Genomic DNA, 144,179 nt, shown 5'->3' with positions numbered 1-144,179 from the left:
AGCCCCTTGCTTCCATAGGTTTTCTAGAATGTAACGTATAATTTTCTACAATGTAACAATGGACTCCTTGGTTCTGTGAGCTACCCTGCTTTTTGCAGAGGTGTCTTTGGTTCCAACAAGGCCGCGCTGTGTCTCAGTGCACCCTGGCTTCCATGCGCATCTGGAGTATCACAAAGGCTCCTTGGTTCCACGAGGTCTTGCTGTGTCACAATGGATCCTGTGCTCCATGAGGCCCTCCAAAGTCATCATGGAGCCTTGATTCCATGTGCTTCCATTGTGTCCCAGGGATCGCCTTGGTTCCATCAGTTTCCTTAGTGGCACAATGCTCTCCATGCTTCCATGATTGCCCACAATGTCACAATGCTCTCCATGCTTCCATGAGGCCCTGCTTTGCCACAATGGTCCCCTTGTGTCCATGAGGCCCCGCTGTGTCCCAATGGACGGATGGTTCCATGAGGTTCCGTGCTGTCCCCATGGTCTTCTTGAATCCGCAGTGTAACAATGGACCATTGCTTCCAGGCGGCCTCTCTGTGTCACAAGGGGCTCCTTGATTCCATGATTCCCCACGGTGTCACCATGGAGCCTTGTTTCTAGGAGGTTCTGTACTGTCACAATTGTCTCCTGGATCCCATGAGCCCCTGCAGTGTCACAATGGCTCCTTGCTTCCATGAGGAACACAAAAGCTTTGCATCAACACTGAGCAACAGCTGCTGAACACACCTGCGAGCATCTGCTTGCATCAAAAGAGGGCTTCAAGCTGAGAAAGGCACCAGCAGCTTCCATCTGCAACAGAGAGCCAGGCAAAGGACAGGGACAGAGAATTCAGTGGAAAGACTGCGGGAATTCTGCTCCCAGAGATCATTCCTGCTCACAGTGTCCCTTGTAGAAAGGGGACATCATTCCAGGCAGCCTGGACTGAGCATGTAGGGTTTGTTGTTGAGGAAACCTGCTCAGGCTTTTCCATTCTTTCCTTACAAACAGGAAAACTTCTCTGGGCCTGTGTGCAGGCAGAGCCCTGAGGAGAGCAGTAGGCACATGGTGCCGTGGGCTGGGACCGCCAGCTGCAGAGCTCAAGGGAAGAAGCCCCGTTGTGTCACAATGGTCTCCTTAGCTTCATGTGCATCACCTGTGTCACAATAGTCTCCTTGATTCCATGAGGCCCCACTGTGTCACAATGGCTCCTTGGCTTCATGTGCATCACCTGTGTCACCATGGTCTCCTTGATTCCATGAGGCCCCACTGTGTCACAATGGCTCCTTGGCTTCATGTGCATCACCTGTGTCACCATGGTCTCCTTGATTCCATGAGGCCCCACTGTGTCACAATGGCTCCTTGCTTCCATGAGGTTCCGCAGTGTCACCATGCTCACCTTTGATCCACATTGTCATAATGGACAATTGCTTCCATGTGGCCCCACTGTGTCACAATAGCCCCTTGCTTCCATAGGTTTTCTAGAATGTAATGTATAATTTTCTACAATGTAACAATGGACTCCTTGGTTCTGTGAGCTACCCTGCTTTTTGCAGAGGTGTCTTTGGTTCCAACAAGGCCCTGCTGTGTCTCAGTGCACCCTGGCTTCCATGCGCATCTGGAGTATCACAAAGGCTCCTTGGTTCCACGAGGTCTTGCTGTGTCACAATGGATCCTGTGCTCCATGAGGCCCTCCAAAGTCATCATGGAGCCTTGATTCCATGTGCTTCCATTGCGTCCCAGGGATCGCCTTGGTTCCATCAGTTTCCTTAGTGGCACAATGCTCTCCATGCTTCCATGAGGCCCTGCTTTGCCACAATGGTCCCCTTGTGTCCATGAGGCCCCGCTGTGTCCCAGTGGACGGATGGTTCCATGAGGTTCCGTGCTGTCCCCATGGTCTTCTTGAATCCGCAGTGTAACAATGGACCATTGCTTCCAGGCGGCCTCTCTGTGTCACAAGGGGCTCCTTGATTCCATGATTCCCCACGGTGTCACCATGGAGCCTTGTTTCTAGGAGGTTCTGTACTGTCACAATTGTCTCCTTGATGCCATGAGCCCCTGCAGTGTCACAATGGCTCCTTGCTTCCATGAGGAACACAAAAGCTTTGCATCAACACTGAGCAACAGCTGCTGAACACACCTGCGAGCATCTGCTTGCATCAAAAGAGGGCTTCAAGCTGAGAAAGGCACCAGCAGCTTCCATCTGCAAGAGAGAGATAGGCGAAGGACAGGGACAGAGATATCAGTGGAAGGACTGCGAGAATTCTGCTCCCAGAGATCATTCCTGCTCACAGTGTCCCTTGTAGAAAGGGGACATCACTCCAGGCAGCCTGGACTGAGTATGTGGGTTTGTTGTTTAGCAAACCTGCTCAGGCTTTTCCATTCTTTCCTTACAAACAGGAAAACTTCTCTGGGCCTGTGTGCAGGCAGAGCCCTGAGGAGAGCAGTAGGCACATGGTGCCGTGGGCTGGGACCGCCAGCTGCAGAGCTCAAGGGAAGAAGCCCCGTTGTGTCACAATGGCTCCTTAGCTTCACGTGCATCACCTGTGTCACAATGGTCTCCTTGATTCCATGAGGCCCCACTGTGTCACAATGGCTCCTTGGCTTCATGTGCATCACCTGTGTCACCATGGTCTCCTTGATTCCATGAGGCCCCACTTTGTCACAATGGCTCCTTGCTTCCATGAGGTTCCGCAGTGTCACCATGCTCACCTTTGATCCACATTGTCATAATGGACAATTGCTTCCATGTGGCCCCACTGTGTCACAATAGCCCCTTGCTTCCATAGGTTTTCTAGAATGTAATGTATAATTTTCTACAATGTAACAATGGACTCCTTGGTTCTGTGAGCTACCCTGCTTTTTGCAGAGGTGTCTTTGGTTCCAACAAGGCCCCGCTGTGTCTCAGTGCACCCTGGCTTCCATGCGCATCTGGAGTATCACAAAGGCTCCTTGGTTCCACGAGGTCTTGCTGTGTCACAATGGATCCTGTGCTCCATGAGGCCCTCCAAAGTCATCATGGAGCCTTGATTCCATGTGCTTCCATTGCGTCCCAGGGATCGCCTTGGTTCCATCAGTTTCCTTAGTGGCACAATGCTCTCCATGCTTCCATGATTGCCCACAATGTCACAATGCTCTCCATGCTTCCATGAGGCCCTGCTTTGCCACAATGGTCCCCTTGTGTCCATGAGGCCCCGCTGTGTCCCAGTGGACGGATGGTTCCATGAGGTTCCGTGCTGTCCCCATGGTCTTCTTGAATCCGCAGTGTAACAATGGACCATTGCTTCCAGGCGGCCTCTCTGTGTCACAAGGGGCTCCTTGATTCCATGATTCCCCACGGTGTCACCATGGAGCCTTGTTTCTAGGAGGTTCTGTACTGTCACAATTGTCTCCTTGATGCCATGAGCCCCTGCAGTGTCACAATGGCTCCTTGCTTCCATGAGGAACACAAAAGCTTTGCATCAACACTGAGCAACAGCTGCTGAACACACCTGCGAGCATCTGCTTGCATCAAAAGAGGGCTTCAAGCTGAGAAAGGCACCAGCAGCTTCCATCTGCAAGAGAGAGATAGGCGAAGGACAGGGACAGAGATATCAGTGGAAGGACTGCGAGAATTCTGCTCCCAGAGATCATTCCTGCTCACAGTGTCCCTTGTAGAAAGGGGACATCACTCCAGGCAGCCTGGACTGAGTATGTGGGTTTGTTGTTTAGCAAACCTGCTCAGGCTTTTCCATTCTTTCCTTACAAACAGGAAAACTTCTCTGGGCCTGTGTGCAGGCAGAGCCCTGAGGAGAGCAGTAGGCACATGGTGCCGTGGGCTGGGACCGCCAGCTGCAGAGCTCAAGGGAAGAAGCCCCGTTGTGTCACAATGGTCTCCTTAGCTTCATGTGGATCACCTGTGTCACAATAGTCTCCTTGATTCCATGAGGCCCCACTGTGTCACAATGGCTCCTTGGCTTCATGTGCATCACCTGTGTCACCATGGTCTCCTTGATTCCATGAGGCCCCACTTTGTCACAATGGCTCCTTGCTTCCATGAGGTTCCGCAGTGTCACCATGCTCACCTTTGATCCACATTGTCATAATGGACAATTGCTTCCATGTGGCCCCACTGTGTCACAATAGCCCCTTGCTTCCATAGGTTTTCTAGAATGTAATGTATAATTTTCTACAATGTAACAATGGACTCCTTGGTTCTGTGAGCTACCCTGCTTTTTGCAGAGGTGTCTTTGGTTCCAACAAGGCCGCGCTGTGTCTCAGTGCACCCTGGCTTCCATGCGCATCTGGAGTATCACAAAGGCTCCTTGGTTCCACGAGGTCTTGCTGTGTCACAATGGATCCTGTGCTCCATGAGGCCCTCCAAAGTCATCATGGAGCCTTGATTCCATGTGCTTCCATTGCGTCCCAGGGATCGCCTTGGTTCCATCAGTTTCCTTAGTGGCACAATGCTCTCCATGCTTCCATGATTGCCCACAATGTCACAATGCTCTCCATGCTTCCATGAGGCCCTGCTTTGCCACAATGGTCCCCTTGTGTCCATGAGGCCCCGCTGTGTCCCAGTGGACGGATGGTTCCATGAGGTTCCGTGCTGTCCCCATGGTCTTCTTGAATCCGCAGTGTAACAATGGACCATTGCTTCCAGGCGGCCTCTCTGTGTCACAAGGGGCTCCTTGATTCCATGATTCCCCACGGTGTCACCATGGAGCCTTGTTTCTAGGAGGTTCTGTACTGTCACAATTGTCTCCTGGATCCCATGAGCCCCTGCAGTGTCACAATGGCTCCTTGCTTCCATGAGGAACACAAAAGCTTTGCATCAACACTGAGCAACAGCTGCTGAACACACCTGGGAGCATCTGCTTGCATCAAAAGAGGGCTTCAAGCTGAGAAAGGCACCAGCAGCTTCCATCTGCAACAGAGAGCCAGGCAAAGGACAGGGACAGAGAATTCAGTGGAAAGACTGCGGGAATTCTGCTCCCAGAGATCATTCCTGCTCACAGTGTCCCTTGTAGAAAGGGGACATCATTCCAGGCAGCCTGGACTGAGCATGTAGGGTTTGTTGTTGAGGAAACCTGCTCAGGCTTTTCCATTCTTTCCTTACAAACAGGAAAACTTCTCTGGGCCTGTGTGCAGGCAGAGCCCTGAGGAGAGCAGTAGGCACATGGTGCCGTGGGCTGGGACCGCCAGCTGCAGAGCTCAAGGGAAGAAGCCCCGTTGTGTCACAATGGTCTCCTTAGCTTCATGTGCATCACCTGTGTCACAATAGTCTCCTTGATTCCATGAGGCCCCACTGTGTCACAATGGCTCCTTGGCTTCATGTGCATCACCTGTGTCACCATGGTCTCCTTGATTCCATGAGGCCCCACTGTGTCACAATGGCTCCTTGGCTTCATGTGCATCACCTGTGTCACCATGGTCTCCTTGATTCCATGAGGCCCCACTGTGTCACAATGGCTCCTTGCTTCCATGAGGTTCCGCAGTGTCACCATGCTCACCTTTGATCCACATTGTCATAATGGACAATTGCTTCCATGTGGCCCCACTGTGTCACAATAGCCCCTTGCTTCCATAGGTTTTCTAGAATGTAACGTATAATTTTCTACAATGTAACAATGGACTCCTTGGTTCTGTGAGCTACCCTGCTTTTTGCAGAGGTGTCTTTGGTTCCAACAAGGCCCTGCTGTGTCTCAGTGCACCCTGGCTTCCATGCGCATCTGGAGTATCACAAAGGCTCCTTGGTTCCACGAGGTCTTGCTGTGTCACAATGGATCCTGTGCTCCATGAGGCCCTCCAAAGTCATCATGGAGCCTTGATTCCATGTGCTTCCATTGCGTCCCAGGGATCGCCTTGGTTCCATCAGTTTCCTTAGTGGCACAATGCTCTCCATGCTTCCATGAGGCCCTGCTTTGCCACAATGGTCCCCTTGTGTCCATGAGGCCCCGCTGTGTCCCAGTGGACGGATGGTTCCATGAGGTTCCGTGCTGTCCCCATGGTCTTCTTGAATCCGCAGTGTAACAATGGACCATTGCTTCCAGGCGGCCTCTCTGTGTCACAAGGGGCTCCTTGATTCCATGATTCCCCACGGTGTCACCATGGAGCCTTGTTTCTAGGAGGTTCTGTACTGTCACAATTGTCTCCTTGATGCCATGAGCCCCTGCAGTGTCACAATGGCTCCTTGCTTCCATGAGGAACACAAAAGCTTTGCATCAACACTGAGCAACAGCTGCTGAACACACCTGCGAGCATCTGCTTGCATCAAAAGAGGGCTTCAAGCTGAGAAAGGCACCAGCAGCTTCCATCTGCAAGAGAGAGATAGGCGAAGGACAGGGACAGAGATATCAGTGGAAGGACTGCGAGAATTCTGCTCCCAGAGATCATTCCTGCTCACAGTGTCCCTTGTAGAAAGGGGACATCACTCCAGGCAGCCTGGACTGAGTATGTGGGTTTGTTGTTTAGCAAACCTGCTCAGGCTTTTCCATTCTTTCCTTACAAACAGGAAAACTTCTCTGGGCCTGTGTGCAGGCAGAGCCCTGAGGAGAGCAGTAGGCACATGGTGCCGTGGGCTGGGACCGCCAGCTGCAGAGCTCAAGGGAAGAAGCCCCGTTGTGTCACAATGGCTCCTTAGCTTCATGTGCATCACCTGTGTCACAATGGTCTCCTTGATTCCATGAGGCCCCACTGTGTCACAATGGCTCCTTGGCTTCATGTGCATCACCTGTGTCACCATGGTCTCCTTGATTCCATGAGGCCCCATTTTGTCACAATGGCTCCTTGCTTCCATGAGGTTCCGCAGTGTCACCATGCTCACCTTTGATCCACATTGTCATAATGGACAATTGCTTCCATGTGGCCCCACTGTGTCACAATAGCCCCTTGCTTCCATAGGTTTTCTAGAATGTAACGTATAATTTTCTACAATGTAACAATGGACTCCTTGGTTCTGTGAGCTACCCTGCTTTTTGCAGAGGTGTCTTTGGTTCCAACAAGGCCCCGCTGTGTCTCAGTGCACCCTGGCTTCCATGCGCATCTGGAGTATCACAAAGGCTCCTTGGTTCCACGAGGTCTTGCTGTGTCACAATGGATCCTGTGCTCCATGAGGCCCTCCAAAGTCATCATGGAGCCTTGATTCCATGTGCTTCCATTGTGTCCCAGGGATCGCCTTGGTTCCATCAGTTTCCTTAGTGGCACAATGCTCTCCATGCTTCCATGATTGCCCACAATGTCACAATGCTCTCCATGCTTCCATGAGGCCCTGCTTTGCCACAATGGTCCCCTTGTGTCCATGAGGCCCCGCTGTGTCCCAATGGACGGATGGTTCCATGAGGTTCCGTGCTGTCCCCATGGTCTTCTTGAATCCGCAGTGTAACAATGGACCATTGCTTCCAGGCGGCCTCTCTGTGTCACAAGGGGCTCCTTGATTCCATGATTCCCCACGGTGTCACCATGGAGCCTTGTTTCTAGGAGGTTCTGTACTGTCACAATTGTCTCCTTGATGCCATGAGCCCCTGCAGTGTCACAATGGCTCCTTGCTTCCATGAGGAACACAAAAGCTTTGCATCAACACTGAGCAACAGCTGCTGAACACACCTGCGAGCATCTGCTTGCATCAAAAGAGGGCTTCAAGCTGAGAAAGGCACCAGCAGCTTCCATCTGCAACAGAGAGCCAGGCAAAGGACAGGGACAGAGAATTCAGTGGAAAGACTGCGGGAATTCTGCTCCCAGAGATCATTCCTGCTCACAGTGTCCCTTGTAGAAAGGGGACATCATTCCAGGCAGCCTGGACTGAGCATGTAGGGTTTGTTGTTTAGCAAACCTGCTCAGGCTTTTCCATTCTTTCCTTACAAACAGGAAAACTTCTCTGGGCCTGTGTGCAGGCAGAGCCCTGAGGAGAGCAGTAGGCACATGGTGCCGTGGGCTGGGACCGCCAGCTGCAGAGCTCAAGGGAAGAAGCCCCGTTGTGTCACAATGGTCTCCTTAGCTTCATGTGCATCACCTGTGTCACAATAGTCTCCTTGATTCCATGAGGCCCCACTGTGTCACAATGGCTCCTTGGCTTCATGTGCATCACCTGTGTCACCATGGTCTCCTTGATTCCATGAGGCCCCACTGGGTCACAATGGCTCCTTGGCTTCATGTGCATCACCTGTGTCACCATGGTCTCCTTGATTCCATGAGGCCCCACTGTGTCACAATGGCTCCTTGCTTCCATGAGGTTCCGCAGTGTCACCATGCTCACCTTTGATCCACATTGTCATAATGGACAATTGCTTCCATGTGGCCCCACTGTGTCACAATAGCCCCTTGCTTCCATAGGTTTTCTAGAATGTAACGTATAATTTTCTACAATGTAACAATGGACTCCTTGGTTCTGTGAGCTACCCTGCTTTTTGCAGAGGTGTCTTTGGTTCCAACAAGGCCCTGCTCTGTCTCAGTGCACCCTGGCTTCCATGCGCATCTGGAGTATCACAAAGGCTCCTTGGTTCCACGAGGTCTTGCTGTGTCACAATGGATCCTGTGCTCCATGAGGCCCTCCAAAGTCATCATGGAGCCTTGATTCCATGTGCTTCCATTGCGTCCCAGGGATCGCCTTGGTTCCATCAGTTTCCTTAGTGGCACAATGCTCTCCATGCTTCCATGAGGCCCTGCTTTGCCACAATGGTCCCCTTGTGTCCATGAGGCCCCGCTGTGTCCCAGTGGACGGATGGTTCCATGAGGTTCCGTGCTGTCCCCATGGTCTTCTTGAATCCGCAGTGTAACAATGGACCATTGCTTCCAGGCGGCCTCTCTGTGTCACAAGGGGCTCCTTGATTCCATGATTCCCCACGGTGTCACCACGGAGCCTTGTTTCTAGGAGGTTCTGTACTGTCACAATTGTCTCCTTGATGCCATGAGCCCCTGCAGTGTCACAATGGCTCCTTGCTTCCATGAGGAACACAAAAGCTTTGCATCAACACTGAGCAACAGCTGCTGAACACACCTGCGAGCATCTGCTTGCATCAAAAGAGGGCTTCAAGCTGAGAAAGGCACCAGCAGCTTCCATCTGCAAGAGAGAGACAGGCGAAGGACAGGGACAGAGATATCAGTGGAAGGACTGCGAGAATTCTGCTCCCAGAGATCATTCCTGCTCACAGTGTCCCTTGTAGAAAGGGGACATCACTCCAGGCAGCCTGGACTGAGTATGTGGGTTTGTTGTTTAGCAAACCTGCTCAGGCTTTTCCATTCTTTCCTTACAAACAGGAAAACTTCTCTGGGCCTGTGTGCAGGCAGAGCCCTGAGGAGAGCAGTAGGCACATGGTGCCGTGGGCTGGGACCGCCAGCTGCAGAGCTCAAGGGAAGAAGCCCCGTTGTGTCACAATGGCTCCTTAGCTTCACGTGCATCACCTGTGTCACAATGGTCTCCTTGATTCCATGAGGCCCCACTGTGTCACAATGGCTCCTTGGCTTCATGTGCATCACCTGTGTCACCATGGTCTCCTTGATTCCATGAGGCCCCACTTTGTCACAATGGCTCCTTGCTTCCATGAGATTCCGCAGTGTCACCATGCTCACCTTTGATCCACATTGTCATAATGGACAATTGCTTCCATGTGGCCCCACTGTGTCACAATAGCCCCTTGCTTCCATAGGTTTTCTAGAATGTAATGTATAATTTTCTACAATGTAACAATGGACTCCTTGGTTCTGTGAGCTACCCTGCTTTTTGCAGAGGTGTCTTTGGTTCCAACAAGGCCCCGCTGTGTCTCAGTGCACCCTGGCTTCCATGCGCATCTGGAGTATCACAAAGGCTCCTTGGTTCCACGAGGTCTTGCTGTGTCACAATGGATCCTGTGCTCCATGAGGCCCTCCAAAGTCATCATGGAGCCTTGATTCCATGTGCTTCCATTGCGTCCCAGGGATCGCCTTGGTTCCATCAGTTTCCTTAGTGGCACAATGCTCTCCATGCTTCCATGATTGCCCACAATGTCACAATGCTCTCCATGCTTCCATGAGGCCCTGCTTTGCCACAATGGTCCCCTTGTGTCCATGAGGCCCCGCTGTGTCCCAGTGGACGGATGGTTCCATGAGGTTCCGTGCTGTCCCCATGGTCTTCTTGAATCCGCAGTGTAACAATGGACCATTGCTTCCAGGCGGCCTCTCTGTGTCACAAGGGGCTCCTTGATTCCATGATTCCCCACGGTGTCACCATGGAGCCTTGTTTCTAGGAGGTTCTGTACTGTCACAATTGTCTCCTGGATCCCATGAGCCCCTGCAGTGTCACAATGGCTCCTTGCTTCCATGAGGAACACAAAAGCTTTGCATCAACACTGAGCAACAGCTGCTGAACACACCTGCGAGCATCTGCTTGCATCAAAAGAGGGCTTCAAGCTGAGAAAGGCACCAGCAGCTTCCATCTGCAACAGAGAGCCAGGCAAAGGACAGGGACAGAGAATTCAGTGGAAAGACTGCGGGAATTCTGCTCCCAGAGATCATTCCTGCTCACAGTGTCCCTTGTAGAAAGGGGACATCATTCCAGGCAGCCTGGACTGAGCATGTAGGGTTTGTTGTTTAGCAAACCTGCTCAGGCTTTTCCATTCTTTCCTTACAAACAGGAAAACTTCTCTGGGCCTGTGTGCAGGCAGAGCCCTGAGGAGAGCACTTGGCACATGGTGCCGTGGGCTGGGACCGCCAGCTGCAGAGCTCAAGGGAAGAAGCCCCGTTGTGTCACAATGGTCTCCTTAGCTTCATGTGCATCACCTGTGTCACAATAGTCTCCTTGATTCCATGAGGCCCCACTGTGTCACAATGGCTCCTTGGCTTCATGTGCATCACCTGTGTCACCATGGTCTCCTTGATTCCATGAGGCCCCACTGTGTCACAATGGCTCCTTGGCTTCATGTGCATCACCTGTGTCACCATGGTCTCCTTGATTCCATGAGGCCCCACTGTGTCACAATGGCTCCTTGCTTCCATGAGGTTCCGCAGTGTCACCATGCTCACCTTTGATCCACATTGTCATAATGGACAATTGCTTCCATGTGGCCCCACTGTGTCACAATAGCCCCTTGCTTCCATAGGTTTTCTAGAATGTAACGTATAATTTTCTACAATGTAACAATGGACTCCTTGGTTCTGTGAGCTACCCTGCTTTTTGCAGAGGTGTCTTTGGTTCCAACAAGGCCCTGCTCTGTCTCAGTGCACCCTGGCTTCCATGCGCATCTGGAGTATCACAAAGGCTCCTTGGTTCCACGAGGTCTTGCTGTGTCACAATGGATCCTATGCTCCATGAGGCCCTCCAAAGTCATCATGGAGCCTTGATTCCATGTGCTTCCATTGCGTCCCAGGGATCGCCTTGGTTCCATCAGTTTCCTTAGTGGCACAATGCTCTCCATGCTTCCATGAGGCCCTGCTTTGCCACAATGGTCCCCTTGTGTCCATGAGGCCCCGCTGTGTCCCAGTGGACGGATGGTTCCATGAGGTTCCGTGCTGTCCCCATGGTCTTCTTGAATCCGCAGTGTAACAATGGACCATTGCTTCCAGGCGGCCTCTCTGTGTCACAAGGGGCTCCTTGATTCCATGATTCCCCACGGTGTCACCATGGAGCCTTGTTTCTAGGAGGTTCTGTACTGTCACAATTGTCTCCTTGATGCCATGAGCCCCTGCAGTGTCACAATGGCTCCTTGCTTCCATGAGGAACACAAAAGCTTTGCATCAACACTGAGCAACAGCTGCTGAACACACCTGCGAGCATCTGCTTGCATCAAAAGAGGGCTTCAAGCTGAGAAAGGCACCAGCAGCTTCCATCTGCAAGAGAGAGATAGGCGAAGGACAGGGACAGAGATATCAGTGGAAGGACTGCGAGAATTCTGCTCCCAGAGATCATTCCTGCTCACAGTGTCCCTTGTAGAAAGGGGACATCACTCCAGGCAGCCTGGACTGAGTATGTGGGTTTGTTGTTTAGCAAACCTGCTCAGGCTTTTCCATTCTTTCCTTACAAACAGGAAAACTTCTCTGGGCCTGTGTGCAGGCAGAGCCCTGAGGAGAGCAGTAGGCACATGGTGCCGTGGGCTGGGACCGCCAGCTGCAGAGCTCAAGGGAAGAAGCCCCGTTGTGTCACAATGGCTCCTTAGCTTCACGTGCATCACCTGTGTCACAATGGTCTCCTTGATTCCATGAGGCCCCACTGTGTCACAATGGCTCCTTGGCTTCATGTGCATCACCTGTGTCACCATGGTCTCCTTGATTCCATGAGGCCCCACTTTGTCACAATGGCTCCTTGCTTCCATGAGGTTCCGCAGTGTCACCATGCTCACCTTTGATCCACATTGTCATAATGGACAATTGCTTCCATGTGGCCCCACTGTGTCACAATAGCCCCTTGCTTCCATAGGTTTTCTAGAATGTAATGTATAATTTTCTACAATGTAACAATGGACTCCTTGGTTCTGTGAGCTACCCTGCTTTTTGCAGAGGTGTCTTTGGTTCCAACAAGGCCCCGCTGTGTCTCAGTGCACCCTGGCTTCCATGCGCATCTGGAGTATCACAAAGGCTCCTTGGTTCCACGAGGTCTTGCTGTGTCACAATGGATCCTGTGCTCCATGAGGCCCTCCAAAGTCATCATGGAGCCTTGATTCCATGTGCTTCCATTGCGTCCCAGGGATCGCCTTGGTTCCATCAGTTTCCTTAGTGGCACAATGCTCTCCATGCTTCCATGATTGCCCACAATGTCACAATGCTCTCCATGCTTCCATGAGGCCCTGCTTTGCCACAATGGTCCCCTTGTGTCCATGAGGCCCCGCTGTGTCCCAATGGACGGATGGTTCCATGAGGTTCCGTGCTGTCCCCATGGTCTTCTTGAATCCGCAGTGTAACAATGGACCATTGCTTCCAGGCGGCCTCTCTGTGTCACAAGGGGCTCCTTGATTCCATGATTCCCCACGGTGTCACCATGGAGCCTTGTTTCTAGGAGGTTCTGTACTGTCACAATTGTCTCCTTGATGCCATGAGCCCCTGCAGTGTCACAATGGCTCCTTGCTTCCATGAGGAACACAAAAGCTTTGCATCAACACTGAGCAACAGCTGCTGAACACACCTGCGAGCATCTGCTTGCATCAAAAGAGGGCTTCAAGCTGAGAAAGGCACCAGCAGCTTCCATCTGCAAGAGAGAGATAGGCGAAGGACAGGGACAGAGATATCAGTGGAAGGACTGCGAGAATTCTGCTCCCAGAGATCATTCCTGCTCACAGTGTCCCTTGTAGAAAGGGGACATCACTCCAGGCAGCCTGGACTGAGTATGTGGGTTTGTTGTTTAGCAAACCTGCTCAGGCTTTTCCATTCTTTCCTTACAAACAGGAAAACTTCTCTGGGCCTGTGTGCAGGCAGAGCCCTGAGGAGAGCACTTGGCACATGGTGCCGTGGGCTGGGACCGCCAGCTGCAGAGCTCAAGGGAAGAAGCCCCGTTGTGTCACAATGGTCTCCTTAGCTTCATGTGCATCACCTGTGTCACAATGGTCTCCTTGATTCCATGAGGCCCCACTGTGTCACAATGGCTCCTTGGCTTCATGTGCATCACCTGTGTCACCATGGTCTCCTTGATTCCATGAGGCCCCACTGTGTCACAATGGCTCCTTGGCTTCATGTGCATCACCTGTGTCACCATGGTCTCCTTGATTCCATGAGGCCCCACTGTGTCACAATGGCTCCTTGCTTCCATGAGGTTCCGCAGTGTCACCATGCTCACCTTTGATCCACATTGTCATAATGGACAATTGCTTCCATGTGGCCCCACTGTGTCACAATAGCCCCTTGCTTCCATAGGTTTTCTAGAATGTAACGTATAATTTTCTACAATGTAACAATGGACTCCTTGGTTCTGTGAGCTACCCTGCTTTTTGCAGAGGTGTCTTTGGTTCCAACAAGGCCCTGCTCTGTCTCAGTGCACCCTGGCTTCCATGCGCATCTGGAGTATCACAAAGGCTCCTTGGTTCCACGAGGTCTTGCTGTGTCACAATGGATCCTGTGCTCCATGAGGCCCTCCAAAGTCATCATGGAGCCTTGATTCCATGTGCTTCCATTGCGTCCCAGGGATCGCCTTGGTTCCATCAGTTTCCTTAGTGGCACAATGCTCTCCATGCTTCCATGAGGCCCTGCTTTGCCACAATGGTCCCCTTGTGTCCATGAGGCCCCGCTGTGTCCCAGTGGACGGATGGTTCCATGAGGTTCCGTGCTGTCCCCATGGTCTTCTTGAATCCGCAGTGTAACAATGGACCATTGCTTCCAGGCGGCCTCTCTGTGTCACAAGGGGCTCCTTGATTCCATGATTCCCCACGGTGTCACCATGGAGCCTTGTTTCTAGGAGGTTCTGTACTGTCACAATTGTCTCCTTGATGCCATGAGCCCCTGCAGTGTCACAATGGCTCCTTGCTTCCATGAGGAACACAAAAGCTTTGCATCAACACTGAGCAACAGCTGCTGAACACACCTGCGAGCATCTGCTTGCATCAAAAGAGGGCTTCAAGCTGAGAAAGGCACCAGCAGCTTCCATCTGCAAGAGAGAGATAGGCGAAGGACAGGGACAGAGATATCAGTGGAAGGACTGCGAGAATTCTGCTCCCAGAGATCATTCCTGCTCACAGTGTCCCTTGTAGAAAGGGGACATCACTCCAGGCAGCCTGGACTGAGTATGTGGGTTTGTTGTTTAGCAAACCTGCTCAGGCTTTTCCATTCTTTCCTTACAAACAGGAAAACTTCTCTGGGCCTGTGTGCAGGCAGAGCCCTGAGGAGAGCAGTAGGCACATGGTGCCGTGGGCTGGGACCGCCAGCTGCAGAGCTCAAGGGAAGAAGCCCCGTTGTGTCACAATGGCTCCTTAGCTTCACGTGCATCACCTGTGTCACAATGGTCTCCTTGATTCCATGAGGCCCCACTGTGTCACAATGGCTCCTTGGCTTCATGTGCATCACCTGTGTCACCATGGTCTCCTTGATTCCATGAGGCCCCACTTTGTCACAATGGCTCCTTGCTTCCATGAGGTTCTGCAGTGTCACCATGCTCACCTTTGATCCACATTGTCATAATGGACAATTGCTTCCATGTGGCCCCACTGTGTCACAATAGCCCCTTGCTTCCATAGGTTTTCTAGAATGTAATGTATAATTTTCTACAATGTAACAATGGACTCCTTGGTTCTGTGAGCTACCCTGCTTTTTGCAGAGGTGTCTTTGGTTCCAACAAGGCCCCGCTGTGTCTCAGTGCACCCTGGCTTCCATGCGCATCTGGAGTATCACAAAGGCTCCTTGGTTCCACGAGGTCTTGCTGTGTCACAATGGATCCTGTGCTCCATGAGGCCCTCCAAAGTCATCATGGAGCCTTGATTCCATGTGCTTCCATTGCGTCCCAGGGATCGCCTTGGTTCCATCAGTTTCCTTAGTGGCACAATGCTCTCCATGCTTCCATGATTGCCCACAATGTCACAATGCTCTCCATGCTTCCATGAGGCCCTGCTTTGCCACAATGGTCCCCTTGTGTCCATGAGGCCCCGCTGTGTCCCAGTGGACGGATGGTTCCATGAGGTTCCGTGCTGTCCCCATGGTCTTCTTGAATCCGCAGTGTAACAATGGACCATTGCTTCCAGGCGGCCTCTCTGTGTCACAAGGGGCTCCTTGATTCCATGATTCCCCACGGTGTCACCATGGAGCCTTGTTTCTAGGAGGTTCTGTACTGTCACAATTGTCTCCTTGATGCCATGAGCCCCTGCAGTGTCACAATGGCTCCTTGCTTCCATGAGGAACACAAAAGCTTTGCATCAACACTGAGCAACAGCTGCTGAACACACCTGCGAGCATCTGCTTGCATCAAAAGAGGGCTTCAAGCTGAGAAAGGCACCAGCAGCTTCCATCTGCAAGAGAGAGATAGGCGAAGGACAGGGACAGAGATATCAGTGGAAGGACTGCGAGAATTCTGCTCCCAGAGATCATTCCTGCTCACAGTGTCCCTTGTAGAAAGGGGACATCACTCCAGGCAGCCTGGACTGAGTATGTGGGTTTGTTGTTTAGCAAACCTGCTCAGGCTTTTCCATTCTTTCCTTACAAACAGGAAAACTTCTCTGGGCCTGTGTGCAGGCAGAGCCCTGAGGAGAGCAGTAGGCACATGGTGCCGTGGGCTGGGACCGCCAGCTGCAGAGCTCAAGGGAAGAAGCCCCGTTGTGTCACAATGGTCTCCTTAGCTTCATGTGCATCACCTGTGTCACAATAGTCTCCTTGATTCCATGAGGCCCCACTGTGTCACAATGGCTCCTTGGCTTCATGTGCATCACCTGTGTCACCATGGTCTCCTTGATTCCATGAGGCCCCACTGTGTCACAATGGCTCCTTGGCTTCATGTGCATCACCTGTGTCACCATGGTCTCCTTGATTCCATGAGGCCCCACTGTGTCACAATGGCTCCTTGCTTCCATGAGGTTCCGCAGTGTCACCATGCTCACCTTTGATCCACATTGTCATAATGGACAATTGCTTCCATGTGGCCCCACTGTGTCACAATAGCCCCTTGCTTCCATAGGTTTTCTAGAATGTAACGTATAATTTTCTACAATGTAACAATGGACTCCTTGGTTCTGTGAGCTACCCTGCTTTTTGCAGAGGTGTCTTTGGTTCCAACAAGGCCCTGCTGTGTCTCAGTGCACCCTGGCTTCCATGCGCATCTGGAGTATCACAAAGGCTCCTTGGTTCCACGAGGTCTTGCTGTGTCACAATGGATCCTGTGCTCCATGAGGCCCTCCAAAGTCATCATGGAGCCTTGATTCCATGTGCTTCCATTGCGTCCCAGGGATCGCCTTGGTTCCATCAGTTTCCTTAGTGGCACAATGCTCTCCATGCTTCCATGAGGCCCTGCTTTGCCACAATGGTCCCCTTGTGTCCATGAGGCCCCGCTGTGTCCCAGTGGACGGATGGTTCCATGAGGTTCCGTGCTGTCCCCATGGTCTTCTTGAATCCGCAGTGTAACAATGGACCATTGCTTCCAGGCGGCCTCTCTGTGTCACAAGGGGCTCCTTGATTCCATGATTCCCCACGGTGTCACCATGGAGCCTTGTTTCTAGGAGGTTCTGTACTGTCACAATTGTCTCCTTGATGCCATGAGCCCCTGCAGTGTCACAATGGCTCCTTGCTTCCATGAGGAACACAAAAGCTTTGCATCAACACTGAGCAACAGCTGCTGAACACACCTGGGAGCATCTGCTTGCATCAAAAGAGGGCTTCAAGCTGAGAAAGGCACCAGCAGCTTCCATCTGCAAGAGAGAGACAGGCGAAGGACAGGGACAGAGATATCAGTGGAAGGACTGCGAGAATTCTGCTCCCAGAGATCATTCCTGCTCACAGTGTCCCTTGTAGAAAGGGGACATCACTCCAGGCAGCCTGGACTGAGTATGTGGGTTTGTTGTTTAGCAAACCGGCTCAGGCTTTTCCATTCTTTCCTTACAAACAGGAAAACTTCTCTGGGCCTGTGTGCAGGCAGAGCCCTGAGGAGAGCACTTGGCACATGGTGCCGTGGGCTGGGACCGCCAGCTGCAGAGCTCAAGGGAAGAAGCCCCGTTGTGTCACAATGGTCTCCTTAGCTTCATGTGCATCACCTGTGTCACAATGGTCTCCTTGATTTCATGAGGCCCCACTGGGTCACAATGGCTCCTTGGCTTCATGTGCATCACCTGTGTCACCATGGTCTCCTTGATTCCATGAGGCCCCATTTTGTCACAATGGCTCCTTGCTTCCATGAGGTTCCGCAGTGTCACCATGCTCACCTTTGATCCACATTGTCATAATGGACAATTGCTTCCATGTGGCCCCACTGTGTCACAATAGCCCCTTGCTTCCATAGGTTTTCTAGAATGTAACGTATAATTTTCTACAATGTAACAATGGACTCCTTGGTTCTGTGAGCTACCCTGCTTTTTGCAGAGGTGTCTTTGGTTCCAACAAGGCCGCGCTCTGTCTCAGTGCACCCTGGCTTCCATGCGCATCTGGAGTATCACAAAGGCTCCTTGGTTCCACGAGGTCTTGCTGTGTCACAATGGATCCTGTGCTCCATGAGGCCCTCCAAAGTCATCATGGAGCCTTGATTCCATGTGCTTCCATTGTGTCCCAGGGATCGCCTTGGTTCCATCAGTTTCCTTAGTGGCACAATGCTCTCCATGCTTCCATGATTGCCCACAATGTCACAATGCTCTCCATGCTTCCATGAGGCCCTGCTTTGCCACAATGGTCCCCTTGTGTCCATGAGGCCCCGCTGTGTCCCAATGGACGGATGGTTCCATGAGGTTCCGTGCTGTCCCCATGGTCTTCTTGAATCTGCAGTGTAACAATGGACCATTGCTTCCAGGCGGCCTCTCTGTGTCACAAGGGGCTCCTTGATTCCATGATTCCCCACGGTGTCACCATGGAGCCTTGTTTCTAGGAGGTTCTGTACTGTCACAATTGTCTCCTGGATCCCATGAGCCCCTGCAGTGTCACAATGGCTCCTTGCTTCCATGAGGAACACAAAAGCTTTGCATCAACACTGAGCAACAGCTGCTGAACACACCTGCGAGCATCTGCTTGCATCAAAAGAGGGCTTCAAGCTGAGAAAGGCACCAGCAGCTTCCATCTGCAACAGAGAGCCAGGCAAAGGACAGGGACAGAGAATTCAGTGGAAAGACTGCGGGAATTCTGCTCCCAGAGATCATTCCTGCTCACAGTGTCCCTTGTAGAAAGGGGACATCATTCCAGGCAGCCTGGACTGAGCATGTAGGGTTTGTTGTTGAGGAAACCTGCTCAGGCTTTTCCATTCTTTCCTTACAAACAGGAAAACTTCTCTGGGCCTGTGTGCAGGCAGAGCCCTGAGGAGAGCACTTGGCACATGGTGCCGTGGGCTGGGACCGCCAGCTGCAGAGCTCAAGGGAAGAAGCCCCGTTGTGTCACAATGGTCTCCTTAGCTTCATGTGGATCACCTGTGTCACAATAGTCTCCTTGATTCCATGAGGCCCCACTGTGTCACAATGTCTCCTTGGCTTCATGTGCATCACCTGTGTCACCATGGTCTCCTTGATTCCATGAGGCCCCACTGTGTCACAATGGCTCCTTGCTTCCATGAGGTTCCGCAGTGTCACCATGCTCACCTTTGATCCACATTGTCATAATGGACAATTGCTTCCATGTGGCCCCACTGTGTCACAATAGCCCCTTGCTTCCATAGGTTTTCTAGAATGTAACGTATAATTTTCTACAATGTAACAATGGACTCCTTGGTTCTGTGAGCTACCCTGCTTTTTGCAGAGGTGTCTTTGGTTCCAACAAGGCCCTGCTCTGTCTCAGTGCACCCTGGCTTCCATGCGCATCTGGAGTATCACAAAGGCTCCTTGGTTCCACGAGGTCTTGCTGTGTCACAATGGATCCTGTGCTCCATGAGGCCCTCCAAAGTCATCATGGAGCCTTGATTCCATGTGCTTCCATTGCGTCCCAGGGATCGCCTTGGTTCCATCAGTTTCCTTAGTGGCACAATGCTCTCCATGCTTCCATGAGGCCCTGCTTTGCCACAATGGTCCCCTTGTGTCCATGAGGCCCCGCTGTGTCCCAGTGGACGGATGGTTCCATGAGGTTCCGTGCTGTCCCCATGGTCTTCTTGAATCCGCAGTGTAACAATGGACCATTGCTTCCAGGCGGCCTCTCTGTGTCACAAGGGGCTCCTTGATTCCATGATTCCCCACGGTGTCACCACGGAGCCTTGTTTCTAGGAGGTTCTGTACTGTCACAATTGTCTCCTTGATGCCATGAGCCCCTGCAGTGTCACAATGGCTCCTTGCTTCCATGAGGAACACAAAAGCTTTGCATCAACACTGAGCAACAGCTGCTGAACACACCTGCGAGCATCTGCTTGCATCAAAAGAGGGCTTCAAGCTGAGAAAGGCACCAGCAGCTTCCATCTGCAAGAGAGAGACAGGCGAAGGACAGGGACAGAGATATCAGTGGAAGGACTGCGAGAATTCTGCTCCCAGAGATCATTCCTGCTCACAGTGTCCCTTGTAGAAAGGGGACATCACTCCAGGCAGCCTGGACTGAGTATGTGGGTTTGTTGTTTAGCAAACCTGCTCAGGCTTTTCCATTCTTTCCTTACAAACAGGGAAACTTCTCTGGGCCTGTGTGCAGGCAGAGCCCTGAGGAGAGCAGTAGGCACATGGTGCCGTGGGCTGGGACCGCCAGCTGCAGAGCTCAAGGGAAGAAGCCCCGTTGTGTCACAATGGCTCCTTAGCTTCACGTGCATCACCTGTGTCACAATGGTCTCCTTGATTCCATGAGGCCCCACTGTGTCACAATGGCTCCTTGGCTTCATGTGCATCACCTGTGTCACCATGGTCTCCTTGATTCCATGAGGCCCCACTTTGTCACAATGGCTCCTTGCTTCCATGAGGTTCCGCAGTGTCACCATGCTCACCTTTGATCCACATTGTCATAATGGACAATTGCTTCCATGTGGCCCCACTGTGTCACAATAGCCCCTTGCTTCCATAGGTTTTCTAGAATGTAATGTATAATTTTCTACAATGTAACAATGGACTCCTTGGTTCTGTGAGCTACCCTGCTTTTTGCAGAGGTGTCTTTGGTTCCAACAAGGCCCCGCTGTGTCTCAGTGCACCCTGGCTTCCATGCGCATCTGGAGTATCACAAAGGCTCCTTGGTTCCACGAGGTCTTGCTGTGTCACAATGGATCCTGTGCTCCATGAGGCCCTCCAAAGTCATCATGGAGCCTTGATTCCATGTGCTTCCATTGCGTCCCAGGGATCGCCTTGGTTCCATCAGTTTCCTTAGTGGCACAATGCTCTCCATGCTTCCATGATTGCCCACAATGTCACAATGCTCTCCATGCTTCCATGAGGCCCTGCTTTGCCACAATGGTCCCCTTGTGTCCATGAGGCCCCGCTGTGTCCCAATGGACGGATGGTTCCATGAGGTTCCGTGCTGTCCCCATGGTCTTCTTGAATCCGCAGTGTAACAATGGACCATTGCTTCCAGGCGGCCTCTCTGTGTCACAAGGGGCTCCTTGATTCCATGATTCCCCACGGTGTCACCATGGAGCCTTGTTTCTAGGAGGTTCTGTACTGTCACAATTGTCTCCTTGATGCCATGAGCCCCTGCAGTGTCACAATGGCTCCTTGCTTCCATGAGGAACACAAAAGCTTTGCATCAACACTGAGCAACAGCTGCTGAACACACCTGCGAGCATCTGCTTGCATCAAAAGAGGGCTTCAAGCTGAGAAAGGCACCAGCAGCTTCCATCTGCAAGAGAGAGATAGGCGAAGGACAGGGACAGAGATATCAGTGGAAGGACTGCGAGAATTCTGCTCCCAGAGATCATTCCTGCTCACAGTGTCCCTTGTAGAAAGGGGACATCACTCCAGGCAGCCTGGACTGAGTATGTGGGTTTGTTGTTTAGCAAACCTGCTCAGGCTTTTCCATTCTTTCCTTACAAACAGGAAAACTTCTCTGGGCCTGTGTGCAGGCAGAGCCCTGAGGAGAGCACTTGGCACATGGTGCCGTGGGCTGGGACCGCCAGCTGCAGAGCTCAAGGGAAGAAGCCCCGTTGTGTCACAATGGTCTCCTTAGCTTCATGTGCATCACCTGTGTCACAATGGTCTCCTTGATTCCATGAGGCCCCACTGTGTCACAATGGCTCCTTGGCTTCATGTGCATCACCTGTGTCACCATGGTCTCCTTGATTCCATGAGGCCCCACTGTGTCACAATGGCTCCTTGGCTTCATGTGCATCACCTGTGTCACCATGGTCTCCTTGATTCCATGAGGCCCCACTGTGTCACAATGGCTCCTTGCTTCCATGAGGTTCCGCAGTGTCACCATGCTCACCTTTGATCCACATTGTCATAATGGACAATTGCTTCCATGTGGCCCCACTGTGTCACAATAGCCCCTTGCTTCCATAGGTTTTCTAGAATGTAACGTATAATTTTCTACAATGTAACAATGGACTCCTTGGTTCTGTGAGCTACCCTGCTTTTTGCAGAGGTGTCTTTGGTTCCAACAAGGCCCTGCTCTGTCTCAGTGCACCCTGGCTTCCATGCGCATCTGGAGTATCACAAAGGCTCCTTGGTTCCACGAGGTCTTGCTGTGTCACAATGGATCCTGTGCTCCATGAGGCCCTCCAAAGTCATCATGGAGCCTTGATTCCATGTGCTTCCATTGCGTCCCAGGGATCGCCTTGGTTCCATCAGTTTCCTTAGTGGCACAATGCTCTCCATGCTTCCATGAGGCCCTGCTTTGCCACAATGGTCCCCTTGTGTCCATGAGGCCCCGCTGTGTCCCAGTGGACGGATGGTTCCATGAGGTTCCGTGCTGTCCCCATGGTCTTCTTGAATCCGCAGTGTAACAATGGACCATTGCTTCCAGGCGGCCTCTCTGTGTCACAAGGGGCTCCTTGATTCCATGATTCCCCACGGTGTCACCATGGAGCCTTGTTTCTAGGAGGTTCTGTACTGTCACAATTGTCTCCTTGATGCCATGAGCCCCTGCAGTGTCACAATGGCTCCTTGCTTCCATGAGGAACACAAAAGCTTTGCATCAACACTGAGCAACAGCTGCTGAACACACCTGGGAGCATCTGCTTGCATCAAAAGAGGGCTTCAAGCTGAGAAAGGCACCAGCAGCTTCCATCTGCAAGAGAGAGACAGGCGAAGGACAGGGACAGAGATATCAGTGGAAGGACTGCGAGAATTCTGCTCCCAGAGATCATTCCTGCTCACAGTGTCCCTTGTAGAAAGGGGACATCACTCCAGGCAGCCTGGACTGAGTATGTGGGTTTGTTGTTTAGCAAACCGGCTCAGGCTTTTCCATTCTTTCCTTACAAACAGGAAAACTTCTCTGGGCCTGTGTGCAGGCAGAGCCCTGAGGAGAGCACTTGGCACATGGTGCCGTGGGCTGGGACCGCCAGCTGCAGAGCTCAAGGGAAGAAGCCCCGTTGTGTCACAATGGTCTCCTTAGCTTCATGTGCATCACCTGTGTCACAATGGTCTCCTTGATTCCATGAGGCCCCACTGGGTCACAATGGCTCCTTGGCTTCATGTGCATCACCTGTGTCACCATGGTCTCCTTGATTCCATGAGGCCCCATTTTGTCACAATGGCTCCTTGCTTCCATGAGGTTCCGCAGTGTCACCATGCTCACCTTTGATCCACATTGTCATAATGGACAATTGCTTCCATGTGGCCCCACTGTGTCACAATAGCCCCTTGCTTCCATAGGTTTTCTAGAATGTAACGTATAATTTTCTACAATGTAACAATGGACTCCTTGGTTCTGTGAGCTACCCTGCTTTTTGCAGAGGTGTCTTTGGTTCCAACAAGGCCGCGCTCTGTCTCAGTGCACCCTGGCTTCCATGCGCATCTGGAGTATCACAAAGGCTCCTTGGTTCCACGAGGTCTTGCTGTGTCACAATGGATCCTGTGCTCCATGAGGCCCTCCAAAGTCATCATGGAGCCTTGATTCCATGTGCTTCCATTGTGTCCCAGGGATCGCCTTGGTTCCATCAGTTTCCTTAGTGGCACAATGCTCTCCATGCTTCCATGATTGCCCACAATGTCACAATGCTCTCCATGCTTCCATGAGGCCCTGCTTTGCCACAATGGTCCCCTTGTGTCCATGAGGCCCCGCTGTGTCCCAATGGACGGATGGTTCCATGAGGTTCCGTGCTGTCCCCATGGTCTTCTTGAATCTGCAGTGTAACAATGGACCATTGCTTCCAGGCGGCCTCTCTGTGTCACAAGGGGCTCCTTGATTCCATGATTCCCCACGGTGTCACCATGGAGCCTTGTTTCTAGGAGGTTCTGTACTGTCACAATTGTCTCCTGGATCCCATGAGCCCCTGCAGTGTCACAATGGCTCCTTGCTTCCATGAGGAACACAAAAGCTTTGCATCAACACTGAGCAACAGCTGCTGAACACACCTGCGAGCATCTGCTTGCATCAAAAGAGGGCTTCAAGCTGAGAAAGGCACCAGCAGCTTCCATCTGCAACAGAGAGCCAGGCAAAGGACAGGGACAGAGAATTCAGTGGAAAGACTGCGGGAATTCTGCTCCCAGAGATCATTCCTGCTCACAGTGTCCCTTGTAGAAAGGGGACATCATTCCAGGCAGCCTGGACTGAGCATGTAGGGTTTGTTGTTTAGCAAACCTGCTCAGGCTTTTCCATTCTTTCCTTACAAACAGGAAAACTTCTCTGGGCCTGTGTGCAGGCAGAGCCCTGAGGAGAGCACTTGGCACATGGTGCCGTGGGCTGGGACCGCCAGCTGCAGAGCTCAAGGGAAGAAGCCACGTTGTGTCACAATGGTCTCCTTAGCTTCATGTGGATCACCTGTGTCACAATAGTCTCCTTGATTCCATGAGGCCCCACTGTGTCACAATGTCTCCTTGGCTTCATGTGCATCACCTGTGTCACCATGGTCTCCTTGATTCCATGAGGCCCCACTGTGTCACAATGGCTCCTTGCTTCCATGAGGTTCCGCAGTGTCACCATGCTCACCTTTGATCCACATTGTCATAATGGACAATTGCTTCCATGTGGCCCCACTGTGTCACAATAGCCCCTTGCTTCCATAGGTTTTCTAGAATGTAACGTATAATTTTCTACAATGTAACAATGGACTCCTTGGTTCTGTGAGCTACCCTGCTTTTTGCAGAGGTGTCTTTGGTTCCAACAAGGCCCTGCTCTGTCTCAGTGCACCCTGGCTTCCATGCGCATCTGGAGTATCACAAAGGCTCCTTGGTTCCACGAGGTCTTGCTGTGTCACAATGGATCCTGTGCTCCATGAGGCCCTCCAAAGTCATCATGGAGCCTTGATTCCATGTGCTTCCATTGCGTCCCAGGGATCGCCTTGGTTCCATCAGTTTCCTTAGTGGCACAATGCTCTCCATGCTTCCATGAGGCCCTGCTTTGCCACAATGGTCCCCTTGTGTCCATGAGGCCCCGCTGTGTCCCAGTGGACGGATGGTTCCATGAGGTTCCGTGCTGTCCCCATGGTCTTCTTGAATCCGCAGTGTAACAATGGACCATTGCTTCCAGGCGGCCTCTCTGTGTCACAAGGGGCTCCTTGATTCCATGATTCCCCACGGTGTCACCATGGAGCCTTGTTTCTAGGAGGTTCTGTACTGTCACAATTGTCTCCTTGATGCCATGAGCCCCTGCAGTGTCACAATGGCTCCTTGCTTCCATGAGGAACACAAAAGCTTTGCATCAACACTGAGCAACAGCTGCTGAACACACCTGCGAGCATCTGCTTGCATCAAAAGAGGGCTTCAAGCTGAGAAAGGCACCAGCAGCTTCCATCTGCAAGAGAGAGATAGGCGAAGGACAGGGACAGAGATATCAGTGGAAGGACTGCGAGAATTCTGCTCCCAGAGATCATTCCTGCTCACAGTGTCCCTTGTAGAAAGGGGACATCACTCCAGGCAGCCTGGACTGAGTATGTGGGTTTGTTGTTTAGCAAACCTGCTCAGGCTTTTCCATTCTTTCCTTACAAACAGGAAAACTTCTCTGGGCCTGTGTGCAGGCAGAGCCCTGAGGAGAGCAGTAGGCACATGGTGCCGTGGGCTGGGACCGCCAGCTGCAGAGCTCAAGGGAAGAAGCCCCGTTGTGTCACAATGGTCTCCTTAGCTTCATGTGCATCACCTGTGTCACAATAGTCTCCTTGATTCCATGAGGCCCCACTGTGTCACAATGGCTCCTTGGCTTCATGTGCATCACCTGTGTCACCATGGTCTCCTTGATTCCATGAGGCCCCACTGTGTCACAATGGCTCCTTGGCTTCATGTGCATCACCTGTGTCACCATGGTCTCCTTGATTCCATGAGGCCCCACTGTGTCACAATGGCTCCTTGCTTCCATGAGGTTCCGCAGTGTCACCATGCTCACCTTTGATCCACATTGTCATAATGGACAATTGCTTCCATGTGGCCCCACTGTGTCACAATAGCCCCTTGCTTCCATAGGTTTTCTAGAATGTAATGTATAATTTTCTACAATGTAACAATGGACTCCTTGGTTCTGTGAGCTACCCTGCTTTTTGCAGAGGTGTCTTTGGTTCCAACAAGGCCCTGCTGTGTCTCAGTGCACCCTGGCTTCCATGCGCATCTGGAGTATCACAAAGGCTCCTTGGTTCCACGAGGTCTTGCTGTGTCACAATGGATCCTGTGCTCCATGAGGCCCTCCAAAGTCATCATGGAGCCTTGATTCCATGTGCTTCCATTGCGTCCCAGGGATCGCCTTGGTTCCATCAGTTTCCTTAGTGGCACAATGCTCTCCATGCTTCCATGAGGCCCTGCTTTGCCACAATGGTCCCCTTGTGTCCATGAGGCCCCGCTGTGTCCCAGTGGACGGATGGTTCCATGAGGTTCCGTGCTGTCCCCATGGTCTTCTTGAATCCGCAGTGTAACAATGGACCATTGCTTCCAGGCGGCCTCTCTGTGTCACAAGGGGCTCCTTGATTCCATGATTCCCCACGGTGTCACCATGGAGCCTTGTTTCTAGGAGGTTCTGTACTGTCACAATTGTCTCCTTGATGCCATGAGCCCCTGCAGTGTCACAATGGCTCCTTGCTTCCATGAGGAACACAAAAGCTTTGCATCAACACTGAGCAACAGCTGCTGAACACACCTGGGAGCATCTGCTTGCATCAAAAGAGGGCTTCAAGCTGAGAAAGGCACCAGCAGCTTCCATCTGCAAGAGAGAGACAGGCGAAGGACAGGGACAGAGATATCAGTGGAAGGACTGCGAGAATTCTGCTCCCAGAGATCATTCCTGCTCACAGTGTCCCTTGTAGAAAGGGGACATCACTCCAGGCAGCCTGGACTGAGTATGTGGGTTTGTTGTTTAGCAAACCGGCTCAGGCTTTTCCATTCTTTCCTTACAAACAGGAAAACTTCTCTGGGCCTGTGTGCAGGCAGAGCCCTGAGGAGAGCACTTGGCACATGGTGCCGTGGGCTGGGACCGCCAGCTGCAGAGCTCAAGGGAAGAAGCCCCGTTGTGTCACAATGGTCTCCTTAGCTTCATGTGCATCACCTGTGTCACAATGGTCTCCTTGATTCCATGAGGCCCCACTGGGTCACAATGGCTCCTTGGCTTCATGTGCATCACCTGTGTCACCATGGTCTCCTTGATTCCATGAGGCCCCATTTTGTCACAATGGCTCCTTGCTTCCATGAGGTTCCGCAGTGTCACCATGCTCACCTTTGATCCACATTGTCATAATGGACAATTGCTTCCATGTGGCCCCACTGTGTCACAATAGCCCCTTGCTTCCATAGGTTTTCTAGAATGTAACGTATAATTTTCTACAATGTAACAATGGACTCCTTGGTTCTGTGAGCTACCCTGCTTTTTGCAGAGGTGTCTTTGGTTCCAACAAGGCCGCGCTCTGTCTCAGTGCACCCTGGCTTCCATGCGCATCTGGAGTATCACAAAGGCTCCTTGGTTCCACGAGGTCTTGCTGTGTCACAATGGATCCTGTGCTCCATGAGGCCCTCCAAAGTCATCATGGAGCCTTGATTCCATGTGCTTCCATTGTGTCCCAGGGATCGCCTTGGTTCCATCAGTTTCCTTAGTGGCACAATGCTCTCCATGCTTCCATGATTGCCCACAATGTCACAATGCTCTCCATGCTTCCATGAGGCCCTGCTTTGCCACAATGGTCCCCTTGTGTCCATGAGGCCCCGCTGTGTCCCAATGGACGGATGGTTCCATGAGGTTCCGTGCTGTCCCCATGGTCTTCTTGAATCTGCAGTGTAACAATGGACCATTGCTTCCAGGCGGCCTCTCTGTGTCACAAGGGGCTCCTTGATTCCATGATTCCCCACGGTGTCACCATGGAGCCTTGTTTCTAGGAGGTTCTGTACTGTCACAATTGTCTCCTGGATCCCATGAGCCCCTGCAGTGTCACAATGGCTCCTTGCTTCCATGAGGAACACAAAAGCTTTGCATCAACACTGAGCAACAGCTGCTGAACACACCTGCGAGCATCTGCTTGCATCAAAAGAGGGCTTCAAGCTGAGAAAGGCACCAGCAGCTTCCATCTGCAACAGAGAGCCAGGCAAAGGACAGGGACAGAGAATTCAGTGGAAAGACTGCGGGAATTCTGCTCCCAGAGATCATTCCTGCTCACAGTGTCCCTTGTAGAAAGGGGACATCATTCCAGGCAGCCTGGACTGAGCATGTAGGGTTTGTTGTTTAGCAAACCTGCTCAGGCTTTTCCATTCTTTCCTTACAAACAGGAAAACTTCTCTGGGCCTGTGTGCAGGCAGAGCCCTGAGGAGAGCAGTAGGCACATGGTGCCGTGGGCTGGGACCGCCAGCTGCAGAGCTCAAGGGAAGAAGCCCCGTTGTGTCACAATGGTCTCCTTAGCTTCATGTGGATCACCTGTGTCACAATAGTCTCCTTGATTCCATGAGGCCCCACTGTGTCACAATGGCTCCTTGGCTTCATGTGCATCACCTGTGTCACCATGGTCTCCTTGATTCCATGAGGCCCCACTGTGTCACAATGGCTCCTTGCTTCCATGAGGTTCCGCAGTGTCACCATGCTCACCTTTGATCCACATTGTCATAATGGACAATTGCTTCCATGTGGCCCCACTGTGTCACAATAGCCCCTTGCTTCCATAGGTTTTCTAGAATGTAACGTATAATTTTCTACAATGTAACAATGGACTCCTTGGTTCTGTGAGCTACCCTGCTTTTTGCAGAGGTGTCTTTGGTTCCAACAAGGCCCTGCTCTGTCTCAGTGCACCCTGGCTTCCATGCGCATCTGGAGTATCACAAAGGCTCCTTGGTTCCACGAGGTCTTGCTGTGTCACAATGGATCCTGTGCTCCATGAGGCCCTCCAAAGTCATCATGGAGCCTTGATTCCATGTGCTTCCATTGCGTCCCAGGGATCGCCTTGGTTCCATCAGTTTCCTTAGTGGCACAATGCTCTCCATGCTTCCATGAGGCCCTGCTTTGCCACAATGGTCCCCTTGTGTCCATGAGGCCCCGCTGTGTCCCAGTGGACGGATGGTTCCATGAGGTTCCGTGCTGTCCCCATGGTCTTCTTGAATCCGCAGTGTAACAATGGACCATTGCTTCCAGGCGGCCTCTCTGTGTCACAAGGGGCTCCTTGATTCCATGATTCCCCACGGTGTCACCATGGAGCCTTGTTTCTAGGAGGTTCTGTACTGTCACAATTGTCTCCTTGATGCCATGAGCCCCTGCAGTGTCACAATGGCTCCTTGCTTCCATGAGGAACACAAAAGCTTTGCATCAACACTGAGCAACAGCTGCTGAACACACCTGGGAGCATCTGCTTGCATCAAAAGAGGGCTTCAAGCTGAGAAAGGCACCAGCAGCTTCCATCTGCAAGAGAGAGACAGGCGAAGGACAGGGACAGAGATATCAGTGGAAGGACTGCGAGAATTCTGCTCCCAGAGATCATTCCTGCTCACAGTGTCCCTTGTAGAAAGGGGACATCACTCCAGGCAGCCTGGACTGAGTATGTGGGTTTGTTGTTTAGCAAACCTGCTCAGGCTTTTCCATTCTTTCCTTACAAACAGGAAAACTTCTCTGGGCCTGTGTGCAGGCAGAGCCCTGAGGAGAGCAGTAGGCACATGGTGCCGTGGGCTGGGACCGCCAGCTGCAGAGCTCAAGGGAAGAAGCCCCGTTGTGTCACAATGGCTCCTTAGCTTCACGTGCATCACCTGTGTCACAATGGTCTCCTTGATTCCATGAGGCCCCACTGTGTCACAATGGCTCCTTGGCTTCATGTGCATCACCTGTGTCACCATGGTCTCCTTGATTCCATGAGGCCCCACTTTGTCACAATGGCTCCTTGCTTCCATGAGGTTCCGCAGTGTCACCATGCTCACCTTTGATCCACATTGTCATAATGGACAATTGCTTCCATGTGGCCCCACTGTGTCACAATAGCCCCTTGCTTCCATAGGTTTTCTAGAATGTAATGTATAATTTTCTACAATGTAACAATGGACTCCTTGGTTCTGTGAGCTACCCTGCTTTTTGCAGAGGTGTCTTTGGTTCCAACAAGGCCCCGCTGTGTCTCAGTGCACCCTGGCTTCCATGCGCATCTGGAGTATCACAAAGGCTCCTTGGTTCCACGAGGTCTTGCTGTGTCACAATGGATCCTGTGCTCCATGAGGCCCTCCAAAGTCATCATGGAGCCTTGATTCCATGTGCTTCCATTGCGTCCCAGGGATCGCCTTGGTTCCATCAGTTTCCTTAGTGGCACAATGCTCTCCATGCTTCCATGATTGCCCACAATGTCACAATGCTCTCCATGCTTCCATGAGGCCCTGCTTTGCCACAATGGTCCCCTTGTGTCCATGAGGCCCCGCTGTGTCCCAATGGACGGATGGTTCCATGAGGTTCCGTGCTGTCCCCATGGTCTTCTTGAATCCGCAGTGTAACAATGGACCATTGCTTCCAGGCGGCCTCTCTGTGTCACAAGGGGCTCCTTGATTCCATGATTCCCCACGGTGTCACCATGGAGCCTTGTTTCTAGGAGGTTCTGTACTGTCACAATTGTCTCCTGGATCCCATGAGCCCCTGCAGTGTCACAATGGCTCCTTGCTTCCATGAGGAACACAAAAGCTTTGCATCAACACTGAGCAACAGCTGCTGAACACACCTGCGAGCATCTGCTTGCATCAAAAGAGGGCTTCAAGCTGAGAAAGGCACCAGCAGCTTCCATCTGCAACAGAGAGCCAGGCAAAGGACAGGGACAGAGAATTCAGTGGAAAGACTGCGGGAATTCTGCTCCCAGAGATCATTCCTGCTCACAGTGTCCCTTGTAGAAAGGGGACATCATTCCAGGCAGCCTGGACTGAGCATGTAGGGTTTGTTGTTGAGGAAACCTGCTCAGGCTTTTCCATTCTTTCCTTACAAACAGGAAAACTTCTCTGGGCCTGTGTGCAGGCAGAGCCCTGAGGAGAGCACTTGGCACATGGTGCCGTGGGCTGGGACCGCCAGCTGCAGAGCTCAAGGGAAGAAGCCCCGTTGTGTCACAATGGTCTCCTTAGCTTCATGTGCATCACCTGTGTCACAATAGTCTCCTTGATTCCATGAGGCCCCACTGTGTCACAATGGCTCCTTGGCTTCATGTGCATCACCTGTGTCACCATGGTCTCCTTGATTCCATGAGGCCCCACTGTGTCACAATGGCTCCTTGGCTTCATGTGCATCACCTGTGTCACCATGGTCTCCTTGATTCCATGAGGCCCCACTGTGTCACAATGGCTCCTTGCTTCCATGAGGTTCCGCAGTGTCACCATGCTCACCTTTGATCCACATTGTCATAATGGACAATTGCTTCCATGTGGCCCCACTGTGTCACAATAGCCCCTTGCTTCCATAGGTTTTCTAGAATGTAACGTATAATTTTCTACAATGTAACAATGGACTCCTTGGTTCTGTGAGCTACCCTGCTTTTTGCAGAGGTGTCTTTGGTTCCAACAAGGCCCTGCTGTGTCTCAGTGCACCCTGGCTTCCATGCGCATCTGGAGTATCACAAAGGCTCCTTGGTTCCACGAGGTCTTGCTGTGTCACAATGGATCCTGTGCTCCATGAGGCCCTCCAAAGTCATCATGGAGCCTTGATTCCATGTGCTTCCATTGTGTCCCAGGGATCGCCTTGGTTCCATCAGTTTCCTTAGTGGCACAATGCTCTCCATGCTTCCATGAGGCCCTGCTTTGCCACAATGGTCCCCTTGTGTCCATGAGGCCCCGCTGTGTCCCAGTGGACGGATGGTTCCATGAGGTTCCGTGCTGTCCCCATGGTCTTCTTGAATCCGCAGTGTAACAATGGACCATTGCTTCCAGGCGGCCTCTCTGTGTCACAAGGGGCTCCTTGATTCCATGATTCCCCACGGTGTCACCATGGAGCCTTGTTTCTAGGAGGTTCTGTACTGTCACAATTGTCTCCTTGATGCCATGAGCCCCTGCAGTGTCACAATGGCTCCTTGCTTCCATGAGGAACACAAAAGCTTTGCATCAACACTGAGCAACAGCTGCTGAACACACCTGGGAGCATCTGCTTGCATCAAAAGAGGGCTTCAAGCTGAGAAAGGCACCAGCAGCTTCCATCTGCAAGAGAGAGACAGGCGAAGGACAGGGACAGAGATATCAGTGGAAGGACTGCGAGAATTCTGCTCCCAGAGATCATTCCTGCTCACAGTGTCCCTTGTAGAAAGGGGACATCACTCCAGGCAGCCTGGACTGACTATGTGGGTTTGTTGTTTAGCAAACCTGCTCAGGCTTTTCCATTCTTTCCTTACAAACAGGAAAACTTCTCTGGGCCTGTGTGCAGGCAGAGCCCTGAGGAGAGCAGTAGGCACATGGTGCCGTGGGCTGGGACCGCCAGCTGCAGAGCTCAAGGGAAGAAGCCCCGTTGTGTCACAATGGCTCCTTAGCTTCACGTGCATCACCTGTGTCACAATGGTCTCCTTGATTCCATGAGGCCCCACTGTGTCACAATGGCTCCTTGGCTTCATGTGCATCACCTGTGTCACCATGGTCTCCTTGATTCCATGAGGCCCCACTTTGTCACAATGGCTCCTTGCTTCCATGAGGTTCCGCAGTGTCACCATGCTCACCTTTGATCCACATTGTCATAATGGACAATTGCTTCCATGTGGCCCCACTGTGTCACAATAGCCCCTTGCTTCCATAGGTTTTCTAGAATGTAATGTATAATTTTCTACAATGTAACAATGGACTCCTTGGTTCTGTGAGCTACCCTGCTTTTTGCAGAGGTGTCTTTAGTTCCAACAAGGCCCCGCTGTGTCTCAGTGCACCCTGGCTTCCATGCGCATCTGGAGTATCACAAAGGCTCCTTGGTTCCACGAGGTCTTGCTGTGTCACAATGGATCCTGTGCTCCATGAGGCCCTCCAAAGTCATCATGGAGCCTTGATTCCATGTGCTTCCATTGCGTCCCAGGGATCGCCTTGGTTCCATCAGTTTCCTTAGTGGCACAATGCTCTCCATGCTTCCATGAGGCCCTGCTTTGCCACAATGGTCCCCTTGTGTCCATGAGGCCCCGCTGTGTCCCAGTGGACGGATGGTTCCATGAGGTTCCGTGCTGTCCCCATGGTCTTCTTGAATCCGCAGTGTAACAATGGACCATTGCTTCCAGGCGGCCTCTCTGTGTCACAAGGGGCTCCTTGATTCCATGATTCCCCACGGTGTCACCATGGAGCCTTGTTTCTAGGAGGTTCTGTACTGTCACAATTGTCTCCTGGATCCCATGAGCCCCTGCAGTGTCACAATGGCTCCTTGCTTCCATGAGGAACACAAAAGCTTTGCATCAACACTGAGCAACAGCTGCTGAACACACCTGCGAGCATCTGCTTGCATCAAAAGAGGGCTTCAAGCTGAGAAAGGCACCAGCAGCTTCCATCTGCAACAGAGAGACAGGCAAAGGACAGGGACAGAGAATTCAGTGGAAAGACTGCGGGAATTCTGCTCCCAGAGATCATTCCTGCTCACAGTGTCCCTTGTAGAAAGGGGACATCATTCCAGGCAGCCTGGACTGAGCATGTAGGGTTTGTTGTTGAGGAAACCTGCTCAGGCTTTTCCATTCTTTCCTTACAAACAGGAAAACTTCTCTGGGCCTGTGTGCAGGCAGAGCCCTGAGGAGAGCACTTGGCACATGGTGCCGTGGGCTGGGACCGCCAGCTGCAGAGCTCAAGGGAAGAAGCCCCGTTGTGTCACAATGGTCTCCTTAGCTTCATGTGGATCACCTGTGTCACAATAGTCTCCTTGATTCCATGAGGCCCCACTGTGTCACAATGGCTCCTTGGCTTCATGTGCATCACCTGTGTCACCATGGTCTCCTTGATTCCATGAGGCCCCACTTTGTCACAATGGCTCCTTGCTTCCATGAGGTTCCGCAGTGTCACCATGCTCACCTTTGATCCACATTGTCATAATGGACAATTGCTTCCATGTGGCCCCACTGTGTCACAATAGCCCCTTGCTTCCATAGGTTTTCTAGAATGTAACGTATAATTTTCTACAATGTAACAATGGACTCCTTGGTTCTGTGAGCTACCCTGCTTTTTGCAGAGGTGTCTTTGGTTCCAACAAGGCCGCGCTGTGTCTCAGTGCACCCTGGCTTCCATGCGCATCTGGAGTATCACAAAGGCTCCTTGGTTCCACGAGGTCTTGCTGTGTCACAATGGATCCTGTGCTCCATGAGGCCCTCCAAAGTCATCATGGAGCCTTGATTCCATGTGCTTCCATTGTGTCCCAGGGATCGCCTTGGTTCCATCAGTTTCCTTAGTGGCACAATGCTCTCCATGCTTCCATGATTGCCCACAATGTCACAATGCTCTCCATGCTTCCATGAGGCCCTGCTTTGCCACAATGGTCCCCTTGTGTCCATGAGGCCCCGCTGTGTCCCAATGGACGGATGGTTCCATGAGGTTCCGTGCTGTCCCCATGGTCTTCTTGAATCCGCAGTGTAACAATGGACCATTGCTTCCAGGCGGCCTCTCTGTGTCACAATGGGCTCCTTGATTCCATGATTCCCCACGGTGTCACCATGGAGCCTTGTTTCTAGGAGGTTCTGTACTGTCACAATTGTCTCCTGGATCCCATGAGCCCCTGCAGTGTCACAATGGCTCCTTGCTTCCATGAGGAACACAAAAGCTTTGCATCAACACTGAGCAACAGCTGCTGAACACACCTGGGAGCATCTGCTTGCATCAAAAGAGGGCTTCAAGCTGAGAAAGGCACCAGCAGCTTCCATCTGCAACAGAGAGACAGGCAAAGGACAGGGACAGAGATATCAGTGGAAGGACTGCGAGAATTCTGCTCCCAGAGATCATTCCTGCTCACAGTGTCCCTTGTAGAAAGGGGACATCATTCCAGGCAGCCTGGACTGAGCATGTAGGGTTTGTTGTTGAGGAAACCTGCTCAGGCTTTTCCATTCTTTCCTTACAAACAGGAAAACTTCTCTGGGCCTGTGTGCAGGCAGAGCCCTGAGGAGAGCACTTGGCACATGGTGCCGTGGGCTGGGACCGCCAGCTGCAGAGCTCAAGGGAAGAAGCCCCGTTGTGTCACAATGGCTCCTTAGCTTCATGTGCATCACCTGTGTCACAATAGTCTCCTTGATTCCATGAGGCCCCACTGTGTCACAATGTCTCCTTGGCTTCATGTGCATCACCTGTGTCACCATGGTCTCCTTGATTCCATGAGGCCCCACTGTGTCACAATGGCTCCTTGCTTCCATGAGGTTCCGCAGTGTCACCATGCTCACCTTTGATCCACATTGTCATAATGGACAATTGCTTCCATGTGGCCCCACTGTGTCACAATAGCCCCTTGCTTCCATAGGTTTTCTAGAATGTAATGTATAATTTTCTACAATGTAACAATGGACTCCTTGGTTCTGTGAGCTACCCTGCTTTTTGCAGAGGTGTCTTTGGTTCCAACAAGGCCCTGCTGTGTCTCAGTGCACCCTGGCTTCCATGCGCATCTGGAGTATCACAAAGGCTCCTTGGTTCCACGAGGTCTTGCTGTGTCACAATGGATCCTGTGCTCCATGAGGCCCTCCAAAGTCATCATGGAGCCTTGATTCCATGTGCTTCCATTGCGTCCCAGGGATCGCCTTGGTTCCATCAGTTTCCTTAGTGGCACAATGCTCTCCATGCTTCCATGAGGCCCTGCTTTGCCACAATGGTCCCCTTGTGTCCATGAGGCCCCGCTGTGTCCCAGTGGACGGATGGTTCCATGAGGTTCCGTGCTGTCCCCATGGTCTTCTTGAATCCGCAGTGTAACAATGGACCATTGCTTCCAGGCGGCCTCTCTGTGTCACAAGGGGCTCCTTGATTCCATGATTCCCCACGGTGTCACCATGGAGCCTTGTTTCTAGGAGGTTCTGTACTGTCACAATTGTCTCCTGGATCCCATGAGCCCCTGCAGTGTCACAATGGCTCCTTGCTTCCATGAGGAACACAAAAGCTTTGCATCAACACTGAGCAACAGCTGCTGAACACACCTGCGAGCATCTGCTTGCATCAAAAGAGGGCTTCAAGCTGAGAAAGGCACCAGCAGCTTCCATCTGCAAGAGAGAGATAGGCGAAGGACAGGGACAGAGATATCAGTGGAAGGACTGCGAGAATTCTGCTCCCAGAGATCATTCCTGCTCACAGTGTCCCTTGTAGAAAGGGGACATCACTCCAGGCAGCCTGGACTGAGTATGTGGGTTTGTTGTTTAGCAAACCTGCTCAGGCTTTTCCATTCTTTCCTTACAAACAGGAAAACTTCTCTGGGCCTGTGTGCAGGCAGAGCCCTGAGGAGAGCAGTAGGCACATGGTGCCGTGGGCTGGGACCGCCAGCTGCAGAGCTCAAGGGAAGAAGCCCCGTTGTGTCACAATGGCTCCTTAGCTTCATGTGGATCACCTGTGTCACAATAGTCTCCTTGATTCCATGAGGCCCCACTGGGTCACAATGGCTCCTTGGCTTCATGTGCATCACCTGTGTCACCATGGTCTCCTTGATTCCATGAGGCCCCACTGTGTCACAATGGCTCCTTGGCTTCATGTGCATCACCTGTGTCACCATGGTCTCCTTGATTCCATGAGGCCCCACTTTGTCACAATGGCTCCTTGCTTCCATGAGGTTCCGCAGTGTCACCATGCTCACCTTTGATCCACATTGTCATAATGGACAATTGCTTCCATGTGGCCCCACTGTGTCACAATAGCCCCTTGCTTCCATAGGTTTTCTAGAATGTAACGTATAATTTTCTACAATGTAACAATGGACTCCTTGGTTCTGTGAGCTACCCTGCTTTTTGCAGAGGTGTCTTTAGTTCCAACAAGGCCCCGCTGTGTCTCAGTGCACCCTGGCTTCCATGCGCATCTGGAGTATCACAAAGGCTCCTTGGTTCCACGAGGTCTTGCTGTGTCACAATGGATCCTGTGCTCCATGAGGCCCTCCAAAGTCATCATGGAGCCTTGATTCCATGTGCTTCCATTGTGTCCCAGGGATCGCCTTGGTTCCATCAGTTTCCTTAGTGGCACAATGCTCTCCATGCTTCCATGATTGCCCACAATGTCACAATGCTCTCCATGCTTCCATGAGGCCCTGCTTTGCCACAATGGTCCCCTTGTGTCCATGAGGCCCCGCTGTGTCCCAATGGACGGATGGTTCCATGAGGTTCCGTGCTGTCCCCATGGTCTTCTTGAATCCGCAGTGTAACAATGGACCATTGCTTCCAGGCGGCCTCTCTGTGTCACAAGGGGCTCCTTGATTCCATGATTCCCCACGGTGTCACCATGGAGCCTTGTTTCTAGGAGGTTCTGTACTGTCACAATTGTCTCCTGGATCCCATGAGCCCCTGCAGTGTCACAATGGCTCCTTGCTTCCATGAGGAACACAAAAGCTTTGCATCAACACTGAGCAACAGCTGCTGAACACACCTGCGAGCATCTGCTTGCATCAAAAGAGGGCTTCAAGCTGAGAAAGGCACCAGCAGCTTCCATCTGCAACAGAGAGACAGGCGAAGGACAGGGACAGAGATATCAGTGGAAGGACTGCGAGAATTCTGCTCCCAGAGATCATTCCTGCTCACAGTGTCCCTTGTAGAAAGGGGACATCATTCCAGGCAGCCTGGACTGAGCATGTAGGGTTTGTTGTTGAGGAAACCTGCTCAGGCTTTTCCATTCTTTCCTTACAAACAGGAAAACTTCTCTGGGCCTGTGTGCAGGCAGAGCCCTGAGGAGAGCAGTAGGCACATGGTGCCGTGGGCTGGGACCGCCAGCTGCAGAGCTCAAGGGAAGAAGCCCCGTTGTGTCACAATGGCTCCTTAGCTTCACGTGCATCACCTGTGTCACAATGGTCTCCTTGATTCCATGAGGCCCCACTGGGTCACAATGACTCCTTGGCTTCATGTGCATCACCTGTGTCACCATGGTCTCCTTGATTCCATGAGGCCCCACTTTGTCACAATGGCTCCTTGCTTCCATGAGGTTCCGCAGTGTCACCATGCTCACCTTTGATCCACATTGTCATAATGGACAATTGCTTCCATGTGGCCCCACTGTGTCACAATAGCCCCTTGCTTCCATAGGTTTTCTAGAATGTAATGTATAATTTTCTACAATGTAACAATGGACTCCTTGGTTCTGTGAGCTACCCTGCTTTTTGCAGAGGTGTCTTTGGTTCCAACAAGGCCGCGCTGTGTCTCAGTGCACCCTGGCTTCCATGCGCATCTGGAGTATCACAAAGGCTCCTTGGTTCCACGAGGTCTTGCTGTGTCACAATGGATCCTGTGCTCCATGAGGCCCTCCAAAGTCATCATGGAGCCTTGATTCCATGTGCTTCCATTGCGTCCCAGGGATCGCCTTGGTTCCATCAGTTTCCTTAGTGGCACAATGCTCTCCATGCTTCCATGATTGCCCACAATGTCACAATGCTCTCCATGCTTCCATGAGGCCCTGCTTTGCCACAATGGTCCCCTTGTGTCCATGAGGCCCCGCTGTGTCCCAGTGGACGGATGGTTCCATGAGGTTCCGTGCTGTCCCCATGGTCTTCTTGAATCCGCAGTGTAACAATGGACCATTGCTTCCAGGCAGCCTCTCTGTGTCACAAGGGGCTCCTTGATTCCATGATTCCCCACGGTGTCACCATGGAGCCTTGTTTCTAGGAGGTTCTGTACTGTCACAATTGTCTCCTGGATCCCATGAGCCCCTGCAGTGTCACAATGGCTCCTTGCTTCCATGAGGAACACAAAAGCTTTGCATCAACACTGAGCAACAGCTGCTGAACACACCTGCGAGCATCTGCTTGCATCAAAAGAGGGCTTCAAGCTGAGAAAGGCACCAGCAGCTTCCATCTGCAAGAGAGAGATAGGCGAAGGACAGGGACAGAGATATCAGTGGAAGGACTGCGAGAATTCTGCTCCCAGAGATCATTCCTGCTCACAGTGTCCCTTGTAGAAAGGGGACATCACTCCAGGCAGCCTGGACTGAGTATGTGGGTTTGTTGTTTAGCAAACCTGCTCAGGCTTTTCCATTCTTTCCTTACAAACAGGAAAACTTCTCTGGGCCTGTGTGCAGGCAGAGCCCTGAGGAGAGCAGTAGGCACATGGTGCCGTGGGCTGGGACCGCCAGCTGCAGAGCTCAAGGGAAGAAGCCCCGTTGTGTCACAATGGTCTCCTTAGCTTCATGTGGATCACCTGTGTCACAATAGTCTCCTTGATTCCATGAGGCCCCACTGTGTCACAATGGCTCCTTGGCTTCATGTGCATCACCTGTGTCACCATGGTCTCCTTGATTCCATGAGGCCCCACTGTGTCACAATGGCTCCTTGGCTTCATGTGCATCACCTGTGTCACCATGGTCTCCTTGATTCCATGAGGCCCCACTTTGTCACAATGGCTCCTTGCTTCCATGAGGTTCCGCAGTGTCACCATGCTCACCTTTGATCCACATTGTCATAATGGACAATTGCTTCCATGTGGCCCCACTGTGTCACAATAGCCCCTTGCTTCCATAGGTTTTCTAGAATGTAACGTATAATTTTCTACAATGTAACAATGGACTCCTTGGTTCTGTGAGCTACCCTGCTTTTTGCAGAGGTGTCTTTGGTTCCAACAAGGCCGCGCTGTGTCTCAGTGCACCCTGGCTTCCATGCACATCTGGAGTATCACAAAGGCTCCTTGTTTCCACGAGGTCTTGCTGTGTCACAATGGATCCTGTGCTCCATGAGGCCCTCCAAAGTCATCATGGAGCCTTGATTCCATGTGCTTCCATTGTGTCCCAGGGATCGCCTTGGTTCCATCAGTTTCCTTAGTGGCACAATGCTCTCCATGCTTCCATGATTGCCCACAATGTCACAATGCTCTCCATGCTTCCATGAGGCCCTGCTTTGCCACAATGGTCCCCTTGTGTCCATGAGGCCCCGCTGTGTCCCAGTGGACGGATGGTTCCATGAGGTTCCGTGCTGTCCCCATGGTCTTCTTGAATCCGCAGTGTAACAATGGACCATTGCTTCCAGGCGGCCTCTCTGTGTCACAAGGGGCTCCTTGATTCCATGATTCCCCACGGTGTCACCATGGAGCCTTGTTTCTAGGAGGTTCTGTACTGTCACAATTGTCTCCTGGATCCCATGAGCCCCTGCAGTGTCACAATGGCTCCTTGCTTCCATGAGGAACACAAAAGCTTTGCATCAACACTGAGCAACAGCTGCTGAACACACCTGCGAGCATCTGCTTGCATCAAAAGAGGGCTTCAAGCTGAGAAAGGCACCAGCAGCTTCCATCTGCAACAGAGAGACAGGCAAAGGACAGGGACAGAGATATCAGTGGAAGGACTGCGAGAATTCTGCTCCCAGAGATCATTCCTGCTCACAGTGTCCCTTGTAGAAAGGGGACATCATTCCAGGCAGCCTGGACTGAGCATGTAGGGTTTGTTGTTGAGGAAACCTGCTCAGGCTTTTCCATTCTTTCCTTACAAACAGGAAAACTTCTCTGGGCCTGTGTGCAGGCAGAGCCCTGAGGAGAGCAGTAGGCACATGGTGCCGTGGGCTGGGACCGCCAGCTGCAGAGCTCAAGGGAAGAAGCCCCGTTGTGTCACAATGGCTCCTTAGCTTCATGTGGATCACCTGTGTCACAATAGTCTCCTTGATTTCATGAGGCCCCACTGGGTCACAATGGCTCCTTGGCTTCATGTGCATCACCTGTGTCACCATGGTCTCCTTGATTCCATGAGGCCCCACTTTGTCACAATGGCTCCTTGCTTCCATGAGGTTCTGCAGTGTCACCATGCTCACCTTTGATCCACATTGTCATAATGGACAATTGCTTCCATGTGGCCCCACTGTGTCACAATAGCCCCTTGCTTCCATAGGTTTTCTAGAATGTAACGTATAATTTTCTACAATGTAACAATGGACTCCTTGGTTCTGTGAGCTACCCTGCTTTTTGCAGAGGTGTCTTTGGTTCCAACAAGGCCGCGCTGTGTCTCAGTGCACCCTGGCTTCCATGCACATCTGGAGTATCACAAAGGCTCCTTGTTTCCACGAGGTCTTGCTGTGTCACAATGGATCCTGTGCTCCATGAGGCCCTCCAAAGTCATCATGGAGCCTTGATTCCATGTGCTTCCATTGTGTCCCAGGGATCGCCTTGGTTCCATCAGTTTCCTTAGCGGCACAATGCTCTCCATGCTTCCATGATTGCCCACAATGTCACAATGCTCTCCATGCTTCCATGAGGCCCTGCTTTGCCACAATGGTCCCCTTGTGTCCATGAGGCCCCGCTGTGTCCCAATGGACGGATGGTTCCATGAGGTTCCGTGCTGTCCCCATGGTCTTCTTGAATCCGCAGTGTAACAATGGACCATTGCTTCCAGGAGGCCTCTCTGTGTCACAAGGGGCTCCTTGATTCCATGATTCCCCACGGTGTCACCATGGAGCCTTGTTTCTAGGAGGTTCTGTACTGTCACAATTGTCTCCTTGATGCCATGAGCCCCTGCAGTGTCACAATGGCTCCTTGCTTCCATGAGGAACACAAAAGCTTTGCATCAACACTGAGCAACAGCTGCTGAACACACCTGGGAGCATCTGCTTGCATCAAAAGAGGGCTTCAAGCTGAGAAAGGCACCAGCAGCTTCCATCTGCAAGAGAGAGACAGGCGAAGGACAGGGACAGAGATATCAGTGGAAGGACTGCGAGAATTCTGCTCCCAGAGATCATTCCTGCTCACAGTGTCCCTTGTAGAAAGGGGACATCACTCCAGGCAGCCTGGACTGAGTATGTGGGTTTGTTGTTTAGCAAACCGGCTCAGGCTTTTCCATTCTTTCCTTACAAACAGGAAAACTTCTCTGGGCCTGTGTGCAGGCAGAGCCCTGAGGAGAGCAGTAGGCACATGGTGCCGTGGGCTGGGACCGCCAGCTGCAGAGCTCAAGGGAAGAAGCCCCGTTGTGTCACAATGGCTCCTTAGCTTCATGTGGATCACCTGTGTCACAATAGTCTCCTTGATTCCATGAGGCCCCACTGTGTCACAATGGCTCCTTGGCTTCATGTGCATCACCTGTGTCACCATGGTCTCCTTGATTCCATGAGGCCCCACTGGGTCACAATGGCTCCTTGGCTTCATGTGCATCACCTGTGTCACCATGGTCTCCTTGATTCCATGAGGCCCCACTGGGTCACAATGGCCCCTTGGCTTCATGTGCATCACCTGTGTCACCATGGTCTCCTTGATTCCATGAGGCCCCACTGTGTCACAATGGCTCCTTGGCTTCATGTGCATCACCTGTGTCACCATGGTCTCCTTGATTCCATGAGGCCCCACTTTGTCACAATGGCTCCTTGCTTCCATGAGGTTCCGCAGTGTCACCATGCTCACCTTTGATCCACATTGTCATAATGGACAATTGCTTCCATGTGGCCCCACTGTGTCACAATAGCCCCTTGCTTCCATAGGTTTTCTAGAATGTAACGTATAATTTTCTACAATGTAACAATGGACTCCTTGGTTCTGTGAGCTACCCTGCTTTTTGCAGAGGTGTCTTTGGTTCCAACAAGGCCCCGCTGTGTCTCAGTGCACCCTGGCTTCCATGCGCATCTGGAGTATCACAAAGGCTCCTTGGTTCCACGAGGTCTTGCTGTGTCACAATGGATCCTGTGCTCCATGAGGCCCTCCAAAGTCATCATGGAGCCTTGATTCCATGTGCTTCCATTGCGTCCCAGGGATCGCCTTGGTTCCATCAGTTTCCTTAGTGGCACAATGCTCTCCATGCTTCCATGAGGCCCTGCTTTGCCACAATGGTCCCCTTGTGTCCATGAGGCCCCGCTGTGTCCCAGTGGACGGATGGTTCCATGAGGTTCCGTGCTGTCCCCATGGTCTTCTTGAATCCGCAGTGTAACAATGGACCATTGCTTCCAGGCGGCCTCTCTGTGTCACAAGGGGCTCCTTGATTCCATGATTCCCCACGGTGTCACCATGGAGCCTTGTTTCTAGGAGGTTCTGTACTGTCACAATTGTCTCCTGGATCCCATGAGCCCCTGCAGTGTCACAATGGCTCCTTGCTTCCATGAGGAACACAAAAGCTTTGCATCAACACTGAGCAACAGCTGCTGAACACACCTGGGAGCATCTGCTTGCATCAAAAGAGGGCTTCAAGCTGAGAAAGGCACCAGCAGCTTCCATCTGCAAGAGAGAGATAGGCGAAGGACAGGGACAGAGATATCAGTGGAAGGACTGCGAGAATTCTGCTCCCAGAGATCATTCCTGCTCACAGTGTCCCTTGTAGAAAGGGGACATCACTCCAGGCAGCCTGGACTGAGTATGTGGGTTTGTTGTTTAGCAAACCTGCTCAGGCTTTTCCATTCTTTCCTTACAAACAGGAAAACTTCTCTGGGCCTGTGTGCAGGCAGAGCCCTGAGGAGAGCAGTTGGCACATGGTGCCATGGGCTAGGACAGCCAGCTGCATAGCTCAAGGGAAGAAGCCCTGTTGTGTCACAATGGCTCCTTAGCTTCATGTGCATCACCTGTGTCACAATGGTCTCCTTGATTCCATGAGGCCCCACTGTGTCACAATGGCTCCTTGGCTTCATATGCATCACCTGTGTCACCATGGTCTCCTTGATTCCATGAGGCCCCACTTTGTCACAATGGCTCCTTGCTTCCATGAGGTTCCGCAGTGTCACCATGCTCACCTTTGATCCACATTGTCATAATGGACAATTGCTTCCATGTGGCCCCACTGTGTCACAATAGCCCCTTGCTTCCATAGGTTTTCTAGAATGTAACGTATAATTTTCTACAATGTAACAATGGACTCCTTGGTTCTGTGAGCTACCCTGCTTTTTGCAGAGGTGTCTTTGGTTCCAACAAGGCCGCGCTGTGTCTCAGTGCACCCTGGCTTCCATGCGCATCTGGAGTATCACAAAGGCTCCTTGGTTCCACGAGGTCTTGCTGTGTCACAATGGATCCTGTGCTCCATGAGGCCCTCCAAAGTCATCATGGAGCCTTGATTCCATGTGCTTCCATTGTGTCCCAGGGATCGCCTTGGTTCCATCAGTTTCCTTAGTGGCACAATGCTCTCCATGCTTCCATGATTGCCCACAATGTCACAATGCTCTCCATGCTTCCATGAGGCCCTGCTTTGCCACAATGGTCCCCTTGTGTCCATGAGGCCCCGCTGTGTCCCAGTGGACGGATGGTTCCATGAGGTTCCGTGCTGTCCCCATGGTCTTCTTGAATCCGCAGTGTAACAATGGACCATTGCTTCCAGGCGGCCTCTCTGTGTCACAAGGGGCTCCTTGATTCCATGATTCCCCATGGTGTCACCATGGAGCCTTGTTTCTAGGAGGTTCTGTACTGTCACAATTGTCTCCTGGATCCCATGAGCCCCTGCAGTGTCACAATGGCTCCTTGCTTCCATGAGGAACACAAAAGCTTTGCATCAACACTGAGCAACAGCTGCTGAATACACCTGCGAGCATCTGCTTGCATCAAAAGAGGGCTTCAAGCTGAGAAAGGCACCAGCAGCTTCCATCTGCAACAGAGAGACAGGCAAAGGACAGGGACAGAGAATTCAGTGGAAAGACTGCGGGAATTCTGCTCCCAGAGATCATTCCTGCTCACAGTGTCCCTTGTAGAAAGGGGACATCATTCCAGGCAGCCTGGACTGAGCATGTAGGGTTTGTTGTTGAGGAAACCTGCTCAGGCTTTTCCATTCTTTCCTTACAAACAGGAAAACTTCTCTGGGCCTGTGTGCAGGCAGAGCCCTGAGGAGAGCAGTAGGCACATGGTGCCGTGGGCTGGGACCGCCAGCTGCAGAGCTCAAGGGAAGAAGCCCCGTTGTGTCACAATGGTCTCCTTAGCTTCATGTGCATCACCTGTGTCACAATAGTCTCCTTGATTCCATGAGGCCCCACTGTGTCACAATGGCTCCTTGGCTTCATGTGCATCACCTGTGTCACCATGGTCTCCTTGATTCCATGAGGCCCCACTTTGTCACAATGGCTCCTTGCTTCCATGAGGTTCCGCAGTGTCACCATGCTCACCTTTGATCCACATTGTCATAATGGACAATTGCTTCCATGTGGCCCCACTGTGTCACAATAGCCCCTTGCTTCCATAGGTTTTCTAGAATGTAACGTATAATTTTCTACAATGTAACAATGGACTCCTTGGTTCTGTGAGCTACCCTGCTTTTTGCAGAGGTGTCTTTGGTTCCAACAAGGCCGCGCTGTGTCTCAGTGCACCCTGGCTTCCATGCGCATCTGGAGTATCACAAAGGCTCCTTGGTTCCACGAGGTCTTGCTGTGTCACAATGGATCCTGTGCTCCATGAGGCCCTCCAAAGTCATCATGGAGCCTTGATTCCATGTGCTTCCATTGTGTCCCAGGGATCGCCTTGGTTCCATCAGTTTCCTTAGTGGCACAATGCTCTCCATGCTTCCATGATTGCCCACAATGTCACAATGCTCTCCATGCTTCCATGAGGCCCTGCTTTGCCACAATGGTCCCCTTGTGTCCATGAGGCCCCGCTGTGTCCCAATGGACGGATGGTTCCATGAGGTTCCGTGCTGTCCCCATGGTCTTCTTGAATCCGCAGTGTAACAATGGACCATTGCTTCCAGGCGGCCTCTCTGTGTCACAAGGGGCTCCTTGATTCCATGATTCCCCACGGTGTCACCATGGAGCCTTGTTTCTAGGAGGTTCTGTACTGTCACAATTGTCTCCTGGATCCCATGAGCCCCTGCAGTGTCACAATGGCTCCTTGCTTCCATGAGGAACACAAAAGCTTTGCATCAACACTGAGCAACAGCTGCTGAACACACCTGGGAGCATCTGCTTGCATCAAAAGAGGGCTTCAAGCTGAGAAAGGCACCAGCAGCTTCCATCTGCAAGAGAGAGATAGGCGAAGGACAGGGACAGAGATATCAGTGGAAGGACTGCGAGAATTCTGCTCCCAGAGATCATTCCTGCTCACAGTGTCCCTTGTAGAAAGGGGACATCATTCCAGGCAGCCTGGACTGAGCATGTAGGGTTTGTTGTTGAGGAAACCTGCTCAGGCTTTTCCATTCTTTCCTTACAAACAGGAAAACTTCTCTGGGCCTGTGTGCAGGCAGAGCCCTGAGGAGAGCACTTGGCACATGGTGCCGTGGGCTGGGACCGCCAGCTGCAGAGCTCAAGGGAAGAAGCCCCGTTGTGTCACAATGGCTCCTTAGCTTCATGTGCATCACCTGTGTCACAATAGTCTCCTTGATTCCATGAGGCCCCACTGTGTCACAATGTCTCCTTGGCTTCATGTGCATCACCTGTGTCACCATGGTCTCCTTGATTCCATGAGGCCCCACTGTGTCACAATGGCTCCTTGCTTCCATGAGGTTCCGCAGTGTCACCATGCTCACCTTTGATCCACATTGTCATAATGGACAATTGCTTCCATGTGGCCCCACTGTGTCACAATAGCCCCTTGCTTCCATAGGTTTTCTAGAATGTAATGTATAATTTTCTACAATGTAACAATGGACTCCTTGGTTCTGTGAGCTACCCTGCTTTTTGCAGAGGTGTCTTTGGTTCCAACAAGGCCCTGCTCTGTCTCAGTGCACCCTGGCTTCCATGCGCATCTGGAGTATCACAAAGGCTCCTTGGTTCCACGAGGTCTTGCTGTGTCACAATGGATCCTGTGCTCCATGAGGCCCTCCAAAGTCATCATGGAGCCTTGATTCCATGTGCTTCCATTGCGTCCCAGGGATCGCCTTGGTTCCATCAGTTTCCTTAGTGGCACAATGCTCTCCATGCTTCCATGAGGCCCTGCTTTGCCACAATGGTCCCCTTGTGTCCATGAGGCCCCGCTGTGTCCCAGTGGACGGATGGTTCCATGAGGTTCCGTGCTGTCCCCATGGTCTTCTTGAATCCGCAGTGTAACAATGGACCATTGCTTCCAGGCGGCCTCTCTGTGTCACAAGGGGCTCCTTGATTCCATGATTCCCCACGGTGTCACCATGGAGCCTTGTTTCTAGGAGGTTCTGTACTGTCACAATTGTCTCCTGGATCCCATGAGCCCCTGCAGTGTCACAATGGCTCCTTGCTTCCATGAGGAACACAAAAGCTTTGCATCAACACTGAGCAACAGCTGCTGAACACACCTGGGAGCATCTGCTTGCATCAAAAGAGGGCTTCAAGCTGAGAAAGGCACCAGCAGCTTCCATCTGCAAGAGAGAGATAAGCGAAGGACAGGGACAGAGATATCAGTGGAAGGACTGCGAGAATTCTGCTCCCAGAGATCATTCCTGCTCACAGTGTCCCTTGTAGAAAGGGGACATCACTCCAGGCAGCCTGGACTGAGTATGTGGGTTTGTTGTTTAGCAAACCTGCTCAGGCTTTTCCATTCTTTCCTTACAAACAGGAAAACTTCTCTGGGCCTGTGTGCAGGCAGAGCCCTGAGGAGAGCACTTGGCACATGGTGCCGTGGGCTGGGACAGCCAGCTGCATAGCTCAAGGGAAGAAGCCCCGTTGTGTCACAATGGCTCCTTAGCTTCATGTGGATCACCTGTGTCACAATGGTCTCCTTGATTCCATGAGGCCCCACTGGGTCACAATGGCTCCTTGGCTTCATGTGCATCACCTGTGTCACCATGGTCTCCTTGATTCCATGAGGCCCCATTTTGTCACAATGGCTCCTTGGCTTCATGTGCATCACCTGTGTCACCATGGTCTCCTTGATTCCATGAGGCCCCACTGTGTCACAATGGCTCCTTGGCTTCATGTGCATCACCTGTGTCACCATGGTCTCCTTGATTCCATGAGGCCCCACTTTGTCACAATGGCTCCTTGCTTCCATGAGGTTCCGCAGTGTCACCATGCTCACCTTTGATCCACATTGTCATAATGGACAATTGCTTCCATGTGGCCCCACTGTGTCACAATAGCCCCTTGCTTCCATAGGTTTTCTAGAATGTAACGTATAATTTTCTACAATGTAACAATGGACTCCTTGGTTCTGTGAGCTACCCTGCTTTTTGCAGAGGTGTCTTTGGTTCCAACAAGGCCGCGCTGTGTCTCAGTGCACCCTGGCTTCCATGCGCATCTGGAGTATCACAAAGGCTCCTTGGTTCCACGAGGTCTTGCTGTGTCACAATGGATCCTGTGCACCATGAGGCCCTCCAAAGTCATCATGGAGCCTTGATTCCATGTGCTTCCATTGTGTCCCAGGGATCGCCTTGGTTCCATCAGTTTCCTTAGTGGCACAATGCTCTCCATGCTTCCATGATTGCCCACAATGTCACAATGCTCTCCATGCTTCCATGAGGCCCTGCTTTGCCACAATGGTCCCCTTGTGTCCATGAGGCCCCGCTGTGTCCCAATGGACGGATGGTTCCATGAGGTTCCGTGCTGTCCCCATGGTCTTCTTGAATCCGCAGTGTAACAATGGACCATTGCTTCCAGGCGGCCTCTCTGTGTCACAAGGGGCTCCTTGATTCCATGATTCCCCACGGTGTCACCATGGAGCCTTGTTTCTAGGAGGTTCTGTACTGTCACAATTGTCTCCTTGATGCCATGAGCCCCTGCAGTGTCACAATGGCTCCTTGCTTCCATGAGGAACACAAAAGCTTTGCATCAACACTGAGCAACAGCTGCTGAACACACCTGCGAGCATCTGCTTGCATCAAAAGAGGGCTTCAAGCTGAGAAAGGCACCAGCAGCTTCCATCTGCAACAGAGAGCCAGGCAAAGGACAGGGACAGAGAATTCAGTGGAAAGACTGCGGGAATTCTGCTCCCAGAGATCATTCCTGCTCACAGTGTCCCTTGTAGAAAGGGGACATCATTCCAGGCAGCCTGGACTGAGCATGTAGGGTTTGTTGTTGAGGAAACCTGCTCAGGCTTTTCCATTCTTTCCTTACAAACAGGAAAACTTCTCTGGGCCTGTGTGCAGGCAGAGCCCTGAGGAGAGCACTTGGCACATGGTGCCGTGGGCTGGGACCGCCAGCTGCAGAGCTCAAGGGAAGAAGCCCCGTTGTGTCACAATGGCTCCTTAGCTTCATGTGGATCACCTGTGTCACAATAGTCTCCTTGATTCCATGAGGCCCCACTGTGTCACAATGGCTCCTTGGCTTCATGTGCATCACCTGTGTCACCATGGTCTCCTTGATTCCATGAGGCCCCACTGTGTCACAATGGCTCCTTGGCTTCATGTGCATCACCTGTGTCACCATGGTCTCCTTGATTCCATGAGGCCCCACTTTGTCACAATGGCTCCTTGCTTCCATGAGGTTCCGCAGTGTCACCATGCTCACCTTTGATCCACATTGTCATAATGGACAATTGCTTCCATGTGGCCCCACTGTGTCACAATAGCCCCTTGCTTCCATAGGTTTTCTAGAATGTAACGTATAATTTTCTACAATGTAACAATGGACTCCTTGGTTCTGTGAGCTACCCTGCTTTTTGCAGAGGTGTCTTTGGTTCCAACAAGGCCCCGCTGTGTCTCAGTGCACCCTGGCTTCCATGCGCATCTGGAGTATCACAAAGGCTCCTTGGTTCCACGAGGTCTTGCTGTGTCACAATGGATCCTGTGCTCCATGAGGCCCTCCAAAGTCATCATGGAGCCTTGATTCCATGTGCTTCCATTGTGTCCCAGGGATCGCCTTGGTTCCATCAGTTTCCTTAGTGGCACAATGCTCTCCATGCTTCCATGATTGCCCACAATGTCACAATGCTCTCCATGCTTCCATGAGGCCCTGCTTTGCCACAATGGTCCCCTTGTGTCCATGAGGCCCCGCTATGTCCCAATGGACGGATGGTTCCATGAGGTTCCGTGCTGTCCCCATGGTCTTCTTGAATCCGCAGTGTAACAATGGACCATTGCTTCCAGGCGGCCTCTCTGTGTCACAAGGGGCTCCTTGATTCCATGATTCCCCACGGTGTCACCATGGAGCCTTGTTTCTAGGAGGTTCTGTACTGTCACAATTGTCTCCTGGATCCCATGAGCCCCTGCAGTGTCACAATGGCTCCTTGCTTCCATGAGGAACACAAAAGCTTTGCATCAACACTGAGCAACAGCTGCTGAACACACCTGCGAGCATCTGCTTGCATCAAAAGAGGGCTTCAAGCTGAGAAAGGCACCAGCAGCTTCCATCTGCAACAGAGAGACAGGCAAAGGACAGGGACAGAGATATCAGTGGAAGGACTGCGAGAATTCTGCTCCCAGAGATCATTCCTGCTCACAGTGTCCCTTGTAGAAAGGGGACATCATTCCAGGCAGCCTGGACTGAGCATGTAGGGTTTGTTGTTGAGGAAACCTGCTCAGGCTTTTCCATTCTTTCCTTACAAACAGGAAAACTTCTCTGGGCCTGTGTGCAGGCAGAGCCCTGAGGAGAGCAGTAGGCACATGGTGCCGTGGGCTGGGACCGCCAGCTGCAGAGCTCAAGGGAAGAAGCCCCGTTGTGTCACAATGGCTCCTTAGCTTCATGTGCATCACCTGTGTCACCATGGTCTACTTGATTCCATGAGGCCCCACTGTGTCACAATGGCTCCTTGGCTTCATGTGCATCACCTGTGTCACCATGGTCTCCTTGATTCCATGAGGCCCCACTGTGTCACAATGGCTCCTTGGCTTCATGTGCATCACCTGTGTCACCATGGTCTACTTGATTCCATGAGGCCCCACTGTGTCACAATGGCTCCTTGGCTTCATGTGCATCACCTGTGTCACCATGGTCTACTTGATTCCATGAGGCCCCACTGAGTCACAATGGCTCCTTGGCTTCATGTGCATCACCTGTGTCACCATGGTCTCCTTGATTCCATGAGGCCCCACTGGGTCACAATGGCTCCTTGGCTTCATGTGCATCACCTGTGTCACCATGGTCTCCTTGATTCCATGAGGCCCCACTTTGTCACAATGGCTCCTTGCTTCCATGAGATTCCGCAGTGTCACCATGCTCACCTTTGATCCACATTGTCATAATGGACAATTGCTTCCATGTGGCCCCACTGTGTCACAATAGCCCCTTGCTTCCATAGGTTTTCTAGAATGTAACGTATAATTTTCTACAATGTAACAATGGACTCCTTGGTTCTGTGAGCTACCCTGCTTTTTGCAGAGGTGTCTTTGGTTCCAACAAGGCCGCGCTGTGTCTCAGTGCACCCTGGCTTCCATGCGCATCTGGAGTATCACAAAGGCTCCTTGGTTCCACGAGGTCTTGCTGTGTCACAATGGATCCTGTGCTCCATGAGGCCCTCCAAAGTCATCATGGAGCCTTGATTCCATGTGCTTCCATTGCGTCCCAGGGATCGCCTTGGTTCCATCAGTTTCCTTAGTGGCACAATGCTCTCCATGCTTCCATGAGGCCCTGCTTTGCCACAATGGTCCCCTTGTGTCCATGAGGCCCTGCTGTGTCCCAGTGGACGGATGGTTCCATGAGGTTCCGTGCTGTCCCCATGGTCTTCTTGAATCCGCAGTGTAACAATGGACCATTGCTTCCAGGCGGCCTCTCTGTGTCACAAGGGGCTCCTTGATTCCATGATTCCCCATGGTGTCACCATGGAGCCTTGTTTCTAGGAGGTTCTGTACTGTCACAATTGTCTCCTTGATGCCATGAGCCCCTGCAGTGTCACAATGGCTCCTTGCTTCCATGAGGAACACAAAAGCTTTGCATCAACACTGAGCAACAGCTGCTGAACACACCTGCGAGCATCTGCTTGCATCAAAAGAGGGCTTCAAGCTGAGAAAGGCACCAGCAGCTTCCATCTGCAAGAGAGAGACAGGCGAAGGACAGGGACAGAGATATCAGTGGAAGGACTGCGAGAATTCTGCTCCCAGAGATCATTCCTGCTCACAGTGTCCCTTGTAGAAAGGGGACATCACTCCAGGCAGCCTGGACTGAGTATGTGGGTTTGTTGTTTAGCAAACCTGCTCAGGCTTTTCCATTCTTTCCTTACAAACAGGAAAACTTCTCTGGGCCTGTGTGCAGGCAGAGCCCTGAGGAGAGCAGTAGGCACATGGTGCCGTGGGCTGGGACCGCCAGCTGCAGAGCTCAAGGGAAGAAGCCCCGTTGTGTCACAATGGCTCCTTAGCTTCATGTGCATCACCTGTGTCACAATGGTCTCCTTGATTCCATGAGGCCCCACTGGGTCACAATGTCTCCTTGGCTTCATGTGCATCACCTGTGTCACCATGGTCTCCTTGATTCCATGAGGCCCCACTTTGTCACAATGGCTCCTTGCTTCCATGAGGTTCCGCAGTGTCACCATGCTCACCTTTGATCCACATTGTCATAATGGACAATTGCTTCCATGTGGCCCCACTGTGTCACAATAGCCCCTTGCTTCCATAGGTTTTCTAGAATGTAATGTATAATTTTCTACAATGTAACAATGGACTCCTTGGTTCTGTGAGCTACCCTGCTTTTTGCAGAGGTGTCTTTGGTTCCAACAAGGCCCCGCTGTGTCTCAGTGCACCCTGGCTTCCATGCGCATCTGGAGTATCACAAAGGCTCCTTGGTTCCACGAGGTCTTGCTGTGTCACAATGGATCCTGTGCTCCATGAGGCCCTCCAAAGTCATCATGGAGCCTTGATTCCATGTGCTTCCATTGCGTCCCAGGGATCGCCTTGGTTCCATCAGTTTCCTTAGTGGCACAATGCTCTCCATGCTTCCATGATTGCCCACAATGTCACAATGCTCTCCATGCTTCCATGAGGCCCTGCTTTGCCACAATGGTCCCCTTGTGTCCATGAGGCCCCGCTGTGTCCCAGTGGACGGATGGTTCCATGAGGTTCCGTGCTGTCCCCATGGTCTTCTTGAATCCGCAGTGTAACAATGGACCATTGCTTCCAGGCGGCCTCTCTGTGTCACAAGGGGCTCCTTGATTCCATGATTCCCCATGGTGTCACCATGGAGCCTTGTTTCTAGGAGGTTCTGTACTGTCACAATTGTCTCCTTGATGCCATGAGCCCCTGCAGTGTCACAATGGCTCCTTGCTTCCATGAGGAACACAAAAGCTTTGCATCAACACTGAGCAACAGCTGCTGAACACACCTGCGAGCATCTGCTTGCATCAAAAGAGGGCTTCAAGCTGAGAAAGGCACCAGCAGCTTCCATCTGCAAGAGAGAGATAGGCGAAGGACAGGGACAGAGATATCAGTGGAAGGACTGCGAGAATTCTGCTCCCAGAGATCATTCCTGCTCACAGTGTCCCTTGTAGAAAGGGGACATCACTCCAGGCAGCCTGGACTGAGTATGTGGGTTTGTTGTTTAGCAAACCTGCTCAGGCTTTTCCATTCTTTCCTTACAAACAGGAAAACTTCTCTGGGCCTGTGTGCAGGCAGAGCCCTGAGGAGAGCAGTAGGCACATGGTGCCGTGGGCTGGGACCGCCAGCTGCAGAGCTCAAGGGAAGAAGCCCCGTTGTGTCACAATGGTCTCCTTAGCTTCATGTGGATCACCTGTGTCACAATAGTCTCCTTGATTCCATGAGGCCCCACTGTGTCACAATGGCTCCTTGGCTTCATGTGCATCACCTGTGTCACCATGGTCTCCTTGATTCCATGAGGCCCCACTGGGTCACAATGGCTCCTTGGCTTCATGTGCATCACCTGTGTCACCATGGTCTCCTTGATTCCATGAGGCCCCACTGTGTCACAATGGCTCCTTGGCTTCATGTGCATCACCTGTGTCACCATGGTCTCCTTGATTCCATGAGGCCCCACTTTGTCACAATGGCTCCTTGCTTCCATGAGATTCCGCAGTGTCACCATGCTCACCTTTGATCCACATTGTCATAATGGACAATTGCTTCCATGTGGCCCCACTGTGTCACAATAGCCCCTTGCTTCCATAGGTTTTCTAGAATGTAATGTATAATTTTCTACAATGTAACAATGGACTCCTTGGTTCTGTGAGCTACCCTGCTTTTTGCAGAGGTGTCTTTGGTTCCAACAAGGCCCCGCTGTGTCTCAGTGCACCCTGGCTTCCATGCGCATCTGGAGTATCACAAAGGCTCCTTGGTTCCACGAGGTCTTGCTGTGTCACAATGGATCCTGTGCTCCATGAGGCCCTCCAAAGTCATCATGGAGCCTTGATTCCATGTGCTTCCATTGCGTCCCAGGGATCGCCTTGGTTCCATCAGTTTCCTTAGTGGCACAATGCTCTCCATGCTTCCATGAGGCCCTGCTTTGCCACAATGGTCCCCTTGTGTCCATGAGGCCCCGCTGTGTCCCAGTGGACGGATGGTTCCATGAGGTTCCGTGCTGTCCCCATGGTCTTCTTGAATCCGCAGTGTAACAATGGACCATTGCTTCCAGGCGGCCTCTCTGTGTCACAAGGGGCTCCTTGATTCCATGATTCCCCACGGTGTCACCATGGAGCCTTGTTTCTAGGAGGTTCTGTACTGTCACAATTGTCTCCTTGATGCCATGAGCCCCTGCAGTGTCACAATGGCTCCTTGCTTCCATGAGGAACACAAAAGCTTTGCATCAACACTGAGCAACAGCTGCTGAACACACCTGCGAGCATCTGCTTGCATCAAAAGAGGGCTTCAAGCTGAGAAAGGCACCAGCAGCTTCCATCTGCAAGAGAGAGATAGGCGAAGGACAGGGACAGAGATATCAGTGGAAGGACTGCGAGAATTCTGCTCCCAGAGATCATTCCTGCTCACAGTGTCCCTTGTAGAAAGGGGACATCACTCCAGGCAGCCTGGACTGAGTATGTGGGTTTGTTGTTTAGCAAACCTGCTCAGGCTTTTCCATTCTTTCCTTACAAACAGGAAAACTTCTCTGGGCCTGTGTGCAGGCAGAGCCCTGAGGAGAGCAGTAGGCACATGGTGCCGTGGGCTGGGACCGCCAGCTGCATAGCTCAAGGGAAGAAGCCCCGTTGTGTCACAATGGCTCCTTAGCTTCATGTGCATCACCTGTGTCACAATGGTCTCCTTGATTCCATGAGGCCCCACTGTGTCACAATGGCTCCTTGGCTTCATGTGCATCACCTGTGTCACCATGGTCTCCTTGATTCCATGAGGCCCCACTTTGTCACAATGGCTCCTTGCTTCCATGAGGTTCCGCAGTGTCACCATGCTCACCTTTGATCCACATTGTCATAATGGACAATTGCTTCCATGTGGCCCCACTGTGTCACAATAGCCCCTTGCTTCCATAGGTTTTCTAGAATGTAACGTATAATTTTCTACAATGTAACAATGGACTCCTTGGTTCTGTGAGCTACCCTGCTTTTTGCAGAGGTGTCTTTGGTTCCAACAAGGCCGCGCTGTGTCTCAGTGCACCCTGGCTTCCATGCGCATCTGGAGTATCACAAAGGCTCCTTGGTTCCACGAGGTCTTGCTGTGTCACAATGGATCCTGTGCTCCATGAGGCCCTCCAAAGTCATCATGGAGCCTTGATTCCATGTGCTTCCATTGTGTCCCAGGGATCGCCTTGGTTCCATCAGTTTCCTTAGTGGCACAATGCTCTCCATGCTTCCATGATTGCCCACAATGTCACAATGCTCTCCATGCTTCCATGAGGCCCTGCTTTGCCACAATGGTCCCCTTGTGTCCATGAGGCCCCGCTGTGTCCCAATGGACGGATGGTTCCATGAGGTTCCGTGCTGTCCCCATGGTCTTCTTGAATCCGCAGTGTAACAATGGACCATTGCTTCCAGGCGGCCTCTCTGTGTCACAAGGGGCTCCTTGATTCCATGATTCCCCACGGTGTCACCATGGAGCCTTGTTTCTAGGAGGTTCTGTACTGTCACAATTGTCTCCTGGATCCCATGAGCCCCTGCAGTGTCACAATGGCTCCTTGCTTCCATGAGGAACACAAAAGCTTTGCATCAACACTGAGCAACAGCTGCTGAACACACCTGCGAGCATCTGCTTGCATCAAACAAGGGCTTCAAGCTGAGAAAGGCACCAGCAGCTTCCATCTGCAACAGAGAGACAGGCAAAGGACAGGGACAGAGAATTCAGTGGAAAGACTGCGGGAATTCTGCTCCCAGAGATCATTCCTGCTCACAGTGTCCCTTGTAGAAAGGGGACATCATTCCAGGCAGCCTGGACTGAGCATGTAGGGTTTGTTGTTTAGGAAACCTGCTCAGGCTTTTCCATTCTTTCCTTACAAACAGGAAAACTTCTCTGGGCCTGTGTGCAGGCAGAGCCCTGAGGAGAGCAGTAGGCACATGGTGCCGTGGGCTGGGACCGCCAGCTGCAGAGCTCAAGGGAAGAAGCCCCGTTGTGTCACAATGGTCTCCTTAGCTTCATGTGGATCACCTGTGTCACAATAGTCTCCTTGATTCCATGAGGCCCCACTGTGTCACAATGGCTCCTTGGCTTCATGTGGATCACCTGTGTCACAATGGTCTCCTTGATTCCATGAGGCCCCACTGGGTCACAATGGCTCCTTGGCTTCATGTGCATCACCTGTGTCACCATGGTCTCCTTGATTCCATGAGGCCCCACTTTGTCACAATGGCTCCTTGCTTCCATGAGGTTCTGCAGTGTCACCATGCTCACCTTTGATCCACATTGTCATAATGGACAATTGCTTCCATGTGGCCCCACTGTGTCACAATAGCCCCTTGCTTCCATAGGTTTTCTAGAATGTAACGTATAATTTTCTACAATGTAACAATGGACTCCTTGGTTCTGTGAGCTACCCTGCTTTTTGCAGAGGTGTCTTTGGTTCCAACAAGGCCGCGCTGTGTCTCAGTGCACCCTGGCTTCCATGCGCATCTGGAGTATCACAAAGGCTCCTTGGTTCCACGAGGTCTTGCTGTGTCACAATGGATCCTGTGCTCCATGAGGCCCTCCAAAGTCATCATGGAGCCTTGATTCCATGTGCTTCCATTGTGTCCCAGGGATCGCCTTGGTTCCATCAGTTTCCTTAGTGGCACAATGCTCTCCATGCTTCCATGATTGCCCACAATGTCACAATGCGCTCCATGCTTCCATGAGGCCCTGCTTTGCCACAATGGTCCCCTTGTGTCCATGAGGCCCCGCTGTGTCCCAATGGACGGATGGTTCCATGAGGTTCCGTGCTGTCCCCATGGTCTTCTTGAATCCGCAGTGTAACAATGGACCATTGCTTCCAGGAGGCCTCTCTGTGTCACAAGGGGCTCCTTGATTCCATGATTCCCCACGGTGTCACCATGGAGCCTTGTTTCTAGGAGGTTCTGTACTGTCACAATTGTCTCCTTGATGCCATGAGCCCCTGCAGTGTCACAATGGCTCCTTGCTTCCATGAGGAACACAAAAGCTTTGCATCAACACTGAGCAACAGCTGCTGAACACACCTGCGAGCATCTGCTTGCATCAAAAGAGGGCTTCAAGCTGAGAAAGGCAGCAGCAGCTTCCATCTGCAAGAGAGAGACAGGCGAAGGACAGGGACAGAGATATCAGTGGAAGGACTGCGAGAATTCTGCTCCCAGAGATCATTCCTGCTCACAGTGTCCCTTGTAGAAAGGGGACATCATTCCAGGCAGCCTGGACTGAGTATGTGGGTTTGTTGTTGAGGAAACCTGCTCAGGCTTTTCCATTCTTTCCTTACAAACAGGAAAACTTCTCTGGGCCTGTGTGCAGGCAGAGCCCTGAGGAGAGCAGTAGGCACATGGTGCCGTGGGCTGGGACCGCCAGCTGCAGAGCTCAAGGGAAGAAGCCCCGTTGTGTCACAATGGCTCCTTAGCTTCATGTGCATCACCTGTGTCACAATGGTCTCCTTGATTCCATGAGGCCCCACTGGGTCACAATGGCTCCTTGGCTTCATGTGCATCACCTGTGTCACCATGGTCTCCTTGATTCCATGAGGCCCCACTGGGTCACAATGGCTCCTTGGCTTCATGTGCATCACCTGTGTCACCATGGTCTCCTTGATTCCATGAGGCCCCACTGGGTCACAATGGCTCCTTGGCTTCATGTGCATCACCTGTGTCACCATGGTCTCCTTGATTCCATGAGGCCCCACTGTGTCACAATGGCTCCTTGGCTTCATGTGCATCACCTGTGTCACCATGGTCTCCTTGATTCCATGAGGCCCCACTGTGTCACAATGGCTCCTTGCTTCCATGAGGTTCCGCAGTGTCACCATGCTCACCTTTGATCCACATTGTCATAATGGACAATTGCTTCCATGTGGCCCCACTGTGTCACAATAGCCCCTTGCTTCCATAGGTTTTCTAGAATGTAATGTATAATTTTCTACAATGTAACAATGGACTCCTTGGTTCTGTGAGCTACCCTGCTTTTTGCAGAGGTGTCTTTGGTTCCAACAAGGCCCTGCTGTGTCTCAGTGCACCCTGGCTTCCATGCGCATCTGGAGTATCACAAAGGCTCCTTGGTTCCACGAGGTCTTGCTGTGTCACAATGGATCCTGTGCTCCATGAGGCCCTCCAAAGTCATCATGGAGCCTTGATTCCATGTGCTTCCATTGCGTCCCAGGGATCGCCTTGGTTCCATCAGTTTCCTTAGTGGCACAATGCTCTCCATGCTTCCATGAGGCCCTGCTTTGCCACAATGGTCCCCTTGTGTCCATGAGGCCCCGCTGTGTCCCAGTGGACGGATGGTTCCATGAGGTTCCGTGCTGTCCCCATGGTCTTCTTGAATCCGCAGTGTAACAATGGACCATTGCTTCCAGGCGGCCTCTCTGTGTCACAAGGGGCTCCTTGATTCCATGATTCCCCACGGTGTCACCATGGAGCCTTGTTTCTAGGAGGTTCTGTACGGTCACAATTGTCTCCTGGATGCCATGAGCCCCTGCAGTGTCACAATGGCTCCTTGCTTCCATGAGGAACACAAAAGCTTTGCATCAACACTGAGCAACAGCTGCTGAACACACCTGCGAGCATCTGCTTGCATCAAAAGAGGGCTTCAAGCTGAGAAAGGCACCAGCAGCTTCCATCTGCAAGAGAGAGACAGGCGAAGGACAGGGACAGAGATATCAGTGGAAGGACTGCGAGAATTCTGCTCCCAGAGATCATTCCTGCTCACAGTGTCCCTTGTAGAAAGGGGACATCACTCCAGGCAGCCTGGACTGAGTATGTGGGTTTGTTGTTTAGCAAACCTGCTCAGGCTTTTCCATTCTTTCCTTACAAACAGGAAAACTTCTCTGGGCCTGTGTGCAGGCAGAGCCCTGAGGAGAGCAGTAGGCACATGGTGCCGTGGGCTGGGACCGCCAGCTGCAGAGCTCAAGGGAAGAAGCCCCGTTGTGTCACAATGGCTCCTTAGCTTCATGTGCATCACCTGTGTCACAATGGTCTCCTTGATTCCATGAGGCCCCACTGGGTCACAATGGCTCCTTGGCTTCATGTGCATCACCTGTGTCACCATGGTCTCCTTGATTCCATGAGGCCCCATTTTGTCACAATGGCTCCTTGCTTCCATGAGGTTCCGCAGTGTCACCATGCTCACCTTTGATCCACATTGTCATAATGGACAATTGCTTCCATGTGGCCCCACTGTGTCACAATAGCCCCTTGCTTCCATAGGTTTTCTAGAATGTAACGTATAATTTTCTACAATGTAACAATGGACTCCTTGGTTCTGTGAGCTACCCTGCTTTTTGCAGAGGTGTCTTTGGTTCCAACAAGGCCGCGCTGTGTCTCAGTGCACCCTGGCTTCCATGCGCATCTGGAGTATCACAAAGGCTCCTTGGTTCCACGAGGTCTTGCTGTGTCACAATGGATCCTGTGCTCCATGAGGCCCTCCAAAGTCATCATGGAGCCTTGATTCCATGTGCTTCCATTGTGTCCCAGGGATCGCCTTGGTTCCATCAGTTTCCTTAGTGGCACAATGCTCTCCATGCTTCCATGATTGCCCACAATGTCACAATGCTCTCCATGCTTCCATGAGGCCCTGCTTTGCCACAATGGTCCCCTTGTGTCCATGAGGCCCCGCTGTGTCCCAATGGACGGATGGTTCCATGAGGTTCCGTGCTGTCCCCATGGTCTTCTTGAATCCGCAGTGTAACAATGGACCATTGCTTCCAGGCGGCCTCTCTGTGTCACAAGGGGCTCCTTGATTCCATGATTCCCCACGGTGTCACCATGGAGCCTTGTTTCTAGGAGGTTCTGTACTGTCACAATTGTCTCCTGGATCCCATGAGCCCCTGCAGTGTCACAATGGCTCCTTGCTTCCATGAGGAACACAAAAGCTTTGCATCAACACTGAGCAACAGCTGCTGAACACACCTGGGAGCATCTGCTTGCATCAAAAGAGGGCTTCAAGCTGAGAAAGGCACCAGCAGCTTCCATCTGCAACAGAGAGCCAGGCAAAGGACAGGGACAGAGAATTCAGTGGAAAGACTGCGGGAATTCTGCTCCCAGAGATCATTCCTGCTCACAGTGTCCCTTGTAGAAAGGGGACATCACTCCAGGCAGCCTGGACTGAGTATGTGGGTTTGTTGTTTAGCAAACCTGCTCAGGCTTTTCCATTCTTTCCTTACAAACAGGAAAACTTCTCTGGGCCTGTGTGCAGGCAGAGCCCTGAGGAGAGCAGTAGGCACATGGTGCCGTGGGCTGAGACCGCCAGCTGCAGAGCTCAAGGGAAGAAGCCCCGTTGTGTCACAATGGCTCCTTAGCTTCACGTGCATCACCTGTGTCACAATGGTCTCCTTGATTCCATGAGGCCCCACTGTGTCACAATGGCTCCTTGGCTTCATGTGCATCACCTGTGTCACCATGGTCTCCTTGATTCCATGAGGCCCCACTTTGTCACAATGGCTCCTTGCTTCCATGAGGTTCCGCAGTGTCACCATGCTCACCTTTGATCCACATTGTCATAATGGACAATTGCTTCCATGTGGCCCCACTGTGTCACAATAGCCCCTTGCTTCCATAGGTTTTCTAGAATGTAATGTATAATTTTCTACAATGTAACAATGGACTCCTTGGTTCTGTGAGCTACCCTGCTTTTTGCAGAGGTGTCTTTGGTTCCAACAAGGCCCTGCTGTGTCTCAGTGCACCCTGGCTTCCATGCGCATCTGGAGTATCACAAAGGCTCCTTGGTTCCACGAGGTCTTGCTGTGTCACAATGGATCCTGTGCTCCATGAGGCCCTCCAAAGTCATCATGGAGCCTTGATTCCATGTGCTTCCATTGCGTCCCAGGGATCGCCTTGGTTCCATCAGTTTCCTTAGTGGCACAATGCTCTCCATGCTTCCATGAGGCCCTGCTTTGCCACAATGGTCCCCTTGTGTCCATGAGGCCCCGCTGTGTCCCAGTGGACGGATGGTTCCATGAGGTTCCGTGCTGTCCCCATGGTCTTCTTGAATCCGCAGTGTAACAATGGACCATTGCTTCCAGGCGGCCTCTCTGTGTCACAAGGGGCTCCTTGATTCCATGATTCCCCACGGTGTCACCATGGAGCCTTGTTTCTAGGAGGTTCTGTACGGTCACAATTGTCTCCTGGATGCCATGAGCCCCTGCAGTGTCACAATGGCTCCTTGCTTCCATGAGGAACACAAAAGCTTTGCATCAACACTGAGCAACAGCTGCTGAACACACCTGCGAGCATCTGCTTGCATCAAAAGAGGGCTTCAAGCTGAGAAAGGCACCAGCAGCTTCCATCTGCAAGAGAGAGACAGGCGAAGGACAGGGACAGAGATATCAGTGGAAGGACTGCGAGAATTCTGCTCCCAGAGATCATTCCTGCTCACAGTGTCCCTTGTAGAAAGGGGACATCACTCCAGGCAGCCTGGACTGAGTATGTGGGTTTGTTGTTTAGCAAACCTGCTCAGGCTTTTCCATTCTTTCCTTACAAACAGGAAAACTTCTCTGGGCCTGTGTGCAGGCAGAGCCCTGAGGAGAGCAGTAGGCACATGGTGCCGTGGGCTGGGACCGCCAGCTGCAGAGCTCAAGGGAAGAAGCCCCGTTGTGTCACAATGGCTCCTTAGCTTCATGTGCATCACCTGTGTCACAATGGTCTCCTTGATTCCATGAGGCCCCACTGGGTCACAATGGCTCCTTGGCTTCATGTGCATCACCTGTGTCACCATGGTCTCCTTGATTCCATGAGGCCCCATTTTGTCACAATGGCTCCTTGCTTCCATGAGGTTCCGCAGTGTCACCATGCTCACCTTTGATCCACATTGTCATAATGGACAATTGCTTCCATGTGGCCCCACTGTGTCACAATAGCCCCTTGCTTCCATAGGTTTTCTAGAATGTAACGTATAATTTTCTACAATGTAACAATGGACTCCTTGGTTCTGTGAGCTACCCTGCTTTTTGCAGAGGTGTCTTTGGTTCCAACAAGGCCGCGCTGTGTCTCAGTGCACCCTGGCTTCCATGCGCATCTGGAGTATCACAAAGGCTCCTTGGTTCCACGAGGTCTTGCTGTGTCACAATGGATCCTGTGCTCCATGAGGCCCTCCAAAGTCATCATGGAGCCTTGATTCCATGTGCTTCCATTGTGTCCCAGGGATCGCCTTGGTTCCATCAGTTTCCTTAGTGGCACAATGCTCTCCATGCTTCCATGATTGCCCACAATGTCACAATGCTCTCCATGCTTCCATGAGGCCCTGCTTTGCCACAATGGTCCCCTTGTGTCCATGAGGCCCCGCTGTGTCCCAATGGACGGATGGTTCCATGAGGTTCCGTGCTGTCCCCATGGTCTTCTTGAATCCGCAGTGTAACAATGGACCATTGCTTCCAGGCGGCCTCTCTGTGTCACAAGGGGCTCCTTGATTCCATGATTCCCCACGGTGTCACCATGGAGCCTTGTTTCTAGGAGGTTCTGTACTGTCACAATTGTCTCCTGGATCCCATGAGCCCCTGCAGTGTCACAATGGCTCCTTGCTTCCATGAGGAACACAAAAGCTTTGCATCAACACTGAGCAACAGCTGCTGAACACACCTGGGAGCATCTGCTTGCATCAAAAGAGGGCTTCAAGCTGAGAAAGGCACCAGCAGCTTCCATCTGCAACAGAGAGCCAGGCAAAGGACAGGGACAGAGAATTCAGTGGAAAGACTGCGGGAATTCTGCTCCCAGAGATCATTCCTGCTCACAGTGTCCCTTGTAGAAAGGGGACATCACTCCAGGCAGCCTGGACTGAGTATGTGGGTTTGTTGTTTAGCAAACCTGCTCAGGCTTTTCCATTCTTTCCTTACAAACAGGAAAACTTCTCTGGGCCTGTGTGCAGGCAGAGCCCTGAGGAGAGCAGTAGGCACATGGTGCCGTGGGCTGAGACCGCCAGCTGCAGAGCTCAAGGGAAGAAGCCCCGTTGTGTCACAATGGCTCCTTAGCTTCACGTGCATCACCTGTGTCACAATGGTCTCCTTGATTCCATGAGGCCCCACTGTGTCACAATGGCTCCTTGGCTTCATGTGCATCACCTGTGTCACCATGGTCTCCTTGATTCCATGAGGCCCCACTTTGTCACAATGGCTCCTTGCTTCCATGAGGTTCCGCAGTGTCACCATGCTCACCTTTGATCCACATTGTCATAATGGACAATTGCTTCCATGTGGCCCCACTGTGTCACAATAGCCCCTTGCTTCCATAGGTTTTCTAGAATGTAATGTATAATTTTCTACAATGTAACAATGGACTCCTTGGTTCTGTGAGCTACCCTGCTTTTTGCAGAGGTGTCTTTGGTTCCAACAAGGCCCCGCTGTGTCTCAGTGCACCCTGGCTTCCATGCGCATCTGGAGTATCACAAAGGCTCCTTGGTTCCACGAGGTCTTGCTGTGTCACAATGGATCCTGTGCTCCATGAGGCCCTCCAAAGTCATCATGGAGCCTTGATTCCATGTGCTTCCATTGCGTCCCAGGGATCGCCTTGGTTCCATCAGTTTCCTTAGTGGCACAATGCTCTCCATGCTTCCATGATTGCCCACAATGTCACAATGCTCTCCATGCTTCCATGAGGCCCTGCTTTGCCACAATGGTCCCCTTGTGTCCATGAGGCCCCGCTGTGTCCCAGTGGACGGATGGTTCCATGAGGTTCCGTGCTGTCCCCATGGTCTTCTTGAATCCGCAGTGTAACAATGGACCATTGCTTCCAGGCGGCCTCTCTGTGTCACAAGGGGCTCCTTGATTCCATGATTCCCCACGGTGTCACCATGGAGCCTTGTTTCTAGGAGGTTCTGTACTGTCACAATTGTCTCCTTGATGCCATGAGCCCCTGCAGTGTCACAATGGCTCCTTGCTTCCATGAGGAACACAAAAGCTTTGCATCAACACTGAGCAACAGCTGCTGAACACACCTGCGAGCATCTGCTTGCATCAAAAGAGGGCTTCAAGCTGAGAAAGGCAGCAGCAGCTTCCATCTGCAAGAGAGAGACAGGCGAAGGACAGGGACAGAGATATCAGTGGAAGGACTGCGAGAATTCTGCTCCCAGAGATCATTCCTGCTCACAGTGTCCCTTGTAGAAAGGGGACATCATTCCAGGCAGCCTGGACTGAGTATGTGGGTTTGTTGTTGAGGAAACCTGCTCAGGCTTTTCCATTCTTTCCTTACAAACAGGAAAACTTCTCTGGGCCTGTGTGCAGGCAGAGCCCTGAGGAGAGCAGTAGGCACATGGTGCCGTGGGCTGGGACCGCCAGCTGCAGAGCTCAAGGGAAGAAGCCCCGTTGTGTCACAATGGCTCCTTAGCTTCATGTGCATCACCTGTGTCACAATGGTCTCCTTGATTCCATGAGGCCCCACTGGGTCACAATGGCTCCTTGGCTTCATGTGCATCACCTGTGTCACCATGGTCTCCTTGATTCCATGAGGCCCCACTGGGTCACAATGGCTCCTTGGCTTCATGTGCATCACCTGTGTCACCATGGTCTCCTTGATTCCATGAGGCCCCACTGGGTCACAATGGCTCCTTGGCTTCATGTGCATCACCTGTGTCACCATGGTCTCCTTGATTCCATGAGGCCCCACTGTGTCACAATGGCTCCTTGGCTTCATGTGCATCACCTGTGTCACCATGGTCTCCTTGATTCCATGAGGCCCCACTGTGTCACAATGGCTCCTTGCTTCCATGAGGTTCCGCAGTGTCACCATGCTCACCTTTGATCCACATTGTCATAATGGACAATTGCTTCCATGTGGCCCCACTGTGTCACAATAGCCCCTTGCTTCCATAGGTTTTCTAGAATGTAATGTATAATTTTCTACAATGTAACAATGGACTCCTTGGTTCTGTGAGCTACCCTGCTTTTTGCAGAGGTGTCTTTGGTTCCAACAAGGCCCTGCTGTGTCTCAGTGCACCCTGGCTTCCATGCGCATCTGGAGTATCACAAAGGCTCCTTGGTTCCACGAGGTCTTGCTGTGTCACAATGGATCCTGTGCTCCATGAGGCCCTCCAAAGTCATCATGGAGCCTTGATTCCATGTGCTTCCATTGCGTCCCAGGGATCGCCTTGGTTCCATCAGTTTCCTTAGTGGCACAATGCTCTCCATGCTTCCATGAGGCCCTGCTTTGCCACAATGGTCCCCTTGTGTCCATGAGGCCCCGCTGTGTCCCAGTGGACGGATGGTTCCATGAGGTTCCGTGCTGTCCCCATGGTCTTCTTGAATCCGCAGTGTAACAATGGACCATTGCTTCCAGGCGGCCTCTCTGTGTCACAAGGGGCTCCTTGATTCCATGATTCCCCACGGTGTCACCATGGAGCCTTGTTTCTAGGAGGTTCTGTACGGTCACAATTGTCTCCTGGATGCCATGAGCCCCTGCAGTGTCACAATGGCTCCTTGCTTCCATGAGGAACACAAAAGCTTTGCATCAACACTGAGCAACAGCTGCTGAACACACCTGCGAGCATCTGCTTGCATCAAAAGAGGGCTTCAAGCTGAGAAAGGCACCAGCAGCTTCCATCTGCAAGAGAGAGACAGGCGAAGGACAGGGACAGAGATATCAGTGGAAGGACTGCGAGAATTCTGCTCCCAGAGATCATTCCTGCTCACAGTGTCCCTTGTAGAAAGGGGACATCACTCCAGGCAGCCTGGACTGAGTATGTGGGTTTGTTGTTTAGCAAACCTGCTCAGGCTTTTCCATTCTTTCCTTACAAACAGGAAAACTTCTCTGGGCCTGTGTGCAGGCAGAGCCCTGAGGAGAGCAGTAGGCACATGGTGCCGTGGGCTGGGACCGCCAGCTGCAGAGCTCAAGGGAAGAAGCCCCGTTGTGTCACAATGGCTCCTTAGCTTCATGTGCATCACCTGTGTCACAATGGTCTCCTTGATTCCATGAGGCCCCACTGGGTCACAATGGCTCCTTGGCTTCATGTGCATCACCTGTGTCACCATGGTCTCCTTGATTCCATGAGGCCCCATTTTGTCACAATGGCTCCTTGCTTCCATGAGGTTCCGCAGTGTCACCATGCTCACCTTTGATCCACATTGTCATAATGGACAATTGCTTCCATGTGGCCCCACTGTGTCACAATAGCCCCTTGCTTCCATAGGTTTTCTAGAATGTAACGTATAATTTTCTACAATGTAACAATGGACTCCTTGGTTCTGTGAGCTACCCTGCTTTTTGCAGAGGTGTCTTTGGTTCCAACAAGGCCGCGCTGTGTCTCAGTGCACCCTGGCTTCCATGCGCATCTGGAGTATCACAAAGGCTCCTTGGTTCCACGAGGTCTTGCTGTGTCACAATGGATCCTGTGCTCCATGAGGCCCTCCAAAGTCATCATGGAGCCTTGATTCCATGTGCTTCCATTGTGTCCCAGGGATCGCCTTGGTTCCATCAGTTTCCTTAGTGGCACAATGCTCTCCATGCTTCCATGATTGCCCACAATGTCACAATGCTCTCCATGCTTCCATGAGGCCCTGCTTTGCCACAATGGTCCCCTTGTGTCCATGAGGCCCCGCTGTGTCCCAATGGACGGATGGTTCCATGAGGTTCCGTGCTGTCCCCATGGTCTTCTTGAATCCGCAGTGTAACAATGGACCATTGCTTCCAGGCGGCCTCTCTGTGTCACAAGGGGCTCCTTGATTCCATGATTCCCCACGGTGTCACCATGGAGCCTTGTTTCTAGGAGGTTCTGTACTGTCACAATTGTCTCCTGGATCCCATGAGCCCCTGCAGTGTCACAATGGCTCCTTGCTTCCATGAGGAACACAAAAGCTTTGCATCAACACTGAGCAACAGCTGCTGAACACACCTGGGAGCATCTGCTTGCATCAAAAGAGGGCTTCAAGCTGAGAAAGGCACCAGCAGCTTCCATCTGCAACAGAGAGCCAGGCAAAGGACAGGGACAGAGAATTCAGTGGAAAGACTGCGGGAATTCTGCTCCCAGAGATCATTCCTGCTCACAGTGTCCCTTGTAGAAAGGGGACATCATTCCAGGCAGCCTGGACTGAGCATGTAGGGTTTGTTGTTTAGCAAACCTGCTCAGGCTTTTCCATTCTTTCCTTACAAACAGGAAAACTTCTCTGGGCCTGTGTGCAGGCAGAGCCCTGAGGAGAGCACTTGGCACATGGTGCCGTGGGCTGGGACCGCCAGCTGCAGAGCTCAAGGGAAGAAGCCCCGTTGTGTCACAATGGTCTCCTTAGCTTCATGTGCATCACCTGTGTCACAATAGTCTCCTTGATTCCATGAGGCCCCACTGTGTCACAATGGCTCCTTGGCTTCATGTGCATCACCTGTGTCACCATGGTCTCCTTGATTCCATGAGGCCCCACTGTGTCACAATGGCTCCTTGGCTTCATGTGCATCACCTGTGTCACCATGGTCTCCTTGATTCCATGAGGCCCCACTGTGTCACAATGGCTCCTTGCTTCCATGAGGTTCCGCAGTGTCACCATGCTCACCTTTGATCCACATTGTCATAATGGACAATTGCTTCCATGTGGCCCCACTGTGTCACAATAGCCCCTTGCTTCCATAGGTTTTCTAGAATGTAACGTATAATTTTCTACAATGTAACAATGGACTCCTTGGTTCTGTGAGCTACTCTGCTTTTTGCAGAGGTGTCTTTGGTTCCAACAAGGCCCTGCTCTGTCTCAGTGCACCCTGGCTTCCATGCGCATCTGGAGTATCACAAAGGCTCCTTGGTTCCACGAGGTCTTGCTGTGTCACAATGGATCCTGTGCTCCATGAGGCCCTCCAAAGTCATCATGGAGCCTTGATTCCATGTGCTTCCATTGCGTCCCAGGGATCGCCTTGGTTCCATCAGTTTCCTTAGTGGCACAATGCTCTCCATGCTTCCATGAGGCCCTGCTTTGCCACAATGGTCCCCTTGTGTCCATGAGGCCCCGCTGTGTCCCAGTGGACGGATGGTTCCATGAGGTTCCGTGCTGTCCCCATGGTCTTCTTGAATCCGCAGTGTAACAATGGACCATTGCTTCCAGGCGGCCTCTCTGTGTCACAAGGGGCTCCTTGATTCCATGATTCCCCACGGTGTCACCATGGAGCCTTGTTTCTAGGAGGTTCTGTACTGTCACAATTGTCTCCTTGATGCCATGAGCCCCTGCAGTGTCACAATGGCTCCTTGCTTCCATGAGGAACACAAAAGCTTTGCATCAACACTGAGCAACAGCTGCTGAACACACCTGCGAGCATCTGCTTGCATCAAAAGAGGGCTTCAAGCTGAGAAAGGCAGCAGCAGCTTCCATCTGCAAGAGAGAGACAGGCGAAGGACAGGGACAGAGATATCAGTGGAAGGACTGCGAGAATTCTGCTCCCAGAGATCATTCCTGCTCACAGTGTCCCTTGTAGAAAGGGGACATCACTCCAGGCAGCCTGGACTGAGTATGTGGGTTTGTTGTTTAGCAAACCTGCTCAGGCTTTTCCATTCTTTCCTTACAAACAGGAAAACTTCTCTGGGCCTGTGTGCAGGCAGAGCCCTGAGGAGAGCAGTAGGCACATGGTGCCGTGGGCTGGGACCGCCAGCTGCAGAGCTCAAGGGAAGAAGCCCCGTTGTGTCACAATGGCTCCTTAGCTTCACGTGCATCACCTGTGTCACAATGGTCTCCTTGATTCCATGAGGCCCCACTGTGTCACAATGGCTCCTTGGCTTCATGTGCATCACCTGTGTCACCATGGTCTCCTTGATTCCATGAGGCCCCACTTTGTCACAATGGCTCCTTGCTTCCATGAGGTTCCGCAGTGTCACCATGCTCACCTTTGATCCACATTGTCATAATGGACAATTGCTTCCATGTGGCCCCACTGTGTCACAATAGCCCCTTGCTTCCATAGGTTTTCTAGAATGTAATGTATAATTTTCTACAATGTAACAATGGACTCCTTGGTTCTGTGAGCTACCCTGCTTTTTGCAGAGGTGTCTTTGGTTCCAACAAGGCCCCGCTGTGTCTCAGTGCACCCTGGCTTCCATGCGCATCTGGAGTATCACAAAGGCTCCTTGGTTCCACGAGGTCTTGCTGTGTCACAATGGATCCTGTGCTCCATGAGGCCCTCCAAAGTCATCATGGAGCCTTGATTCCATGTGCTTCCATTGCGTCCCAGGGATCGCCTTGGTTCCATCAGTTTCCTTAGTGGCACAATGCTCTCCATGCTTCCATGATTGCCCACAATGTCACAATGCTCTCCATGCTTCCATGAGGCCCTGCTTTGCCACAATGGTCCCCTTGTGTCCATGAGGCCCCGCTGTGTCCCAGTGGACGGATGGTTCCATGAGGTTCCGTGCTGTCCCCATGGTCTTCTTGAATCCGCAGTGTAACAATGGACCATTGCTTCCAGGCGGCCTCTCTGTGTCACAAGGGGCTCCTTGATTCCATGATTCCCCACGGTGTCACCATGGAGCCTTGTTTCTAGGAGGTTCTGTACTGTCACAATTGTCTCCTGGATCCCATGAGCCCCTGCAGTGTCACAATGGCTCCTTGCTTCCATGAGGAACACAAAAGCTTTGCATCAACACTGAGCAACAGCTGCTGAACACACCTGCGAGCATCTGCTTGCATCAAAAGAGGGCTTCAAGCTGAGAAAGGCACCAGCAGCTTCCATCTGCAACAGAGAGCCAGGCAAAGGACAGGGACAGAGAATTCAGTGGAAAGACTGCGGGAATTCTGCTCCCAGAGATCATTCCTGCTCACAGTGTCCCTTGTAGAAAGGGGACATCATTCCAGGCAGCCTGGACTGAGCATGTAGGGTTTGTTGTTTAGCAAACCTGCTCAGGCTTTTCCATTCTTTCCTTACAAACAGGAAAACTTCTCTGGGCCTGTGTGCAGGCAGAGCCCTGAGGAGAGCAGTAGGCACATGGTGCCGTGGGCTGGGACCGCCAGCTGCAGAGCTCAAGGGAAGAAGCCCCGTTGTGTCACAATGGTCTCCTTAGCTTCATGTGCATCACCTGTGTCACAATAGTCTCCTTGATTCCATGAGGCCCCACTGTGTCACAATGGCTCCTTGGCTTCATGTGCATCACCTGTGTCACCATGGTCTCCTTGATTCCATGAGGCCCCACTGTGTCACAATGGCTCCTTGGCTTCATGTGCATCACCTGTGTCACCATGGTCTCCTTGATTCCATGAGGCCCCACTGTGTCACAATGGCTCCTTGCTTCCATGAGGTTCCGCAGTGTCACCATGCTCACCTTTGATCCACATTGTCATAATGGACAATTGCTTCCATGTGGCCCCACTGTGTCACAATAGCCCCTTGCTTCCATAGGTTTTCTAGAATGTAACGTATAATTTTCTACAATGTAACAATGGACTCCTTGGTTCTGTGAGCTACCCTGCTTTTTGCAGAGGTGTCTTTGGTTCCAACAAGGCCCTGCTCTGTCTCAGTGCACCCTGGCTTCCATGCGCATCTGGAGTATCACAAAGGCTCCTTGGTTCCACGAGGTCTTGCTGTGTCACAATGGATCCTGTGCTCCATGAGGCCCTCCAAAGTCATCATGGAGCCTTGATTCCATGTGCTTCCATTGCGTCCCAGGGATCGCCTTGGTTCCATCAGTTTCCTTAGTGGCACAATGCTCTCCATGCTTCCATGAGGCCCTGCTTTGCCACAATGGTCCCCTTGTGTCCATGAGGCCCCGCTGTGTCCCAGTGGACGGATGGTTCCATGAGGTTCCGTGCTGTCCCCATGGTCTTCTTGAATCCGCAGTGTAACAATGGACCATTGCTTCCAGGCGGCCTCTCTGTGTCACAAGGGGCTCCTTGATTCCATGATTCCCCACGGTGTCACCATGGAGCCTTGTTTCTAGGAGGTTCTGTACTGTCACAATTGTCTCCTTGATGCCATGAGCCCCTGCAGTGTCACAATGGCTCCTTGCTTCCATGAGGAACACAAAAGCTTTGCATCAACACTGAGCAACAGCTGCTGAACACACCTGCGAGCATCTGCTTGCATCAAAAGAGGGCTTCAAGCTGAGAAAGGCACCAGCAGCTTCCATCTGCAAGAGAGAGATAGGCGAAGGACAGGGACAGAGATATCAGTGGAAGGACTGCGAGAATTCTGCTCCCAGAGATCATTCCTGCTCACAGTGTCCCTTGTAGAAAGGGGACATCACTCCAGGCAGCCTGGACTGAGTATGTGGGTTTGTTGTTTAGCAAACCTGCTCAGGCTTTTCCATTCTTTCCTTACAAACAGGAAAACTTCTCTGGGCCTGTGTGCAGGCAGAGCCCTGAGGAGAGCAGTAGGCACATGGTGCCGTGGGCTGGGACCGCCAGCTGCAGAGCTCAAGGGAAGAAGCCCCGTTGTGTCACAATGGCTCCTTAGCTTCACGTGCATCACCTGTGTCACCATGGTCTCCTTGATTCCATGAGGCCCCACTGGGTCACAATGGCTCCTTGGCTTCATGTGCATCACCTGTGTCACCATGGTCTCCTTGATTCCATGAGGCCCCACTTTGTCACAATGGCTCCTTGCTTCCATGAGGTTCCGCAGTGTCACCATGCTCACCTTTGATCCACATTGTCATAATGGACAATTGCTTCCATGTGGCCCCACTGTGTCACAATAGCCCCTTGCTTCCATAGGTTTTCTAGAATGTAATGTATAATTTTCTACAATGTAACAATGGACTCCTTGGTTCTGTGAGCTACCCTGCTTTTTGCAGAGGTGTCTTTGGTTCCAACAAGGCCCCGCTGTGTCTCAGTGCACCCTGGCTTCCATGCGCATCTGGAGTATCACAAAGGCTCCTTGGTTCCACGAGGTCTTGCTGTGTCACAATGGATCCTGTGCTCCATGAGGCCCTCCAAAGTCATCATGGAGCCTTGATTCCATGTGCTTCCATTGCGTCCCAGGGATCGCCTTGGTTCCATCAGTTTCCTTAGTGGCACAATGCTCTCCATGCTTCCATGATTGCCCACAATGTCACAATGCTCTCCATGCTTCCATGAGGCCCTGCTTTGCCACAATGGTCCCCTTGTGTCCATGAGGCCCCGCTGTGTCCCAGTGGACGGATGGTTCCATGAGGTTCCGTGCTGTCCCCATGGTCTTCTTGAATCCGCAGTGTAACAATGGACCATTGCTTCCAGGCGGCCTCTCTGTGTCACAAGGGGCTCCTTGATTCCATGATTCCCCACGGTGTCACCATGGAGCCTTGTTTCTAGGAGGTTCTGTACTGTCACAATTGTCTCCTTGATGCCATGAGCCCCTGCAGTGTCACAATGGCTCCTTGCTTCCATGAGGAACACAAAAGCTTTGCATCAACACTGAGCAACAGCTGCTGAACACACCTGCGAGCATCTGCTTGCATCAAAAGAGGGCTTCAAGCTGAGAAAGGCACCAGCAGCTTCCATCTGCAAGAGAGAGATAGGCGAAGGACAGGGACAGAGATATCAGTGGAAGGACTGCGAGAATTCTGCTCCCAGAGATCATTCCTGCTCACAGTGTCCCTTGTAGAAAGGGGACATCACTCCAGGCAGCCTGGACTGAGTATGTGGGTTTGTTGTTTAGCAAACCTGCTCAGGCTTTTCCATTCTTTCCTTACAAACAGGAAAACTTCTCTGGGCCTGTGTGCAGGCAGAGCCCTGAGGAGAGCAGTAGGCACATGGTGCCGTGGGCTGGGACCGCCAGCTGCAGAGCTCAAGGGAAGAAGCCCCGTTGTGTCACAATGGTCTCCTTAGCTTCATGTGGATCACCTGTGTCACAATAGTCTCCTTGATTCCATGAGGCCCCACTGTGTCACAATGGCTCCTTGGCTTCATGTGCATCACCTGTGTCACCATGGTCTCCTTGATTCCATGAGGCCCCACTGTGTCACAATGGCTCCTTGGCTTCATGTGCATCACCTGTGTCACCATGGTCTCCTTGATTCCATGAGGCCCCACTTTGTCACAATGGCTCCTTGCTTCCATGAGGTTCCGCAGTGTCACCATGCTCACCTTTGATCCACATTGTCATAATGGACAATTGCTTCCATGTGGCCCCACTGTGTCACAATAGCCCCTTGCTTCCATAGGTTTTCTAGAATGTAACGTATAATTTTCTACAATGTAACAATGGACTCCTTGGTTCTGTGAGCTACCCTGCTTTTTGCAGAGGTGTCTTTGGTTCCAACAAGGCCGCGCTGTGTCTCAGTGCACCCTGGCTTCCATGCACATCTGGAGTATCACAAAGGCTCCTTGGTTCCACGAGGTCTTGCTGTGTCACAATGGATCCTGTGCTCCATGAGGCCCTCCAAAGTCATCATGGAGCCTTGATTCCATGTGCTTCCATTGTGTCCCAGGGATCGCCTTGGTTCCATCAGTTTCCTTAGTGGCACAATGCTCTCCATGCTTCCATGATTGCCCACAATGTCACAATGCTCTCCATGCTTCCATGAGGCCCTGCTTTGCCACAATGGTCCCCTTGTGTCCATGAGGCCCCGCTGTGTCCCAATGGACGGATGGTTCCATGAGGTTCCGTGCTGTCCCCATGGTCTTCTTGAATCCGCAGTGTAACAATGGACCATTGCTTCCAGGCGGCCTCTCTGTGTCACAAGGGGCTCCTTGATTCCATGATTCCCCACGGTGTCACCATGGAGCCTTGTTTCTAGGAGGTTCTGTACTGTCACAATTGTCTCCTGGATCCCATGAGCCCCTGCAGTGTCACAATGGCTCCTTGCTTCCATGAGGAACACAAAAGCTTTGCATCAAAACTGAGCAACAGCTGCTGAACACACCTGGGAGCATCTGCTTGCATCAAAAGAGGGCTTCAAGCTGAGAAAGGCAGCAGCAGCTTCCATCTGCAACAGAGAGACAGGCAAAGGACAGGGACAGAGATATCAGTGGAAGGACTGCGAGAATTCTGCTCCCAGAGATCATTCCTGCTCACAGTGTCCCTTGTAGAAAGGGGACATCATTCCAGGCAGCCTGGACTGAGCATGTAGGGTTTGTTGTTGAGGAAACCTGCTCAGGCTTTTCCATTCTTTCCTTACAAACAGGAAAACTTCTCTGGGCCTGTGTGCAGGCAGAGCCCTGAGGAGAGCAGTAGGCACATGGTGCCGTGGGCTGGGACCGCCAGCTGCAGAGCTCAAGGGAAGAAGCCCCGTTGTGTCACAATGGCTCCTTAGCTTCATGTGGATCACCTGTGTCACAATAGTCTCCTTGATTTCATGAGGCCCCACTGGGTCACAATGGCTCCTTGGCTTCATGTGCATCACCTGTGTCACCATGGTCTCCTTGATTCCATGAGGCCCCACTTTGTCACAATGGCTCCTTGCTTCCATGAGGTTCTGCAGTGTCACCATGCTCACCTTTGATCCACATTGTCATAATGGACAATTGCTTCCATGTGGCCCCACTGTGTCACAATAGCCCCTTGCTTCCATAGGTTTTCTAGAATGTAACGTATAATTTTCTACAATGTAACAATGGACTCCTTGGTTCTGTGAGCTACCCTGCTTTTTGCAGAGGTGTCTTTGGTTCCAACAAGGCCCCGCTGTGTCTCAGTGCACCCTGGCTTCCATGCACATCTGGAGTATCACAAAGGCTCCTTGTTTCCACGAGGTCTTGCTGTGTCACAATGGATCCTGTGCTCCATGAGGCCCTCCAAAGTCATCATGGAGCCTTGATTCCATGTGCTTCCATTGTGTCCCAGGGATCGCCTTGGTTCCATCAGTTTCCTTAGCGGCACAATGCTCTCCATGCTTCCATGATTGTCCACAATGTCACAATGCTCTCCATGCTTCCATGAGGCCCTGCTTTGCCACAATGGTCCCCTTGTGTCCATGAGGCCCCGCTGTGTCCCAATGGACGGATGGTTCCATGAGGTTCCGTGCTGTCCCCATGGTCTTCTTGAATCCGCAGTGTAACAATGGACCATTGCTTCCAGGAGGCCTCTCTGTGTCACAAGGGGCTCCTTGATTCCATGATTCCCCACGGTGTCACCATGGAGCCTTGTTTCTAGGAGGTTCTGTACTGTCACAATTGTCTCCTTGATGCCATGAGCCCCTGCAGTGTCACAATGGCTCCTTGCTTCCATGAGGAACACAAAAGCTTTGCATCAACACTGAGCAACAGCTGCTGAACACACCTGGGAGCATCTGCTTGCATCAAAAGAGGGCTTCAAGCTGAGAAAGGCAGCAGCAGCTTCCATCTGCAAGAGAGAGACAGGCGAAGGACAGGGACAGAGATATCAGTGGAAGGACTGCGAGAATTCTGCTCCCAGAGATCATTCCTGCTCACAGTGTCCCTTGTAGAAAGGGGACATCACTCCAGGCAGCCTGGACTGAGTATGTGGGTTTGTTGTTTAGCAAACCGGCTCAGGCTTTTCCATTCTTTCCTTACAAACAGGAAAACTTCTCTGGGCCTGTGTGCAGGCAGAGCCCTGAGGAGAGCAGTAGGCACATGGTGCCGTGGGCTGGGACCGCCAGCTGCAGAGCTCAAGGGAAGAAGCCCCGTTGTGTCACAATGGCTCCTTAGCTTCATGTGGATCACCTGTGTCACAATAGTCTCCTTGATTCCATGAGGCCCCACTGTGTCACAATGGCTCCTTGGCTTCATGTGCATCACCTGTGTCACCATGGTCTCCTTGATTCCATGAGGCCCCACTGGGTCACAATGGCTCCTTGGCTTCATGTGCATCACCTGTGTCACCATGGTCTCCTTGATTCCATGAGGCCCCACTGGGTCACAATGGCCCCTTGGCTTCATGTGCATCACCTGTGTCACCATGGTCTCCTTGATTCCATGAGGCCCCACTGTGTCACAATGGCTCCTTGGCTTCATGTGCATCACCTGTGTCACCATGGTCTCCTTGATTCCATGAGGCCCCACTTTGTCACAATGGCTCCTTGCTTCCATGAGGTTCCGCAGTGTCACCATGCTCACCTTTGATCCACATTGTCATAATGGACAATTGCTTCCATGTGGCCCCACTGTGTCACAATAGCCCCTTGCTTCCATAGGTTTTCTAGAATGTAACGTATAATTTTCTACAATGTAACAATGGACTCCTTGGTTCTGTGAGCTACCCTGCTTTTTGCAGAGGTGTCTTTGGTTCCAACAAGGCCCCGCTGTGTCTCAGTGCACCCTGGCTTCCATGCGCATCTGGAGTATCACAAAGGCTCCTTGGTTCCACGAGGTCTTGCTGTGTCACAATGGATCCTGTGCTCCATGAGGCCCTCCAAAGTCATCATGGAGCCTTGATTCCATGTGCTTCCATTGCGTCCCAGGGATCGCCTTGGTTCCATCAGTTTCCTTAGTGGCACAATGCTCTCCATGCTTCCATGAGGCCCTGCTTTGCCACAATGGTCCCCTTGTGTCCATGAGGCCCCGCTGTGTCCCAGTGGACGGATGGTTCCATGAGGTTCCGTGCTGTCCCCATGGTCTTCTTGAATCCGCAGTGTAACAATGGACCATTGCTTCCAGGCGGCCTCTCTGTGTCACAAGGGGCTCCTTGATTCCATGATTCCCCACGGTGTCACCATGGAGCCTTGTTTCTAGGAGGTTCTGTACTGTCACAATTGTCTCCTGGATCCCATGAGCCCCTGCAGTGTCACAATGGCTCCTTGCTTCCATGAGGAACACAAAAGCTTTGCATCAACACTGAGCAACAGCTGCTGAACACACCTGCGAGCATCTGCTTGCATCAAAAGAGGGCTTCAAGCTGAGAAAGGCACCAGCAGCTTCCATCTGCAAGAGAGAGATAGGCGAAGGACAGGGACAGAGATATCAGTGGAAGGACTGCGAGAATTCTGCTCCCAGAGATCATTCCTGCTCACAGTGTCCCTTGTAGAAAGGGGACATCACTCCAGGCAGCCTGGACTGAGTATGTGGGTTTGTTGTTTAGCAAACCTGCTCAGGCTTTTCCATTCTTTCCTTACAAACAGGAAAACTTCTCTGGGCCTGTGTGCAGGCAGAGCCCTGAGGAGAGCAGTTGGCACATGGTGCCATGGGCTAGGACAGCCAGCTGCATAGCTCAAGGGAAGAAGCCCTGTTGTGTCACAATGGCTCCTTAGCTTCATGTGCATCACCTGTGTCACAATGGTCTCCTTGATTCCATGAGGCCCCACTGTGTCACAATGGCTCCTTGGCTTCATGTGCATCACCTGTGTCACCATGGTCTCCTTGATTCCATGAGGCCCCATTTTGTCACAATGGCTCCTTGCTTCCATGAGGTTCCGCAGTGTCACCATGCTCACCTTTGATCCACATTGTCATAATGGACAATTGCTTCCATGTGGCCCCACTGTGTCACAATAGCCCCTTGCTTCCATAGGTTTTCTAGAATGTAACGTATAATTTTCTACAATGTAACAATGGACTCCTTGGTTCTGTGAGCTACCCTGCTTTTTGCAGAGGTGTCTTTGGTTCCAACAAGGCCGCGCTGTGTCTCAGTGCACCCTGGCTTCCATGCGCATCTGGAGTATCACAAAGGCTCCTTGGTTCCACGAGGTCTTGCTGTGTCACAATGGATCCTGTGCTCCATGAGGCCCTCCAAAGTCATCATGGAGCCTTGATTCCATGTGCTTCCATTGTGTCCCAGGGATCGCCTTGGTTCCATCAGTTTCCTTAGTGGCACAATGCTCTCCATGCTTCCATGATTGCCCACAATGTCACAATGCTCTCCATGCTTCCATGAGGCCCTGCTTTGCCACAATGGTCCCCTTGTGTCCATGAGGCCCCGCTGTGTCCCAGTGGACGGATGGTTCCATGAGGTTCCGTGCTGTCCCCATGGTCTTCTTGAATCCGCAGTGTAACAATGGACCATTGCTTCCAGGCGGCCTCTCTGTGTCACAAGGGGCTCCTTGATTCCATGATTCCCCACGGTGTCACCATGGAGCCTTGTTTCTAGGAGGTTCTGTACTGTCACAATTGTCTCCTTGATGCCATGAGCCCCTGCAGTGTCACAATGGCTCCTTGCTTCCATGAGGAACACAAAAGCTTTGCATCAACACTGAGCAACAGCTGCTGAACACACCTGGGAGCATCTGCTTGCATCAAAAGAGGGCTTCAAGCTGAGAAAGGCACCAGCAGCTTCCATCTGCAAGAGAGAGACAGGCGAAGGACAGGGACAGAGATATCAGTGGAAGGACTGCGAGAATTCTGCTCCCAGAGATCATTCCTGCTCACAGTGTCCCTTGTAGAAAGGGGACATCACTCCAGGCAGCCTGGACTGAGTATGTGGGTTTGTTGTTTAGCAAACCTGCTCAGGCTTTTCCATTCTTTCCTTACAAACAGGAAAACTTCTCTGGGCCTGTGTGCAGGCAGAGCCCTGAGGAGAGCAGTAGGCACATGGTGCCGTGGGCTGGGACCGCCAGCTGCAGAGCTCAAGGGAAGAAGCCCCGTTGTGTCACAATGGCTCCTTAGCTTCACGTGCATCACCTGTGTCACAATGGTCTCCTTGATTCCATGAGGCCCCACTGTGTCACAATGGCTCCTTGGCTTCATGTGCATCACCTGTGTCACCATGGTCTCCTTGATTCCATGAGGCCCCACTTTGTCACAATGGCTCCTTGCTTCCATGAGGTTCCGCAGTGTCACCATGCTCACCTTTGATCCACATTGTCATAATGGACAATTGCTTCCATGTGGCCCCACTGTGTCACAATAGCCCCTTGCTTCCATAGGTTTTCTAGAATGTAATGTATAATTTTCTACAATGTAACAATGGACTCCTTGGTTCTGTGAGCTACCCTGCTTTTTGCAGAGGTGTCTTTGGTTCCAACAAGGCCCCGCTGTGTCTCAGTGCACCCTGGCTTCCATGCGCATCTGGAGTATCACAAAGGCTCCTTGGTTCCACGAGGTCTTGCTGTGTCACAATGGATCCTGTGCTCCATGAGGCCCTCCAAAGTCATCATGGAGCCTTGATTCCATGTGCTTCCATTGCGTCCCAGGGATCGCCTTGGTTCCATCAGTTTCCTTAGTGGCACAATGCTCTCCATGCTTCCATGATTGCCCACAATGTCACAATGCTCTCCATGCTTCCATGAGGCCCTGCTTTGCCACAATGGTCCCCTTGTGTCCATGAGGCCCCGCTGTGTCCCAGTGGACGGATGGTTCCATGAGGTTCCGTGCTGTCCCCATGGTCTTCTTGAATCCGCAGTGTAACAATGGACCATTGCTTCCAGGCGGCCTCTCTGTGTCACAAGGGGCTCCTTGATTCCATGATTCCCCACGGTGTCACCATGGAGCCTTGTTTCTAGGAGGTTCTGTACTGTCACAATTGTCTCCTGGATCCCATGAGCCCCTGCAGTGTCACAATGGCTCCTTGCTTCCATGAGGAACACAAAAGCTTTGCATCAACACTGAGCAACAGCTGCTGAACACACCTGCGAGCATCTGCTTGCATCAAAAGAGGGCTTCAAGCTGAGAAAGGCACCAGCAGCTTCCATCTGCAACAGAGAGCCAGGCAAAGGACAGGGACAGAGAATTCAGTGGAAAGACTGCGGGAATTCTGCTCCCAGAGATCATTCCTGCTCACAGTGTCCCTTCTAGAAAGGGGACATCATTCCAGGCAGCCTGGACTGAGCATGTAGGGTTTGTTGTTTAGCAAACCTGCTCAGGCTTTTCCATTCTTTCCTTACAAACAGGAAAACTTCTCTGGGCCTGTGTGCAGGCAGAGCCCTGAGGAGAGCACTTGGCACATGGTGCCGTGGGCTGGGACCGCCAGCTGCAGAGCTCAAGGGAAGAAGCCCCGTTGTGTCACAATGGTCTCCTTAGCTTCATGTGCATCACCTGTGTCACAATAGTCTCCTTGATTCCATGAGGCCCCACTGTGTCACAATGGCTCCTTGGCTTCATGTGCATCACCTGTGTCACCATGGTCTCCTTGATTCCATGAGGCCCCACTGGGTCACAATGGCTCCTTGGCTTCATGTGCATCACCTGTGTCACCATGGTCTCCTTGATTCCATGAGGCCCCACTGTGTCACAATGGCTCCTTGCTTCCATGAGGTTCCGCAGTGTCACCATGCTCACCTTTGATCCACATTGTCATAATGGACAATTGCTTCCATGTGGCCCCACTGTGTCACAATAGCCCCTTGCTTCCATAGGTTTTCTAGAATGTAACGTATAATTTTCTACAATGTAACAATGGACTCCTTGGTTCTGTGAGCTACCCTGCTTTTTGCAGAGGTGTCTTTGGTTCCAACAAGGCCCCGCTGTGTCTCAGTGCACCCTGGCTTCCATGCGCATCTGGAGTATCACAAAGGCTCCTTGGTTCCACGAGGTCTTGCTGTGTCACAATGGATCCTGTGCTCCATGAGGCCCTCCAAAGTCATCATGGAGCCTTGATTCCATGTGCTTCCATTGCGTCCCAGGGATCGCCTTGGTTCCATCAGTTTCCTTAGTGGCACAATGCTCTCCATGCTTCCATGAGGCCCTGCTTTGCCACAATGGTCCCCTTGTGTCCATGAGGCCCCGCTGTGTCCCAGTGGACGGATGGTTCCATGAGGTTCCGTGCTGTCCCCATGGTCTTCTTGAATCCGCAGTGTAACAATGGACCATTGCTTCCAGGCGGCCTCTCTGTGTCACAAGGGGCTCCTTGATTCCATGATTCCCCACGGTGTCACCATGGAGCCTTGTTTCTAGGAGGTTCTGTACTGTCACAATTGTCTCCTGGATGCCATGAGCCCCTGCAGTGTCACAATGGCTCCTTGCTTCCATGAGGAACACAAAAGCTTTGCATCAACACTGAGCAACAGCTGCTGAACACACCTGCGAGCATCTGCTTGCATCAAAAGAGGGCTTCAAGCTGAGAAAGGCACCAGCAGCTTCCATCTGCAAGAGAGAGATAGGCGAAGGACAGGGACAGAGATATCAGTGGAAGGACTGCGAGAATTCTGCTCCCAGAGATCATTCCTGCTCACAGTGTCCCTTGTAGAAAGGGGACATCACTCCAGGCAGCCTGGACTGAGTATGTGGGTTTGTTGTTTAGCAAACCTGCTCAGGCTTTTCCATTCTTTCCTTACAAACAGGAAAACTTCTCTGGGCCTGTGTGCAGGCAGAGCCCTGAGGAGAGCAGTAGGCACATGGTGCCGTGGGCTGGGACCGCCAGCTGCAGAGCTCAAGGGAAGAAGCCCCGTTGTGTCACAATGGCTCCTTAGCTTCACGTGCATCACCTGTGTCACAATGGTCTCCTTGATTCCATGAGGCCCCACTGTGTCACAATGGCTCCTTGGCTTCATGTGCATCACCTGTGTCACCATGGTCTCCTTGATTCCATGAGGCCCCACTTTGTCACAATGGCTCCTTGCTTCCATGAGGTTCCGCAGTGTCACCATGCTCACCTTTGATCCACATTGTCATAATGGACAATTGCTTCCATGTGGCCCCACTGTGTCACAATAGCCCCTTGCTTCCATAGGTTTTCTAGAATGTAATGTATAATTTTCTACAATGTAACAATGGACTCCTTGGTTCTGTGAGCTACCCTGCTTTTTGCAGAGGTGTCTTTGGTTCCAACAAGGCCGCGCTGTGTCTCAGTGCACCCTGGCTTCCATGCGCATCTGGAGTATCACAAAGGCTCCTTGGTTCCACGAGGTCTTGCTGTGTCACAATGGATCCTGTGCTCCATGAGGCCCTCCAAAGTCATCATGGAGCCTTGATTCCATGTGCTTCCATTGCGTCCCAGGGATCGCCTTGGTTCCATCAGTTTCCTTAGTGGCACAATGCTCTCCATGCTTCCATGATTGCCCACAATGTCACAATGCTCTCCATGCTTCCATGAGGCCCTGCTTTGCCACAATGGTCCCCTTGTGTCCATGAGGCCCCGCTGTGTCCCAGTGGACGGATGGTTCCATGAGGTTCCGTGCTGTCCCCATGGTCTTCTTGAATCCGCAGTGTAACAATGGACCATTGCTTCCAGGCGGCCTCTCTGTGTCACAAGGGGCTCCTTGATTCCATGATTCCCCACGGTGTCACCATGGAGCCTTGTTTCTAGGAGGTTCTGTACTGTCACAATTGTCTCCTTGATGCCATGAGCCCCTGCAGTGTCACAATGGCTCCTTGCTTCCATGAGGAACACAAAAGCTTTGCATCAACACTGAGCAACAGCTGCTGAACACACCTGCGAGCATCTGCTTGCATCAAAAGAGGGCTTCAAGCTGAGAAAGGCACCAGCAGCTTCCATCTGCAAGAGAGAGATAGGCGAAGGACAGGGACAGAGATATCAGTGGAAGGACTGCGAGAATTCTGCTCCCAGAGATCATTCCTGCTCACAGTGTCCCTTGTAGAAAGGGGACATCACTCCAGGCAGCCTGGACTGAGTATGTGGGTTTGTTGTTTAGCAAACCTGCTCAGGCTTTTCCATTCTTTCCTTACAAACAGGAAAACTTCTCTGGGCCTGTGTGCAGGCAGAGCCCTGAGGAGAGCAGTAGGCACATGGTGCCGTGGGCTGGGACCGCCAGCTGCAGAGCTCAAGGGAAGAAGCCCCGTTGTGTCACAATGGTCTCCTTAGCTTCATGTGCATCACCTGTGTCACAATAGTCTCCTTGATTCCATGAGGCCCCACTGTGTCACAATGGCTCCTTGGCTTCATGTGCATCACCTGTGTCACCATGGTCTCCTTGATTCCATGAGGCCCCACTGTGTCACAATGGCTCCTTGGCTTCATGTGCATCACCTGTGTCACCATGGTCTCCTTGATTCCATGAGGCCCCACTTTGTCACAATGGCTCCTTGCTTCCATGAGGTTCCGCAGTGTCACCATGCTCACCTTTGATCCACATTGTCATAATGGACAATTGCTTCCATGTGGCCCCACTGTGTCACAATAGCCCCTTGCTTCCATAGGTTTTCTAGAATGTAACGTATAATTTTCTACAATGTAACAATGGACTCCTTGGTTCTGTGAGCTACCCTGCTTTTTGCAGAGGTGTCTTTGGTTCCAACAAGGCCGCGCTGTGTCTCAGTGCACCCTGGCTTCCATGCACATCTGGAGTATCACAAAGGCTCCTTGGTTCCACGAGGTCTTGCTGTGTCACAATGGATCCTGTGCTCCATGAGGCCCTCCAAAGTCATCATGGAGCCTTGATTCCATGTGCTTCCATTGTGTCCCAGGGATCGCCTTGGTTCCATCAGTTTCCTTAGTGGCACAATGCTCTCCATGCTTCCATGATTGCCCACAATGTCACAATGCTCTCCATGCTTCCATGAGGCCCTGCTTTGCCACAATGGTCCCCTTGTGTCCATGAGGCCCCGCTGTGTCCCAATGGACGGATGGTTCCATGAGGTTCCGTGCTGTCCCCATGGTCTTCTTGAATCCGCAGTGTAACAATGGACCATTGCTTCCAGGCGGCCTCTCTGTGTCACAAGGGGCTCCTTGATTCCATGATTCCCCACGGTGTCACCATGGAGCCTTGTTTCTAGGAGGTTCTGTACTGTCACAATTGTCTCCTGGATCCCATGAGCCCCTGCAGTGTCACAATGGCTCCTTGCTTCCATGAGGAACACAAAAGCTTTGCATCAAAACTGAGCAACAGCTGCTGAACACACCTGGGAGCATCTGCTTGCATCAAAAGAGGGCTTCAAGCTGAGAAAGGCAGCAGCAGCTTCCATCTGCAACAGAGAGACAGGCAAAGGACAGGGACAGAGATATCAGTGGAAGGACTGCGAGAATTCTGCTCCCAGAGATCATTCCTGCTCACAGTGTCCCTTGTAGAAAGGGGACATCATTCCAGGCAGCCTGGACTGAGCATGTAGGGTTTGTTGTTGAGGAAACCTGCTCAGGCTTTTCCATTCTTTCCTTACAAACAGGAAAACTTCTCTGGGCCTGTGTGCAGGCAGAGCCCTGAGGAGAGCAGTAGGCACATGGTGCCGTGGGCTGGGACCGCCAGCTGCAGAGCTCAAGGGAAGAAGCCCCGTTGTGTCACAATGGCTCCTTAGCTTCATGTGGATCACCTGTGTCACAATAGTCTCCTTGATTTCATGAGGCCCCACTGGGTCACAATGGCTCCTTGGCTTCATGTGCATCACCTGTGTCACCATGGTCTCCTTGATTCCATGAGGCCCCACTTTGTCACAATGGCTCCTTGCTTCCATGAGGTTCCGCAGTGTCACCATGCTCACCTTTGATCCACATTGTCATAATGGACAATTGCTTCCATGTGGCCCCACTGTGTCACAATAGCCCCTTGCTTCCATAGGTTTTCTAGAATGTAACGTATAATTTTCTACAATGTAACAATGGACTCCTTGGTTCTGTGAGCTACCCTGCTTTTTGCAGAGGTGTCTTTGGTTCCAACAAGGCCCCGCTGTGTCTCAGTGCACCCTGGCTTCCATGCGCATCTGGAGTATCACAAAGGCTCCTTGTTTCCACGAGGTCTTGCTGTGTCACAATGGATCCTGTGCTCCATGAGGCCCTCCAAAGTCATCATGGAGCCTTGATTCCATGTGCTTCCATTGTGTCCCAGGGATCGCCTTGGTTCCATCAGTTTCCTTAGCGGCACAATGCTCTCCATGCTTCCATGATTGCCCACAATGTCACAATGCTCTCCATGCTTCCATGAGGCCCTGCTTTGCCACAATGGTCCCCTTGTGTCCATGAGGCCCCGCTGTGTCCCAATGGACGGATGGTTCCATGAGGTTCCGTGCTGTCCCCATGGTCTTCTTGAATCCGCAGTGTAACAATGGACCATTGCTTCCAGGAGGCCTCTCTGTGTCACAAGGGGCTCCTTGATTCCATGATTCCCCACGGTGTCACCATGGAGCCTTGTTTCTAGGAGGTTCTGTACTGTCACAATTGTCTCCTTGATGCCATGAGCCCCTGCAGTGTCACAATGGCTCCTTGCTTCCATGAGGAACACAAAAGCTTTGCATCAACACTGAGCAACAGCTGCTGAACACACCTGGGAGCATCTGCTTGCATCAAAAGAGGGCTTCAAGCTGAGAAAGGCAGCAGCAGCTTCCATCTGCAAGAGAGAGACAGGCGAAGGACAGGGACAGAGATATCAGTGGAAGGACTGCGAGAATTCTGCTCCCAGAGATCATTCCTGCTCACAGTGTCCCTTGTAGAAAGGGGACATCACTCCAGGCAGCCTGGACTGAGTATGTGGGTTTGTTGTTTAGCAAACCGGCTCAGGCTTTTCCATTCTTTCCTTACAAACAGGAAAACTTCTCTGGGCCTGTGTGCAGGCAGAGCCCTGAGGAGAGCAGTAGGCACATGGTGCCGTGGGCTGGGACCGCCAGCTGCAGAGCTCAAGGGAAGAAGCCCCGTTGTGTCACAATGGCTCCTTAGCTTCATGTGCATCACCTGTGTCACAATAGTCTCCTTGATTCCATGAGGCCCCACTGTGTCACAATGGCTCCTTGGCTTCATGTGCATCACCTGTGTCACCATGGTCTCCTTGATTCCATGAGGCCCCACTGGGTCACAATGGCTCCTTGGCTTCATGTGCATCACCTGTGTCACCATGGTCTCCTTGATTCCATGAGGCCCCACTGGGTCACAATGGCCCCTTGGCTTCATGTGCATCACCTGTGTCACCATGGTCTCCTTGATTCCATGAGGCCCCACTGTGTCACAATGGCTCCTTGGCTTCATGTGCATCACCTGTGTCACCATGGTCTCCTTGATTCCATGAGGCCCCACTTTGTCACAATGGCTCCTTGCTTCCATGAGGTTCCGCAGTGTCACCATGCTCACCTTTGATCCACATTGTCATAATGGACAATTGCTTCCATGTGGCCCCACTGTGTCACAATAGCCCCTTGCTTCCATAGGTTTTCTAGAATGTAACGTATAATTTTCTACAATGTAACAATGGACTCCTTGGTTCTGTGAGCTACCCTGCTTTTTGCAGAGGTGTCTTTGGTTCCAACAAGGCCCCGCTGTGTCTCAGTGCACCCTGGCTTCCATGCGCATCTGGAGTATCACAAAGGCTCCTTGGTTCCACGAGGTCTTGCTGTGTCACAATGGATCCTGTGCTCCATGAGGCCCTCCAAAGTCATCATGGAGCCTTGATTCCATGTGCTTCCATTGCGTCCCAGGGATCGCCTTGGTTCCATCAGTTTCCTTAGTGGCACAATGCTCTCCATGCTTCCATGAGGCCCTGCTTTGCCACAATGGTCCCCTTGTGTCCATGAGGCCCCGCTGTGTCCCAGTGGACGGATGGTTCCATGAGGTTCCGTGCTGTCCCCATGGTCTTCTTGAATCCGCAGTGTAACAATGGACCATTGCTTCCAGGCGGCCTCTCTGTGTCACAAGGGGCTCCTTGATTCCATGATTCCCCACGGTGTCACCATGGAGCCTTGTTTCTAGGAGGTTCTGTACTGTCACAATTGTCTCCTGGATCCCATGAGCCCCTGCAGTGTCACAATGGCTCCTTGCTTCCATGAGGAACACAAAAGCTTTGCATCAACACTGAGCAACAGCTGCTGAACACACCTGCGAGCATCTGCTTGCATCAAAAGAGGGCTTCAAGCTGAGAAAGGCACCAGCAGCTTCCATCTGCAAGAGAGAGATAGGCGAAGGACAGGGACAGAGATATCAGTGGAAGGACTGCGAGAATTCTGCTCCCAGAGATCATTCCTGCTCACAGTGTCCCTTGTAGAAAGGGGACATCACTCCAGGCAGCCTGGACTGAGTATGTGGGTTTGTTGTTTAGCAAACCTGCTCAGGCTTTTCCATTCTTTCCTTACAAACAGGAAAACTTCTCTGGGCCTGTGTGCAGGCAGAGCCCTGAGGAGAGCAGTTGGCACATGGTGCCATGGGCTAGGACAGCCAGCTGCATAGCTCAAGGGAAGAAGCCCTGTTGTGTCACAATGGCTCCTTAGCTTCATGTGCATCACCTGTGTCACAATGGTCTCCTTGATTCCATGAGGCCCCACTGTGTCACAATGGCTCCTTGGCTTCATGTGCATCACCTGTGTCACCATGGTCTCCTTGATTCCATGAGGCCCCACTTTGTCACAATGGCTCCTTGCTTCCATGAGGTTCCGCAGTGTCACCATGCTCACCTTTGATCCACATTGTCATAATGGACAATTGCTTCCATGTGGCCCCACTGTGTCACAATAGCCCCTTGCTTCCATAGGTTTTCTAGAATGTAACGTATAATTTTCTACAATGTAACAATGGACTCCTTGGTTCTGTGAGCTACCCTGCTTTTTGCAGAGGTGTCTTTGGTTCCAACAAGGCCGCGCTGTGTCTCAGTGCACCCTGGCTTCCATGCGCATCTGGAGTATCACAAAGGCTCCTTGGTTCCACGAGGTCTTGCTGTGTCACAATGGATCCTGTGCTCCATGAGGCCCTCCAAAGTCATCATGGAGCCTTGATTCCATGTGCTTCCATTGTGTCCCAGGGATCGCCTTGGTTCCATCAGTTTCCTTAGTGGCACAATGCTCTCCATGCTTCCATGATTGCCCACAATGTCACAATGCTCTCCATGCTTCCATGAGGCCCTGCTTTGCCACAATGGTCCCCTTGTGTCCATGAGGCCCCGCTGTGTCCCAGTGGACGGATGGTTCCATGAGGTTCCGTGCTGTCCCCATGGTCTTCTTGAATCCGCAGTGTAACAATGGACCATTGCTTCCAGGCGGCCTCTCTGTGTCACAAGGGGCTCCTTGATTCCATGATTCCCCATGGTGTCACCATGGAGCCTTGTTTCTAGGAGGTTCTGTACTGTCACAATTGTCTCCTGGATCCCATGAGCCCCTGCAGTGTCACAATGGCTCCTTGCTTCCATGAGGAACACAAAAGCTTTGCATCAACACTGAGCAACAGCTGCTGAACACACCTGGGAGCATCTGCTTGCATCAAAAGAGGGCTTCAAGCTGAGAAAGGCACCAGCAGCTTCCATCTGCAACAGAGAGCCAGGCAAAGGACAGGGACAGAGAATTCAGTGGAAAGACTGCGGGAATTCTGCTCCCAGAGATCATTCCTGCTCACAGTGTCCCTTGTAGAAAGGGGACATCATTCCAGGCAGCCTGGACTGAGCATGTAGGGTTTGTTGTTGAGGAAACCTGCTCAGGCTTTTCCATTCTTTCCTTACAAACAGGAAAACTTCTCTGGGCCTGTGTGCAGGCAGAGCCCTGAGGAGAGCACTTGGCACATGGTGCCGTGGGCTGGGACCGCCAGCTGCAGAGCTCAAGGGAAGAAGCCCCGTTGTGTCACAATGGTCTCCTTAGCTTCATGTGCATCACCTGTGTCACAATAGTCTCCTTGATTCCATGAGGCCCCACTGTGTCACAATGGCTCCTTGGCTTCATGTGCATCACCTGTGTCACCATGGTCTCCTTGATTCCATGAGGCCCCACTTTGTCACAATGGCTCCTTGCTTCCATGAGGTTCCGCAGTGTCACCATGCTCACCTTTGATCCACATTGTCATAATGGACAATTGCTTCCATGTGGCCCCACTGTGTCACAATAGCCCCTTGCTTCCATAGGTTTTCTAGAATGTAACGTATAATTTTCTACAATGTAACAATGGACTCCTTGGTTCTGTGAGCTACCCTGCTTTTTGCAGAGGTGTCTTTGGTTCCAACAAGGCCGCGCTGTGTCTCAGTGCACCCTGGCTTCCATGCGCATCTGGAGTATCACAAAGGCTCCTTGGTTCCACGAGGTCTTGCTGTGTCACAATGGATCCTGTGCTCCATGAGGCCCTCCAAAGTCATCATGGAGCCTTGATTCCATGTGCTTCCATTGTGTCCCAGGGATCGCCTTGGTTCCATCAGTTTCCTTAGTGGCACAATGCTCTCCATGCTTCCATGATTGCCCACAATGTCACAATGCTCTCCATGCTTCCATGAGGCCCTGCTTTGCCACAATGGTCCCCTTGTGTCCATGAGGCCCCGCTGTGTCCCAATGGACGGATGGTTCCATGAGGTTCCGTGCTGTCCCCATGGTCTTCTTGAATCCGCAGTGTAACAATGGACCATTGCTTCCAGGCGGCCTCTCTGTGTCACAAGGGGCTCCTTGATTCCATGATTCCCCACGGTGTCACCATGGAGCCTTGTTTCTAGGAGGTTCTGTACTGTCACAATTGTCTCCTGGATCCCATGAGCCCCTGCAGTGTCACAATGGCTCCTTGCTTCCATGAGGAACACAAAAGCTTTGCATCAACACTGAGCAACAGCTGCTGAACACACCTGGGAGCATCTGCTTGCATCAAAAGAGGGCTTCAAGCTGAGAAAGGCACCAGCAGCTTCCATCTGCAACAGAGAGCCAGGCAAAGGACAGGGACAGAGATATCAGTGGAAGGACTGCGAGAATTCTGCTCCCAGAGATCATTCCTGCTCACAGTGTCCCTTGTAGAAAGGGGACATCATTCCAGGCAGCCTGGACTGAGCATGTAGGGTTTGTTGTTGAGGAAACCTGCTCAGGCTTTTCCATTCTTTCCTTACAAACAGGAAAACTTCTCTGGGCCTGTGTGCAGGCAGAGCCCTGAGGAGAGCACTTGGCACATGGTGCCGTGGGCTGGGACCGCCAGCTGCAGAGCTCAAGGGAAGAAGCCCCGTTGTGTCACAATGGCTCCTTAGCTTCATGTGCATCACCTGTGTCACAATAGTCTCCTTGATTCCATGAGGCCCCACTGTGTCACAATGGCTCCTTGGCTTCATGTGCATCACCTGTGTCACCATGGTCTCCTTGATTCCATGAGGCCCCACTGTGTCACAATGGCTCCTTGCTTCCATGAGGTTCCGCAGTGTCACCATGCTCACCTTTGATCCACATTGTCATAATGGACAATTGCTTCCATGTGGCCCCACTGTGTCACAATAGCCCCTTGCTTCCATAGGTTTTCTAGAATGTAATGTATAATTTTCTACAATGTAACAATGGACTCCTTGGTTCTGTGAGCTACCCTGCTTTTTGCAGAGGTGTCTTTGGTTCCAACAAGGCCCTGCTGTGTCTCAGTGCACCCTGGCTTCCATGCGCATCTGGAGTATCACAAAGGCTCCTTGGTTCCACGAGGTCTTGCTGTGTCACAATGGATCCTGTGCTCCATGAGGCCCTCCAAAGTCATCATGGAGCCTTGATTCCATGTGCTTCCATTGCGTCCCAGGGATCGCCTTGGTTCCATCAGTTTCCTTAGTGGCACAATGCTCTCCATGCTTCCATGAGGCCCTGCTTTGCCACAATGGTCCCCTTGTGTCCATGAGGCCCCGCTGTGTCCCAGTGGACGGATGGTTCCATGAGGTTCCGTGCTGTCCCCATGGTCTTCTTGAATCCGCAGTGTAACAATGGACCATTGCTTCCAGGCGGCCTCTCTGTGTCACAAGGGGCTCCTTGATTCCATGATTCCCCACGGTGTCACCATGGAGCCTTGTTTCTAGGAGGTTCTGTACGGTCACAATTGTCTCCTGGATGCCATGAGCCCCTGCAGTGTCACAATGGCTCCTTGCTTCCATGAGGAACACAAAAGCTTTGCATCAACACTGAGCAACAGCTGCTGAACACACCTGCGAGCATCTGCTTGCATCAAAAGAGGGCTTCAAGCTGAGAAAGGCACCAGCAGCTTCCATCTGCAAGAGAGAGATAGGCGAAGGACAGGGACAGAGATATCAGTGGAAGGACTGCGAGAATTCTGCTCCCAGAGATCATTCCTGCTCACAGTGTCCCTTGTAGAAAGGGGACATCACTCCAGGCAGCCTGGACTGAGTATGTGGGTTTGTTGTTTAGCAAACCTGCTCAGGCTTTTCCATTCTTTCCTTACAAACAGGAAAACTTCTCTGGGCCTGTGTGCAGGCAGAGCCCTGAGGAGAGCAGTAGGCACATGGTGCCGTGGGCTGGGACCGCCAGCTGCAGAGCTCAAGGGAAGAAGCCCCGTTGTGTCACAATGGCTCCTTAGCTTCATGTGGATCACCTGTGTCACAATGGTCTCCTTGATTCCATGAGGCCCCACTGGGTCACAATGGCTCCTTGGCTTCATGTGCATCACCTGTGTCACCATGGTCTCCTTGATTCCATGAGGCCCCACTGGGTCACAATGGCTCCTTGGCTTCATGTGCATCACCTGTGTCACCATGGTCTCCTTGATTCCATGAGGCCCCATTTTGTCACAATGGCTCCTTGCTTCCATGAGGTTCCGCAGTGTCACCATGCTCACCTTTGATCCACATTGTCATAATGGACAATTGCTTCCATGTGGCCCCACTGTGTCACAATAGCCCCTTGCTTCCATAGGTTTTCTAGAATGTAACGTATAATTTTCTACAATGTAACAATGGACTCCTTGGTTCTGTGAGCTACCCTGCTTTTTGCAGAGGTGTCTTTGGTTCCAACAAGGCCCCGCTCTGTCTCAGTGCACCCTGGCTTCCATGCGCATCTGGAGTATCACAAAGGCTCCTTGGTTCCACGAGGTCTTGCTGTGTCACAATGGATCCTGTGCTCCATGAGGCCCTCCAAAGTCATCATGGAGCCTTGATTCCATGTGCTTCCATTGTGTCCCAGGGATCGCCTTGGTTCCATCAGTTTCCTTAGTGGCACAATGCTCTCCATGCTTCCATGATTGCCCACAATGTCACAATGCTCTCCATGCTTCCATGAGGCCCTGCTTTGCCACAATGGTCCCCTTGTGTCCATGAGGCCCCGCTGTGTCCCAATGGACGGATGGTTCCATGAGGTTCCGTGCTGTCCCCATGGTCTTCTTGAATCCGCAGTGTAACAATGGACCATTGCTTCCAGGCGGCCTCTCTGTGTCACAAGGGGCTCCTTGATTCCATGATTCCCCACGGTGTCACCATGGAGCCTTGTTTCTAGGAGGTTCTGTACTGTCACAATTGTCTCCTTGATGCCATGAGCCCCTGCAGTGTCACAATGGCTCCTTGCTTCCATGAGGAACACAAAAGCTTTGCATCAACACTGAGCAACAGCTGCTGAACACACCTGCGAGCATCTGCTTGCATCAAAAGAGGGCTTCAAGCTGAGAAAGGCACCAGCAGCTTCCATCTGCAACAGAGAGCCAGGCAAAGGACAGGGACAGAGAATTCAGTGGAAAGACTGCGGGAATTCTGCTCCCAGAGATCATTCCTGCTCACAGTGTCCCTTGTAGAAAGGGGACATCATTCCAGGCAGCCTGGACTGAGCATGTAGGGTTTGTTGTTTAGGAAACCTGCTCAGGCTTTTCCATTCTTTCCTTACAAACAGGAAAACTTCTCTGGGCCTGTGTGCAGGCAGAGCCCTGAGGAGAGCAGTAGGCACATGGTGCCGTGGGCTGGGACCGCCAGCTGCAGAGCTCAAGGGAAGAAGCCCCGTTGTGTCACAATGGTCTCCTTAGCTTCATGTGCATCACCTGTGTCACAATAGTCTCCTTGATTCCATGAGGCCCCACTGTGTCACAATGGCTCCTTGGCTTCATGTGCATCACCTGTGTCACCATGGTCTCCTTGATTCCATGAGGCCCCACTGTGTCACAATGGCTCCTTGGCTTCATGTGCATCACCTGTGTCACCATGGTCTCCTTGATTCCATGAGGCCCCACTTTGTCACAATGGCTCCTTGCTTCCATGAGGTTCCGCAGTGTCACCATGCTCACCTTTGATCCACATTGTCATAATGGACAATTGCTTCCATGTGGCCCCACTGTGTCACAATAGCCCCTTGCTTCCATAGGTTTTCTAGAATGTAACGTATAATTTTCTACAATGTAACAATGGACTCCTTGGTTCTGTGAGCTACCCTGCTTTTTGCAGAGGTGTCTTTGGTTCCAACAAGGCCGCGCTGTGTCTCAGTGCACCCTGGCTTCCATGCGCATCTGGAGTATCACAAAGGCTCCTTGGTTCCACGAGGTCTTGCTGTGTCACAATGGATCCTGTGCTCCATGAGGCCCTCCAAAGTCATCATGGAGCCTTGATTCCATGTGCTTCCATTGTGTCCCAGGGATCGCCTTGGTTCCATCAGTTTCCTTAGTGGCACAATGCTCTCCATGCTTCCATGATTGCCCACAATGTCACAATGCTCCATGCTTCCATGAGGCCCTGCTTTGCCACAATGGTCCCCTTGTGTCCATGAGGCCCCGCTGTGTCCCAATGGACGGATGGTTCCATGAGGTTCCGTGCTGTCCCCATGGTCTTCTTGAATCCGCAGTGTAACAATGGACCATTGCTTCCAGGCGGCCTCTCTGTGTCACAAGGGGCTCCTTGATTCCATGATTCCCCACGGTGTCACCATGGAGCCTTGTTTCTAGGAGGTTCTGTACTGTCACAATTGTCTCCTGGATCCCATGAGCCCCTGCAGTGTCACAATGGCTCCTTGCTTCCATGAGGAACACAAAAGCTTTGCATCAACACTGAGCAACAGCTGCTGAACACACCTGCGAGCATCTGCTTGCATCAAAAGAGGGCTTCAAGCTGAGAAAGGCAGCAGCAGCTTCCATCTGCAACAGAGAGACAGGCAAAGGACAGGGACAGAGATATCAGTGGAAGGACTGCGAGAATTCTGCTCCCAGAGATCATTCCTGCTCACAGTGTCCCTTGTAGAAAGGGGACATCATTCCAGGCAGCCTGGACTGAGCATGTAGGGTTTGTTGTTGAGGAAACCTGCTCAGGCTTTTCCATTCTTTCCTTACAAACAGGAAAACTTCTCTGGGCCTGTGTGCAGGCAGAGCCCTGAGGAGAGCAGTAGGCACATGGTGCCGTGGGCTGGGACCGCCAGCTGCAGAGCTCAAGGGAAGAAGCCCCGTTGTGTCACAATGGCTCCTTAGCTTCATGTGCATCACCTGTGTCACAATAGTCTCCTTGATTCCATGAGGCCCCACTGTGTCACAATGTCTCCTTGGCTTCATGTGCATCACCTGTGTCACCATGGTCTCCTTGATTCCATGAGGCCCCACTGTGTCACAATGGCTCCTTGCTTCCATGAGGTTCCGCAGTGTCACCATGCTCACCTTTGATCCACATTGTCATAATGGACAATTGCTTCCATGTGGCCCCACTGTGTCACAATAGACCCTTGGTTCCATAGGTTTTCTAGAATGTAACGTATAATTTTCTACAATGTAACAATGGACTCCTTGGTTCTGTGAGCTACCCTGCTTTTTGCAGAGGTGTCTTTGGTTCCAACAAGGCCCCGCTGTGTCTCAGTGCACCCTGGCTTCCATGCGCATCTGGAGTATCACAAAGGCTCCTTGGTTCCACGAGGTCTTGCTGTGTCACAATGGATCCTGTGCTCCATGAGGCCCTCCAAAGTCATCATGGAGCCTTGATTCCATGTGCTTCCATTGCGTCCCAGGGATCGCCTTGGTTCCATCAGTTTCCTTAGTGGCACAATGCTCTCCATGCTTCCATGAGGCCCTGCTTTGCCACAATGGTCCCCTTGTGTCCATGAGGCCCCGCTGTGTCCCAATGGACGGATGGTTCCATGAGGTTCCGTGCTGTCCCCATGGTCTTCTTGAATCCGCAGTGTAACAATGGACCATTGCTTCCAGGCGGCCTCTCTGTGTCACAAGGGGCTCCTTGATTCCATGATTCCCCACGGTGTCACCATGGAGCCTTGTTTCTAGGAGGTTCTGTACTGTCACAATTGTCTCCTGGATCCCATGAGCCCCTGCAGTGTCACAATGGCTCCTTGCTTCCATGAGGAACACAAAAGCTTTGCATCAACACTGAGCAACAGCTGCTGAACACACCTGGGAGCATCTGCTTGCATCAAAAGAGGGCTTCAAGCTGAGAAAGGCAGCAGCAGCTTCCATCTGCAACAGAGAGACAGGCGAAGGACAGGGACAGAGAATTCAGTGGAAGGACTGCGAGAATTCTGCTCCCAGACATCATTCCTGCTCACAGTGTCCCTTGTAGAAAGGGGACATCATTCCAGGCAGCCTGGACTGAGCATGTAGGGTTTGTTGTTGAGGAAACCTGCTCAGGCTTTTCCATTCTTTCCTTACAAACAGGAAAACTTCTCTGGGCCTGTGTGCAGGCAGAGCCCTGAGGAGAGCAGTAGGCACATGGTGCCGTGGGCTGGGACCGCCAGCTGCAGAGCTCAAGGGAAGAAGCCCCGTTGTGTCACAATGGTCTCCTTAGCTTCATGTGGATCACCTGTGTCACAATAGTCTCCTTGATTCCATGAGGCCCCACTGGGTCACAATGGCTCCTCGGCTTCATGTGCATCACCTGTGTCACCATGGTCTCCTTGATTCCATGAGGCCCCACTGGGTCACAATGGCTCCTTGGCTTCATGTGCATCACCTGTGTCACCATGGTCTCCTTGATTCCATGAGGCCCCACTGTGTCACAATGCCTCCTTGCTTCCATGAGGTTCCGCAGTGTCACCATGCTCACCTTTGATCCACATTGTCATAATGGACAATTGCTTCCATGTGGCCCCACTGTGTCACAATAGACCCTTGGTTCCATAGGTTTTCTAGAATGTAACGTATAATTTTCTACAATGTAACAATGGACTCCTTGGTTCTGTGAGCTACCCTGCTTTTTGCAGAGGTGTCTTTGGTTCCAACAAGGCCGCGCTGTGTCTCAGTGCACCCTGGCTTCCATGCGCATCTGGAGTATCACAAAGGCTCCTTGGTTCCACGAGGTCTTGCTGTGTCACAATGGATCCTGTGCTCCATGAGGCCCTCCAAAGTCATCATGGAGCCTTGATTCCATGTGCTTCCATTGTGTCCCAGGGATCGCCTTGGTTCCATCAGTTTCCTTAGTGGCACAATGCTCTCCATGCTTCCATGATTGCCCACAATGTCACAATGCTCTCCATGCTTCCATGAGGCCCTGCTTTGCCACAATGGTCCCCTTGTGTCCATGAGGCCCCGCTGTGTCCCAATGGACGGATGGTTCCATGAGGTTCCGTGCTGTCCCCATGGTCTTCTTGAATCCGCAGTGTAACAATGGACCATTGCTTCCAGGCGGCCTCTCTGTGTCACAAGGGGCTCCTTGATTCCATGATTCCCCACGGTGTCACCATGGAGCCTTGTTTCTAGGAGGTTCTGTACTGTCACAATTGTCTCCTGGATCCCATGAGCCCCTGCAGTGTCACAATGGCTCCTTGCTTCCATGAGGAACACAAAAGCTTTGCATCAACACTGAGCAACAGCTGCTGAACACACCTGGGAGCATCTGCTTGCATCAAAAGAGGGCTTCAAGCTGAGAAAGGCACCAGCAGCTTCCATCTGCAACAGAGAGCCAGGCAAAGGACAAGGAGAGAGAATTCCGTGGAACGACTGCGGGAATTCTGCTCCCAGAGATCATTCCTGCTCACAGTGTCCCTTGTAGAAAGGGGACATCATTCCAGGCAGCCTGGAATGAGCATGTAGGGTTTGTTGTTTAGGAAACCTGCTCAGGCTTTTCCATTCTTTCCTTACAAACAGGAAAACTTCTCTGGGCCTGTGTGCAGGCAGAGCCCTAAGGAGAGCAGTTGGCACATGGTGCCATGGGCTAGGACCGCCAGCTGCAGAGCTCAAGGGAAGAAGCCCCGTTGTGTCACAATGGCTCCTTAGCTTCATGTGCATCACCTGTGTCACAATGGTCTCCTTGATTCCATGAGGCCCCACTGTGTCACAATGGCTCCTTGGCTTCATGTGCATTACCTGTGTCACCATGGTCTCCTTGATTCCATGAGGCCCCACTGTGTCACAATGGCCCCTTGCTTCCATGAGGTTCCGCAGTGTCACCATGTTCACCTTTGATCCACATTGTCATAATGGACAATTGCTTCCATGTGGCCCCACTGTGTCACAATAGCCCCTTGCTTCCATAGGTTTTCTAGAATGTAATGTATAATTTTCTACAATGTAACAATGGACTCCTTGGTTCTGTGAGCTACCCTGCTTTTTGCAGAGGTGTCTTTGGTTCCAACAAGGCCCCTCTGTGTCTCAGTGCACCCTGGCTTCCATGCGCATCTGGAGTATCACAAAGGCTCCTTGGTTCCACGAGGTCTTGCTGTGTCACAATGGATCCTGTGCTCCATGAGGCCCTCCAAAGTCATCATGGAGCCTTGATTCCATGTGCTTCCATTGCGTCCCAGGGATCGCCTTGGTTCCATCAGTTTCCTTAGTGGCACAATGCTCTCCATGCTTCCATGAGGCCCTGCTTTGCCACAATGGTCCCCTTGTGTCCATGAGGCCCCGCTGTGTCCCAATGGACGGATGGTTCCATGAGGTTCCGTGCTGTCCCCATGGTCTTCTTGAATCCGCAGTGTAACAATGGACCATTGCTTCCAGGCGGCCTCTCTGTGTCACAAGGGGCTCCTTGATTCCATGATTCCCCACGGTGTCACCATGGAGCCTTGTTTCTAGGAGGTTCTGTACTGTCACAATTGTCTCCTTGATGCCATGAGCCCCTGCAGTGTCACAATGGCTCCTTGCTTCCATGAGGAACACAAAAGCTTTGCATCAACACTGAGCAACAGCTGCTGAACACACCTGGGAGCATCTGCTTGCATCAAAAGAGGGCTTCAAGCTGAGAAAGGCAGCAGCAGCTTCCATCTGCAAGAGAGAGACAGGCGAAGGACAGGGACAGAGATATCAGTGGAAGGACTGCGAGAATTCTGCTCCCAGAGATCATTCCTGCTCACAGTGTCCCTTGTAGAAAGGGGACATCATTCCAGGCAGCCTGGACTGAGTATGTGGGTTTGTTGTTTAGCAAACCTGCTCAGGCTTTTCCATTCTTTCCTTACAAACAGGAAAACTTCTCTGGGCCTGTGTGCAGGCAGAGCCCTGAGGAGAGCACTTGGCACATGGTGCCGTGGGCTGGGACCGCCAGCTGCAGAGCTCAAGGGAAGAAGCCCTGTTGTGTCACAATGGCTCCTTAGCTTCATGTGGATCACCTGTGTCACAATAGTCTCCTTGATTCCATGAGGCCCCACTGTGTCACAATGGCTCCTTGGCTTCATGTGCATCACCTGTGTCACCATGGTCTCCTTGATTCCATGAGGCCCCACTGTGTCACAATGGCTCCTTGGCTTCATGTGCATCACCTGTGTCACCATGGTCTCCTTGATTCCATGAGGCCCCACTGGGTCACAATGGCTCCTTGGCTTCATGTGCATCACCTGTGTCACCATGGTCTCCTTGATTCCATGAGGCCCCACTGTGTCACAATGCCTCCTTGCTTCCATGAGGTTCCGCAGTGTCACCATGCTCACCTTTGATCCACATTGTCATAATGGACAATTGCTTCCATGTGGCCCCACTGTGTCACAATAGCCCCTTGCTTCCATAGGTTTTCTAGAATGTAACGTATAATTTTCTACAATGTAACAATGGACTCCTTGGTTCTGTGAGCTACCCTGCTTTTTGCAGAGGTGTCTTTGGTTCCAACAAGGCCCCGCTGTGTCTCAGTGCACCCTGGCTTCCATGCGCATCTGGAGTATCACAAAGGCTCCTTGGTTCCACGAGGTCTTGCTGTGTCACAATGGATCCTGTGCTCCATGAGGCCCTCCAAAGTCATCATGGAGCCTTGATTCCATGTGCTTCCATTGTGTCCCAGGGATCGCCTTGGTTCCATCAGTTTCCTTAGTGGCACAATGCTCTCCATGCTTCCATGATTGCCCACAATGTCACAATGCTCTCCATGCTTCCATGAGGCCCTGCTTTGCCACAATGGTCCCCTTGTGTCCATGAGGCCCCGCTGTGTCCCAATGGACGGATGGTTCCATGAGGTTCCGTGCTGTCCCCATGGTCTTCTTGAATCCGCAGTGTAACAATGGACCATTGCTTCCAGGCGGCCTCTCTGTGTCACAAGGGGCTCCTTGATTCCATGATTCCCCACGGTGTCACCATGGAGCCTTGTTTCTAGGAGGTTCTGTACTGTCACAATTGTCTCCTGGATCCCATGAGCCCCTGCAGTGTCACAATGGCTCCTTGCTTCCATGAGGAACACAAAAGCTTTGCATCAACACTGAGCAACAGCTGCTGAACACACCTGGGAGCATCTGCTTGCATCAAAAGAGGGCTTCAAGCTGAGAAAGGCACCAGCAGCTTCCATCTGCAACAGAGAGCCAGGCAAAGGACAAGGAGAGAGAATTCCGTGGAAGGACTGCGGGAATTCTGCTCCCAGAGATCATTCCTGCTCACAGTGTCCCTTGTAGAAAGGGGACATCATTCCAGGCAGCCTGGAATGAGCATGTAGGGTTTGTTGTTTAGGAAACCTGCTCAGGCTTTTCCATTCTTTCCTTACAAACAGGAAAACTTCTCTGGGCCTGTGTGCAGGCAGAGCCCTAAGGAGAGCACTTGGCACATGGTGCCATGGGCTAGGACCGCCAGCTGCAGAGCTCAAGGGAAGAAGCCCCGTTGTGTCACAATGGCTCCTTAGCTTCATGTGCATCACCTGTGTCACAATGGTCTCCTTGATTCCATGAGGCCCCACTGTGTCACAATGGCTCCTTGGCTTCATGTGCATCACCTGTGTCACCATGGTCTCCTTGATTCCATGAGGCCCCACTGTGTCACAATGGCCCCTTGCTTCCATGAGGTTCCGCAGTGTCACCATGTTCACCTTTGATCCACATTGTCATAATGGACAATTGCTTCCATGTGGCCCCACTGTGTCACAATAGCCCCTTGCTTCCATAGGTTTTCTAGAATGTAATGTATAATTTTCTACAATGTAACAATGGACTCCTTGGTTCTGTGAGCTACCCTGCTTTTTGCAGAGGTGTCTTTGGTTCCAACAAGGCCCCTCTGTGTCTCAGTGCACCCTGGCTTCCATGCGCATCTGGAGTATCACAAAGGCTCCTTGGTTCCACGAGGTCTTGCTGTGTCACAATGGATCCTGTGCTCCATGAGGCCCTCCAAAGTCATCATGGAGCCTTGATTCCATGTGCTTCCATTGCGTCCCAGGGATCGCCTTGGTTCCATCAGTTTCCTTAGTGGCACAATGCTCTCCATGCTTCCATGAGGCCCTGCTTTGCCACAATGGTCCCCTTGTGTCCATGAGGCCCCGCTGTGTCCCAATGGACGGATGGTTCCATGAGGTTCCGTGCTGTCCCCATGGTCTTCTTGAATCCGCAGTGTAACAATGGACCATTGCTTCCAGGCGGCCTCTCTGTGTCACAAGGGGCTCCTTGATTCCATGATTCCCCACGGTGTCACCATGGAGCCTTGTTTCTAGGAGGTTCTGTACTGTCACAATTGTCTCCTGGATCCCATGAGCCCCTGCAGTGTCACAATGGCTCCTTGCTTCCATGAGGAACACAAAAGCTTTGCATCAACACTGAGCAACAGCTGCTGAACACACCTGCGAGCATCTGCTTGCATCAAAAGAGGGCTTCAAGCTGAGAAAGGCAGCAGCAGCTTCCATCTGCAACAGAGAGCCAGGCAAAGGACAGGGACAGAGAATTCAGTGGAAAGACTGCGGGAATTCTGCTTCCAGAGATCATTCCTGCTCACAGTGTCCCTTGTAGAAAGGGGACATCATTGCAGGCAGCCTGGACTGAGCATGTAGGGTTTGTTGTTTAGGAAACCTGCTCAGGCTTTTCCATTCTTTCCTTACAAACAGGAAAACTTCTCTGGGCCTGTGTGCAGGCAGAGCCCTGAGGAGAGCACTTGGCACATGGTGCCGTGGGCTGGGACCGCCAGCTGCAGAGCTCAAGGGAAGAAGCCCCGTTGTGTCACAATGGCTCCTTAGCTTCATGTGCATCACCTGTGTCACAATAGTCTCCTTGATTCCATGAGGCCCCACTGTGTCACAATGGCTCCTTGGCTTCATGTGCATCACCTGTGTCACCATGGTCTCCTTGATTCCATGAGGCCCCACTGGGTCACAATGGCTCCTTGGCTTCATGTGCATCACCTGTGTCACCATGGTCTCCTTGATTCCATGAGGCCCCACTGTGTCACAATGGCTCCTTGCTTCCATGAGGTTCCGCAGTGTCACCATGCTCACCTTTGATCCACATTGTCATAATGGACAATTGCTTCCATGTGGCCCCACTGTGTCACAATAGCCCCTTGCTTCCATAGGTTTTCTAGAATGTAACGTATAATTTTCTACAATGTAACAATGGACTCCTTGGTTCTGTGAGCTACCCTGCTTTTTGCAGAGGTGTCTTTGGTTCCAACAAGGCCGCGCTGTGTCTCAGTGCACCCTGGCTTCCATGCGCATCTGGAGTATCACAAAGGCTCCTTGGTTCCACGAGGTCTTGCTGTGTCACAATGGATCCTGTGCTCCATGCGGCCCTCCAAAGTCATCATGGAGCCTTGATTCCATGTGCTTCCATTGCGTCCCAGGGATCGCCTTGGTTCCATCAGTTTCCTTAGTGGCACAATGCTCTCCATGCTTCCATGAGGCCCTGCTTTGCCACAATGGTCCCCTTGTGTCCATGAGGCCCCGCTGTGTCCCAATGGACGGATGGTTCCATGAGGTTCCGTGCTGTCCCCATGGTCTTCTTGAATCCGCAGTGTAACAATGGACCATTGCTTCCAGGCGGCCTCTCTGTGTCACAAGGGGCTCCTTGATTCCATGATTCCCCACGGTGTCACCATGGAGCCTTGTTTCTAGGAGGTTCTGTACTGTCACAATTGTCTCCTTGATGCCATGAGCCCCTGCAGTGTCACAATGGCTCCTTGCTTCCATGAGGAACACAAAAGCTTTGCATCAACACTGAGCAACAGCTGCTGAACACACCTGGGAGCATCTGCTTGCATCAAAAGAGGGCTTCAAGCTGAGAAAGGCAGCAGCAGCTTCCATCTGCAAGAGAGAGACAGGCGAAGGACAGGGACAGAGATATCAGTGGAAGGACTGCGAGAATTCTGCTCCCAGAGATCATTCCTGCTCACAGTGTCCCTTGTAGAAAGGGGACATCATTCCAGGCAGCCTGGACTGAGTATGTGGGTTTGTTGTTGAGGAAACCTGCTCAGGCTTTTCCATTCTTTCCTTACAAACAGGAAAACTTCTCTGGGCCTGTGTGCAGGCAGAGCCCTGAGGAGAGCACTTGGCACATGGTGCCGTGGGCTGGGACCGCCAGCTGCAGAGCTCAAGGGAAGAAGCCCTGTTGTGTCACAATGGCTCCTTAGCTTCATGTGGATCACCTGTGTCACAATAGTCTCCTTGATTCCATGAGGCCCCACTGGGTCACAATGGCTCCTTGGCTTCATGTGCATCACCTGTGTCACCATGGTCTCCTTGATTCCATGAGGCCCCACTGGGTCACAATGGCTCCTTGCTTCCATGAGATTCCGCAGTGTCACCATGCTCACCTTTGATCCACATTGTCATAATGGACAATTGCTTCCATGTGGCCCCACTGTGTCACAATAGCCCCTTGCTTCCATAGGTTTTCTAGAATGTAACGTATAATTTTCTACAATGTAACAATGGACTCCTTGGTTCTGTGAGCTACCCTGCTTTTTGCAGAGGTGTCTTTGGTTCCAACAAGGCCCCGCTCTGTCTCAGTGCACCCTGGCTTCCATGCGCATCTGGAGTATCACAAAGGCTCCTTGGTTCCACGAGGTCTTGCTGTGTCACAATGGATCCTGTGCTCCATGAGGCCCTCCAAAGTCATCATGGAGCCTTGATTCCATGTGCTTCCATTGCGTCCCAGGGATCGCCTTGGTTCCATCAGTTTCCTTAGTGGCACAATGCTCTCCATGCTTCCATGATTGCCCACAATGTCACAATGCTCTCCATGCTTCCATGAGGCCCTGCTTTGCCACAATGGTCCCCTTGTGTCCATGAGGCCCCGCTGTGTCCCAATGGACGGATGGTTCCATGAGGTTCCGTGCTGTCCCCATGGTCTTCTTGAATCCGCAGTGTAACAATGGACCATTGCTTCCAGGCGGCCTCTCTGTGTCACAAGGGGCTCCTTGATTCCATGATCCCCCACGGTGTCACCATGGAGCCTTGTTTCTAGGAGGTTCTGTACTGTCACAATTGTCTCCTTGATCCCATGAGCCCCTGCAGTGTCACAATGGCTCCTTGCTTCCATGAGGAACACAAAAGCTTTGCATCAACACTGAGCAACAGCTGCTGAACACACCTGGGAGCATCTGCTTGCATCAAAAGAGGGCTTCAAGCTGAGAAAGGCAGCAGCAGCTTCCATCTGCAACAGAGAGCCAGGCAAAGGACAGGGACAGAGAATTCCGTGGAAAGACTGCGGGAATTCTGCTCCCAGAGATCATTCCTGCTCACAGTGTCCCTTGTAGAAAGGGGACATCATTGCAGGCAGCCTGGACTGAGCATGTGGGGTTTGTTGTTTAGGAAACCTGCTCAGGCTTTTCCATTCTTTCCTTACAAACAGGAAAACTTCTCTGGGCCTGTGTGCAGGCAGAGCCCTGAGGAGAGCAGTTGGCACATGGTGCCGTGGGCTGGGACCGCCAGCTGCAGAGCTCAAGGGAAGAAGCCCCGTTGTGTCACAATGGCTCCTTAGCTTCATGTGCATCAGCTGTGTCACAATAGTCTCCTTGATTCCATGAGGCCCCACTGTGTCACAATGGCTCCTTGGCTTCATGTGCATCACCTGTGTCACCATGGTCTCCTTGATTCCATGAGGCCCCACTGGGTCACAATGGCTCCTTGGCTTCATGTGCATCACCTGTGTCACCATGGTCTCCTTGATTCCATGAGACCCCACTGTGTCACAATGGCTCCTTGGCTTCATGTGCATCACCTGTGTCACCATGGTCTCCTTGATTCCATGAGGCCCCACTTTGTCACAATGGCTCCTTGCTTCCATGAGATTCCGCAGTGTCACCATGCTCACCTTTGATCCACATTGTCATAATGGACAATTGCTTCCATGTGGCCCCACTGTGTCACAATAGCCCCTTGCTTCCATAGGTTTTCTAGAATGTAACGTATAATTTTCTACAATGTAACAATGGACTCCTTGGTTCTGTGAGCTACCCTGCTTTTTGCAGAGGTGTCTTTGGTTCCAACAAGGCCCCGCTGTGTCTCAGTGCACCCTGGCTTCCATGCGCATCTGGAGTATCACAAAGGCTCCTTGGTTCCACGAGGTCTTGCTGTGTCACAATGGATCCTGTGCTCCATGAGGCCCTCCAAAGTCATCATGGAGCCTTGATTCCATGTGCTTCCATTGCGTCCCAGGGATCGCCTTGGTTCCATCAGTTTCCTTAGTGGCACAATGCTCTCCATGCTTCCATGAGGCCCTGCTTTGCCACAATGGTCCCCTTGTGTCCATGAGGCCCCGCTGTGTCCCAATGGACGGATGGTTCCATGAGGTTCCGTGCTGTCCCCATGGTCTTCTTGAATCCGCAGTGTAACAATGGACCATTGCTTCCAGGCGGCCTCTCTGTGTCACAAGGGGCTCCTTGATTCCATGATTCCCCACGGTGTCACCATGGAGCCTTGTTTCTAGGAGGTTCTGTACTGTCACAATTGTCTCCTGGATCCCATGAGCCCCTGCAGTGTCACAATGGCTCCTTGCTTCCATGAGGAACACAAAAGCTTTGCATCAACACTGAGCAACAGCTGCTGAACACACCTGCGAGCATCTGCTTGCATCAAAAGAGGGCTTCAAGCTGAGAAAGGCAGCAGCAGCTTCCATCTGCAACAGAGAGACAGGCGAAGGACAGGGACAGAGAATTCAGTGGAAGGACTGCGAGAATTCTGCTCCCAGAGATCATTCCTGCTCACAGTGTCCCTTGTAGAAAGGGGACATCATTCCAGGCAGCCTGGACTGAGTATGTGGGTTTGTTGTTGAGGAAACCTGCTCAGGCTTTTCCATTCTTTCCTTACAAACAGGAAAACTTCTCCGGGCCTGTGTGCAGGCAGAGCCCTGAGGAGAGCAGTAGGCACATGGTGCCGTGGGCTGGGACCGCCAGCTGCAGAGCTCAAGGGAAGAAGCCCCGCTGTGTCACAATGGTCTCCTTAGCTTCATGTGCATCACCTGTGTCACAATAGTCTCCTTGATTCCATGAGGCCCCACAGTGTCACAATGGCTCCTCGGCTTCATGTGCATCACCTGTGTCACCATGGTCTCCTTGATTCCATGAGGCCCCACTGTGTCACAATGGCTCCTTGGCTTCATGTGCATCACCTGTGTCACCATGGTCTCCTTGATTCCATGAGGCCCCACTGTGTCACAATGCCTCCTTGCTTCCATGAGGTTCCGCAGTGTCACCATGCTCACCTTTGATCCACATTGTCATAATGGACAATTGCTTCCATGTGGCCCCACTGTGTCACAATAGACCCTTGGTTCCATAGGTTTTCTAGAATGTAACGTATAATTTTCTACAATGGAACAATGGACTCCTTGGTTCTGTGAGCTACCCTGCTTTTTGCAGAGGTGTCTTTGGTTCCAACAAGGCCGCGCTGTGTCTCAGTGCACCCTGGCTTCCATGCGCATCTGGAGTATCACAAAGGCTCCTTGGTTCCACGAGGTCTTGCTGTGTCACAATGGATCCTGTGCTCCATGAGGCCCTCCAAAGTCATCATGGAGCCTTGATTCCATGTGCTTCCATTGTGTCCCAGGGATCGCCTTGGTTCCATCAGTTTCCTTAGTGGCACAATGCTCTCCATGCTTCCATGATTGCCCACAATGTCACAATGCTCTCCATGCTTCCATGAGGCCCTGCTTTGCCACAATGCTCCCCTTGTGTCCATGAGGCCCCGCTGTGTCCCAATGGACGGATGGTTCCATGAGGTTCCGTGCTGTCCCCATGGTCTTCTTGAATCCGCAGTGTAACAATGGACCATTGCTTCCAGGCGGCCTCTCTGTGTCACAAGGGGCTCCTTGATTCCATGATTCCCCACGGTGTCACCATGGAGCCTTGTTTCTAGGAGGTTCTGTACTGTCACAATTGTCTCCTGGATCCCATGAGCCCCTGCAGTGTCACAATGGCTCCTTGCTTCCATGAGGAACACAAAAGCTTTGCATCAACACTGAGCAACAGCTGCTGAACACACCTGCGAGCATCTGCTTGCATCAAAAGAGGGCTTCAAGCTGAGAAAGGCACCAGCAGCTTCCATCTGCAACAGAGAGCCAGGCAAAGGACAAGGAGAGAGAATTCCGTGGAAAGACTGCGGGAATTCTGCTCCCAGAGATCATTCCTGCTCACAGTGTCCCTTGTAGAAAGGGGACATCATTCCAGGCAGCCTGGAATGAGCATGTAGGGTTTGTTGTTTAGGAAACCTGCTCAGGCTTTTCCATTCTTTCCTTACAAACAGGAAAACTTCTCTGGGCCTGTGTGCAGGCAGAGCCCTAAGGAGAGCAGTTGGCACATGGTGCCATGGGCTAGGACCGCCAGCTGCAGAGCTCAAGGGAAGAAGCCCCGTTGTGTCACAATGGCTCCTTAGCTTCATGTGCATCACCTGTGTCACAATGGTCTCCTTGATTCCATGAGGCCCCACTGTGTCACAATGGCTCCTTGGCTTCATGTGCATCACCTGTGTCACCATGGTCTCCTTGATTCCATGAGGCCCCACTGTGTCACAATGGCCCCTTGCTTCCATGAGGTTCCGCAGTGTCACCATGTTCACCTTTGATCCACATTGTCATAATGGACAATTGCTTCCATGTGGCCCCACTGTGTCACAATAGCCCCTTGCTTCCATAGGTTTTCTAGAATGTAATGTATAATTTTCTACAATGTAACAATGGACTCCTTGGTTCTGTGAGCTACCCTGCTTTTTGCAGAGGTGTCTTTGGTTCCAACAAGGCCCCGCTGTGTCTCAGTGCACCCTGGCTTCCATGCGCATCTGGAGTATCACAAAGGCTCCTTGGTTCCACGAGGTCTTGCTGTGTCACAATGGATCCTGTGCTCCATGAGGCCCTCCAAAGTCATCATGGAGCCTTGATTCCATGTGCTTCCATTGCGTCCCAGGGATCGCCTTGGTTCCATCAGTTTCCTTAGTGGCACAATGCTCTCCATGCTTCCATGAGGCCCTGCTTTGCCACAATGGTCCCCTTGTGTCCATGAGGCCCCGCTGTGTCCCAATGGACGGATGGTTCCATGAGGTTCCGTGCTGTCCCCATGGTCTTCTTGAATCCGCAGTGTAACAATGGACCATTGCTTCCAGGCGGCCTCTCTGTGTCACAAGGGGCTCCTTGATTCCATGATTCCCCACGGTGTCACCATGGAGCCTTGTTTCTAGGAGGTTCTGTACTGTCACAATTGTCTCCTGGATCCCATGAGCCCCTGCAGTGTCACAATGGCTCCTTGCTTCCATGAGGAACACAAAAGCTTTGCATCAACACTGAGCAACAGCTGCTGAACACACCTGGGAGCATCTGCTTGCATCAAAAGAGGGCTTCAAGCTGAGAAAGGCAGCAGCAGCTTCCATCTGCAACAGAGAGCCAGGCAAAGGACAGGGACAGAGAATTCAGTGGAAAGACTGCGGGAATTCTGCTTCCAGAGATCATTCCTGCTCACAGTGTCCCTTGTAGAAAGGGGACATCATTGCAGGCAGCCTGGACTGAGCATGTAGGGTTTGTTGTTTAGGAAACCTGCTCAGGCTTTTCCATTCTTTCCTTACAAACAGGAAAACTTCTCTGGGCCTGTGTGCAGGCAGAGCCCTGAGGAGAGCACTTGGCACATGGTGCCGTGGGCTGGGACCGCCAGCTGCAGAGCTCAAGGGAAGAAGCCCCGTTGTGTCACAATGGCTCCTTAGCTTCATGTGCATCACCTGTGTCACAATAGTCTCCTTGATTCCATGAGGCCCCACTGTGTCACAATGGCTCCTTGGCTTCATGTGCATCACCTGTGTCACCATGGTCTCCTTGATTCCATGAGGCCCCACTGTGTCACAATGGCTCCTTGCTTCCATGAGGTTCCGCAGTGTCACCATGCTCACCTTTGATCCACATTGTCATAATGGACAATTGCTTCCATGTGGCCCCACTGTGTCACAATAGCCCCTTGCTTCCATAGGTTTTCTAGAATGTAACGTATAATTTTCTACAATGTAACAATGGACTCCTTGGTTCTGTGAGCTACCCTGCTTTTTGCAGAGGTGTCTTTGGTTCCAACAAGGCCGCGCTGTGTCTCAGTGCACCCTGGCTTCCATGCGCATCTGGAGTATCACAAAGGCTCCTTGGTTCCACGAGGTCTTGCTGTGTCACAATGGATCCTGTGCTCCATGCGGCCCTCCAAAGTCATCATGGAGCCTTGATTCCATGTGCTTCCATTGCGTCCCAGGGATCGCCTTGGTTCCATCAGTTTCCTTAGTGGCACAATGCTCTCCATGCTTCCATGAGGCCCTGCTTTGCCACAATGGTCCCCTTGTGTCCATGAGGCCCCGCTGTGTCCCAATGGACGGATGGTTCCATGAGGTTCCGTGCTGTCCCCATGGTCTTCTTGAATCCGCAGTGTAACAATGGACCATTGCTTCCAGGCGGCCTCTCTGTGTCACAAGGGGCTCCTTGATTCCATGATTCCCCACGGTGTCACCATGGAGCCTTGTTTCTAGGAGGTTCTGTACTGTCACAATTGTCTCCTTGATCCCATGAGCCCCTGCAGTGTCACAATGGCTCCTTGCTTCCATGAGGAACACAAAAGCTTTGCATCAACACTGAGCAACAGCTGCTGAACACACCTGGGAGCATCTGCTTGCATCAAAAGAGGGCTTCAAGCTGAGAAAGGCAGCAGCAGCTTCCATCTGCAAGAGAGAGACAGGCGAAGGACAGGGACAGAGATATCAGTGGAAGGACTGCGAGAATTCTGCTCCCAGAGATCATTCCTGCTCACAGTGTCCCTTGTAGAAAGGGGACATCATTGCAGGCAGCCTGGACTGAGTATGTGGGTTTGTTGTTGAGGAAACCTGCTCAGGCTTTTCCATTCTTTCCTTACAAACAGGAAAACTTCTCTGGGCCTGTGTGCAGGCAGAGCCCTGAGGAGAGCAGTAGGCACATGGTGCCGTGGGCTGGGACCGCCAGCTGCAGAGCTCAAGGGAAGAAGCCCCGTTGTGTCACAATGGCTCTTTGGCTTCATGTGCATCACCTGTGTCACAATAGTCTCCTTGATTCCATGAGGCCCCACTGTGTCACAATGGCTCCTTGGCTTCATGTGCATCACCTGTGTCACCATGGTCTCCTTGATTCCATGAGGCCCCACTGTGTCACAATGGCTCCTTGGCTTCATGTGCATCACCTGTGTCACCATGGTCTCCTTGATTCCATGAGGCCCCACTGGGTCACAATGGCTCCTTGGCTTCATGTGCATCACCTGTGTCACCATGGTCTCCTTGATTCCATGAGGCCCCACTTTGTCACAATGGCTCCTTGCTTCCATGAGATTCCGCAGTGTCACCATGCTCACCTTTGATCCACATTGTCATAATGGACAATTGCTTCCATGTGGCCCCACTGTGTCACAATAGCCCCTTGCTTCCATAGGTTTTCTAGAATGTAACGTATAATTTTCTACAATGTAACAATGGACTCCTTGGTTCTGTGAGCTACCCTGCTTTTTGCAGAGGTGTCTTTGGTTCCAACAAGGCCGCGCTCTGTCTCAGTGCACCCTGGCTTCCATGCGCATCTGGAGTATCACAAAGGCTCCTTGGTTCCACGAGGTCTTGCTGTGTCACAATGGATCCTGTGCTCCATGAGGCCCTCCAAAGTCATCATGGAGCCTTGATTCCATGTGCTTCCATTGCGTCCCAGGGATCGCCTTGGTTCCATCAGTTTCCTTAGTGGCACAATGCTCTCCATGCTTCCATGAGGCCCTGCTTTGCCACAATGGTCCCCTTGTGTCCATGAGGCCCCGCTGTGTCCCAGTGGATGGATGGTTCCATGAGGTTCCGTGCTGTCCCCATGGTCTTCTTGAATCCGCAGTGTAACAATGGACCATTGCTTCCAGGCGGCCTCTCTGTGTCACAAGGGGCTCCTTGATTCCATGATTCCCCACGGTGTCACCATGGAGCCTTGTTTCTAGGAGGTTCTGTACTGTCACAATTGTCTCCTTGATGCCATGAGCCCCTGCAGTGTCACAATGGCTCCTTGCTTCCATGAGGAACACAAAAGCTTTGCATCAACACTGAGCAACAGCTGCTGAACACACCTGGGAGCATCTGCTTGCATCAAAAGAGGGCTTCAAGCTGAGAAAGGCAGCAGCAGCTTCCATCTGCAAGAGAGAGATAGGCGAAGGACAGGGACAGAGATATCAGTGGAAGGACTGCGAGAATTCTGCTCCCAGAGATCATTCCTGCTCACAGTGTCCCTTGTAGAAAGGGGACATCACTCCAGGCAGCCTGGACTGACTATGTGGGTTTGTTGTTTAGCAAACCTGCTCAGGCTTTTCCATTCTTTCCTTACAAACAGGAAAACTTCTCTGGGCCTGTGTGCAGGCAGAGCCCTGAGGAGAGCAGTTGGCACATGGTGCCGTGGGCTGGGACCGCCAGCTGCAGAGCTCAAGGGAAGAAGCCCCGTTGTGTCACAATGGCTCCTTGGCTTCATGTGCATCACCTGTGTCACCATGGTCTCCTTGATTCCATGAGGCCCCACTGTGTCACAATGGCTCCTTGGCTTCATGTGCATCACCTGTGTCACCATGGTCTCCTTGATTCCATGAGGCCCCACTGGGTCACAATGGCTCCTTGCTTCCATGAGATTCCGCAGTGTCACCATGCTCACCTTTGATCCACATTGTCATAATGGACAATTGCTTCCATGTGGCCCCACTGTGTCACAATAGCCCCTTGCTTCCATAGGTTTTCTAGAATGTAACGTATAATTTTCTACAATGTAACAATGGACTCCTTGGTTCTGTGAGCTACCCTGCTTTTTGCAGAGGTGTCTTTGGTTCCAACAAGGCCGCGCTGTGTCTCAGTGCACCCTGGCTTCCATGCGCATCTGGAGTATCACAAAGGCTCCTTGGTTCCACGAGGTCTTGCTGTGTCACAATGGATCCTGTGCTCCATGAGGCCCTCCAAAGTCATCATGGAGCCTTGATTCCATGTGCTTCCATTGCGTCCCAGGGATCGCCTTGGTTCCATCAGTTTCCTTAGTGGCACAATGCTCTCCATGCTTCCATGATTGCCCACAATGTCACAATGCTCTCCATGCTTCCATGAGGCCCTGCTTTGCCACAATGGTCCCCTTGTGTCCATGAGGCCCCGCTGTGTCCCAATGGACGGATGGTTCCATGAGGTTCCGTGCTGTCCCCATGGTCTTCTTGAATCCGCAGTGTAACAATGGACCATTGCTTCCAGGCGGCCTCTCTGTGTCACAAGGGGCTCCTTGATTCCATGATTCCCCACGGTGTCACCATGGAGCCTTGTTTCTAGGAGGTTCTGTACTGTCACAATTGTCTCCTGGATCCCATGAGCCCCTGCAGTGTCACAATGGCTCCTTGCTTCCATGAGGAACACAAAAGCTTTGCATCAACACTGAGCAACAGCTGCTGAACACACCTGGGAGCATCTGCTTGCATCAAAAGAGGGCTTCAAGCTGAGAAAGGCACCAGCAGCTTCCATCTGCAACAGAGAGCCAGGCAAAGGACAGGGACAGAGAATTCAGTGGAAAGACTGCGAGAATTCTGCTCCCAGAGATCATTCCTGCTCACAGTGTCCCTTGTAGAAAGGGGACATCATTCCAGGCAGCCTGGACTGAGCATGTGGGGTTTGTTGTTTAGGAAACCTGCTCAGGCTTTTCCATTCTTTCCTTACAAACAGGAAAACTTCTCTGGGCCTGTGTGCAGGCAGAGCCCTGAGGAGAGCACTTGGCACATGGTGCCGTGGGCTGGGACCGCCAGCTGCAGAGCTCAAGGGAAGAAGCCCCGTTGTGTCACAATGGTCTCCTTAGCTTCATGTGCATCACCTGTGTCACAATAGTCTCCTTGATTCCATGAGGCCCCACTGTGTCACAATGTCTCCTTGGCTTCATGTGCATCACCTGTGTCACCATGGTCTCCTTGATTCCATGAGGCCCCACTGTGTCACAATGGCTCCTTGGCTTCATGTGCATCACCTGTGTCACCATGGTCTCCTTGATTCCATGAGGCCCCACTGGGTCACAATGGCTCCTTGGCTTCATGTGCATCACCTGTGTCACCATGGTCTCCTTGATTCCATGAGGCCCCACTTTGTCACAATGGCTCCTTGCTTCCATGAGGTTCCGCAGTGTCACCATGCTCACCTTTGATCCACATTGTCATAATGGACAATTGCTTCCATGTGGCCCCACTGTGTCACAATAGCCCCTTGCTTCCATAGGTTTTCTAGAATGTAACGTATAATTTTCTACAATGTAACAATGGACTCCTTGGTTCTGTGAGCTACCCTGCTTTTTGCAGAGGTGTCTTTGGTTCCAACAAGGCCCCGCTGTGTCTCAGTGCACCCTGGCTTCCATGCGCATCTGGAGTATCACAAAGGCTCCTTGGTTCCACGAGGTCTTGCTGTGTCACAATGGATCCTGTGCTCCATGAGGCCCTCCAAAGTCATCATGGAGCCTTGATTCCATGTGCTTCCATTGCGTCCCAGGGATCGCCTTGGTTCCATCAGTTTCCTTAGTGGCACAATGCTCTCCATGCTTCCATGATTGCCCACAATGTCACAATGCTCTCCATGCTTCCATGAGGCCCTGCTTTGCCACAATGGTCCCCTTGTGTCCATGAGGCCCCGCTGTGTCCCAATGGACGGATGGTTCCATGAGGTTCCGTGCTGTCCCCATGGTCTTCTTGAATCCGCAGTGTAACAATGGACCATTGCTTCCAGGCGGCCTCTCTGTGTCACAAGGGGCTCCTTGATTCCATGATTCCCCACGGTGTCACCATGGAGCCTTGTTTCTAGGAGGTTCTGTACTGTCACAATTGTCTCCTTGATCCCATGAGCCCCTGCAGTGTCACAATGGCTCCTTGCTTCCATGAGGAACACAAAAGCTTTGCATCAACACTGAGCAACAGCTGCTGAACACACCTGCGAGCATCTGCTTGCATCAAAAGAGGGCTTCAAGCTGAGAAAGGCAGCAGCAGCTTCCATCTGCAACAGAGAGCCAGGCAAAGGACAGGGACAGAGAATTCCGTGGAAAGACTGCGGGAATTCTGCTCCCAGAGATCATTCCTGCTCACAGTGTCCCTTGTAGAAAGGGGACATCATTGCAGGCAGCCTGGACTGAGCATGTGGGGTTTGTTGTTTAGGAAACCTGCTCAGGCTTTTCCATTCTTTCCTTACAAACAGGAAAACTTCTCTGGGCCTGTGTGCAGGCAGAGCCCTGAGGAGAGCACTTGGCACATGGTGCCGTGGGCTGGGACCGCCAGCTGCAGAGCTCAAGGGAAGAAGCCCCGTTGTGTCACAATGGCTCCTTAGCTTCATGTGGATCACCTGTGTCACAATAGTCTCCTTGATTCCATGAGGCCCCACTGTGTCACAATGGCTCCTTGGCTTCATGTGCATCACCTGTGTCACCATGGTCTCCTTGATTCCATGAGGCCCCACTGTGTCACAATGGCTCCTTGGCTTCATGTGCATCACCTGTGTCACCATGGTCTCCTTGATTCCATGAGGCCCCACTGTGACACAAAGGCTCCTTGGCTTCATGTGCATCACCTGTGTCACCATGGTCTCCTTGATTCCATGAGGCCCCACTTTGTCACAATGGCTCCTTGCTTCCATGAGATTCCGCAGTGTCACCATGCTCACCTTTGATCCACATTGTCATAATGGACAATTGCTTCCATGTGGCCCCACTGTGTCACAATAGCCCCTTGCTTCCATAGGTTTTCTAGAATGTAACATATAATTTTCTACAATGTAACAATGGACTCCTTGGTTCTGTGAGCTACCCTGCTTTTTGCAGAGGTGTCTTTGGTTCCAACAAGGCCCCGCTGTGTCTCAGTGCACCCTGGCTTCCATGCGCATCTGGAGTATCACAAAGGCTCCTTGGTTCCACGAGGTCTTGCTGTGTCACAATGGATCCTGTGCTCCATGAGGCCCTCCAAAGTCATCATGGAGCCTTGATTCCATGTGCTTCCATTGCGTCCCAGGGATCGCCTTGGTTCCATCAGTTTCCTTAGTGGCACAATGCTCTCCATGCTTCCATGAGGCCCTGCTTTGCCACAATGGTCCCCTTGTGTCCATGAGGCCCCGCTGTGTCCCAATGGACGGATGGTTCCATGAGGTTCCGTGCTGTCCCCATGGTCTTCTTGAATCCGCAGTGTAACAATGGACCATTGCTTCCAGGCGGCCTCTCTGTGTCACAAGGGGCTCCTTGATTCCATGATTCCCCACGGTGTCACCATGGAGCCTTGTTTCTAGGAGGTTCTGTACTGTCACAATTGTCTCCTGGATCCCATGAGCCCCTGCAGTGTCACAATGGCTCCTTGCTTCCATGAGGAACACAAAAGCTTTGCATCAACACTGAGCAACAGCTGCTGAACACACCTGGGAGCATCTGCTTGCATCAAAAGAGGGCTTCAAGCTGAGAAAGGCAGCAGCAGCTTCCATCTGCAACAGAGAGACAGGCGAAGGACAGGGACAGAGAATTCAGTGGAAGGACTGCGAGAATTCTGCTCCCAGACATCATTCCTGCTCACAGTGTCCCTTGTAGAAAGGGGACATCATTCCAGGCAGCCTGGACTGAGTATGTGGGTTTGTTGTTGAGGAAACCTGCTCAGGCTTTTCCATTCTTTCCTTACAAACAGGAAAACTTCTCTGGGCCTGTGTGCAGGCAGAGCCCTGAGGAGAGCAGTAGGCACATGGTGCCGTGGGCTGGGACCGCCAGCTGCAGAGCTCAAGGGAAGAAGCCCCGTTGTGTCACAATGGTCTCCTTAGCTTCATGTGGATCACCTGTGTCACAATAGTCTCCTTGATTCCATGAGGCCCCACTGGGTCACAATGGCTCCTCGGCTTCATGTGCATCACCTGTGTCACCATGGTCTCCTTGATTCCATGAGGCCCCACTGGGTCACAATGGCTCCTTGGCTTCATGTGCATCACCTGTGTCACCATGGTCTCCTTGATTCCATGAGGCCCCACTGTGTCACAATGCCTCCTTGCTTCCATGAGGTTCCGCAGTGTCACCATGCTCACCTTTGATCCACATTGTCATAATGGACAATTGCTTCCATGTGGCCCCACTGTGTCACAATAGACCCTTGGTTCCATAGGTTTTCTAGAATGTAACGTATAATTTTCTACAATGTAACAATGGACTCCTTGGTTCTGTGAGCTACCCTGCTTTTTGCAGAGGTGTCTTTGGTTCCAACAAGGCCGCGCTGTGTCTCAGTGCACCCTGGCTTCCATGCGCATCTGGAGTATCACAAAGGCTCCTTGGTTCCACGAGGTCTTGCTGTGTCACAATGGATCCTGTGCTCCATGAGGCCCTCCAAAGTCATCATGGAGCCTTGATTCCATGTGCTTCCATTGTGTCCCAGGGATCGCCTTGGTTCCATCAGTTTCCTTAGTGGCACAATGCTCTCCATGCTTCCATGATTGCCCACAATGTCACAATGCTCTCCATGCTTCCATGAGGCCCTGCTTTGCCACAATGCTCCCCTTGTGTCCATGAGGCCCCGCTGTGTCCCAATGGACGGATGGTTCCATGAGGTTCCGTGCTGTCCCCATGGTCTTCTTGAATCCGCAGTGTAACAATGGACCATTGCTTCCAGGCGGCCTCTCTGTGTCACAAGGGGCTCCTTGATTCCATGATTCCCCACGGTGTCACCATGGAGCCTTGTTTCTAGGAGGTTCTGTACTGTCACAATTGTCTCCTGGATCCCATGAGCCCCTGCAGTGTCACAATGGCTCCTTGCTTCCATGAGGAACACAAAAGCTTTGCATCAACACTGAGCAACAGCTGCTGAACACACCTGCGAGCATCTGCTTGCATCAAAAGAGGGCTTCAAGCTGAGAAAGGCACCAGCAGCTTCCATCTGCAACAGAGAGCCAGGCAAAGGACAAGGAGAGAGAATTCCGTGGAAAGACTGCGGGAATTCTGCTCCCAGAGATCATTCCTGCTCACAGTGTCCCTTGTAGAAAGGGGACATCATTCCAGGCAGCCTGGAATGAGCATGTAGGGTTTGTTGTTTAGGAAACCTGCTCAGGCTTTTCCATTCTTTCCTTACAAACAGGAAAACTTCTCTGGGCCTGTGTGCAGGCAGAGCCCTAAGGAGAGCAGTTGGCACATGGTGCCATGGGCTAGGACCGCCAGCTGCAGAGCTCAAGGGAAGAAGCCCCGTTGTGTCACAATGGCTCCTTAGCTTCATGTGCATCACCTGTGTCACAATGGTCTCCTTGATTCCATGAGGCCCCACTGTGTCACAATGGCTCCTTGGCTTCATGTGCATTACCTGTGTCACCATGGTCTCCTTGATTCCATGAGGCCCCACTGTGTCACAATGGCCCCTTGCTTCCATGAGGTTCCGCAGTGTCACCATGTTCACCTTTGATCCACATTGTCATAATGGACAATTGCTTCCATGTGGCCCCACTGTGTCACAATAGCCCCTTGCTTCCATAGGTTTTCTAGAATGTAATGTATAATTTTCTACAATGTAACAATGGACTCCTTGGTTCTGTGAGCTACCCTGCTTTTTGCAGAGGTGTCTTTGGTTCCAACAAGGCCCCTCTGTGTCTCAGTGCACCCTGGTTTCCATGCGCATCTGGAGTATCACAAAGGCTCCTTGGTTCCACGAGGTCTTGCTGTGTCACAATGGATCCTGTGCTCCATGAGGCCCTCCAAAGTCATCATGGAGCCTTGATTCCATGTGCTTCCATTGCGTCCCAGGGATCGCCTTGGTTCCATCAGTTTCCTTAGTGGCACAATGCTCTCCATGCTTCCATGAGGCCCTGCTTTGCCACAATGGTCCCCTTGTGTCCATGAGGCCCCGCTGTGTCCCAATGGACGGATGGTTCCATGAGGTTCCGTGCTGTCCCCATGGTCTTCTTGAATCCGCAGTGTAACAATGGACCATTGCTTCCAGGCGGCCTCTCTGTGTCACAAGGGGCTCCTTGATTCCATGATTCCCCACGGTGTCACCATGGAGCCTTGTTTCTAGGAGGTTCTGTACTGTCACAATTGTCTCCTGGATCCCATGAGCCCCTGCAGTGTCACAATGGCTCCTTGCTTCCATGAGGAACACAAAAGCTTTGCATCAACACTGAGCAACAGCTGCTGAACACACCTGGGAGCATCTGCTTGCATCAAAAGAGGGCTTCAAGCTGAGAAAGGCAGCAGCAGCTTCCATCTGCAACAGAGAGCCAGGCAAAGGACAGGGACAGAGAATTCAGTGGAAAGACTGCGGGAATTCTGCTTCCAGAGATCATTCCTGCTCACAGTGTCCCTTGTAGAAAGGGGACATCATTGCAGGCAGCCTGGACTGAGCATGTAGGGTTTGTTGTTTAGGAAACCTGCTCAGGCTTTTCCATTCTTTCCTTACAAACAGGAAAACTTCTCTGGGCCTGTGTGCAGGCAGAGCCCTAAGGAGAGCACTTGGCACATGGTGCCGTGGGCTGGGACCGCCAGCTGCAGAGCTCAAGGGAAGAAGCCCCGTTGTGTCACAATGGCTCCTTAGCTTCATGTGCATCACCTGTGTCACAATAGTCTCCTTGATTCCATGAGGCCCCACTGTGTCACAATGGCTCCTTGGCTTCATGTGCATCACCTGTGTCACCATGGTCTCCTTGATTCCATGAGGCCCCACTGTGTCACAATGGCTCCTTGCTTCCATGAGGTTCCGCAGTGTCACCATGCTCACCTTTGATCCACATTGTCATAATGGACAATTGCTTCCATGTGGCCCCACTGTGTCACAATAGCCCCTTGCTTCCATAGGTTTTCTAGAATGTAACGTATAATTTTCTACAATGTAACAATGGACTCCTTGGTTCTGTGAGCTACCCTGCTTTTTGCAGAGGTGTCTTTGGTTCCAACAAGGCCGCGCTGTGTCTCAGTGCACCCTGGCTTCCATGCGCATCTGGAGTATCACAAAGGCTCCTTGGTTCCACGAGGTCTTGCTGTGTCACAATGGATCCTGTGCTCCATGCGGCCCTCCAAAGTCATCATGGAGCCTTGATTCCATGTGCTTCCATTGCGTCCCAGGGATCGCCTTGGTTCCATCAGTTTCCTTAGTGGCACAATGCTCTCCATGCTTCCATGAGGCCCTGCTTTGCCACAATGGTCCCCTTGTGTCCATGAGGCCCCGCTGTGTCCCAATGGACGGATGGTTCCATGAGGTTCCGTGCTGTCCCCATGGTCTTCTTGAATCCGCAGTGTAACAATGGACCATTGCTTCCAGGCGGCCTCTCTGTGTCACAAGGGGCTCCTTGATTCCATGATTCCCCACGGTGTCACCATGGAGCCTTGTTTCTAGGAGGTTCTGTACTGTCACAATTGTCTCCTTGATGCCATGAGCCCCTGCAGTGTCACAATGGCTCCTTGCTTCCATGAGGAACACAAAAGCTTTGCATCAACACTGAGCAACAGCTGCTGAACACACCTGGGAGCATCTGCTTGCATCAAAAGAGGGCTTCAAGCTGAGAAAGGCAGCAGCAGCTTCCATCTGCAAGAGAGAGACAGGCGAAGGACAGGGACAGAGATATCAGTGGAAGGACTGCGAGAATTCTGCTCCCAGAGATCATTCCTGCTCACAGTGTCCCTTGTAGAAAGGGGACATCATTCCAGGCAGCCTGGACTGAGTATGTGGGTTTGTTGTTGAGGAAACCTGCTCAGGCTTTTCCATTCTTTCCTTACAAACAGGAAAACTTCTCTGGGCCTGTGTGCAGGCAGAGCCCTGAGGAGAGCACTTGGCACATGGTGCCGTGGGCTGGGACCGCCAGCTGCAGAGCTCAAGGGAAGAAGCCCTGTTGTGTCACAATGGCTCCTTAGCTTCATGTGGATCACCTGTGTCACAATAGTCTCCTTGATTCCATGAGGCCCCACTGGGTCACAATGGCTCCTTGGCTTCATGTGCATCACCTGTGTCACCATGGTCTCCTTGATTCCATGAGGCCCCACTGTGTCACAATGGCTCCTTGGCTTCATGTGCATCACCTGTGTCACCATGGTCTCCTTGATTCCATGAGGCCCCACTGTGTCACAATGGCTCCTTGGCTTCATGTGCATCACCTGTGTCACCATGGTCTCCTTGATTCCATGAGGCCCCACTGGGTCACAATGGCTCCTTGGCTTCATGTGCATCACCTGTGTCACCATGGTCTCCTTGATTCCATGAGGCCCCACTGTGTCACAATGCCTCCTTGCTTCCATGAGGTTCCGCAGTGTCACCATGCTCACCTTTGATCCACATTGTCATAATGGACAATTGCTTCCATGTGGCCCCACTGTGTCACAATAGACCCTTGCTTCCATAGGTTTTCTAGAATGTAACGTATAATTTTCTACAATGTAACAATGGACTCCTTGGTTCTGTGAGCTACCCTGCTTTTTGCAGAGGTGTCTTTGGTTCCAACAAGGCCGCGCTGTGTCTCAGTGCACCCTGGCTTCCATGCGCATCTGGAGTATCACAAAGGCTCCTTGGTTCCACGAGGTCTTGCTGTGTCACAATGGATCCTGTGCTCCATGAGGCCCTCCAAAGTCATCATGGAGCCTTGATTCCATGTGCTTCCATTGTGTCCCAGGGATCGCCTTGGTTCCATCAGTTTCCTTAGTGGCACAATGCTCTCCATGCTTCCATGATTGCCCACAATGTCACAATGCTCTCCATGCTTCCATGAGGCCCTGCTTTGCCACAATGCTCCCCTTGTGTCCATGAGGCCCCGCTGTGTCCCAATGGACGGATGGTTCCATGAGGTTCCGTGCTGTCCCCATGGTCTTCTTGAATCCGCAGTGTAACAATGGACCATTGCTTCCAGGCGGCCTCTCTGTGTCACAAGGGGCTCCTTGATTCCATGATTCCCCACGGTGTCACCATGGAGCCTTGTTTCTAGGAGGTTCTGTACTGTCACAATTGTCTCCTGGATCCCATGAGCCCCTGCAGTGTCACAATGGCTCCTTGCTTCCATGAGGAACACAAAAGCTTTGCATCAACACTGAGCAACAGCTGCTGAACACACCTGGGAGCATCTGCTTGCATCAAAAGAGGGCTTCAAGCTGAGAAAGGCACCAGCAGCTTCCATCTGCAACAGAGAGCCAGGCAAAGGACAAGGAGAGAGAATTCCGTGGAAGGACTGCGGGAATTCTGCTCCCAGAGATCATTCCTGCTCACAGTGTCCCTTGTAGAAAGGGGACATCATTCCAGGCAGCCTGGAATGAGCATGTAGGGTTTGTTGTTTAGGAAACCTGCTCAGGCTTTTCCATTCTTTCCTTACAAACAGGAAAACTTCTCTGGGCCTGTGTGCAGGCAGAGCCCTAAGGAGAGCACTTGGCACATGGTGCCATGGGCTAGGACCGCCAGCTGCAGAGCTCAAGGGAAGAAGCCCCGTTGTGTCACAATGGCTCCTTAGCTTCATGTGCATCACCTGTGTCACAATGGTCTCCTTGATTCCATGAGGCCCCACTGTGTCACAATGGCTCCTTGGCTTCATGTGCATCACCTGTGTCACCATGGTCTCCTTGATTCCATGAGGCCCCACTGTGTCACAATGGCCCCTTGCTTCCATGAGGTTCCGCAGTGTCACCATGTTCACCTTTGATCCACATTGTCATAATGGACAATTGCTTCCATGTGGCCCCACTGTGTCACAATAGCCCCTTGCTTCCATAGGTTTTCTAGAATGTAACGTATAATTTTCTACAATGTAACAATGGACTCCTTGGTTCTGTGAGCTACCCTGCTTTTTGCAGAGGTGTCTTTGGTTCCAACAAGGCCCCGCTGTGTCTCAGTGCACCCTGGCTTCCATGCGCATCTGGAGTATCACAAAGGCTCCTTGGTTCCACGAGGTCTTGCTGTGTCACAATGGATCCTGTGCTCCATGAGGCCCTCCAAAGTCATCATGGAGCCTTGATTCCATGTGCTTCCATTGCGTCCCAGGGATCGCCTTGGTTCCATCAGTTTCCTTAGTGGCACAATGCTCTCCATGCTTCCATGAGGCCCTGCTTTGCCACAATGGTCCCCTTGTGTCCATGAGGCCCCGCTGTGTCCCAATGGACGGATGGTTCCATGAGGTTCCGTGCTGTCCCCATGGTCTTCTTGAATCCGCAGTGTAACAATGGACCATTGCTTCCAGGCGGCCTCTCTGTGTCACAAGGGGCTCCTTGATTCCATGATTCCCCACGGTGTCACCATGGAGCCTTGTTTCTAGGAGGTTCTGTACTGTCACAATTGTCTCCTGGATCCCATGAGCCCCTGCAGTGTCACAATGGCTCCTTGCTTCCATGAGGAACACAAAAGCTTTGCATCAACACTGAGCAACAGCTGCTGAACACACCTGGGAGCATCTGCTTGCATCAAAAGAGGGCTTCAAGCTGAGAAAGGCAGCAGCAGCTTCCATCTGCAACAGAGAGCCAGGCAAAGGACAGGGACAGAGAATTCAGTGGAAAGACTGCGGGAATTCTGCTCCCAGAGATCATTCCTGCTCACAGTGTCCCTTGTAGAAAGGGGACATCATTGCAGGCAGCCTGGACTGAGCATGTAGGGTTTGTTGTTTAGGAAACCTGCTCAGGCTTTTCCATTCTTTCCTTACAAACAGGAAAACTTCTCTGGGCCTGTGTGCAGGCAGAGCCCTGAGGAGAGCACTTGGCACATGGTGCCGTGGGCTGGGACCGCCAGCTGCAGAGCTCAAGGGAAGAAGCCCCGTTGTGTCACAATGGCTCCTTAGCTTCATGTGCATCACCTGTGTCACAATAGTCTCCTTGATTCCATGAGGCCCCACTGTGTCACAATGGCTCCTTGGCTTCATGTGCATCACCTGTGTCACCATGGTCTCCTTGATTCCATGAGGCCCCACTGGGTCACAATGGCTCCTTGGCTTCATGTGCATCACCTGTGTCACCATGGTCTCCTTGATTCCATGAGGCCCCACTGGGTCACAATGGCTCCTTGGCTTCATGTGCATCACCTGTGTCACAATGGCTCCTTGCTTCCATGAGGTTCCGCAGTGTCACCATGCTCACCTTTGATCCACATTGTCATAATGGACAATTGCTTCCATGTGGCCCCACTGTGTCACAATAGCCCCTTGCTTCCATAGGTTTTCTAGAATGTAACGTATAATTTTCTACAATGTAACAATGGACTCCTTGGTTCTGTGAGCTACCCTGCTTTTTGCAGAGGTGTCTTTGGTTCCAACAAGGCCGCGCTGTGTCTCAGTGCACCCTGGCTTCCATGCGCATCTGGAGTATCACAAAGGCTCCTTGGTTCCACGAGGTCTTGCTGTGTCACAATGGATCCTGTGCTCCATGCGGCCCTCCAAAGTCATCATGGAGCCTTGATTCCATGTGCTTCCATTGCGTCCCAGGGATCGCCTTGGTTCCATCAGTTTCCTTAGTGGCACAATGCTCTCCATGCTTCCATGAGGCCCTGCTTTGCCACAATGGTCCCCTTGTGTCCATGAGGCCCCGCTGTGTCCCAATGGACGGATGGTTCCATGAGGTTCCGTGCTGTCCCCATGGTCTTCTTGAATCCGCAGTGTAACAATGGACCATTGCTTCCAGGCGGCCTCTCTGTGTCACAAGGGGCTCCTTGATTCCATGATTCCCCACGGTGTCACCATGGAGCCTTGTTTCTAGGAGGTTCTGTACTGTCACAATTGTCTCCTTGATGCCATGAGCCCCTGCAGTGTCACAATGGCTCCTTGCTTCCATGAGGAACACAAAAGCTTTGCATCAACACTGAGCAACAGCTGCTGAACACACCTGGGAGCATCTGCTTGCATCAAAAGAGGGCTTCAAGCTGAGAAAGGCAGCAGCAGCTTCCATCTGCAAGAGAGAGACAGGCGAAGGACAGGGACAGAGGTATCAGTGGAAGGACTGCGAGAATTCTGCTCCCAGAGATCATTCCTGCTCACAGTGTCCCTTGTAGAAAGGGGACATCATTCCAGGCAGCCTGGACTGAGTATGTGGGTTTGTTGTTGAGGAAACCTGCTCAGGCTTTTCCATTCTTTCCTTACAAACAGGAAAACTTCTCTGGGCCTGTGTGCAGGCAGAGCCCTGAGGAGAGCACTTGGCACATGGTGCCGTGGGCTGGGACCGCCAGCTGCAGAGCTCAAGGGAAGAAGCCCCGTTGTGTCACAATGGCTCCTTAGCTTCATGTGCATCAGCTGTGTCACAATAGTCTCCTTGATTCCATGAGGCCCCACTGTGTCACAATGGCTCCTTGGCTTCATGTGCATCACCTGTGTCACCATGGTCTCCTTGATTCCATGAGGCCCCACTGTGTCACAATGGCTCCTTGGCTTCATGTGCATCACCTGTGTCACCATGGTCTCCTTGATTCCATGAGGCCCCACTGGGTCACAATGGCTCCTTGGCTTCATGTGCATCACCTGTGTCACCATGGTCTCCTTGATTCCATGAGGCCCCACTGTGTCACAATGGCTCCTTGCTTCCATGAGATTCCGCAGTGTCACCATGCTCACCTTTGATCCACATTGTCATAATGGACAATTGCTTCCATGTGGCCCCACTGTGTCACAATAGCCCCTTGCTTCCATAGGTTTTCTAGAATGTAACGTATAATTTTCTACAATGTAACAATGGACTCCTTGGTTCTGTGAGCTACCCTGCTTTTTGCAGAGGTGTCTTTGGTTCCAACAAGGCCCCTCTGTGTCACAGTGCACCCTGGCTTCCATGCGCATCTGGAGTATCACAAAGGCTCCTTGGTTCCACGAGGTCTTGCTGTGTCACAATGGATCCTGTGCTCCATGAGGCCCTCCAAAGTCATCATGGAGCCTTGATTCCATGTGCTTCCATTGCGTCCCAGGGATCGCCTTGGTTCCATCAGTTTCCTTAGTGGCACAATGCTCTCCATGCTTCCATGATTGCCCACAATGTCACAATGCTCTCCATGCTTCCATGAGGCCCTGCTTTGCCACAATGGTCCCCTTGTGTCCATGAGGCCCCGCTGTGTCCCAATGGACGGATGGTTCCATGAGGTTCCGTGCTGTCCCCATGGTCTTCTTGAATCCGCAGTGTAACAATGGACCATTGCTTCCAGGCGGCCTCTCTGTGTCACAAGGGGCTCCTTGATTCCATGATTCCCCACGGTGTCACCATGGAGCCTTGTTTCTAGGAGGTTCTGTACTGTCACAATTGTCTCCTTGATCCCATGAGCCCCTGCAGTGTCACAATGGCTCCTTGCTTCCATGAGGAACACAAAAGCTTTGCATCAACACTGAGCAACAGCTGCTGAACACACCTGCGAGCATCTGCTTGCATCAAAAGAGGGCTTCAAGCTGAGAAAGGCACCAGCAGCTTCCATCTGCAACAGAGAGCCAGGCAAAGGACAGGGACAGAGAATTCAGTGGAAAGACTGCGGGAATTCTGCTCCCAGAGATCATTCCTGCTCACAGTGTCCCTTGTAGAAAGGGGACATCATTGCAGGCAGCCTGGACTGAGCATGTAGGGTTTGTTGTTTAGGAAACCTGCTCAGGCTTTTCCATTCTTTCCTTACGAACAGGAAAACTTCTCTGGGCCTGTGTGCAGGCAGAGCCCTGAGGAGAGCAGTAGGCACATGGTGCCGTGGGCTGGGACCGCCAGCTGCAGAGCTCAAGGGAAGAAGCCCCGTTGTGTCACAATGGCTCCTTAGCTTCATGTGCATCAGCTGTGTCACAATAGTCTCCTTGATTCCATGAGGCCCCACTGTGTCACAATGGCTCCTTGGCTTCATGTGCATCACCTGTGTCACCATGGTCTCCTTGATTCCATGAGGCCCCACTGTGTCACAATGGCTCCTTGGCTTCATGTGCATCACCTGTGTCACCATGGTCTCCTTGATTCCATGAGGCCCCACTGTGTCACAATGGCTCCTTGGCTTCATGTGCATCACCTGTGTCACCATGGTCTCCTTGATTCCATGAGGCCCCACTTTGTCACAATGGCTCCTTGCTTCCATGAGATTCCGCAGTGTCACCATGCTCACCTTTGATCCACATTGTCATAATGGACAATTGCTTCCATGTGGCCCCACTGTGTCACAATAGCCCCTTGCTTCCATAGGTTTTCTAGAATGTAATGTATAATTTTCTACAATGTAACAATGGACTCCTTGGTTCTGTGAGCTACCCTGCTTTTTGCAGAGGTGTCTTTGGTTCCAACAAGGCCGCGCTGTGTCTCAGTGCACCCTGGCTTCCATGCGCATCTGGAGTATCACAAAGGCTCCTTGGTTCCACGAGGTCTTGCTGTGTCACAATGGATCCTGTGCTCCATGAGGCCCTCCAAAGTCATCATGGAGCCTTGATTCCATGTGCTTCCATTGCGTCCCAGGGATCGCCTTGGTTCCATCAGTTTCCTTAGTGGCACAATGCTCTCCATGCTTCCATGAGGCCCTGCTTTGCCACAATGGTCCCCTTGTGTCCATGAGGCCCCGCTGTGTCCCAATGGACGGATGGTTCCATGAGGTTCCGTGCTGTCCCCATGGTCTTCTTGAATCCGCAGTGTAACAATGGACCATTGCTTCCAGGCGGCCTCTCTGTGTCACAAGGGGCTCCTTGATTCCATGATTCCCCACGGTGTCACCATGGAGCCTTGTTTCTAGGAGGTTCTGTACTGTCACAATTGTCTCCTGGATCCCATGAGCCCCTGCAGTGTCACAATGGCTCCTTGCTTCCATGAGGAACACAAAAGCTTTGCATCAACACTGAGCAACAGCTGCTGAACACACCTGGGAGCATCTGCTTGCATCAAAAGAGGGCTTCAAGCTGAGAAAGGCAGCAGCAGCTTCCATCTGCAACAGAGAGACAGGCGAAGGACAGGGACAGAGAATTCAGTGGAAGGACTGCGAGAATTCTGCTCCCAGACATCATTCCTGCTCACAGTGTCCCTTGTAGAAAGGGGACATCATTCCAGGCAGCCTGGACTGAGTATGTGGGTTTGTTGTTTAGGAAACCTGCTCAGGCTTTTCCATTCTTTCCTTACAAACAGGAAAACTTCTCTGGGCCTGTGTGCAGGCAGAGCCCTGAGGAGAGCACTTGGCACATGGTGCCGTGGGCTGGGACCGCCAGCTGCAGAGCTCAAGGGAAGAAGCCCCGTTGTGTCACAATGGTCTCCTTAGCTTCATGTGGATCACCTGTGTCACAATAGTCTCCTTGATTCCATGAGGCCCCACTGGGTCACAATGGCTCCTCGGCTTCATGTGCATCACCTGTGTCACCATGGTCTCCTTGATTCCATGAGGCCCCACTGTGTCACAATGGCTCCTTGGCTTCATGTGCATCACCTGTGTCACCATGGTCTCCTTGATTCCATGAGGCCCCACTGTGTCACAATGCCTCCTTGCTTCCATGAGGTTCCGCAGTGTCACCATGCTCACCTTTGATCCACATTGTCATAATGGACAATTGCTTCCATGTGGCCCCACTGTGTCACAATAGACCCTTGGTTCCATAGGTTTTCTAGAATGTAACGTATAATTTTCTACAATGTAACAATGGACTCCTTGGTTCTGTGAGCTACCCTGCTTTTTGCAGAGGTGTCTTTGGTTCCAACAAGGCCGCGCTGTGTCTCAGTGCACCCTGGCTTCCATGCGCATCTGGAGTATCACAAAGGCTCCTTGGTTCCACGAGGTCTTGCTGTGTCACAATGGATCCTGTGCTCCATGAGGCCCTCCAAAGTCATCATGGAGCCTTGATTCCATGTGCTTCCATTGTGTCCCAGGGATCGCCTTGGTTCCATCAGTTTCCTTAGTGGCACAATGCTCTCCATGCTTCCATGATTGCCCACAATGTCACAATGCTCTCCATGCTTCCATGAGGCCCTGCTTTGCCACAATGGTCCCCTTGTGTCCATGAGGCCCCGCTGTGTCTCAATGGACGGATGGTTCCATGAGGTTCCGTGCTGTCCCCATGGTCTTCTTGAATCCGCAGTGTAACAATGGACCATTGCTTCCAGGCGGCCTCTCTGTGTCACAAGGGGCTCCTTGATTCCATGATTCCCCACGGTGTCACCATGGAGCCTTGTTTCTAGGAGGTTCTGTACTGTCACAATTGTCTCCTGGATCCCATGAGCCCCTGCAGTGTCACAATGGCTCCTTGCTTCCATGAGGAACACAAAAGCTTTGCATCAACACTGAGCAACAGCTGCTGAACACACCTGGGAGCATCTGCTTGCATCAAAAGAGGGCTTCAAGCTGAGAAAGGCAGCAGCAGCTTCCATCTGCAACAGAGAGCCAGGCAAAGGACAAGGAGAGAGAATTCCGTGGAAAGACTGCGGGAATTCTTCTCCCAGAGATCATTCCTGCTCACAGTGTCCCTTGTAGAAAGGGGACATCATTCCAGGCAGCCTGGAATGAGCATGTAGGGTTTGTTGTTTAGGAAACCTGCTCAGGCTTTTCCATTCTTTCCTTACAAACAGGAAAACTTCTCTGGGCCTGTGTGCAGGCAGAGCCCTAAGGAGAGCAGTTGGCACATGGTGCCATGGGCTAGGACCGCCAGCTGCAGAGCTCAAGGGAAGAAGCCCCGTTGTGTCACAATGGCTCCTTAGCTTCATGTGCATCACCTGTGTCACAATGGTCTCCTTGATTCCATGAGGCCCCACTGTGTCACAATGGCTCCTTGGCTTCATGTGCATCACCTGTGTCACCATGGTCTCCTTGATTCCATGAGGCCCCACTGTGTCACAATGGCTCCTTGGCTTCATGTGCATCACCTGTGTCACCATGGTCTCCTTGATTCCATGAGGCCCCACTGGGTCACAATGGCTCCTTGGCTTCATGTGCATCACCTGTGTCACCATGGTCTCCTTGATTCCATGAGGCCCCACTGTGTCACAATGGCTCCTTGCTTCCATGAGATTCCGCAGTGTCACCATGCTCACCTTTGATCCACATTGTCATAATGGACAATTGCTTCCATGTGGCCCCACTGTGTCACAATAGCCCCTTGCTTCCATAGGTTTTCTAGAATGTAACGTATAATTTTCTACAATGTAACAATGGACTCCTTGGTTCTGTGAGCTACCCTGCTTTTTGCAGAGGTGTCTTTGGTTCCAACAAGGCCCCTCTGTGTCACAGTGCACCCTGGCTTCCATGCGCATCTGGAGTATCACAAAGGCTCCTTGGTTCCACGAGGTCTTGCTGTGTCACAATGGATCCTGTGCTCCATGAGGCCCTCCAAAGTCATCATGGAGCCTTGATTCCATGTGCTTCCATTGCGTCCCAGGGATCGCCTTGGTTCCATCAGTTTCCTTAGTGGCACAATGCTCTCCATGCTTCCATGATTGCCCACAATGTCACAATGCTCTCCATGCTTCCATGAGGCCCTGCTTTGCCACAATGGTCCCCTTGTGTCCATGAGGCCCCGCTGTGTCCCAATGGACGGATGGTTCCATGAGGTTCCGTGCTGTCCCCATGGTCTTCTTGAATCCGCAGTGTAACAATGGACCATTGCTTCCAGGCGGCCTCTCTGTGTCACAAGGGGCTCCTTGATTCCATGATTCCCCACGGTGTCACCATGGAGCCTTGTTTCTAGGAGGTTCTGTACTGTCACAATTGTCTCCTTGATCCCATGAGCCCCTGCAGTGTCACAATGGCTCCTTGCTTCCATGAGGAACACAAAAGCTTTGCATCAACACTGAGCAACAGCTGCTGAACACACCTGCGAGCATCTGCTTGCATCAAAAGAGGGCTTCAAGCTGAGAAAGGCACCAGCAGCTTCCATCTGCAACAGAGAGCCAGGCAAAGGACAGGGACAGAGAATTCAGTGGAAAGACTGCGGGAATTCTGCTCCCAGAGATCATTCCTGCTCACAGTGTCCCTTGTAGAAAGGGGACATCATTGCAGGCAGCCTGGACTGAGCATGTAGGGTTTGTTGTTTAGGAAACCTGCTCAGGCTTTTCCATTCTTTCCTTACGAACAGGAAAACTTCTCTGGGCCTGTGTGCAGGCAGAGCCCTGAGGAGAGCAGTAGGCACATGGTGCCGTGGGCTGGGACCGCCAGCTGCAGAGCTCAAGGGAAGAAGCCCCGTTGTGTCACAATGGCTCCTTAGCTTCATGTGCATCAGCTGTGTCACAATAGTCTCCTTGATTCCATGAGGCCCCACTGTGTCACAATGGCTCCTTGGCTTCATGTGCATCACCTGTGTCACCATGGTCTCCTTGATTCCATGAGGCCCCACTGTGTCACAATGGCTCCTTGGCTTCATGTGCATCACCTGTGTCACCATGGTCTCCTTGATTCCATGAGGCCCCACTGTGTCACAATGGCTCCTTGGCTTCATGTGCATCACCTGTGTCACCATGGTCTCCTTGATTCCATGAGGCCCCACTTTGTCACAATGGCTCCTTGCTTCCATGAGATTCCGCAGTGTCACCATGCTCACCTTTGATCCACATTGTCATAATGGACAATTGCTTCCATGTGGCCCCACTGTGTCACAATAGCCCCTTGCTTCCATAGGTTTTCTAGAATGTAATGTATAATTTTCTACAATGTAACAATGGACTCCTTGGTTCTGTGAGCTACCCTGCTTTTTGCAGAGGTGTCTTTGGTTCCAACAAGGCCGCGCTGTGTCTCAGTGCACCCTGGCTTCCATGCGCATCTGGAGTATCACAAAGGCTCCTTGGTTCCACGAGGTCTTGCTGTGTCACAATGGATCCTGTGCTCCATGAGGCCCTCCAAAGTCATCATGGAGCCTTGATTCCATGTGCTTCCATTGCGTCCCAGGGATCGCCTTGGTTCCATCAGTTTCCTTAGTGGCACAATGCTCTCCATGCTTCCATGAGGCCCTGCTTTGCCACAATGGTCCCCTTGTGTCCATGAGGCCCCGCTGTGTCCCAATGGACGGATGGTTCCATGAGGTTCCGTGCTGTCCCCATGGTCTTCTTGAATCCGCAGTGTAACAATGGACCATTGCTTCCAGGCGGCCTCTCTGTGTCACAAGGGGCTCCTTGATTCCATGATTCCCCACGGTGTCACCATGGAGCCTTGTTTCTAGGAGGTTCTGTACTGTCACAATTGTCTCCTGGATCCCATGAGCCCCTGCAGTGTCACAATGGCTCCTTGCTTCCATGAGGAACACAAAAGCTTTGCATCAACACTGAGCAACAGCTGCTGAACACACCTGGGAGCATCTGCTTGCATCAAAAGAGGGCTTCAAGCTGAGAAAGGCAGCAGCAGCTTCCATCTGCAACAGAGAGACAGGCGAAGGACAGGGACAGAGAATTCAGTGGAAGGACTGCGAGAATTCTGCTCCCAGACATCATTCCTGCTCACAGTGTCCCTTGTAGAAAGGGGACATCATTCCAGGCAGCCTGGACTGAGTATGTGGGTTTGTTGTTTAGGAAACCTGCTCAGGCTTTTCCATTCTTTCCTTACAAACAGGAAAACTTCTCTGGGCCTGTGTGCAGGCAGAGCCCTGAGGAGAGCAGTAGGCACATGGTGCCGTGGGCTGGGACCGCCAGCTGCAGAGCTCAAGGGAAGAAGCCCCGTTGTGTCACAATGGTCTCCTTAGCTTCATGTGGATCACCTGTGTCACAATAGTCTCCTTGATTCCATGAGGCCCCACTGGGTCACAATGGCTCCTCGGCTTCATGTGCATCACCTGTGTCACCATGGTCTCCTTGATTCCATGAGGCCCCACTGTGTCACAATGGCTCCTTGGCTTCATGTGCATCACCTGTGTCACCATGGTCTCCTTGATTCCATGAGGCCCCACTGTGTCACAATGCCTCCTTGCTTCCATGAGGTTCCGCAGTGTCACCATGCTCACCTTTGATCCACATTGTCATAATGGACAATTGCTTCCATGTGGCCCCACTGTGTCACAATAGACCCTTGGTTCCATAGGTTTTCTAGAATGTAACGTATAATTTTCTACAATGTAACAATGGACTCCTTGGTTCTGTGAGCTACCCTGCTTTTTGCAGAGGTGTCTTTGGTTCCAACAAGGCCGCGCTGTGTCTCAGTGCACCCTGGCTTCCATGCGCATCTGGAGTATCACAAAGGCTCCTTGGTTCCACGAGGTCTTGCTGTGTCACAATGGATCCTGTGCTCCATGAGGCCCTCCAAAGTCATCATGGAGCCTTGATTCCATGTGCTTCCATTGTGTCCCAGGGATCGCCTTGGTTCCATCAGTTTCCTTAGTGGCACAATGCTCTCCATGCTTCCATGATTGCCCACAATGTCACAATGCTCTCCATGCTTCCATGAGGCCCTGCTTTGCCACAATGGTCCCCTTGTGTCCATGAGGCCCCGCTGTGTCTCAATGGACGGATGGTTCCATGAGGTTCCGTGCTGTCCCCATGGTCTTCTTGAATCCGCAGTGTAACAATGGACCATTGCTTCCAGGCGGCCTCTCTGTGTCACAAGGGGCTCCTTGATTCCATGATTCCCCACGGTGTCACCATGGAGCCTTGTTTCTAGGAGGTTCTGTACTGTCACAATTGTCTCCTGGATCCCATGAGCCCCTGCAGTGTCACAATGGCTCCTTGCTTCCATGAGGAACACAAAAGCTTTGCATCAACACTGAGCAACAGCTGCTGAACACACCTGGGAGCATCTGCTTGCATCAAAAGAGGGCTTCAAGCTGAGAAAGGCAGCAGCAGCTTCCATCTGCAACAGAGAGCCAGGCAAAGGACAAGGAGAGAGAATTCCGTGGAAAGACTGCGGGAATTCTTCTCCCAGAGATCATTCCTGCTCACAGTGTCCCTTGTAGAAAGGGGACATCATTCCAGGCAGCCTGGAATGAGCATGTAGGGTTTGTTGTTTAGGAAACCTGCTCAGGCTTTTCCATTCTTTCCTTACAAACAGGAAAACTTCTCTGGGCCTGTGTGCAGGCAGAGCCCTAAGGAGAGCAGTTGGCACATGGTGCCATGGGCTAGGACCGCCAGCTGCAGAGCTCAAGGGAAGAAGCCCCGTTGTGTCACAATGGCTCCTTAGCTTCATGTGCATCACCTGTGTCACAATGGTCTCCTTGATTCCATGAGGCCCCACTGTGTCACAATGGCTCCTTGGCTTCATGTGCATCACCTGTGTCACCATGGTCTCCTTGATTCCATGAGGCCCCACTGTGTCACAATGGCCCCTTGCTTCCATGAGGTTCCGCAGTGTCACCATGCTCACCTTTGATCCACATTGTCATAATGGACAATTGCTTCCATGTGGCCCCACTGTGTCACAATAGCCCCTTGCTTCCATAGGTTTTCTAGAATGTAATGTATAATTTTCTACAATGTAACAATGGACTCCTTGGTTCTGTGAGCTACCCTGCTTTTTGCAGAGGTGTCTTTGGTTCCAACAAGGCCCCTCTGTGTCTCAGTGCACCCTGGCTTCCATGCGCATCTGGAGTATCACAAAGGCTCCTTGGTTCCACGAGGTCTTGCTGTGTCACAATGGATCCTGTGCTCCATGAGGCCCTCCAAAGTCATCATGGAGCCTTGATTCCATGTGCTTCCATTGCGTCCCAGGGATCGCCTTGGTTCCATCAGTTTCCTTAGTGGCACAATGCTCTCCATGCTTCCATGAGGCCCTGCTTTGCCACAATGGTCCCCTTGTGTCCATGAGGCCCCGCTGTGTCCCAATGGACGGATGGTTCCATGAGGTTCCGTGCTGTCCCCATGGTCTTCTTGAATCCGCAGTGTAACAATGGACCATTGCTTCCAGGCGGCCTCTCTGTGTCACAAGGGGCTCCTTGATTCCATGATTCCCCACGGTGTCACCATGGAGCCTTGTTTCTAGGAGGTTCTGTACTGTCACAATTGTCTCCTGGATCCCATGAGCCCCTGCAGTGTCACAATGGCTCCTTGCTTCCATGAGGAACACAAAAGCTTTGCATCAACACTGAGCAACAGCTGCTGAACACACCTGGGAGCATCTGCTTGCATCAAAAGAGGGCTTCAAGCTGAGAAAGGCAGCAGCAGCTTCCATCTGCAACAGAGAGCCAGGCAAAGGACAGGGACAGAGAATTCAGTGGAAAGACTGCGGGAATTCTGCTTCCAGAGATCATTCCTGCTCACAGTGTCCCTTGTAGAAAGGGGACATCATTGCAGGCAGCCTGGAATGAGCATGTAGGGTTTGTTGTTTAGGAAACCTGCTCAGGCTTTTCCATTCTTTCCTTACAAACAGGAAAACTTCTCTGGGCCTGTGTGCAGGCAGAGCCCTGAGGAGAGCACTTGGCACATGGTGCCGTGGGCTGGGACCGCCAGCTGCAGAGCTCAAGGGAAGAAGCCCCGTTGTGTCACAATGGCTCCTTAGCTTCATGTGCATCACCTGTGTCACAATAGTCTCCTTGATTCCATGAGGCCCCACTGTGTCACAATGGCTCCTTGGCTTCATGTGCATCACCTGTGTCACCATGGTCTCCTTGATTCCATGAGGCCCCACTGTGTCACAATGGCTCCTTGCTTCCATGAGGTTCCGCAGTGTCACCATGCTCACCTTTGATCCACATTGTCATAATGGACAATTGCTTCCATGTGGCCCCACTGTGTCACAATAGCCCCTTGCTTCCATAGGTTTTCTAGAATGTAACGTATAATTTTCTACAATGTAACAATGGACTCCTTGGTTCTGTGAGCTACCCTGCTTTTTGCAGAGGTGTCTTTGGTTCCAACAAGGCCGCGCTGTGTCTCAGTGCACCCTGGCTTCCATGCGCATCTGGAGTATCACAAAGGCTCCTTGGTTCCACGAGGTCTTGCTGTGTCACAATGGATCCTGTGCTCCATGCGGCCCTCCAAAGTCATCATGGAGCCTTGATTCCATGTGCTTCCATTGCGTCCCAGGGATCGCCTTGGTTCCATCAGTTTCCTTAGTGGCACAATGCTCTCCATGCTTCCATGAGGCCCTGCTTTGCCACAATGGTCCCCTTGTGTCCATGAGGCCCCGCTGTGTCCCAATGGACGGATGGTTCCATGAGGTTCCGTGCTGTCCCCATGGTCTTCTTGAATCCGCAGTGTAACAATGGACCATTGCTTCCAGGCGGCCTCTCTGTGTCACAAGGGGCTCCTTGATTCCATGATTCCCCACGGTGTCACCATGGAGCCTTGTTTCTAGGAGGTTCTGTACTGTCACAATTGTCTCCTTGATCCCATGAGCCCCTGCAGTGTCACAATGGCTCCTTGCTTCCATGAGGAACACAAAAGCTTTGCATCAACACTGAGCAACAGCTGCTGAACACACCTGCGAGCATCTGCTTGCATCAAAAGAGGGCTTCAAGCTGAGAAAGGCAGCAGCAGCTTCCATCTGCAAGAGAGAGACAGGCGAAGGACAGGGACAGAGATATCAGTGGAAGGACTGCGGGAATTCTGCTCCCAGAGATCATTCCTGCTCACAGTGTCCCTTGTAGAAAGGGGACATCATTCCAGGCAGCCTGGACTGAGTATGTGGGTTTGTTGTTGAGGAAACCTGCTCAGGCTTTTCCATTCTTTCCTTACAAACAGGAAAACTTCTCTGGGCCTGTGTGCAGGCAGAGCCCTGAGGAGAGCACTTGGCACATGGTGCCGTGGGCTGGGACCGCCAGCTGCAGAGCTCAAGGGAAGAAGCCCCGTTGTGTCACAATGGCTCCTTAGCTTCATGTGGATCACCTGTGTCACAATAGTCTCCTTGATTCCATGAGGCCCCACTGTGTCACAATGTCTCCTTGGCTTCATGTGCATCACCTGTGTCACCATGGTCTCCTTGATTCCATGAGGCCCCACTGGGTCACAATGGCTCCTTGGCTTCATGTGCATCACCTGTGTCACCATGGTCTCCTTGATTCCATGAGGCCCCACTGGGTCACAATGGCTCCTTGGCTTCATGTGCATCACCTGTGTCACCATGGTCTCCTTGATTCCATGAGGCCCCACTGGGTCACAATGGCTCCTTGCTTCCATGAGGTTCCGCAGTGTCACCATGCTCACCTTTGATCCACATTGTCATAATGGACAATTGCTTCCATGTGGCCCCACTGTGTCACAATAGCCCCTTGCTTCCATAGGTTTTCTAGAATGTAACGTATAATTTTCTACAATGTAACAATGGACTCCTTGGTTCTGTGAGCTACCCTGCTTTTTGCAGAGGTGTCTTTGGTTCCAACAAGGCCGCGCTGTGTCTCAGTGCACCCTGGCTTCCATGCGCATCTGGAGTATCACAAAGGCTCCTTGGTTCCACGAGGTCTTGCTGTGTCACAATGGATCCTGTGCTCCATGAGGCCCTCCAAAGTCATCATGGAGCCTTGATTCCATGTGCTTCCATTGCGTCCCAGGGATCGCCTTGGTTCCATCAGTTTCCTTAGTGGCACAATGCTCTCCATGCTTCCATGAGGCCCTGCTTTGCCACAATGGTCCCCTTGTGTCCATGAGGCCCCGCTGTGTCCCAATGGACGGATGGTTCCATGAGGTTCCGTGCTGTCCCCATGGTCTTCTTGAATCCACAGTGTAACAATGGACCATTGCTTCCAGGCGGCCTCTCTGTGTCACAAGGGGCTCCTTGATTCCATGATTCCCCACGGTGTCACCATGGAGCCTTGTTTCTAGGAGGTTCTGTACTGTCACAATTGTCTCCTTGATCCCATGAGCCCCTGCAGTGTCACAATGGCTCCTTGCTTCCATGAGGAACACAAAAGCTTTGCATCAACCCTGAGCAACAGCTGCTGAACACACCTGGGAGCATCTGCTTGCATCAAAAGAGGGCTTCAAGCTGAGAAAGGCAGCAGCAGCTTCCATCTGCAAGTGAGAGCCAGGCGAAGGACAGGGACAGAGAATGCCGTGGAAAGACTGCGGGAATTCTGCTCCCAGAGATCATTCCTGCTCACAGTGTCCCTTGTAGAAAGGGGACATCATTCCAGGCAGCCTGGAATGAGCATGTAGGGTTTGTTGTTTAGGAAACCTGCTCAGGCTTTTCCATTCTTTCCTTACAAACAGGAAAACTTCTCTGGGCCTGTGTGCAGGCAGAGCCCTAAGGAGAGCAGTTGGCACATGGTGCCATGGGCTAGGACCGCCAGCTGCAGAGCTCAAGGGAAGAAGCCTCGTTGTGTCACAATGGCTCCTTAGCTTCATGTGCATCACCTGTGTCACAATAGTCTCCTTGATTCCATGAGGCCCCACTGTGTCACAATGGCTCCTTGGCTTCATGTGCATCACCTGTGTCACCATGGTCTCCTTGATTCCATGAGGCCCCACTGTGTCACAATGGCTCCTTGCTTCCATGAGGTTCCGCAGTGTCACCATGCTCACCTTTGATCCACATTGTCATAATGGACAATTGCTTCCATGTGGCCCCACTGTGTCACAATAGCCCCTTGGTTCCATAGGTTTTCTAGAATGTAATGTATAATTTTCTACAATGTAACAATGGACTCCTTGGTTCTGTGAGCTACCCTGCTTTTTGCAGAGGTGTCTTTGGTTCCAACAAGGCCGCGCTGTGTCTCAATGCACCCTGGCTTCCATGCGCATCTGGAGTATCACAAAGGCTCCTTGGTTCCACGAGGTCTTGCTGTGTCACAATGGATCCTGTGCTCCATGAGGCCCTCCAAAGTCATCATGGAGCCTTGATTCCATGTGATTCCATTGCGTCCCAGGGATCGCCTTGGTTCCATCAGTTTCCTTAGTGGCACAATGCTCTCCATGCTTCCATGATTGCCCACAATGTCACAATGCTCTCCATGCTTCCATGAGGCCCTGCTTTGCCACAATGCTCCCCTTGTGTCCATGAGGCCCCGCTGTGTCCCAATGGACGGATGGTTCCATGAGGTTCCGTGCTGTCCCCATGGTCTTCTTGAATCCGCAGTGTAACAATGGACCATTGCTTCCAGGCGGCCTCTCTGTGTCACAAGGGGCTCCTTGATTCCATGATTCCCCACGGTGTCACCATGGAGCCTTGTTTCTAGGAGGTTCTGTACTGTCACAATTGTCTCCTGGATCCCATGAGCCCCTGCAGTGTCACAATGGCTCCTTGCTTCCATGAGGAACACAAAAGCTTTGCATCAACACTGAGCAACAGCTGCTGAACACACCTGCGAGCATCTGCTTGCATCAAAAGAGGGCTTCAAGCTGAGAAAGGCAGCAGCAGCTTCCATCTGCAAGAGAGAGACAGGCGAAGGACAGGGACAGAGATATCAGTGGAAGGACTGCGAGAATTCTGCTCCCAGAGATCATTCCTGCTCACAGTGTCCCTTGTAGAAAGGGGACATCATTCCAGGCAGCCTGGACTGAGTATGTGGGTTTGTTGTTGAGGAAACCTGCTCAGGCTTTTCCATTCTTTCCTTACAAACAGGAAAACTTCTCTGGGCCTGTGTGCAGGCAGAGCCCTGAGGAGAGCACTTGGCACATGGTGCCGTGGGCTGGGACCGCCAGCTGCAGAGCTCAAGGGAAGAAGCCCCGTTGTGTCACAATGGCTCCTTAGCTTCATGTGCATCACCTGTGTCACAATAGTCTCCTTGATTCCATGAGGCCCCACTGTGTCATAATGGCTCCTTGGCTTCATGTGCATCACCTGTGTCACCATGGTCTCCTTGATTCCATGAGGCCCCACTGGGTCACAATGGCTCCTTGGCTTCATGTGCATCACCTGTGTCACCATGGTCTCCTTGATTCCATGAGGCCCCACTGTGTCACAATGGCTCCTTGCTTCCATGAGATTCCGCAGTGTCACCATGCTCACCTTTGATCCACATTGTCATAATGGACAATTGCTTCCATGTGGCCCCACTGTGTCACAATAGACCTTTGGTTCCATAGGTTTTCTAGAATGTAACGTATAATTTTCTACAATGTAACAATGGACTCCTTGGTTCTGTGAGCTACCCTGCTTTTTGCAGAGGTGTCTTTGGTTCCAACAAGGCCCCTCTGTGTCTCAGTGCACCCTGGCTTCCATGCGCATCTGGAGTATCACAAAGGCTCCTTGGTTCCACGAGGTCTTGCTGTGTCACAATGGATCCTGTGCTCCATGAGGCCCTCCAAAGTCATCATGGAGCCTTGATTCCATGTGCTTCCATTGCGTCCCAGGGATCGCCTTGGTTCCATCAGTTTCCTTAGTGGCACAATGCTCTCCATGCTTCCATGATTGCCCACAATGTCACAATGCTCTCCATGCTTCCATGAGGCCCTGCTTTGCCACAATGGTCCCCTTGTGTCCATGAGGCCCCGCTGTGTCCCAATGGACGGATGGTTCCATGAGGTTCCGTGCTGTCCCCATGGTCTTCTTGAATCCGCAGTGTAACAATGGACCATTGCTTCCAGGCGGCCTCTCTGTGTCACAAGGGGCTCCTTGATTCCATGATTCCCCACGGTGTCACCATGGAGCCTTGTTTCTAGGAGGTTCTGTACTGTCACAATTGTCTCCTTGATCCCATGAGCCCCTGCAGTGTCACAATGGCTCCTTGCTTCCATGAGGAACACAAAAGCTTTGCATCAACACTGAGCAACAGCTGCTGAACACACCTGCGAGCATCTGCTTGCATCAAAAGAGGGCTTCAAGCTGAGAAAGGCAGCAGCAGCTTCCATCTGCAACAGAGAGCCAGGCAAAGGACAGGGACAGAGAATTCCGTGGAAAGACTGCGGGAATTCTGCTCCCAGAGATCATTCCTGCTCACAGTGTCCCTTGTAGAAAGGGGACATCATTGCAGGCAGCCTGGACTGAGCATGTAGGGTTTGTTGTTTAGGAAACCTGCTCAGGCTTTTCCATTCTTTCCTTACAAACAGGAAAACTTCTCTGGGCCTGTGTGCAGGCAGAGCCCTGAGGAGAGCAGTTGGCACATGGTGCCGTGGGCTGGGACCGCCAGCTGCAGAGCTCAAGGGAAGAAGCCCCGTTGTGTCACAATGGCTCCTTAGCTTCATGTGCATCACCTGTGTCACAATAGTCTCCTTGATTCCATGAGGCCCCACTGTGTCACAATGGCTCCTTGGCTTCATGTGCATCACCTGTGTCACCATGGTCTCCTTGATTCCATGAGGCCCCACTGGGTCACAATGTCTCCTTGGCTTCATGTGCATCACCTGTGTCACCATGGTCTCCTTGATTCCATGAGGCCCCACTGTGACACAAAGGCTCCTTGGCTTCATGTGCATCACCTGTGTCACCATGGTCTCCTTGATTCCATGAGGCCCCACTTTGTCACAATGGCTCCTTGCTTCCATGAGATTCCGCAGTGTCACCATGCTCACCTTTGATCCACATTGTCATAATGGACAATTGCTTCCATGTGGCCCCACTGTGTCACAATAGCCCCTTGCTTCCATAGGTTTTCTAGAATGTAACATATAATTTTCTACAATGTAACAATGGACTCCTTGGTTCTGTGAGCTACCCTGCTTTTTGCAGAGGTGTCTTTGGTTCCAACAAGGCCCCGCTGTGTCTCAGTGCACCCTGGCTTCCATGCGCATCTGGAGTATCACAAAGGCTCCTTGGTTCCACGAGGTCTTGCTGTGTCACAATGGATCCTGTGCTCCATGAGGCCCTCCAAAGTCATCATGGAGCCTTGATTCCATGTGCTTCCATTGCGTCCCAGGGATCGCCTTGGTTCCATCAGTTTCCTTAGTGGCACAATGCTCTCCATGCTTCCATGAGGCCCTGCTTTGCCACAATGGTCCCCTTGTGTCCATGAGGCCCCGCTGTGTCCCAATGGACGGATGGTTCCATGAGGTTCCGTGCTGTCCCCATGGTCTTCTTGAATCCACAGTGTAACAATGGACCATTGCTTCCAGGCGGCCTCTCTGTGTCACAAGGGGCTCCTTGATTCCATGATTCCCCACGGTGTCACCATGGAGCCTTGTTTCTAGGAGGTTCTGTACTGTCACAATTGTCTCCTGGATCCCATGAGCCCCTGCAGTGTCACAATGGCTCCTTGCTTCCATGAGGAACACAAAAGCTTTGCATCAACACTGAGCAACAGCTGCTGAACACACCTGCGAGCATCTGCTTGCATCAAAAGAGGGCTTCAAGCTGAGAAAGGCAGCAGCAGCTTCCATCTGCAAGAGAGAGACAGGCGAAGGACAGGGACAGAGAATTCAGTGGAAGGACTGCGAGAATTCTGCTCCCAGACATCATTCCTGCTCACAGTGTCCCTTGTAGAAAGGGGACATCATTCCAGGCAGCCTGGACTGAGTATGTGGGTTTGTTGTTGAGGAAACCTGCTCAGGCTTTTCCATTCTTTCCTTACAAACAGGAAAACTTCTCTGGGCCTGTGTGCAGGCAGAGCCCTGAGGAGAGCACTTGGCACATGGTGCCGTGGGCTGGGACCGCCAGCTGCAGAGCTCAAGGGAAGAAGCCCCGTTGTGTCACAATGGTCTCCTTAGCTTCATGTGGATCACCTGTGTCACAATAGTCTCCTTGATTCCATGAGGCCCCACTGGGTCACAATGGCTCCTCGGCTTCATGTGCATCACCTGTGTCACAATAGTCTCCTTGATTCCATGAGGCCCCACTGTGTCACAATGGCTCCTTGGCTTCATGTGCATCACCTGTGTCACCATGGTCTCCTTGATTCCATGAGGCCCCACTGTGTCACAATGGCTCCTTGCTTCCATGAGATTCCGCAGTGTCACCATGCTCACCTTTGATCCACATTGTCATAATGGACAATTGCTTCCATGTGGCCCCACTGTGTCACAATAGACCCTTGCTTCCATAGGTTTTCTAGAATGTAACGTATAATTTTCTACAATGTAACAATGGACTCCTTGGTTCTGTGAGCTACCCTGCTTTTTGCAGAGGTGTCTTTGGTTCCAACAAGGCCGCGCTGTGTCTCAGTGCACCCTGGCTTCCATGCGCATCTGGAGTATCACAAAGGCTCCTTGGTTCCACGAGGTCTTGCTGTGTCACAATGGATCCTGTGCTCCATGAGGCCCTCCAAAGTCATCATGGAGCCTTGATTCCATGTGCTTCCATTGTGTCCCAGGGATTGCCTTGGTTCCATCAGTTTCCTTAGTGGCACAATGCTCTCCATGCTTCCATGATTGCCCACAATGTCACAATGCTCTCCATGCTTCCATGAGGCCCTGCTTTGCCACAATGGTCCCCTTGTGTCCATGAGGCCCCGCTGTGTCCCAATGGACGGATGGTTCCATGAGGTTCCGTGCTGTCCCCATGGTCTTCTTGAATCCGCAGTGTAACAATGGACCATTGCTTCCAGGCGGCCTCTCTGTGTCACAAGGGGCTCCTTGATTCCATGATTCCCCACGGTGTCACCATGGAGCCTTGTTTCTAGGAGGTTCTGTACTGTCACAATTGTCTCCTGGATCCCATGAGCCCCTGCAGTGTCACAATGGCTCCTTGCTTCCATGAGGAACACAAAAGCTTTGCATCAACACTGAGCAACAGCTGCTGAACACACCTGCGAGCATCTGCTTGCATCAAAAGAGGGCTTCAAGCTGAGAAAGGCACCAGCAGCTTCCATCTGCAACAGAGAGCCAGGCAAAGGACAGGGACAGAGAATTCAGTGGAAAGACTGCGGGAATTCTGCTCCCAGAGATCATTCCTGCTCACAGTGTCCCTTGTAGAAAGGGGACATCATTCCAGGCAGCCTGGAATGAGCATGTAGGGTTTGTTGTTTAGGAAACCTGCTCAGGCTTTTCCATTCTTTCCTTACAAACAGGAAAACTTCTCTGGGCCTGTGTGCAGGCAGAGCCCTAAGGAGAGCAGTTGGCACATGGTGCCATGGGCTAGGACCGCCAGCTGCAGAGCTCAAGGGAAGAAGCCCCGTTGTGTCACAATGGCTCCTTAGCTTCATGTGCATCACCTGTGTCACAATGGTCTCCTTGATTCCATGAGGCCCCACTGTGTCACAATGGCTCCTTGGCTTCATGTGCATCACCTGTGTCACCATGGTCTCCTTGATTCCATGAGGCCCCACTGTGTCACAATGGCCCCTTGCTTCCATGAGGTTCCGCAGTGTCACCATGCTCACCTTTGATCCACATTGTCATAATGGACAATTGCTTCCATGTGGCCCCACTGTGTCACAATAGCCCCTTGCTTCCATAGGTTTTCTAGAATGTAATGTATAATTTTCTACAATGTAACAATGGACTCCTTGGTTCTGTGAGCTACCCTGCTTTTTGCAGAGGTGTCTTTGGTTCCAACAAGGCCCCTCTGTGTCTCAGTGCACCCTGGCTTCCATGCGCATCTGGAGTATCACAAAGGCTCCTTGGTTCCACGAGGTCTTGCTGTGTCACAATGGATCCTGTGCTCCATGAGGCCCTCCAAAGTCATCATGGAGCCTTGATTCCATGTGCTTCCATTGCGTCCCAGGGATCGCCTTGGTTCCATCAGTTTCCTTAGTGGCACAATGCTCTCCATGCTTCCATGAGGCCCTGCTTTGCCACAATGGTCCCCTTGTGTCCATGAGGCCCCGCTGTGTCCCAATGGACGGATGGTTCCATGAGGTTCCGTGCTGTCCCCATGGTCTTCTTGAATCCGCAGTGTAACAATGGACCATTGCTTCCAGGCGGCCTCTCTGTGTCACAAGGGGCTCCTTGATTCCATGATTCCCCACGGTGTCACCATGGAGCCTTGTTTCTAGGAGGTTCTGTACTGTCACAATTGTCTCCTGGATCCCATGAGCCCCTGCAGTGTCACAATGGCTCCTTGCTTCCATGAGGAACACAAAAGCTTTGCATCAACACTGAGCAACAGCTGCTGAACACACCTGGGAGCATCTGCTTGCATCAAAAGAGGGCTTCAAGCTGAGAAAGGCAGCAGCAGCTTCCATCTGCAACAGAGAGCCAGGCAAAGGACAGGGACAGAGAATTCAGTGGAAAGACTGCGGGAATTCTGCTTCCAGAGATCATTCCTGCTCACAGTGTCCCTTGTAGAAAGGGGACATCATTGCAGGCAGCCTGGACTGAGCATGTAGGGTTTGTTGTTTAGGAAACCTGCTCAGGCTTTTCCATTCTTTCCTTACAAACAGGAAAACTTCTCTGGGCCTGTGTGCAGGCAGAGCCCTGAGGAGAGCAGTTGGCACATGGTGCCGTGGGCTGGGACCGCCAGCTGCAGAGCTCAAGGGAAGAAGCCCCGTTGTGTCACAATGGCTCCTTAGCTTCATGTGCATCACCTGTGTCACAATAGTCTCCTTGATTCCATGAGGCCCCACTGTGTCACAATGGCTCCTTGGCTTCATGTGCATCACCTGTGTCACCATGGTCTCCTTGATTCCATGAGGCCCCACTGTGTCACAATGGCTCCTTGCTTCCATGAGGTTCCGCAGTGTCACCATGCTCACCTTTGATCCACATTGTCATAATGGACAATTGCTTCCATGTGGCCCCACTGTGTCACAATAGCCCCTTGCTTCCATAGGTTTTCTAGAATGTAACGTATAATTTTCTACAATGTAACAATGGACTCCTTGGTTCTGTGAGCTACCCTGCTTTTTGCAGAGGTGTCTTTGGTTCCAACAAGGCCGCGCTGTGTCTCAGTGCACCCTGGCTTCCATGCGCATCTGGAGTATCACAAAGGCTCCTTGGTTCCACGAGGTCTTGCTGTGTCACAATGGATCCTGTGCTCCATGCGGCCCTCCAAAGTCATCATGGAGCCTTGATTCCATGTGCTTCCATTGCGTCCCAGGGATCGCCTTGGTTCCATCAGTTTCCTTAGTGGCACAATGCTCTCCATGCTTCCATGAGGCCCTGCTTTGCCACAATGGTCCCCTTGTGTCCATGAGGCCCCGCTGTGTCCCAATGGACGGATGGTTCCATGAGGTTCCGTGCTGTCCCCATGGTCTTCTTGAATCCGCAGTGTAACAATGGACCATTGCTTCCAGGCGGCCTCTCTGTGTCACAAGGGGCTCCTTGATTCCATGATTCCCCACGGTGTCACCATGGAGCCTTGTTTCTAGGAGGTTCTGTACTGTCACAATTGTCTCCTTGATCCCATGAGCCCCTGCAGTGTCACAATGGCTCCTTGCTTCCATGAGGAACACAAAAGCTTTGCATCAACACTGAGCAACAGCTGCTGAACACACCTGCGAGCATCTGCTTGCATCAAAAGAGGGCTTCAAGCTGAGAAAGGCAGCAGCAGCTTCCATCTGCAAGAGAGAGACAGGCGAAGGACAGGGACAGAGATATCAGTGGAAGGACTGCGAGAATTCTGCTCCCAGAGATCATTCCTGCTCACAGTGTCCCTTGTAGAAAGGGGACATCATTCCAGGCAGCCTGGACTGAGTATGTGGGTTTGTTGTTGAGGAAACCTGCTCAGGCTT

Source organism: Corvus hawaiiensis, chromosome 20 (assembly GCF_020740725.1).
Source record: "Corvus hawaiiensis isolate bCorHaw1 chromosome 20, bCorHaw1.pri.cur, whole genome shotgun sequence".
In the NCBI taxonomy this organism is placed as follows: domain Eukaryota; kingdom Metazoa; phylum Chordata; class Aves; order Passeriformes; family Corvidae; genus Corvus; species Corvus hawaiiensis.
Note: the sequence above shows the minus strand (reverse complement) of the source record.